At 38.2% G+C, this 144179-nt stretch overlaps 5 protein-coding genes, 1 long non-coding RNA gene and 1 pseudogene across 6 annotated transcripts; 3 read left to right on the top strand and 4 right to left on the bottom strand.

Moving 5' to 3' along the window:
• Positions 1–11206: 11206 nt before the first annotated feature.
• LOC120291904 (protein SUPPRESSOR OF npr1-1, CONSTITUTIVE 1-like) lies at positions 11207–12385 on the bottom strand. The gene is made up of 2 exons (XM_039309708.1): positions 12025–12385; positions 11207–11265 (listed from the first exon to the last, which is right to left on the bottom strand). Exons 1-2 carry the CDS (start codon positions 12383–12385, stop codon positions 11207–11209), a joined length of 420 nt encoding a protein of 139 aa, XP_039165642.1.
• Positions 12386–20695: 8310 nt separating this feature from the next.
• On the bottom strand, positions 20696–27873 carry LOC104431302 (TMV resistance protein N-like). The gene is made up of 8 exons (XM_039309707.1): positions 27789–27873; positions 27377–27647; positions 27047–27270; positions 23343–23450; positions 22974–23251; positions 22392–22900; positions 21495–21776; positions 20696–20785 (listed from the first exon to the last, which is right to left on the bottom strand). The coding sequence occupies exons 1-8, from the start codon at positions 27845–27847 to the stop codon at positions 20696–20698; spliced, it is 1821 nt and encodes a 606-aa protein (XP_039165641.1). The 5' UTR covers positions 27848–27873.
• Positions 27874–41869: 13996 nt separating this feature from the next.
• LOC120291903 lies at positions 41870–44290 on the top strand. Its single transcript, XM_039309706.1, has 2 exons — positions 41870–41950; positions 43451–44290. Exons 1-2 carry the CDS (start codon positions 41870–41872, stop codon positions 44288–44290), a joined length of 921 nt encoding a protein of 306 aa, XP_039165640.1.
• A 24819-nt stretch (positions 44291–69109) lies between these two features.
• LOC120291120 lies at positions 69110–71747 on the top strand. The gene is made up of 2 exons (XR_005548962.1): positions 69110–69583; positions 71372–71747. It is a non-coding gene; the product is annotated as an uncharacterized LOC120291120 (long non-coding RNA).
• A 4455-nt stretch (positions 71748–76202) lies between these two features.
• On the top strand, positions 76203–85173 carry LOC104434185 (annotated as a pseudogene).
• Positions 85174–92501: 7328 nt separating this feature from the next.
• On the bottom strand, positions 92502–105583 carry LOC120291902 (disease resistance protein RPV1-like). Its single transcript, XM_039309705.1, has 6 exons — positions 104969–105583; positions 104747–104889; positions 97744–98857; positions 97033–97311; positions 94057–95740; positions 92502–92563 (listed from the first exon to the last, which is right to left on the bottom strand). The coding sequence occupies exons 1-6, from the start codon at positions 105581–105583 to the stop codon at positions 92502–92504; spliced, it is 3897 nt and encodes a 1298-aa protein (XP_039165639.1).
• A 909-nt stretch (positions 105584–106492) lies between these two features.
• Positions 106493–111169, bottom strand: LOC104435529 (TMV resistance protein N). Its single transcript, XM_039308871.1, has 4 exons — positions 110680–111169; positions 108362–109484; positions 107806–108081; positions 106493–106625 (listed from the first exon to the last, which is right to left on the bottom strand). Exons 1-4 carry the CDS (start codon positions 111144–111146, stop codon positions 106536–106538), a joined length of 1956 nt encoding a protein of 651 aa, XP_039164805.1. The 5' UTR covers positions 111147–111169; the 3' UTR covers positions 106493–106535.
• Positions 111170–144179: the final 33010 nt, after the last annotated feature.

The raw sequence follows: 144179 nt of genomic DNA, 5'->3' as shown, positions 1-144179 counted from the left end.
TCCCCACGGTAGGTTTCTGTTTGTTTCTTTTTCATTTGTTTCGAGTTGCGTTGATTTCCCGAGGATCCCGGTTCGGGGGGCTTGCGGGGCGACCGGACGTAGTCCGATCTATCGAGCTCACCCCATTCGCCGCCGTTGAGCCGGGTAGGGAGCATGCCGACCGCCCTCTGCTTTTCTCCATTTTTGTGCCCTGTTTTGCCTCGCTTTGTTGTCCGATTCGCGCGAGTCCCGTCCCCGTCTGTTTGTGCGCTGCTATTTTAGACTGTTGCTTGTTGATGGTCGCAAATTTGGGCGCAAGTTTGAGCCTTGTTGGTTTGGTTTTTCTTTCTCTTTCAGCGAGTGTGCTTTAAATGCTCGATGGTCGATATAATACCTCAGTTAGTGTTGTTGCGAAAATGAGACCGAGGTTTGGTTTGTTTCTGTGAAAGCATGTCAAGGATCTGTCGAAAATATTTTCATCGACTAAAGATGTCCTTTGATTGATTGATTGATTGATGTAGGACGAACTCGACACCAAAGTGTTGGGTCATCGACATGCCATATCGCTTTTAGTCGAACGCCTGAGACTTGCTCGACGAAATGTTTCTGAGAAGTGTTTAAGAAATGACTTTTGTTTTGGTTCGAATCTGAAGGTGCGTCTTGATGTGGCTCGTTCAGTCACTAGTTGTTAAACTTGATTTTCATTAACAGTGAAGTCACTGCGTTGCACTTTGTTTGATATATCCTGTGTCTCCTTCATAGAATGGGATGAGTGGCCAATGTGATGGTAGACGTGGCGAATTTGGTTTTTTCGGTGATAAGCCAAGGTGGTGGTTAGTGATGGCACGGTGGTGTTAGATAGATATATGGTAAGCGATAAATGATGGTGGTTGGAGATGAAGATCTAGCGCCGCCAGAGTTAAAGTCCGATCGAAAGAGGGACTGTTAGTTTCCGGGTTGTAGTGGCTACGGCGTAGTGGATAACGGTGAGCGTTTGCTTAGTGCCTTTGACAGCTTTGTCAACAAGTGAGCTTTCCCTTTGGTGTGCGTTTTTTCCTTTTTTTCAAAAACCTTAATATTGAAATAAAAGAGAAGAAGGAATTTTGATGTTCGGGAACGATGCGGTGAAAGAGGTTGGAGTTCTGGGAATATGAGTGGGTACCTTGGGCGGGCTTGGTCAGATTCAGGTTTAATTCAACCGTGGTGGGCTTGAGGCATATGTGAGTAGACTTGGGCTCGATTTGAGTTAGAAGAACCTGGGCTGGGTTTGGTTTGTGACTGTTTGGCCTGAATATGTTCCTTAGTGGCCTTGTTTGGTGTTGTCTAGGATGTCAACGCTTCAAACTCCATTCGTTATCTTGTTTCGAGAGGGCTACATAACACTTGAACGCTCTTATTTTCTTTTTCTTTGTTTTTGAAATTTCAAAAATGCTTATTTCGATATACTGGAACCCAGAAAATTAAGCAAACCATCAGTCAATCTCATTTGGTTCTCTCTGCAAATGATTGAGAGCTCGTTTGGTTCGGCTTTAGGGAAATGCCCTTTGAAGAATGCAAATATCTTTGAGGTAGAGGAGTTTTCCGAAATGTTAGACGGTTTAGTAAACTATAACTGAAAAGTACTTTAGGGAAATGCAAAACTGTTTAGTAAATATATATTTGAAAAGTCATTTAGTGTAACCAAATTAAGTTTTTTAGTTTTAGTATTTTTAAAATTGCAAAAAAGAAACAATGACTATATAACCTCTTACACTTTCATGTTGAGAGTAATGTAAAAGATATATATTAGTAAATTTATATAAAAATTATATTAAAAGAATTTAATTATAGATTAAATGCAAAGTTCAACTTTTGGCCTAGGGTTTTTTTAGGTTTGGTTTCAACTTTGAATAATTTTCTTTAATTATTGTAGTATTAATTATCTTCGTTAATTAATGTTCATTCTAGTGTATTGATAAAAAAATTGGGTTATTGATTGTCAAAAGATAAAAATGACAAAAAAAAAAAAAAAGGCGAACCCAACATTTGCAAAGAGTTTTTATTATTTTTTTAAAATATAAAAATAAAATCCGATGAAACTCCGTTGCCGATCAACGACGGTTGTGGTGTGAGGAAGATGATCGGTTTAAAAAAAAAAAGTCAACGGATGAATAGTAGAGGTGGACTTGCATTTCTAAAATACCGATAGTCCAAAGGAGGTCCATACCTGTTTTGGGCTTTCAGCATTTCAAATGCTAGATTTGAAATCTCCAAATCTTAAATCAAACACCTAAATTTTTTCGTAAGAGGCTTTCGGGGTTGAAAGCCCCTTGGGAATGTTGAACCAAATAGGGCCTCTGAGACCTTTGACTTGAAGGTTTGACAGAGAGATATCACATGCACACAATTATTTGTGAAAATAGTACGCTTTCTTCAGAAAATGAAGAGATTCGTGGGTATTGTGCTCTCCACGTGGTTTTTCTTTTCTCTTTTTAGCTAAAACTCCACATGATTTTTTTTTTCATTTAGCAAGATATGGCCCCACTCCCAAAATTTTGTGATTTCTTTTAAATGATTTCCAATCTTTTATTTTTTCCAATTTACACCCACACCCCTGTTCTAGTCCATTCTTGTGCTGATCGTGTCTTTAGTTTCTCCTCACACCATCAAAAATACTGGCTGCTGCCATCTTTGCTTTGTAGAACATTCTGACTTGGACCCAATTTCCCTTTTTACCTTAATATTTTTCATGACTAATCTTTTGATTAAGCTTTGCAGTTTATATACAATTACAATTTGGGCTCTATTGAACATTCACTTGTACAAAAGTCCCTTACAAAATAGATGAAGAGATATTACTTATAATGGAATTCCATTTTTTTGTTTTGTTTTTTGATAGCAATTTAAATACTTCCAAGTCCTGCTTCTTGCATTGGCATATTTCAGATGTCTAGAATTCTCGTCAGCAACTGATTCAAGTTCTTCTTCGAGACTATAGTAATGAACAATGAAAGAAAAATTTTCTTTTTTTTAGGCACGCAATAAAAAGGATATCAAAATGACAGTCAAATCGGCCTACATCTGCACTGAAATTTGGTCCGACATTACTCAAATTGAAAAAAGTTAAGATGCTTATTATAGAATAGGAAAAGAAACGATATTTTGCACATATATAATCGATTACATGTGACCTAAGTACGTGATGGTAAACTCCTTTGTTTTATGGCTCCATTCTTGTGGGCTTTGGCTTTCGTTGTCTTTGTTTGTATTTTTGCTGAATTATTTATAATTATAGTGTGCTTGTCTTATGGATTTACTTTATGTGATTATATAATATGTGTCGCGACCTACCTTTTCCTTCTAAAGAGGAAGTGATATTGCCTAAAAGGTAGGCCTTTGGCCCTCAATCAGGTGTAGGTTTTCCCAAACTTATATCTCGTGCAATGTTGGGATATTTAATTTCAAGTTAAATTGACACTTTAAAGATTTTCTAATGAGGAGTTATCTCAAGCTTATTGACGTCAGCTAAATATTATGTGAGGTTTTGAAGCTTACCTCACTTCAGACATGACAGAAGAATATAGAGCCGGAAACTTGGTTACACTTATTAATCAACTAGTGACATTTCATAACCTAATATTGGTCATTTCAATATGTTTGTCAAGCAGTTTGAATTAATTCTAAATCTATCTATTAATATGTGAGTTGATTATATGGGTACATAATCATTAAAAAAATATTCATCAATCAATGAAGCATTAAATAAAGTGCAAGAAAAAATAATAATCCAACACTAAGAAGTAAGACAAATGCCATTCCTAAGTAGACTAAAAGGAAACAATAATCAATATATTGAAAGTAGACAATGAAGAGCGTTTATCTTAAACCATGTTATAAAACTTTAAAAGCTTATTCAATTTTGAGTACATTTAAAAAAAAAAATCACACATTTTAAGAAAAAAACTACTCAAAAAATAAATTTTAATCTTTTTCCTAATTTTAGAAAAAATAGATTTTTTTCGGAATTTTTAAAATTTTTAAAAAATGAAATTTTGATTTTTTAAATATGGAAATAGAGACCCGATCCGGCCGAGGTCGCCAGGCCCTCACACGAGGCCGGGCCCGATGTGCGGGTCCATCCGGCTCAAAAGTGAGGCCCCACGGAAAAACAAAAAGGACATTATGGGCCAGGTTCGAGTATGGGACTGGACCCGTGAAGGCGCGGGCCTAATTCTCGTGGCTCGTGTCCAAACTAAGGTCAGTTTGGTGATAAAAAGACATGCTTCAAATGGGCTTACAAGTTAGGCCTATTTTAATTAAAAATTCAAGCCCACTCTTTTCCTAAAGCAAACACTAAGCCCGTTATTGAAGCCCTCTTTCAATTAGTCAATCCAAGCCCGAAAACACCAACCCGATTATAATTAGAACTGCGCCCACCTGCCTTAAAACTCATTTCGCTCCCATCGCTTGCTTCGACACGCCTTCTCCAGCACGCCCAGAAACCAACGACGTCCATTAAACTCAGAACAACGAAATGCCAATGATCCTATATTAATCAAGAATCACTCGATCCTCCGACGACCACCGTCGGCTACTGGAACATCTTCATGAGCGATCTACGTGTGACACACCGACTCGAGGCCAAGCGTGGCCCGACCTTGATGCCTCCGTTAGTCGAAGTCCAGCGACACACGGTTGTCATCGCCAAGCCGACTTCCGCCCCAGTAAATGTTATCCCTCCACGAACTTGTCACGGCGCAAACAAAGGATGCACGAAACGACCTATATTTCCCGAAGCAAATCAAACTCCGAGAAAAGTTTGCGGATCTAGTTGAGGCATTTTCACAAACAGTGACGTGCAACACGGGTAATGGAGTTTCGACTCGAACGAGACTCGAACCGCGGCGGGTTCTCGACGGAAGACAAGCGCGAGACGGATGACAACAGAAAGCATAGGACCGACGGGGGCGAGATCACGTGAACCCGGACGACCACGAGCTCCCGGCTGGTGTGGTCAAAACAAGACAATAGCGAGCCGAGGATCGCCCGTACGGTTAGAGGATGTCGCTGGGAGAGGTTGTCAAACGGGTCCACGCGTGGCTGAGGTGTTTGGAGCTCTCACTATCTCTCGGTCGCCCTTTCTCCGGAAAAAAAAAATAAAAAGGAAAGAAAAATAAAACGCTCTCTCCTCGTCCGTTTCTCAAGCTTTCGAACGAACCCCTTTTTGGCTCGACATCCTCTTTCTCTTTTCAAGACCACTTGGAGGCGCACATGGCTTCGCCATTGCCGCCTGCGTGGCCGATTGATCCCTCACCCTTGAATCGTCTTTGTGGCCTACTCTGTTTGTCTTGCGATCTACTTATTTACATTGCTCTGTAGGCGTGGGCCAGCTAGCGCGGGGGAAAAGAAAAAAGATAAAAAAGGGGGGGTAGGCCCGGCTTTGGCCCGACCCCACTCCCTTTTTAAATAATAATAATTTGTTAAAAGATTGTTGTAAATTTTAATACTAGTAATGCAAATGCTCCTAATATCTATATGCAACATTGCATTTTAGCAAATTTTGCAATTATTCTACCACTCAAGCACTTTACTTTCCTTTTTTCTTTTACAAGCGGTACACTTTTTTAACCACAATAATTAACTTTTCTGGTGATGTGTTGATGCGGTGGACACATGATAGTGATAGGTGAACATGTGTGATGACATGGCATTTGAAAAATTGGCTACATATTCACCACATCAGCATTTTGATGGAAGATTTTCAATTTGTGCAGAATCCAGCCAAAATGCATCATTAGATTAAAAAAAAAAAAGGTAAAGTTTCCTGCTCTTAATGAAAGAAATTAGAATCCAATGACTTGATTGCTAATACACTAAAGATCAGTAAACATCCATTAAATTTATCTTGAAATTCCTAAAGATATTTGTTGCTAGAAAATTTATCTTAGTGAAAATTTGGAAATTCATATATCGAAGGGCAATCAGCTTCAATTTCCCCATTATTATTCTTGATGAACAATCATCACATTGAAAACAAACATTCTAAAAGTATGAAACTGCAATTTCACGTATGGTTATTGCATTCTATGGTTATTGCATTCTAAGTAATCCAAGTCTCACGTAGAGTTAAATTCATGAACATCGAGAACCAAAACGTTCTCGGGATTGAAAGCATTAGTAATATCTCTTAAGCAAAAGACACAATAATGACAAACTACGCGGAGGCTGGTGGAAATATTGCTTGAGGGAAACGACAGATGTGTCTGGAAAATCTAAAATTAACTAGATTCATGAGACCATGAACAATTTGGATGCTAGATGCACCAAAACAAAGATCAATAAAAAGAAGCTTAGGTGACCGTCAAATTTGTTAGTGGTCCCTAAAAAAAAAAAAAAAAATTGAACATGGGAGAGAGAACAAATTGTCATGGGCAATTTAGAAATAACTGAGATGAATGTACTCCAAGATCCTCATATGATATCATCTCCCAATTTCATCAAAGATTTTCCATCTGACCCATGAACTTGGAATGGAAACCTCAAAGACCTATGGTGGTCCAATAGTATCAGGTAACTTTTTATAGATGAGTTGTCCATCCTAATTAATTTCAATGCCTTTAGATCTCCAATTGAATTAGGCATATCAACTATCTTTAAACGTTGCGAATCCAACTCAACCAACGACTCTAATTTTCCCAACTGAGTATGGAAGCTCCTTTCTTTTGTTGTAGAGGGCCTACATGAACAACGTCGTAGGAAGCTCAATTAACCCTCTAGTTGAGTTTGAAAGCTCTATGTCCAGATAGAGCTTATAAAGACAAATGTGAAAGTTCCACTGACCCTCCAATAAAGCATGGGAGTTTCATTGATATTCTCTTTTATATAGATACACTGACCTTGCAATAAAGCTCGAAAGGATTAGAATTGTGAACTAATTTCATTTACGAAATGAAATATATAGATCCTCTAAAGAGTCAAAATAGAATGCAGTTGTACAAAATTTTATGACATAGAAAGCAAATTCATTCTTTTTCTCTTTCACATTGAACCAAAAGAAGCCTTCAGGAGTTCCATCTTATAATTGCCTTGCTCTTACTAGCCTTGGCAATAACCTTAAGAACTTTTTCTTCGGGGCTGCGAAAATGCACAATGAAAGGCGGTTTATTTTAGTCCGACAAACATTTAAAATGCATAATGAAGGATATCAAAATGACGTTCTATTTGTTGATTTGATGTCTTAAACAAGTAAAAGTATTAAAAAAAATCATAAACTTATTGCATTTGTATCAATTTAATCTTAAATGTTTCAATTGGATCAATTTACTCCAAAACACTTTTACATTGATACCAATTCAATTCATTTGGTTAATTTTGGCCGCCCAACACTAATGTGAATGTCGATCGGTGGCTAGACATTGACATGGCAATTTTAAATAATTTTTTATTTTTCACATTTATATTGATTTTTTTTCTTTTTCCTTTTTCTTTTCTCTCTTCCTCCTCCTTGGACTTTCCTTGTAGTGGTTGGCAAGCCACCCTCACCAGCCATTGGCCTCACCCAGATTTGGGCAAAGTTGCCTTGCTAGCGGCCTTGGCCGAGGTCAGGCGAGGGCTATGACCCTTGTCGACGGTTGGGGAGGGCTTCCTCGCCAATGGACGAGGAGGGCTTCATGGCCCTTGCCTTGTGGTCGGCGAGTCTCATTGAAGGCTCGCTCAAGGCTTGCTAGCCACTACGAGGAAAATCCAATGAGGAAAAAGAGAGAAAGGAAAAGGAAAAAGAAAAAAGAAAGAAAAAAATGAAAAAGAAAAAGAATAAAAAAATTCAAAAAAATTCAAAAAAATTTAAAATTATTAAAAAAAATTTCATGTCTGCGTCCCACCACTAGTTGGCATCCACATTAGTGTGGGCAGGCCAAAATGGCCGAATGACCTGAATTGGTACCGATGTGAAAATATTTATGATTAAATTGGTCAAATTGAAAAGTTTAGTACTGAATATGTACAATTGTAATAAGTTTATGATTTTTTTTTGTACTTTTTCTGCTCAAACAAATTGTAGATTGAAGATTTTTAACTCATTGCATAAAAAACTGAAAAAGTATATGATATCTTGGTTATTGAGAAAATAAATAAAATAGCTATTTGCATAAAAATCACATAGGTGTGGCCGACGATGCTAAGAACCCAAAACTTTATGGTGGTGTTTAACATGAGATAAGTGGAGTTCCATCATATGGCAACGTAAAAAATAACCGAACCCTTATAAGTGATATGTTTACTTTCAATGCAAGATTGAAATATTTTGGCTATCGCGGGATAACTCCTCACATACCTAATCATATTTTGGATACGTGCAATAGAATCACGTACCATAGTTAAGTCATCTCTCACAATCAAATTTAATTGCGCATTTCATGTGTAAAACACTATCATCTAATATCAACAACATTTATTCGGAAAGTTTTTCCCTCAAATAGCCAATTATAACATTGTTCGAATTAGCATTATTTACAATGATTGTGAACACTTTTTTTTTTCCTATTTCTCACTCCCGTATACATTTCTCCACAATTTTCTCAATTTCCTTACCCTTAGAACTATGCATCACCACAAAATTGATCATTCTTTTATGTAACTTTCAATTTTCATTAATAAAATGTGTAATGAGACACAAAAAATTCAGATTTTGAATGGAATTCTATGTATCAGTCGTGAGTGCGATCCTAGAATTAATCTTTCCAAAATAAGTCTTCAAACAAGTTCTTTCACAGAAATACAACTTCATGCAATCTTTTGTCACTGTGAAATGTGATAAATGTTTAAAGAGAGGTTGTAACTCACTGAAAAATTCACGAAATCCAACATACTCAACTAAGGAAAAAATGTTGTTCATTAAGGATGATGAACTGAGCAAGCATTTGTCTACGACATTCTTGATTAAACGATCATGTTGATAAGACGCTACCATTATTAGAATCTCCCCCTTCCTTGCCAGCTATGTCTACATTACGTGATGCAATGAATTTATACCTCTTATCTACATTACGAGGAAACTTCTTGCACATGGTCAAGTGCTTTGTTCTTGTAGAAGTACCGTTAGCAACACAATACTTAAGCACATACTCACAATAAATACACTTCACTTAATATGTTCTTCTATCCTTATCATTGATTATCGCATAATGATTCCAGCATTCAGATGTATATTTCTGATCAGAATGAGGAAAACGAGAATTAAGTACTTTATTTGTGATGCTCGTGGTAGGAGATAACTCTTCTTCATTTTCATCGCCAGAAAATTCCAATTCTGTGATTGGATTCATCTCCTCACTTCCCTCCATCTTTATTAACGTGTTATCTTGATACATTAACTTCACACTACACAACAATAATAAAATATAGTTAGAAATTTCAAATAAAGAGCAAACTAGAAATAAAACACCACAATGAAACCATTTATTTCAATGCAACTCATATAATGATACCAATAATTTAGTTCATTGCTACTCTTTGTACTGTATATGCTAAACATGAATACTTGCAATTACTGGAACTTCTAAGAATCAAACGTCTATAAAGTGCCCACTATTAGCTCCTTTATACACGGAAAACTACAAAAAGAATCAGACAAAAAGAAAATTATCAACCCAGTAAAGATGAATGGAATATAGAGGCCATAAAAAATAAATTCAAACATAGTACCATTATAAACCTCATCTAAACCGACAAGTAATAGATGCAAAACAGGAGATGCTCAGCAATACATCCTTTTTCACAACTCAGTCTATCCCTATTCCTCTTATGTTTTCAATATAATCCTACATGTACACTGCTGTTACACCTTCTGCTATTTGGCAAATCATCAATCTAATGTTTAAAGCTTCTAAAAAATCATCTCATAGATTGCATTTGTGTTGAACTTGGAGAAAATGTGAAGCCATTTTCCCAAACATCATTGGCTCAAGGTTTATTTGATTAAAGCAAATATCATTTGGTTGCTTTAGCTTCACCAATTCCTTAGGTTAATCACCACTAGCAATAGCCCCCAAGAGAGCGTTGATGAGCAAAGGCAACACCACGGTTGGGTAAATTAGATTGGGTCAAGGTCAACAAGGGGTCAAATCAAGGTCAACGGTCAGGTCCCAAGTCAGGTTAGGTTGATCTGCGACCCTGATGGTTGACATCATTCCTAGCGTGTGCACACGCGCTAGTCATCGCCACGTGCAGTCGAGCATGCGAGCACATGGTAGCGTGTCTTCAACGTGTGCCAACTCCTAGCGATGCATGGCTGCTCATGGAGGCACGTGCAACCTCCCTTGGTGGTGTGTCGGCTATGGTTTTGCTCAATTTGTAATTAAAACTGATTTTATTGAACAAAAAATTACGAAAATAGGGCAAAAAACTATGCATTTGTGTTCTAATCTATGGATGCTCTAATACCAAATGTAAGACGCGAGAGTGCAACCCAAGATGTCCATAGCTAGAATCAAGAATGCATATAAATAAATAAAGAGATTAACGAACTTGATTTGGACCATCATTATTGATGCGGAATAGCGATGATCCAAACTCATGAATTTCTTCTATATGCCATTTGAATCACTAGCTCAACGAGACGGCTCCTTACCTTAGCGCTTAATAAACACTCCTTTGTGAGTATAATTGTGTATATTAAGGTTAAATGAGAAACTTGAGTATTATTTATAGAGTTTCCAACCATGTCCTCTCATTACGGGTCGGGCTCAACTTGGCCCACACTAGCTAGCCCCATATTATACTAATTAAGAAATCTTCTATCTCACATTAAATCAACCCCGTAAAATGGTAAATTATAATATCAATTAATGTAACTCACACTTGGAAAACTCTTACAATTAAATCAGGCAAATCAACTATCTTTAAGAGTTGTCAATCCAACTCTACCAATGATTCAAATTTTCCCAACTATGTATGGAGCTCCTTTTCTTTTATTGCAAAGCACACTTGTAAATCTTGACGTATAAGCTTAACTAACCCTCTAATAAAGCGTGGGAGTTCACTGATATACTTGTTCATACATATTAGTTAACCTTGTAAATAATGCACATAACCATTAGCAGCGTAAACCAATTTCATTAACACATGAAATATCTAGATCCTCCAAACAATAGAATCAGAATGGAGTTGGCGAGAATTTCATTTCATTGATAGCAAACACATTCACCTTTACTTTGACAACCGACCAAAAGAAGCCTTCAAGAGTCAACATCTAACAATTTCCTTGCCTTATAAACCTCTTCAGTAACCGATTGAAGTACTTCTTCGTAGCTGCAGCAACGCACAAATGAAGGACAGCTCATTTTAGTTGGACAGACAGAAATTTAAAGGATTTCAAGATGAAGGATAAGGATACCACACCGTTACAACTTTCGTATGGCGTTTACTTGAGTGTCATAACTTTTTTTTCAACCACATAAGTTTCATAACTTCTAAAAAAGTTTACTTGAGTATCATTGTTTTCAATTAATCATCCTTTTTTTTTTTTAAAGTTCACGCAGGTTTCAAAAATACGATGTGGCATAGCATTTATGGTGCACATTTTTAAAAAGTTACAGCACTAAAATAATCGGTTGAAAAGTTGTATGGCACTCAAATAATCAGAAAGAAAGTTATGACATTCAAGTGAGCACTATATATAAGTTATGGTATTTAAGTGAGTGCCATACGAAAGTTACAGCCCTTGTGGTGCTCTTTTCCCTTAAATTCATGATCTAACCGTTGATTTGATTTCTCAAACACTTGTAACCTGAAGATCTTTAACTCCGAAAATATATATATGTATGTGTGTATGTATGTATGTGTGCGGCCGTAATAGTATGCAATTTCGTTCTATTCGACCATGGAGTTCCTCCAAATACTACAGACAAGAAGGATCCGCTTCTTATTCTATAAAATTGAATTTGCTTGAGTGGACAATTTGTATGCAAAAGGGTTGCATTGCAGTAACTTTGAAATTCTTGAGTGTTGGGAGAGTTCAATTGAATGACTTGTTTACCTCATGATTTAGTGGCGAAAGAGCAGATTTACCTGTTGTTTTTAAGACGAAACCCCTCAATGCTGCGACCTTAATGAGGGCCTCTTTCCATGACTTCGTTTCATCATGGTTGAAGTTCGCCTGGTGCTTGTCTAGGTCGCTTTTGTATAAATCAGTTTTTAGCTTAACATCATCAATCTCCACATCATAGAAAATGGGGAGGATTCTTCTTTTCCCCTTTGATTCTGATGTGCATTTAACCATGTGAGCAAGTATGCGGAGACACCAATGACTGGAAGCATAGTTTCTAGAGAAGATGGGTATGTAGATATTAGAATTAGCGAGTGCTTGTAGAATCTTTTCCCCAGTCTCTTCATTGGACCTCAAGTCATCATTATCACTGTAAACAGACATTTGCTTCCAAAGCATCCGAGAGTGAAGATAACTGACAATACTATGATGAGTGTCTGGTCCTTAAAACTTAGGAACACATCGGTTATAGGCAATCTGTGGGAAAACCAAGTCGATCTCGAGATATTCAACAATCTTTCCAGGATAGTGCGGCCACGACTACAAAACACCCAGCTTTCTAAGCCCTCGATGCCCTCAATGGGTCTTAAATTTGGACAAGCTTCTAGCTCTAGATGTTGTAGCTGACCCAACTTGGATAAATTGGGTAACTGTCCTATTAAATCACAACTGGAAAGGAGGAGGTACTGCAAATTTTCTAGTTCCGACAAACCTTGAATCTCAACTAGCCTGTTCAAGCCCTTTAGTTCCAAGCGCTCCAGACTTCTCAAGAGTGACAGACCAGGTATTTTCTCAAGGCATTCACATCTTATTATGTACAGTTTCCTCAGATGTATTAGACCTAGTGTGACCGGCAGGCGTGATATTGGACATTCAATTACATGCAGAACTCTCAAATTTAATAAGTTGGAAAAATGTGGCAGTGGACTAATGCTTTTGAGTTTCAAGTCCGACAAATGAGATGGAAGCTGATAGCACGGTTGCTCCCTCATCAAAGCTGCTTTAAGTTTTGAGTCATAGTCCCGCCTAGTAGAGTGATGTCTACGTCTCAAATTGCTGAATCTATATAATTCCAGTTGTTCTAAATCGGTGATGCTTGGGGTGAGGGACAACAGAGAAGTCCATAGCTTGAACCACAAGGAATTTCAAACTTGATGGAAGAGACGGCACTTGTTGAAGGTCAATTGAACCTACATCAAGTTTTGGAGATGGAGACGACTTATCTCTGGAGGCAGTCTAGAAACACTAGTAAATGCTAAGATCAATGTCTTCAAATGAAATAGCTTCCCAATTTCCTCCAAGTTCTTATCTGTCAGATCCCAGGCTTTGTGGGCATCTAAAACTTCAAGCATCTCCAGTCCTCCAATAGTATGGGGAAACTCCTTTATCTTCGTTCTACTTAGTGCCAACACCCTTAGTTTCTTTTAAGTTTCCGATCAGATTAGGTAGTTCAACTATGCCTGAGTTTGATATATCCAGCTCTTCCAACATTTTTAATTCCCCAATTGAGCTTGGAAGTTCCTTTATCCCCACGCACTCGCGTAAAGTTAAGCATGTAATATTCATCGCCCCTCCAATTGAGTCTGGAAGTCGGCACATTTTGGGGTGCAGGCTTAATCTAAGACTCAACAAAGATTTCAAGTTGCCAAATCTCTCCGGAAGCTTCAAGGGTTGAAAATTTTCAGGCATGATGATATGCTTCAAAGATTGTAGAGAACTAACTTCTTCAGGCAACTCCTAAAGAGAACCACACCCTTTGACATTCAAAGTCTCTAGGAGTTGAAGCTTAGAAATGGAGGGGTGAATTGCGATTAAGTTGGAACATCAAGCAAGTACTAATGTCTCCAAAGACGTGAAATTAGAGAAGTCAGGTGTCCTCGTCAACTTTGTGCAATCCGTTAAATCCAAAATTTTTAATTTTTAGTCATCTGTAGGAAAAGACAATGTGGAGTTAAAAAAGAACGAAACACATCGATCATCCTATATTTTTTTACAGAGTAAATATTATCATTCTTATAATTCAATATACTCTCTCATTTACTTGCAATTGGCGCAACTAGGTCAATGTAATTGAAAATTATTTCCTTTTTATAAATTTACTGCTCGTATCTAAACCTTAGTGGTGGAATAGTAAGTTAGTAGTAAAATTCATAAGCTACTAGAGATTTATAGTGATAAAACAGTTTGTTTGTAGAATATCACTGGTAATCGACACCACTAGTAAACTATATAAGCAATTAATTCAAATTCTACAAATGAAAAACCCGCTCATTTGTACAAAAACGAAAGGCTGTTTATAATCTACTAGGGCAGCCTGGTAAATCAATCATCTCGTCAGTCATTTTCTGACTCGCAAGCTTAAGTACTTGTAAAATCAAAATAAATCTAACATTTTACTGTGATTTTATAGTACGATAGTTTTTTCTGTTCATAAGTTGCAATCGTCAACCAATACTACTAGTAAAGTGTATAAGCAATCCATAATCAACCAGCAAAAGATAGTTCGTAGTCTAAAAGAGTATTTCAACTTGATTAATCAATTAATATATTTGTATGTTACTGAAAAATAAAACTTGGTACTCGGTAAAATCGAAGCAATGGCCATTATCTACTAACCATTTACGATGGAAACTGGTACTTTGTTTGTTAAAGTATCTACGCAAATCATAATCTACTAATTAATGAAGGGGTTCACTTGTGATATTCAAAAACAATTGGTAATCCGCTTTTAGGTTTGATGATGGTAAAATTGTTATTTTGTTGATAACTTATTGAACTAAAAATTTGCCAATCAGTTCTTACTTATCAACAAGATTTCGAACTCACCATCTATCATTCAAATTTTACAATGCGCAAACTAGTTTTTGTTTCGGTATTGAATTAATAGAAATCTGCTCGCAAATTGCCATTGAAGTTTACATCTTCCCATGTTTTAAGTGTGAAAAAGAGCAAGATTACAGATGAATGCTATTGAAGAAGATGATTGATACCATGTGAAGAAGAGCAAGATTACAGATGAATGCTATTGAAGAAGATGATTCCTTATTCTCTTCTGTATTATGGTGTATTCACCTCAAAAATACAGAGCACCTTTTCAATGGAGTATTCTCCTCTCTGTTCTCTCATAGACGGTTACAATGAATCAATATTTGAAGAAGAAGTCGCTCTTTATCTATATACAACAGAAGCTTAATGAAAAAACCGAATGCTAGCTGTCAACGTAAAGACTTTAAACAGAAAAGAACTTATTTCACAAAGGCTAAGCTAACAGAATTAACTGCCTCTCTTTTCCTTCTGGAAATTGTTCACGTGATGTCTTTTCTTCACCGACTTATCTTCACCGTCTTATGTAGATACACAGCTGGCCTTATTTGACAGCATTACTGGTTACACAATTGCGAATTCTACTTCTTCCAAGCTTCTCCAATGACAGCCATAGACTTGTCTTGAGTGCAGTCTAACTTCTCTGTTTCAAGCTTCCTCTCTGTTCCGAGCTTCAAAGAATGAATGTTCTTAACATCCCCCCTCAAATTGGGAGGGGATGAAAATCCCATGCCCAATTTGGTACGAAGATTAATATGAACAAAACGTGTCAAAGGTTTTGTAAAAATATCTGCAAGTTGAAGATGGCTAGGAACATAACTAATACGGAGAGATCCGAGGAGACTTTCTCCCGAACAAAATGGAAGTCTACCTCTATATGTTTGGTTCGGGCATGAAGAATTGGATTGGCTGTAAGAGATATAGCAGACTTATTGTCACAAAATAGGAGAGTAGGAGACAGAAGAGATATACCAATATCACGCAAAACAAAAGCAATCCAAGTAAGATCAGCTGAAGTAGATGCAAGAGCTCGGTATTCGGCTTACGTGGAAGAACGAGAAAGCTTGTTGGTTGTTTCTTAGCTGACCAGGAAAGGAGATTTGATCCAAGATATGTACGGTAGCCGGTTGTGGATCGCCCGGGTGTCGCACACCCAGCCTGTGTCAAAGCATCGAGAAGCCATAGAGAGCTGTGGAGCTACGTGAATGAAGAAAAAGACCAAGATGAGTAGTGCCTTTGACATAGCGAAGTACTCTTTTTAATCGATGAAGATCCGCAATTGTTGGATGCTGCAATTTTTGGCACAAGGTATTTGTTGCATAAGCAAGATCAGGTCGAGTAATTGTTAAGTATTGAAGCCCTCCCACAAGGCTTCTATACTCAAGAGGGTTCGAGAGCAAAGTAGTATCATCTGTCATAGGAGTTACTCGAAGTGGAAGAGGAGTTGATACAGGCTTACAGCTGGTCATATGAGCTCTTGTTAATAGATCAATGGCATATTTGGTTTGACAGAGAAATAGATCATAAGGAGAGCGTTTGACTTCAATGCCGAGAAAGTAGTGAAGATGGCCCAAATCTTTCATGTGAAAGTGACGGCTCGATAACTCAATCAAAGTGGTTAGTAAGCGAAAGTGAGCTTCCTGTCGAACTATGTCATCAACATATAGTAGTAGTAGAAGCGTATGCGGGCAGTGAAGCACGAAGAGAGACGGGTCAGCGGTACTACGAAGAAACCATTCTCCAGGAGAAAGTTGCTAAATTTGTCAAACCATGCTCGTGGTGCTTGACGAAGGCCATATAGGGATTTCTTAAGTAAACATACACAATGAGATTGTTGAGGATCAACAAAACCAGGGGGCTGCTCCATGTAAACTGTTTCATTCAACGTACCATGGAGAAAAGCATTTTTAACATCTAGCTGGTGTATAGTCCACTTCTTCATTATTGCAACAGAAAGGACTATCCGAATAGTGGCATGCTTGATGACTGGACTAAATGTTTCAGTAAAATCAACCCCTGCTTCTTGATGAAATCCCTTTGCAACTAAACGAGCTTTTAATCTTTCTAGACTGCCATTAGGTGTTAGTTTAGTTTTAAACACCCACTTACAGCCTATAACATGCATCTGCTTTGTTCTAGGAACTAAGAGCCATGTCTGATTCTCATACAAGGCATCCATTTCCTCCTTCATGGCTTGATACCATCCTTTATCAGCTAAGGCTGTTTTGACTGATTTTGGTTCCAAAGGTACTTTATAGTCAGCCAAATATGCATATTTGGGGTTAGGTTTGATGATACCAGACTTCAATCGAGTTTGCATATAATGGACGGGAGAAGTACTGGAAGAAGTGGCTGTTAAGTCCGGTTGAACTTGATTAAAGATAAGCTCTCTGACTCGGCAATTTGAGATAGAGCATCTTGTTGCTCAGCAGCAATCGAGTCCGACATTGCTTGAGGAGAAGTTGATATATGTGGAACACCCTCATATTGTGATATATGAGTGCGATCGATTATTCTGAAGGAGGTAGTTGAAATCTTTGTTGTATGATTAGTGGAAGGGTTGTCCACGAGGTTGTATTTGTGGAATCAAGAAGATTAACCACATCTGCCCATTGATTATACAAAGTTGTGTGCGATCATAGTCGGATATTACCTTCCTTTTAAATGGAAAGAAGGTTTCATCAAAGACCACATGGCGACTAACATAAATTCGGCCATTAGTAGGTACAAGGCAACGATACCCCTTATGCCTTTCACTATAGCGAGAGAAAAACACAAGTGAGAGATCTAGGGTCGAACTTGTGTTGAGCATAGGATCGAAGACACGGGTAACAAGCACACCCAAACACCTTGAGATGGTCATAGCTAGGCTGCTTATTAAAAAGTCTGGAATAAGGAGAAGCCATTTGTAATTTCGGTGTAGGAAGAATGTTGACAATATAGTTGGCTGTTATGAAGGAATCTACCCAGAATTTCAAAGGAACTCGAGAATGATACATCATGGCTAACCCCAACTCGACTATATGGCGATGTTTCCTCTCTGCAATTCCATTACGTTACGGGTGTATGAGGGCAAGACGGACTACGCTTTATGCCACAATTCTGTAAATGACTTTGAAACCTTTTACTAGTAAACTCTCCTCCACCATCACAATGAAACATTTTGATTTGATGATCAAACTGTTTCTCGACTAGTTTACGAAACATGACAAAGATGTCATAAAGTCGGACTTGACTTCATTGGATAGACCAGTTTGTAGCGAGAAAAAGTATCTACAAATATGACATAATACTGAAAGTTCTGTGAAGATTTCATTGGTGAGGGACCCCAGATGTCACAATGTATCTTTTCTAATGGTATAGTAGATGTAGAGTCTGATAATGGGAAAGGTAAGGCTGCACTTTTTGCAACTTGACAGCTGCTACAAATGGATTCAGACTTTGTATTACAGGAAATCAAGTCTTTATTCTGCAAATGCTTTACTATATTGAAGTTTGCGTGGGCCAATCTTTGATGCCACATCTCGCCGTTATTGCTCTGTGTCTTCGAGTAAAGTATGCTGCTGTAGTTTGAGGATCCACACAGTAAAGTCCTCTAAGTTTCCTTCCAAGCATCTCTGTCTTGTTGGTTTGGTTGTCCTTTATATAGACACCAATTTTATCAAAAATAAAAGAACAGGGATAGTCATCTGTCAGTTTTGAAACAGAGAGGAGGTTCTTTTTGATTTCAGGCACAATCAAGACATCATTTAGGGGTAACGTGTTATTTTCTGTATTCAACTGAGTATTACCAGTATAAGTAATAGGTAAACAAGAGCCATTACCTATCATAACTGTGTCATTTCCAGTATATCGAGTAGAGTTGAGAAGAATACCAGGATCAGCACTAATATGTGCTGTTGCTCCGGAATCAGGATACCACTCACTTCCTCTTGGATCCTCTAGATGAAGCTGCTGCCAAAGCGGTTGGAATTTCTTCAGCCGATAAGAGTTATCGAAATGATACCAGCAAAGAGCATCGTGTCCTGGTCTTTTACAAATCTGACATTCTAACCGGATGCTTTCTGTTGGTTTCTCATTTTGCACATGTTTCTGTGGCATCAAGACTTGAGTCGGATAGGATTTAGTGTCTTGATACCTTTGTGAATAACTGGCATATGGACGAAACCCCTGTCCAGGACTAGAATAATCAATCCTCTGCTTGAATTGTTGATCAGTTCGTTCCTGATTCAAATTGTTTGGTCTGTAGTACTGATTTCTTCCTGAGTATCCATAACTCCGGCCTGCATTATTCATTGCACGGCTTCGACCAAAAAAAAGCGTCCTCCTCTGTTGCCACCTCTTTGACTTCCAAAACTTGAAGTCGAAAGCTGTATTCTCTTTCAGAATTTCCTTTCGGTTGTGTTTCAGAACTTCTTTGTCCCAAGTAAGCCAGATTAGGGTTAAATTGATTCATCGAATATGTCTTTAATCTTGTTTCAAATCGTTCAAGCTGTGCTATCACTTCATCATAATCTGGCTGGGGTTTCAAACAGTAGATAGTAGTTCTGAAATTCTCATACTCAGGCCCTAAACCCTCAAGAACACCAAACATTTTAGTTATCTCATCTATAGGTTTTCCAATCGCATTGACTGATCACAAATGGACTTATACTCCCTCGGATAAACGAAGCGCTCTATCTCGTTTTGACATGCCTGTAACTTTCCTCTTAGTTCAAACTCTCGAGCTACCGATTTCTGAGTAAAACGATTAAGAAGGGTCTGCCATACCTCATAAGAAGTTTCTAAACCAATAATCAAGCTCAGAATATTCTCGAGATACGGCTCACCGATCCGGGATGAAACTAAGCGATCAGTCCTTGTCCAATCGTATAATCTGGATTTATGACTTCTGTTTCACAATCTTGGTTTCAGTGTTTAGGATTCGAGGAGGTGAAGATATTTCACCATTGATGAAACCGAAGAGTTCTTGACTTCGAAGGAAACTGTGAAGCGTGCTTGCCACAATAGGAAATTATCTTCAGCAAGTTTAATCGTGACAAAATTGGAGATGTTAACATGTATTGGAAATGGATACTTCGTGTCCTTCCTGCCATTGCTGCACTTTCAGAGATTTTTGATGACAGAAATCGATTTTGTGACTCAAAACGGGATTACTGTTGATCGAGATGATGATCTGTTCGTGATACCAGCAAGGTTCAGATCTTACCGAGGGGAACAGAAGAATCAAACGCAAGATTCTTGTGAGAACTTTCAGTAAATCAGTACACGAAGATGATCAACAGCTACTTTGATCTGCTGCGATCATTGAAATCCAGATACCTTTGATTTGATTTCACGAACAATTGTGTGTTTCGTGAAACATCTTTTCAATCTAGATGATCGATAACTGCTCTGATACCATGTGAAAAAGAGCAAGATTACAGATGAATGCTATTGAAGAAGATGATTGATACCATGTGAAGAAGAGCAAGATTACAGATGAATGCTATTGAAGAAGATGATTCCTTATTCTCTTCGTATTATGGTGTATTCACCTCAAAAATACAGAGCACCTTTTCAATGGAGTATTCTCCTCTCTGTTCTCTCATAGATGGATTTACAATGAATCAATATTTGAAGAAGAAGTCGCTCTTTATCTATATACAACAGAAGCTTAATGAAAAAACCGAATGCTAGCTGTCAACGTAAAGACTTTAAACAGAAAAGAACTTATTTCACAAAGGCTAAGCTAACAGAATTAACTGCCTCTCTTTTCCTTCTGGAAATTGTTCACGTGATGTCTTTTCTTCACCGACTTATCTTCACCGTCTTATGTAGATACACAGCTGGCCTTATTTGACAGCATTACTGGTTACACAATTGCGAATTCTACTTCTTCCAAGCTTCTCCAATGACAGCCATAGACTTGTCTTCAGTACAGTCTAACTTCTCTGTTTCAAGCTTCCTCTCTGTTCCGAGCTTCAAAGAACGAATGTTCTTAACATTAAGAGCGTTACACATAAAACTATATTTCGAGTCTAGAATTGGGCACTTCTATATATTCCTCACTCGTGCATCTTCATGGTGTAGAGTCATAATTAAGTTACTATAAGGAAAATTGTAATGCATCATAAAAAGAAACTTACGATGTCACAATAATTCATCATGATCGAGTTTTAAAAGTGTGAAGAATAAAATAGAAAGAGACAGGATGAATATAAAAGTATATAAGACCCGTTAGAAAAGAGACTTCAACAAGCCATAAAGCATCCAAACTCCAAACTCCAAAGTACGTAAATCTTTGAATTCCTCAAACCAAGGCGATAATGGATGCTTGAATAATACTATGGACCGGTGAGCACAGCTAATGATTCTTGCTAGCACCGATTTTACGCGTATCATATTTTTCTGTGCCTCGATTACTAAAGCAGTCTGTAATGAATGGACGAATTATAGTACAACAATGATGTTCCGCGCGTAATATCATTTGCTGGGATGATATGCTGATGCCATTTGATTCTATAGTTTCCTCTCATTTGATTTTCAAATGTGTTTAGTTGTTAGTAGTCGACTCTAGAAGTTAGACTAGCACAAAAAATTTTAGATCAAGGCAGAACGCCACTTGTGTACCATGCTTAAATGATCCGTAAACATGGAAAGAAGGTGAACAGAGCAAGGTATATAGTACCTGCATTTGACTCCATCCACCCCAGTCATCTTGGATATTGCTTCTTGAAAGGTCTAGCACAACCAAATTAGGAAAATGAAAACTCTTTGCATAAAATTCCTTATGCGTAATTTCCCAAGAAAACCATCTTAGCTCCAAAAGAAGGTTCTTGAAGTTGCCCAAAATATCGATGCCTTTCATTCGAAAGAACCTTAGATTTGGTAGAGCAACTAATTCTTTAGATTCAATGCTATGGCTGCAGCCATCGGAAGTCATGCTTAGTGCTTCCACATCTTCATTTCTCTGCACATGACAAACTCGATATTGAGCATGCAACATACGTTTTACAGAGCTACAACAGAGATGGCTCAAAAGCATGGTCAAACAATTTCTGTCATGGTTGAACTCGCCACATGCGCTTTCTCGAACTATGGCAAACTCTTTTTCTCGACAAGTGGTTGTTTCCTCCTCTTCTGCATCAACTAATTTTCGAGTATGAAGGTATCAAATTTTCGATTTCTACTTTTCAGGAAATATAATTCAACATATTAATTAAAAAATTCTTCTTCGTTTATTCTGAAAATATCTGAGTGAAAATAATCTAAAAATTTCTTGATAAAGCAAGTTTTTTCATTTCACCTGGATCACACGTAAACTGTTCTTAGTTTTTTCAAAAATTCACTGGAACCAAGAAAATAAAGCAAACCTTCGGGCAATCTCTTTTGGTTCCCCTTCAAACTTTGAGACCCTTGACCGAAGGTTTGACCGAAGATGTGACCCCGACGAGACAAAAGCGACGGAAAACAAAGCTATCTTTTTGGATGCATATTTCAATCAAATTGCTGGTTTAAATGGGAAAGAAAAATTCAAAGAATTTCTTGCTCCAAATATTTTCAAACATATGCAGTTCCCGTTTACCTTTTTTCCTTCCAGTAGTTTCAGGGCATCCTTGGGAATCCACACCCTACAAAACTTGCGAGGATATATTTGAAGAACAATGTACCTTCCAAAGTCTCGAACTTGATCATGCATCCAAAATCTATTGTCCTCTTTAATTTTGATAAAGGACCTTTGAGATAGAACCCTCATTGCAATGCTGGGAAAGTATCCACAATCCTTCCACATGATAACCGGATATGTTTTGTCGGTAGTGATGAAAAAGCAAGCAATATCCAAAAATATTTCTTGGTGCTTATCCTCTAATCTTTCATAACTTATCATTAATGTATCTTGGACATCCTTAAAAGGACCTTCCTTTAACTTCTTTAGTGTCTCGTCCCATACTTCTCTTTTATCTGAATGCTCCAAATCTTTGCCCCAGTCAAAAAGATTGGACCCTATCACCGCGACGGCCAAGGGAAGCATGCCCCTTTGTATGAACAATTTCTGTTGAGAGAGCACCATATTCTTCTGGAGCGGAGTCACTTCTGAATGCATGCTTATAAAACAAATGAAGTGCTAAATCAAATCTCATTCCACAAACTTCATAACACAAGATACCTTCAGGTTGGTTGAGGACCTCTTTACTAAATACGCCCACTTGAGCCATCAGGACGCTTTCATCTCTAGTTGTGATAATGATTCTGCTGCCAGAACAAAACCAATCGGATTTTCCGGCTAAATTTTTGAGTTGCTCTTTCTTGTCTAGATCATCAAGTACAATAAGTACTTCTTTGTTACTCAATGCTTGTTTTATCATATTGATTCCATCATCACCATCTTTAATTTTGTTAGCAATCCCATGACTGGTCAAATCGATAAGAGCTTTTTCTGCAATTCTAAAAGACCACCATGAGATTGTGATGATGCTCGAACATCTTCAAGGAAACTAGAGCGTTCAAAGTGGGAAATTAATTTGTTGAACATGACTTTGGCAAGAGTTGTTTTCCAACACCACCCATGCCATCGATACCAACAAAACGTACACCACCGGAGCGAACATCCAACAACTCCATAATGGCTTCCATCGAGCGGTATCTTCAACCAAATGTTCAGTCACAATCTTGCATTTTGAATTAAGCTTACGGGAAACCTCTTCTACAATCAATTCAATTTGTTCTCCTTGGCTGCAGCAAAGCATGAAAACTTTGTTTCATTCAAAGACATGATAGACAACGGGACTCAGGGAACATGTAGATACATAACTCTACGCATGGAAATTATGCATTATAATCAGTTGAACAGGAAATTTTCAGGTGTAGGTTGGGTTTGACACTTTTTTCTATGGGTTTGAGAAAACATTTTTCACTCACACCTCATTAACTTCTAATCTAATGCCACATCGATATAGTTTGAGATTTTGGATACACAAAGTTTCTTCCAAAGAAAATTCCCCTCCGGAAGAGCCTTCTTTCAGTCCATTAGGGCCACACTTCTTTTTGTGCATGGAGATGCTTTTCACACACACACAACATTTAAAGAGGGCCAATTCTTAAAAAAACCTAAAAATTTTGGTCAAATTCCAAATTTGCCCTGAACTTTTTTCTCTCATAAAAATCCCCAAACTTTAGATCAAGTCCTAAATCTGCCTTAAACTTTTTTTTTTTTTGTCTTGGAAAAAACCTCAAACTTTAGGTTTAGTCCCAAATCTGCCCCAAACTTTCTTTTTGTGTCAGAAAAAACTCAAAACTTTAGATCCAATCCCAAATCTATCCCAATTTTTTTTTGTCAAAAAGAAAATCATCAATTTTTACTATAGTCCTAAATTTGCCCCCGTTGGCCCTTTGTCCAAAAGTCGCAGTTAGTAGTTCTTAATTTTTTTTTAATCCAAGAATGATTTTATTTTGGAAATAATTTTTCATGTCGCCTTGTCGATGTGTATTTGTTATCGATGTGGAAATGCCACTTTAAATTGGGACTGGACCATAGGATAGATTTAAGAATATACTTAAAGTTGATTTTTTCTTATACAAACAGAAGGTAAAACTCCAAATTTGGTACACCCATCAATTATCATGTATCATTTAATTCAATAATTTGATAGTAAAATTTAATGAAAACTAACGGAGGGTGGTCAAAAAATTAGTTTGTGGTAAATTTGTTATATGTCTATTAGTTCGAGATTTTTTGTGGTATTAACTCTTTTTTTTTAGACAAAAGAAAATTCGGGGTAGATTTGAGACTAGACTTAAAGTTTAGGGTTTTTCTGAGAAAAAGAAAAGTTTGAGCTCTCCGGGGTTTGCTTGTTGGCTGTCGGCTTACGAGATTCCATGGGTTACCAAAAAAAAAAGTTTACCACTGCCCAAAGCGCAGCTGGTTCGGGCTCTCTCCCCCTCACGAAGGGGAGAAGTTTGAATCCCAGAGGCGTTGTTAAGGATTCTTACCTGGAGTACTGTGGTGGTGGGTCCTATAGTTGCTCTCCCAGGGTTTGTTCTCCGGTTGTTGGCTTACGAGATTCCTTGGGTTACCAAAAAAAAAAAGAAGAAAAGTTTGGGGTAGACTTGAGACTGGACCTAAAGTTTGGGATTTTTATGAGACAAAAAAAAAAAAGTTTGGGATTTTTATGAGACAAAAAAAAAGAAGGTTTGGAGTAGATTCGAAATTGAACCTAAAGTTTGGGATTTATTTTGTAATTGGCCCAAACTACATATCATGATTTAACAGTTGTGAAAATTTAATAGTTTCGAGCCAAAAAAGTGTAAAAACTTGTTCAAGGCAAGATTATATATATGTTGAGGTTTGTGAGAGCGCAAAACTCAAAATTCATGGTATTATTGTCCTCTGATTTGACGTGTCCACTTTTTCCCTTGTCTTTTTGTTTTCCCTACTTTCTCTTTTTCCAAAGGGGATAAGATAAGTTGTTGGTGATTTGTTGGTACATGACAATCACAACATGTAATACAAGAGATAGGACGAGTAGGGTGGAGTTGGGTCCCGCGAGTATTTGCTAAAGCCTGGCTACTCAGGCTCACATTTGTGAAGGCGTACTTCCCAAAGGTTGATGGAAGAGGCAAGATGGTAATCACCACATGACCGACATGGCCATAAAGCAACTTAACTCAAACATAGTTAATATTAACCATCATTGTGTATTTTCTTTTTGTTTTTTCAGCACCACATCTTTCCTCCTTTTGGGGCCCGGGGGGGGAGGAACTCCAAAAAATTGAAAAAAAAAAAACCCTAAATTTTAGGTCCAATTTCGAATATGTCCTGATTTTTTTGTCTCATTAAAAACTCGAAATTTTAGGTCCAATCTCAAACATACCCCAAACTTTTCCTTTTTTTCAAAAGAAACCCTAAACTTTAAGTATAGTCCCAAATTTGCCTCGAATTTTGTTTTGTCTAAAAAAAAAAAAAAAAAAGAGTTAATATCACAAAAGATCCCGCATTGGTAGAGATGTAACAAATTTAACATAAACTAATTTTTTGAAAATCTTACGTCAATTTCTATTAAATTTTATTATCAAATTGCTGAGTTAGATGACACGTGTCAATTAACAAGTATACCAATTTGGGGTTTTACCCTCTGTTTGTACAATAAAAAAAAACAACTCTTAATATATTCTCAAATCTATCTCATAGTCCAGTCCCAACTTAAAGTGGCATTTCCACATCGATAAAAAATACACATCGGTAAAGTGACGTGGAAAATTATTTCCAAAATAAAACTGTTCTAGGATATAAAAAAATTAAGAACTACTAATCGTGACTTTTGGGCAGAGCGCTAATGGTGGCAAATTTAGGAATATAGTAAAAATTGATTATTTAAATTGGGGTAGATTTGGGAGTGGACCTAAAGTTTTGAGTTTTTTTTTTTTTTTTTGAGATAAGAGAAAGGTATGGAGGCAGATTTGGGACTAAACCTAAAGTTTGGAATTTTTTTTAAACAAAAAAAAAAAAACGTTTAGGGCAGATTTAGGACTGGACCTAAAGTTTAGGGTTTTTTTTTTTTTTTGGAATTAGCTCTTTAAAAGATGTGTGTGTGTTCAATTTCTTCATACTATGTCAATATTCCTTTTCATTAAAGAATAATTATAATATTTCATAATAAGGAAATTTTGTAAAATCTTTTACATGTCCCTTTTCTGCATAGATGTATCGCATGTTCACTTTTATAATGTTAATTATGCACTTTTTATAAATAAAAAATCTAATCATGTCTTGGTATAATTTTAAAATTGCATTACTCCTATTAATCAAACAATTTTACATGAGTTTTTATTGTACAAAATTGATGATTACCACCAGAGGTGAAAAATACAGAAAATCGCAAGATTTCTACTATACTTATTGTGGTAATACGGTTAAGTAAAATAATTGATTTAGTGAAAAATACGATTAAGTAAAAAGTTTGTCTTACCTATCTCGTCATATTGGCTTAGCCCAACATGAACTGAAAAAATGCCTTGTTTGGGTTGGGTTTGACTCGATTTGTGGTGCTTTAAAAAAATAGGCATTTTCTATTTTCTATTATGGGTTCTCGGCTGTTTTGGTCTAGCTTTCATTAACTTCTAATGCAAATCTTACATAAAAATGTCAAAATGCTTTATGTTTGGGAATTTCGAGGGACGAACTTTCATTCAATGAAATGTAAATACTGTGCATATTAACCATAAAAAGTACAGGAAATTTACCCTTTGCCTTTAAGATCCCATCCCTTCATACTTGCAACCTCAAGAAGGGCATCTTCCCACCGCTTCAATTCATCGGAGCGAAACTTCTTCTGGTGCTCGGACATGGCTTTTTTATACAACTTGGTTTTGAGCTTAACATCATCAATATTCACGTCGTAGAAGATGGGAAGTATTTCTTTCTTCCCATTAGATGTTGACGTGCATTTTACCATGTGCGCAATCTCCTGGAGACACCATTTACTATTAGCGTAACCCTTAGACAAGATAGGTATGTAAATTTGAGACTTGTCAAGTGCTTTCGAAAAACCTCCATCAATTTTTTTTTTCGACCTTGAGTTCTTCGTTGTCGTAGAAAATGCAGATTCCCGCATTTCTCAAGCCATTGTAGAGGCAACTGGTGAATCCATTGCGAGTATCCGGTCCCCGGAAGCTCAAGAACACATCGTACTCTTCGTTAGATGCATTGTCGGTTCTCAAGGTTGACTCTGAGTCCCTCCTTAATGCCTCCTCCTCTTCTCCAGACCCATCGTCCAGTCTCAAGGTTGACTCCGAGCCCCTATTTCTCCTCGAGTTCGTGATACAAAAATTACAGACTTGTAACCTGATCCAGACATAATAAAATAAGGAAAGTAATTGCACAAGCATGCTGAATTGTATTAAACATGTACAGGAGCAAAGTTTTATTTTATTGTGCATTATCTGTAAACAAGAGATCGAAAAGAAGTGGAATTAGAGCACTTACACTCTCGCTACAGCCAAAGCGACCATGGTGATTAGAGCCTGACCTCCATTGGAGTCCATCTGTGGGCCGATCCTCTCAGCTCTATTCACCCAGAGCGGTTCTCCGTTCTGTAAAGATGGCTAATTGGGCCGGTTCAGCAAAGGAAGATCGACGCCGTGAAGAGAAGGAGGGCAGTCAACGTGGGGAGGTTGAGGGCTACTTTCTGGGAAATATAAGGAAGTCGCCAAAAATCAGAACACGAAGTCGCGCGGAGACCGAGAGGGGTCAAAAAAGGCGGGCGGAGTAAACTTCTATGTCCTGGTGGAAAATTTAAAGGTCAATATGACAAGATCGTGTGCGCGGCACGTGGTCCACCACTAGCGTAATTAAAGAACAGGTAATTGAAAATTAAGAAAGAAGAAATCTGACTAACAACCAAAAAAAAAAATCTCATTGACACGTTTTTCTTAAATGAAACTTCTCGCCATTTTTTAATATTTGAAGAAATATTTCAGCTTTGGCAAGAACGTGAAAGAGGTTGATTTTTGCTTGTTTTAAGCCAAAATAAATAGGCTGAGGTGAGTTTTTTTGACTTTTCAGCCACAAAAAGTTTAAAAGAGTTTCCACATGCTTTTCATTTTGAGTTAATACTCTGAAAAATCTCAAACTGATAATAAAGTAGGGACTAGTGATATATATCTTGCTTCTATCATTGGGAATAAGGTAATGATAGAGAGATGTGTATAGAGTAAGACATCACACCTTCATTTGGATCCACCCAACTCAGTAATTTTTAGTATTGCTATTGGAAAGGTCGAGCACCACCAATTTGCTGAAGTGAAAATTTTCCACCTGGAAAGTCATTTGACATGTTTGCCAAGAAAGCCATCTTAGCTCTGACTAAAGATTCTCTAAGTCGTCAGAAAAATCAAACTCTTTCACTTAAAGAAACCTTAGTTTTGGTAGACAAGCTAATTCTTCTCGTGTGACACTATGGCCGTCGAACATCAGGCTTAGCGCTTTAAAATCTTCATTTTTCTGCATGTGATGGACTCAACATTGAGCATGCAAAATACGTTTTACAGAGCTACAACAGAGACGACACATAAAGCACTGTCAAACAAGTTCTCCAATAATTGAGCATATGACATACGGCTTCCAGAATTATGGCATACTCTATTTCCCACACGTAGTTGTTTCTTCCTCTTCTAAATAGACTAATTTTCAAATTTCCATTCCTTACTAAAGATATCATTATTATAATTATGGTTAATGGATCAACGAAAGCCAGTAAATTAAGATATGTCTTTTCTGTTCACGTATCTATTGAATTAATGAATTTCCTAAACTTTTTCGTTTACATATCTATTGAGTTCATGAATTTCCTAGATTCATGTATTTTTTAGTTAATGTATTTATTGAGTTCACGAATCTCTTGAATTCACGTATCTTTGGATTCATGAATCTGTTGGATTCACGTATCTCTTGATTTATGAATTTCGTGGATACATGCATCTATTTAATTCATGTATCTCTTCTGTCATGAACTAAAAAACTCTATAAATAGATAGGAGCATATAGCTTCATGAAGAGTTTTGGTTTTTCCGACTCGATCCTCAAAGAGCTTTGATATACCTTTCTACTCCTTTGATTTTTCTGGGTGTGCTGGTTCAATTGAACGGTTCAACTGAGCCCTGTTTGCATAGTGCTAATCTAAATAGGTTCGAGGTGTTGTATCTTGAGAGGTATAGTTCGTGAATCTGCAAAATATCATTAGCAGGAATTAATCGCCTTGAGGAGATTCGGATATCCGTATCTCACATCTAATTTTATATTATTTTTCCAGTGATATCTTATTTTCTTCTTCTCCAAGATTTGTAAAAGAAATGATATTATAAAGTCGTTATCATCTTATTTACATTGATGTTTTGTTTACAACAAATAGTGTGTCTTATCTGGATTATATTTCCAACAATCACATTTTCGGTTTCTGCTTTCAGGAAATACAACTTGTATATTAACTCAAAAATCTTCATAGTATAATTCTAAAAAAGGTGGGGTTGAAAATAATCTTAAAATTCTTCATGAAACCAGTTTTCTTTTCATTTTACCGGGATAAACGTAGACTGCTCTTTGTTTTTGTTTTTGTTTTTTGTTTTTTGTTTTTAATTTAGAAAAGCTACTTTCCATATACTAGAACCCAGAAAATAAAGCCAACTATAGACGGTCACTCTTAGCACCTACAAACTTTTGAGACCTTTGGCCCTGAAAGGAACGTTCAACAAAGTTATCCATTACAACCAAATTTGCTGCTTTCAATGGGAAAGAAAAATCTGAAGAATTTCTAGCACCAAATGTTTTCACACATACACACATCACGTTTATTTTTTAGCGGGAAAAATATCAAAATAGTCTTAAACATTTTGCATTGATACCAATCCAATTTAAAACTTTTTAATTGGATCATTTTAATCCAAAACCTTTTTATATTTGTATCAGTTCAATCCATCTGGCTAATTTAAGCTGGAAATTGTTAACGTGGCTATCGTCGGTCTTATGTGGTCCACGTGGACAAATTATATATATTTATATATATATATATATTTTCAGATTTTTAAATTCTTTTTCTTTTTTTCCTTTTTTCTCTTTTTTTTTTTTTTTTTTCAATGGCCGACGAGAGTGCAGAGGCCCTCACCGGCCAATAAACCCTCGCTTGGATCTAGGCAAGGGCCGATGCCCTCACTTGTGGCCGGCGAGGGCGCAAGGCCCCTCGCCCCGACTAGCCTGTGGCCGGCGATGGTTGGCCGGCCGGCGACCTCGCCGGCCAAGGGGTAAAAAGAAAAGAAAAAAAAGGAAAAAAATAAAAAAATAATTTAAAAATCTGAAAAGAATTATAAAAAAATTATAAAAAAATTGTTCACGTGGCGTCACATAAGACCACCAGCGGCCACATCAGTAATTTCTGGCTTAAATTAGCCGGATGAACTGAATGAGTACCAATGTGAAATGGTTTAGGACTAAATTGATCCAATTAAAAAGTTTAAGATTGAATTGATACCAATACAAAATGTTTATGACTATTTTGATACTTTTCCCTCTTTTAAGCCTCTAGTAGTTCCGGGGCTTTCTCATAAATCTACACCCTACAAATCTTATGAGGATATTCTCAAAGAACAATTTCCCTTCTAAAGTCTCGAACTTGGTAATGCATCCAAAACGTACTTCCATCTCTAATTTTCATCAAGGATTTGTGCGAGAGAACCCTGATTGCAGTGTGAGGACGGTAACCACAATCCTTCCACGTGATGATTGGATATGTTTTGTCCTCATTGGTGAAAAAGCACGCTATACCCAAAAGCACTTCTTTTTCCTCGTACTTTAATTGTCCGTAACTTATCATTAATTTACCTTGGATATCGTCAAAAAGACCTTCCTCTTCCTCTAAGCGCTTCAGTGTCTCGTCCCATATTTCTTTGTTTTCTGAATTCTTCAAATGATTGCCCAAGTTAAAAGATAAGACCTTATGACCACGACAGTCAAAGGAATCATGCCCACTTTACGAACAATTGTTATGGAAAAATCCTCATATTCTTTTACAGTAGAGTCACTTATGAATGCATGCTTATAAAATAGATCAAGTGCTAAATCAAATCATTCCAATAACTTCACGAGGCAAAATTCCTTTGGATTTGTCTACTTGAGTATTTAAGGTGCTTTCTTCCTAGTTGTGATAATAATTCTGCTGCCGAAACAAAACCAATCAAATTTTCCGGCTAGATTTTGGAGTTGTTCTTGCTTGACTAGATTATCAAGTACAATGAGTACCTTTTATAACTAAATACTTGTATAATCTTCTTGATCCCACCACCAACATCTTTAATTTGGTCAATAATCCCTAAACTAACAAAACCTGATAAGAGCTTTTTTTGTAATTTTCAAAGACCATCATGAGGTAGCGATGATGCCTGAATGTCTTCAATGAAACAACAGCCTTCAAAGTGAGAAGATAGCTTGTGAACATAAATTTGGCAAGAGTTGTTTTTCCAACACCATCGGTGCTATGAATACCAATTAAATGTACACCATCAGAGCCAACATCCAACAATTTCATTATGGCTTCCACCTGAGCATTATCTTCAACCCAATTTTCAGTTTCAGTCATGTGTTTTGTATCAAGCTTACGGGAGACCCCTTCAACAATCGTTTCAATGTGTTCTGCTTGGCTGAAGCAAATCATGAAAATTTCATTTCAGTCGAAGACATGATAGAATACAGGACTTTAGGGAACATGTGGATACACAAATCAGTTGTTTCAACTACTTGAACCAACGGAAATCAAGCATTAAAATCAGTTGAACTGGTAATTTTTGCGGGTTTGGAAACGCAAAGTTTCTTCCAAACAGATGTGGTTTGCAACAATTTACCTTGAGAAAAAGTGTCAATAGAATTCCCCCTTGCCTCTAAGTTCCCATCCCTTTATACGGGCAACCTCAACAAGAGCCTTCTTCCAAGGCTTCAACTCATTAGAGCTGACATGCTTCTTGTTCTTGGATATCACTTTTCCGTACAAATTAGTATCGAGTTTAACGTTACCCTTTCCATACAAAACTTAGAATATTGTTCGCTTTCCACATATATGGGTTCAATATTTTCGCATTGAGTCGATAATTTCATTTCATCAAAATTGTAGTTCCAATATATCATAATAGGGAAATTCTGTAAAACCTTTTAAACATCCATTTTTTGCATGCATGCATCGCAGGTGCAGTTTTGTAATTTTAATTATGCACTTTTCTATAAAATAATTATATATAATTTTTAAATTGCAATACTCCTATTGATTCAACAATTTGACACGAGAATATTAGTGTACAAAATTTTGTGATTACCGTGGGAAGGGAAACATACATAAAAACGAAGGATTTCCACTTTACTTATTGTGAAAATATGATTAACTAAAAGTTAGTATTACCTTTTGGGTCAAAAATGGTTAATGGGACATGATTTGGATGGGACAGAATAATAACGCAGCCACCGGTGAGGTCCCCCGAGCCTTGTCGTGATTGGGCGAGGCTTGGGGGACCAGGCTCGGGGACCTCACCAATGGCAGGCGAGGCTCCCCGAGGCCGGCGAGGCCCTTGTCGGCCGGTCACCGGCCGGCCATGGCCAAGGTTGACGATCGGCTAGAAGATGGAGAAGAAAAGAAAAAAAAAGAAAACAAAAACATTAAAATGTAATAAAATTATTAATAAATTAAAAGAAATTCTAAGTCACAAAAATATATGGGGTCATGCCAAACGCATTTTTCTTCCAAGAACAAACATTTTATTTAGTCACAAAACGTCTTCAAATGCTCAAAAAGTGTTCCCGGGAATAAAAATATAAAAAAATGTCTAAAAAAAACTGTTATCGTGAATTAAAACATTACCATATGCACGCTTACTCACTCTAACTCTACCATACAAGCACAATGAATTGCATCTTTATATGTGCAAGTCTCTTTCTTGTACTATACATGTACAAAGAAGTTATTTAAAATTCCAAGTCAAGTCGATTACTAACTTGTAGCCAGCCTAGCAAAGTTCAGATGTTGATCAAAACGACCCCTTGATGGAGTCCAATTTATGGCTGATCATCTACCACGCATTCACCAACAATTTAACCACAGCATGCAAAAAAAATCAAGGGGCCCGTTTGATAGCACTCCAAATAGTGCCTAATTCTATTATTTTGTTTGCTATCATGAAAAAAGAATAGAAATCTATTTGGTAATTTTTTTGTTCTCGGGAACAAAAATCCATTTTTTTTTTTTTATTCTCGGGAACAAAATCCTGTTTTTTGTTCCTCAAAATAGATTTGGAATAGAATTAATGAGTAAAAAAAGTTTTTTTTTTAATTCTCGAGAACAATTCCTATAATCAAATCTAATTTTTCCTCTTCCCTCTTCTCTTTTCATCTCTTTCCTCCTTTTCTCTTTCTTTTTCTTCTTCCTTTTGGCCGGTCATCGGCCTTGGCCATGGTTGGTGACCTTACTAGAGCATTGTCGGCCCCAGCGACATTGAGCCACTATGAGGCCGAGCCTTGCCGAGGCTTGGGCTAACAAGCCTCGTCGTGGCTAGGGTCACCAGGGGCTGGTGACGCTCTAGCGAGGCCGCCGGCCCTCATCTAACCGGTCATTGGCCATGGCCAACAATAGGAGGAAGGAGGAGATGAAAAGGGAAAAAGAAAGGAAAAAGAAAAAAGAGAAAAAATTAATAAAATTATTAAAAGATTAAAAGAAAATGGTTTGAATTAGAAATTTTAAGGGTTTAACCAAATGCATTTTTATTTTTAAAAAAATTTGGACAATTTACCAAGCGTCTTCAAATGGTCAAAAATTGTTATTGCGAACAAAATAAAAAAATCATTTATAAGCAAAAATTATTCTTGATAATAGAATGATTACCAAATAGGCATTAATTGTGACAAGATTTAGCAAAAGAAGTGCTTCTCAAGGAGAGGTGAATTTAAGCTATGTGATTGCCCTTGATGCGAAGAAAACATCAAGAAACGTGGGGTGGAACAAAGGTGAATTTCCGAGAAGGAAAGGACCCGCGGCTTAAATTATGCAAACCCCTAGAGTCAAAAAGCTCCGTCAACTACCCAGCTAGTGGGAGACACATGGCAGACGCGACAGACAAGTACTTTTGACCGATCGGTAGTGCTGCTTTTGCTTTAAAGAGGATCGTTCGCTTTCCTCTTCTCATTCTCTTTTGAAAACACCAATCTGGTTTCATAAATTTAAAGCTAAAACTGGTTTCTTTCTTCAAAAAAGGCGTTCATACTTTTACTTAATTGAAAACAATTTCCTCTGCTGTCTCAAGCAAATTCACGAGAAGTTGCTATTGAACTTCCCCAACAAGTTAACATTATGGTGAAGTTACGCATGGCCCCAAGCTAGCTTTCATTACTTGGTTTGAGAGTCATTTTGATAATGTATTTATGCTTCTTAACTAATAATAACTTCCCAAAATCGCAACATTGAATCGCTATTTTCAAGTTGTTTTTACAGCTCAAAGGGTACATCAAATGAACATTCTAAGAATACTAAACAACATGCAGCGATTTTAGGATTGCTTAGCTTAAAATATAAAAATCCGCATCCATAGACAGCCACTAAATATGCGGTAGGTAGACATATTCACACTTAATGCAAGTAGTTTGAGCAATGCACCATCAACTACATATGTCGATGTGCATAAATAGGTGGTGAGAGATCATGTTGGTTTAAAAAGGTAATTCCTAACTCATGAACCGTCATTGTAGTTAAGTTCTAAAACTTGTCAAATTAATGCAATTGAGTCTTTTTTAACTCCCTCCAACTTAACTAACAAAAAATCTTGTGTGACTTTATCGGTGTGCCCTTTTTTTTCCTTCACTTTGCTAGTTTGGCAACCCTCGCCAATTGCCCTCACCTGTGTGCTTTTATTTCCCTTTCTTCTAGATAAAGATTTATCCTTTTTTTTAATGAGGTTTAACTAAGAATTAGGTAAAAAAATAACATTTGGATCAAGATGATGTCATTTTAGTCTTATGTTTAATGCTTTGACAAATTTAACCCTAGTTAGGAGAGATAAAACAATAATTAAAAAAACCGCATTAGTATTTTTCGTAAGCTAAGCTAAATAAGGTTAAGGGAAGGATTTAATTGTATTAATTTGACAAACTTTAGAACTTTATTGCACATTTTGAATATTTTAGTAATTGCACTTTCTTAATAAGCCTTAAAATTTTGAATGCACTTATTCCTCTCTAAAATAAGCATTGTTTAATAGTAACATCGAGTGGGATGAAAGAAAAATCATAATTTCTATGGTTTTCAGAGAATTATTACTACTTGATCAATCAAATTAACGTCATTTTGAGCAAATTTGAAAAAAGAAAATCTGAAAAATATCTATAAAAAAATCAAAATAATGTCATTCCATATCACTGGCATGCTACGCAGGACACCCAAAGATGATTACATCACTACGTCAACGGTTTCTAGTTAAAATTTATTTGATGGACTACAGCAAAATCCTTAAAAATGTATAAATTGACTAAATTGAAAATTTTAGGATTTAATTAATATTCTTATAATAAACTTAAGATTTTTTTGGTTATTTTACCAATAACTCTATTATAGTTACTTATTGTGTTTCTCTGGTATATAAATTCTTACTTATAAACAAATAAAAAGACTTCATGGTCCATGCTTCATCGGTGATTGGATATCGCCAAGTAGTTTTTTTTGGTTGAAACCAAGTAATCGTTAGTAGTTGTCCAAGCAATTTTTAATTGAGGCGAAGGCTTGTCCAGGAGACAAGACCAATAACCAATGTTCATCATTCATTGACAAGTAGAGGTAAGTGGTTCCATATTCCTTACAAGTTCCGCCTGAAAACTTGAACCTACCCTTTGGTACAAGTTCCTCAATTTTTGGAACCTCGAACCTATCCTATCATAGGTTTTAGGGTCTATTCCAAGGTTCGACCGATTCTTTTTTTATTATTATTTTTTCATTTTTAGTTAAACAAAATGAAAATGAATGTAATAATAATAAACAAGCTTATCATTCATAAAAAGAAAAATACAAAACGAACAAAACTATCAATAGAGGAAAATGAAATCTTGGCAAAAATTCAACTAGATAAAAGTAGGGATGAACAGTTCTAAATTTTGTATAGGTTTCACCTAAAACTTAAAATTTACCCATTGGAATAAATTCCTTATTTTTTGGAACCTAAAACATATTTTTCATACTTTAGAACCTAAAACTTACCCTATTATAAGTTCCTAGGTCGGTTCCAGGGTCTACCCAGGTTCTATCTATATTATTTTCACTAATCATAACTTATATTTAGACATATGAAAAATATGAACATTAATAAAGTAAAAATCTTAGCCGTTAAATAGAAATTTGGACTAGTACTTTCATATTATATACTCATTATCTAACAGTATGAAATATCGGATGATCGCACGGAGACATGGACAAAAAAAATTAAAATTAAAACTTGTTCTAGATTTTATGTTACAGGTTCCAAGTACCTCAAACTAAAAACCTAAAACCCACTCATTAAAATATGTTCTTCATTTTCTAGAACCTGGAACTTATCTTACATACTTTAGAATTTAAAAGTTATAGATTTCCATTGGTCTAGTTTTCAGATTTCAAGTTTTACTCGAAAATCATGCTCGCCCCTATCAATGAGCCATGTGAACGCATGAATTTCCTTCCTCGGCTTGTCTTAATCAAAAGTTGACTAGACTTGATTTGGCTTTCTCACGGTCCTTCGTCGTTGGTTGCGTCTACGTACTAACGCGCTATTATTGGTGAACTTTACGGAGTCAGGACATGGACAAAAAAAAAAAACATTAAAACTTGTTCTAGATTTTATGTTACAGGTTCCAAGTACCTCAAACTAAAAACCTGAAACCCACTCATTAAAATATGTTCTTCATTTTCTAGAACCCGGAACTTATCTTACATACTTTAGAATTTAAAAGTTATAGATTTCCATTGGTCTAGTTTTCAGATTTCAAGTTTTACTCGAAAATCATGCTCGCCCCTATCGATGAGCCATGTGAACGCATGAATTTCCTTCCTCGGCTTGTCTTAATCAAAAGTTGACTAGACTTGATTTGGCTTTCTCACGGTCCTTCGTTGTTGGTTGCGTCTATGTACTAACGCGCTATTATTGGTGAACTTTACGGAGTCAGGACATGGACAAAAAAAAAAAACATTAAAACTTGTTCTAGATTTTATGTTACAGGTTCCAAGTACCTCAAACTAAAAACCTGAAACCCACTCATTAAAATATGTTCTTCATTTTCTAGAACCTAGAACCTATCTTACATACTTTAGAATTTAAAAGTTATAGATTTCCATTGGTCTAGTTTTCAGATTTCAAGTTTTACTCAAAAATCATGCTCGCCCCTATCGATGAGCCATGTGAACGCATGAATTTCCTTCCTCGGCTTGTCTTAATCAAAAGTTGACTCGACTTGATTTGGCTTTCTCACGGTCCTTCGTTGTTGGTTGCGTCTACGTACTAACGCGCTATTATTGGCGAACTTTACGGAGTCAGGGTCAAACTCATGAAGCAAGTTCCTCTTTTTCTCCTCCTGGGATCTGCTAAATGCTAAGTGGGCTCCACTAATTTTTTTTTTCTTTTCCTTTTTCTTTTATTAGAAATGAGTTTTATTTTTTGGGAAAGCAAAGGTTTTGATCAATTAAAATAAACCATTTTCATGTTTAACTGAAATTCTCCCTAGCTATGTAGGCCTTAATAAATCACCAATCGTGCAACTAATCAAATCATTAGTGATGTAATGAGTTATTAACGCAAGATCTAGAGAGAATAAAATACAAAATTCTGTTTTGAGTCCTTGACATACATGTGTGAGGGAAATAATGCATGGATTAAGTTAGATTTCTCACACTATCAAGTTTTTTTTTTTTGGTCGGATCGCACTATCAAGTTTAACATGCGATGTCTTGACACCTACAATATGAAAAAGTTTTAAAGTTTGAAGAAGCCTCTCAAATCAATTATTACTATGTTGGAGTTTAGTCCATTCCATACTTAAGTAGCCTAAACTTTGGGCCTCTCAAATCGAATTTGTGGGCCATTAGTTTGTATTGATGTTCTAATCTAACCTATTTGAATTAGAAGTTCCATGTTTTAGCATCTTCTCAAGATTTTCTATCTCCGGTCACATTTAGCCCAAAAATGAAAGTGCTATTTATGCATGGCCCTCCTCTTTCTAAACAATGTCTAGAGTGAATTGTAGGTATTTTTTTTATTACGTCATCGATCATGCCTTTTCCCCAAAATTTAAAAATTAAATAGGGAACATAAAAGAAATTTTTTTATCGATGTATGAGAACTGTTTGAAATTCTCTTAGCCATGTTGGTGTCAAGCAAAATGTTTTCTTTTCTAGCAAAGGACTAGTTTTACCACTCCAATTTAACATGGCCCGTCCGATTGGTAAATATGTTTAAAAGATCTCCAAATTGAGATAAAAAAATGTCTTAGTTGTAAAACATATGATACAAAACAGGCAATTATGGTTAGGGTCTTGTTAATAAGTTCCTCAAGAGCATATAATGTGAATTTGGAGTGTGCAAATGAACCAAGTATCGCCCAGATTGCCCAGACCACCCAGAACCAGACTGAACTGCACAGAACTAGACCGAACTTCCCAAGAACTGATGATTCCTAAGAGAACCGGTCCGGTTCTTGATTCTAATTTATTGGAACCGGTGAGTACTAGTCCAGTTTCCGGTTCTAAGTATGGAACCGCCCACCTAGACCGAACCGATAATATATAATATATTTAAATTATAATATAAATAACGAAAAAACTTAGACCCCTAGGGTACTTATCATTATTTGTATTAGATACTTCGTCTACTTTTGCTCATTTATAACAAGTTTGATGAGTGTGCTCTCTTACTCACACACTTCCTAACATACTTATAGCATTAGTTCATTGGCTCTAACTAAGAGTGTCTTTGATGATGTGATTCTGTTGTGTAATTCTTTGTTGCACATTACATTGCTAACACATGAAGCTTGGTGGAATTGGTTCTATGGAACCCCTTGGGAACTAGACTAGATTGACGGTTCGGTTTCAGGGTGCATCTATAGAATCAATGAGTGGTTCCCTATTCCAATTTTTCAGAACTAACTGTTAATGGTTGGTTTCTGGATCTTGAATGTAAACCGCCCATTTGGACCATGCTCACCCGTAATGTGAACGTGTTGGAATAAATCAATCTGCAGGCATACCAAAAGAGATGTTGACGAAAATCGATATGCATGAAAGTGAATAGAAATTTTGACTATTGGAGAATCATTGTGATCACTTTGCGGTTCCAAACTTGGGACAAAATTTCAATGCCTTTTGCTTTATACATAAGTTTGGTTTAACCCATTGACCTTGTCTTAGCCTCAAGTTATTTTTTAACTTTCACTCATTTGCTTGGTTAGATCTTTCTTTTTCTATTTGTTTAGCAAAAGTGATCTCCATCTAGGGCTGAAGCGAAATAAGTTCCCCCATCATTTGATCAACCCACCTCATTCATTAATTTTATGAAAGCCTTGCATTTGTTTATCTTCAATGAAAGTTTTATTTTCCAAAAAAGCTATTCTTATGATAAAATCCCCTGTGGCTGAGATATTACATGGAAGTGCTAGACCTTTAGTGATGTACACATATGCGACTTGTGAATGTGAACTTTTCAGCAATTGCTCCTGAGTTCATATATAACAAGAGCGTATGAATAATATACACATATATTATGCTATATTATATGGTTGTTGGTTATTTTCTTATAGGGTGCATCTTTCTTTTAGTAAGTGGAAAAAGGAGAATGGCTTGAAAATTTCACAGAAGAACCAAACTTGGAGCTTAATTATGTGCTAGTTTGAGATTAAATCAAGTCAACTGGTTTTGAGGTTGCTAGCCTCATGTGAGGGCCAACGGAGGGAAAAAAGTGAAAAAGAAAAGAAAAGGAAAAGAAATCATATAGAAAAGATTAAAAATTGTAAAAGTTGTCCATGTCAGCGCCTATCATGCAATGTAGGATGGTCGGTGATGACTCCACTTTGTCACTTCAACGATTTCTGGCCAATTAGTAGATTGTTAAATTGTTTATGACTAAATTGACAAATCTTCAAAATGTATAGGACTAAATTGGTAAATTGTCGAAAAAATTAGTACTAAATTGACAAAATTGAAAGGTTTAAGAATGAATTGACCGTCGTAAGTTCAAGACCTTTTGGACAATTTTCCCTCTTTGAGCTCATCTCTAGCTTCTCAATCTCACACTGCAATCTTTGTATTTATGCATACTCACTCACCCTAACTCTACTCCTTATAATCTCTTGCTGAACTCAATTTGAAACTTCTTCTAGAAGTCAGTCTTTAACCTCTCGAAGAAGTTGAATGGATGCTTAACAACTAAATATGAACTTATTTCAAACTCCACAAGAATTTGTTCCTAAACCTTCTGAGCAAGTTGCCTCTACAATGAAGTCATATGTGGCCCCGAACTAGTTTTCCTTACTTTGTTTTAGAGTCAATTTGATAATGTATTTACACTTCTTAATTAATAATTTCTTCGCACACATTCAACACTCAACCACAACATGCCAATTGCTTTTAACTTTCAAAGTGCAATATTCAACAAAACGTGCATCAGTTTTGGGATTGCTCAGCTCGAAATATAAAGATCAACATCCATAAGTGAGCGTTAAATATGCGATAGACAAACATATTCACACTGAATGCAAGCAATTTAAGCAATTGCACCATCAACTAGAAATGTTTATGAACATAAATGGGTGGTACAAGATTAGGTTGGTTTAGTGGGGCAATTTCTTGGCTCATGAATCATCATTGAACTTTTGACCCAAAAAAAAAAAGAAAGAAAAAGAATAATAATTGCCCTAACTATTTCAGATTACAAATTCAACGAAAATGAAATTTTATATTATTTTATATTATTGTTATTATTATGAGGGAAAATCTCAAATAAGGGCCCAAAGTGGGTTCATTTTCTCAAAAAAGAACCCAAAGTGGATACTGTATCAAATAAGGACTCAAAGTGGCTAATTTTGTCTCAAATAAGGGCCCAAACTTTCAATCTTATTTATAGCTTGGGGTAGCTTTGTCCAAGAACATTTTTTCTTTAATTTTTTTTCTTTCTTCATCTTCCTCACACCTCCTCCTTCGCTCTACATTGCCTCCTTCTTCAACACCATAATCAGGGCCCCTACTAACGACCTCGTGAGCTTCATGTCATCACATAGTTGGTCCTAGTGACAAGAAGTCGGATTTGAGTTATTTGCTACTGGCCACCTTCTCGGATGCCAAAATCCTTAGTTCCTCAAGATGCATCAAATCTCGGCTCGCTTGTGTTCAGCCTAAAGCTCGAATTGACCTCCATTTGATGACTATGATGTTGGATTTTCTATAAGGGGTAGCGGTCGATGAGGTCGAGAGCTCGAATAGGACTTGTCAATGGCGGTAATGGGGCAACGGAGTACAACAATTTCTACAGTTAATGATGTCAGATACGACTAATGATCAATCTCAAGATGGGGTATCAATTGAGGAGAAGAGTTGTGTCGATGAGAATGACAAGAGTGTGAGTGGGTGTCTCCAAACTAGGGATTATTGAAAGGAGCCATTGGCATTGCAAAGGGGAAGTGGGATCTTTGAAAGATTGAATTTACGCAAGAGAGGCAAACCCAAATTTGAAATTGATGAGGCAAACTCTTACCAAGGTTGAAATAGTTGCCAGTTGCAACAAAATTGTTCTTTGGCGTGAAATTGTTGATCACCAAGGGTTAATTGAATAGAGGCATAAGTTAGTCAAACAAGACGATTTGGCGATGCTTGGATATTGCTACATGTTGTTGGCAAGTAGGACCGAAAACAACACAAAAAATTGTAGTTGCTGGGTTAGCAGAAGGCTCGGAATAAGTGGAGTTTGATGCACTCTCGAGGTGAGAGAAATATGTTGCCAAAGGGATTAGTTGCATAGCTTGGGAGTTTGTAACATCCAGAATTTTCAGTATTGTTTTCTATTAAATTAATCGGGTATTTCATTGACGCGTCTATAGGGTTGTTCTCAGAGCTGATCACTCCTGAGATAACTAGATTAGCTGGGTAAGCCATTAAAGAATTTTAAGACAATAGACTTGAGAATTCGATCAGGAATCGGCTTCTTGACCGTGTTTATCTTTAGAGGTCATTACGGCACAGTTAAAAATCGAATTGAGATCAAAGATAGGTTGGTTCAACTGAGATGTGTGGACGATCGTGGGTGACTCCACTAAATTGGGAAATTCTCGTTGATCGACACTAATGTGATTTTTTTGTCGTTTTGGTAGCCTGTGTTTGTAATTGAGCCATCGAGATTTTCACGACAATCGAGAGTCGTCAATGTGTCGAGTGGGTTCATTGTGGCTCGAAGAAAATCGACCACGAGTCAATTGCCCTGAAAAGTTTTGAAAACTACCCGGTAGTCTAGGTCACGCTAAAAGTGCACGGGAATGAAATTAACCGTTTATTTGAGCCTGATTTGAAAAATTGAAAGTTTGTGGTGTCACGAGCTATTTTAGGAACATCAACTCAGTCTCAGAAGATTTTTTGTAGGTTCTGAGATTTTTACAGAAATTGGGTTTGGACGTCGCGAAATTTTGGCAGAAATTCGGATTGGCTAAATTAATGGGAAATTGGACTTCCAGGCTGAGCCTTTGTGTGTCAGGGATTTATAGAAAATCATTTGGGATTTTTCTACATCAAAATTGGACCTCAATTTGGGAATTTATTGAAGATTTGAAGCTCAAAATTGTGAAATTCGTATGGTAGGATGAGGATTGCAATTTTGGACTTTAAATTTGTTTAAGAATTGATAAGCTTGAAAGTGATTTGGGGGGGGGGACAAAGAGAGTGCATTGTGGACTTGTGGGGCCAAAACATTAAATGTATTTGGAAGCTCTTCTCGGACAAAGAATCTCTCTGGTGTAAGTGGATCCACTCCACATTTTTAAACCGGAAGAATTTCTGGATTACTCCTATCCCCACTTATTGTTCTTGGGCTTGGAAAAGACTCCTTCACCTTCGGTATGTTTACCAGCAGCATTTCAGATGGAGGATAGGGAATGGAAAAGCTGTGTCATTCTGGTTCGATCCTTGGCACCCTAATGGCCCTCTCAATATTCTATTTTCCAACCTGGAGATATATCGTTCCGGCATCCCCCGAGATGCCTCTGTTGCTGATGCCTTATCCACGCCTCTTGGTTGGTATGTTATTAATGTTAGGGCTAATTGGTGGGATCCCCTACCTGAGTTTAATCAACAAGAAGACCGTTTCCAATGGTTACGGCATCCATCGGGGAAATTCTCAACGGCGTACGCTTGGGATCTCTTCGGACCCAAAGGAAATGTGGTGTCTTGGTCTTCGTTTGTGTGGAGCTCATCCATGCCGTCGAGATACCAAACCCACCTATGGCTTATTACCCGTAACAGGTTGCCAACTCAGGTTCTTCTCCTCTCATTTGCGTTGATTCCAGCATCTTCTTCGTGTCCTTTTTGTTCAAGCAGGCCAGATTCGGTGGATCACCTCTTCTTCGCATGCCGTATACCGGGGAATCTCGCCTCCTTCTGGGCTGCGAAATTCAATGTCTTGTGGCGGAACAATTCTTGGCGGGAGAATCTTGATTGGGCATCCAGACGATTCTCGGATAGGGGCTTTTATCACTCTATGGCTCGATTCAGCTTTGGTGCTCTTTGCTACATAATATGGAAAGAGCGCAATAACATCATCTTCCGGAATCAGACTCACTTTATCCCGGCGATGAAGATGCATCTTTGTAAGGCAATTAAAGACAAAGCGATGACGTTCAAGCATGTCTTGGATACCCCGACGAACAGAAGGCTGCAACAGAGCTGGAACTTGAGTCCGTCTATCTTTAATTGATGGAGGGTCTTTCGGTCTAGTTTAGTCTTTGTTGTTTAGGTGTCCTTGTTTGGTTTTCTTTGCTGCTTTTGGATCCAAGGCACCCCTTCACTCTCTTTCGACTTGGGTCGCCTTGAGTGTCTGCTCTGTTGGTGCCTGGTTTCCCCCCCTTTTTTCTTGTTAGTTTCTGCTTAATCTATATATTTCTTACCTTTACAAAAAAAAAAAACATTAAATGTATTGGCTAAGATTTCTGATTATTGTTCCCTCTAAGCTGGCTTCCCTCATTCGCACGTTGGAGTCTTCTCGGGCAAGCATCATTGCCGACCTGAGCTTATGCATTTCTCGGCCCCAAAAACCGTGCGGCTCCTCGCCAACGTTTTCATCATTTCAACACCACGAAAACTTATGTCCCATGTCTCCACTTCGCTGCTCCAGTCATCACCGAAGAAGCTGCATCGTGTCTTCACGCCTGACAAAGTACCTCTGGTTGTGAATAAAATTAGAAGTTTAGGTCCTTAATTGAGAGTAAGTTAGCCACTCCAGGTCCTTATTTGAGACAGTGCCCACTTTAGGTCATGTTTTTTTAGAAATGGCTCTACTTCAGGTCCTTATTTGAGTTTTTCCCTTATTATTATCTTAATGAGTAGACGAAAGAATATATCTATACAACTTATAAAATACTTAACAACCTACAAAAATGGCATCAACAACCTAGATAACTTGTCTCTCATTAACACATTTACCAACAGACACACATGGCATTTGTCCACCAACAACAAAATTATTCTACAATATGGATATTGCTAACGAGTGCCTAGTGAAGCAATTTTTAAGGAGTCAATAAATAAATATATATATTTTTTATTTTCAATACATTGAATTCTCTTGTATTACGAAAAGTGAATATTTAAAAAATTGAAAATACTTCGTACCAAATATGTCTAACAAATTGGAAGAGCACTCATTAACATCAGTTTTCCAAAACAAGCATTGGATTAATAATAACATCAACTTGGATGGGGGGAGAGAGAGAGAAATATCTGGGTCTCATTCAAATTCATATCTAGAAGGTGAACAAATAATGAAGGTGACATTGCTTAAAATCACATGATCACTTGTTAGGAAATTATTTAGTACTGGGGCCCATTTACATTATGATACTCGGTACCTTTTGCGACATCTTCGTCATCAAAACATCGACCTGTGATCTATCATTCAACTACTTGGGTGGTCCTCCTTGTAGCATATGTTAGCTATCTCAAAACCTCTTCTGTAGCCTGCAGCAATGCATGACAAAGAAAAGTTTGTTTTATCAAGCGTGGAATAAAACGATATCAAATGACAACTGATCGGTCTACAGCCACACCAAAATTTGGTTGGACATTGTTAAATTTGAAGAAATTTAGGATGCTAAAAAATATTCATGAACCAATGTCAAGTGGCTTTTGTTGATGAATTGGTGAAATTGGATCAAACTACCAAACTGAATACGTCATCATTATGTTACTTCATTGATGGACCATCATTTGAAATCTAGGGATCTATTTGAAATGAGATGTCGGTTTCTAAGTGATTTGAATTATGAGATAAGCATATTATACTTAGTAAAATCTTGAGAAACCGTGGCATATTCTTATGAATTATTTTTAGCGAGGCTCTAACAAAAAAACAATTTAGTTTGTAGTATTATGCTAACTTCTGCATCTATATTATGTGCAATGAAGTAAGATTCTCCTATCTCTCCAAGCATTTTTTTCCTCTTTACATTGAAATAGTCAATTTGGAAATTAGCCGATAATTTACCGTTAAATTCTGCTCTTTAGCTTTCACTAGTAACTTATGACCAGAACGTTGATAACTTTGTGTCAATCCTTTTTATGGCTGCAGAATCTAGGAATCATTCCTCTATGTATTGCAGAGGACCTAAAGACACCTCGAACATCCATTTAAAAAGTAAAACTCGCACTCTATCACCTTTGTAACAAATATATTTAACTGTGTTTAGTCAACAGTGGACTCAAATCGGAATGATCCCATCTTGTTCTAATCTCCAATCAGCTTTTCTCGATCTTGCAACACATTAAGCCTATTTTATAGAATTTACTTAAATCAAAATTCCTCTCGTCATTAAAATTTTCTCCATTCCTTTTCTGTACCAGTTTTTCTATTCTTGAGTTATTCTATAGGATACGAATTTGCTCAAGTGTACAACTATTCGTGTGCAAGAGGGTTGCTTTGCACATTGGAACTCTCTATATTTGTAAAGTTCAGTTGAATGACTTATATACCTCAAATATAGTGGTGAAATAGCAGAGCACTACCTGTTAGTTTTCAGAACTAACCCCCTCATAGCTGCAACGTCAATTAGGGCCTCTTTCCATGTCCTCAATTAGATGCGATTCTAACTTTTTCTACTAATTACTGAAGCTTCCTTTATTTTATTTCTTTTGCATAGCACCAATTGAGCACAAGTAGTTAATATCGGAGGAACCTCAGACAAGCTAATTCTTCTTGTGTGAAGCCGTGACGACCGAACATAAGGCTTGGCGCTTCAACATCATCTCTTGGAAACTACTGCCCATTTTCGGTTTCTACTTTTCAGGAAATATAACTTTATTATAAAAAAAATTGGGGTTGAAATTAATCTTAAAATTCTTCATAAAGTTAGGAAGATTCAAACTCAAGACCTTCTAACTTTGATATCATGTCAAGTTCTGTGAGACCACCGTTGATTATTCTAAAATTTTAAGATGTTAAATGAAAGCGTTGTTTATTATTTAATTATTATTTAAAATATTCTAATACTCTCTCTCACATATAGGCTAACCTTTAGCCTTGGTCCAAAGTGTAGAAATATGCAATTAGGAAGGCAAAGATGGGCTTGGAAAATTCCAACTGAGGACCTGCTAGCTCTGATATCATATGAGATTTATTAGGGGTGAGCGCGGTTCTCGAGTAAAATTGGGAATCGAAGAATCCAACTAGAGGGTCCGGTTCGGTTCCCGATTCTAGAGAGGCTTGTTTCAGTTCTCGGTTCCCAATTCCAGTTCTTAAACCTAAAAACCCTAATACTTCAAGTCTTCAATGGAATCAATTCGTCTCCTTCTTTGCCCAACCCCTGTCCCTTGACTCCCCCACTGTCGTCGATTCCCTCGACAACGACGCCCTCGACGCTGCTCACCCTCACGCTTGCCCCATTGTTGGATGCCGTTCAGTCCCCCACTTGCCTTGCTGTTGGATGCCACTCGCCCCTCAACAATGCCCTCAATGCTGACGCCCTGCTGTTTGCCGCCCTCGATGCCGCTCGCCCCCGTGCTTGCCCCGTCGTCAGCCCCCTACCCCGCTCTCCCCCTCCCCCAGTCGGACACTACTCGCCCCCAACGATGCCCTCGACGCCACTTGCCCCTTGACAACAATGCCCCACCGCTTGCCGCCCTTAATGTCACTCACCCCCCTGTTGGACTCTACATGCCCCCCGCTGGACAATGCTCACTCCTCGACGACAACACCCTCGATGACGACACCCCGCCATTTGTTGCTAATCTCTACCGCCCCCTTTCTCTGTCGTTAGTTGATTGGACTATCCCTTGAACTGTCGTGGTGGTGTTGCCTTTGCTCATCAACGCTCTTCTTGGCCCCTCAATTATTTCATCAACATCACTGCAAAAGCTAGCTGACCTAGGGTTGTCAAGTCAGTTGACCTAGGGCTACTGCTAGTGGTGATCTAGCCCATGGAATTGGTGAAGCTAAAGCAACCAAACGGTATTTGCTTTAATCAAATAAACCTTGAGCCAACAATGTTTGGGAAAATGGCTTCGCATTTTCTCCAAGTTCAACTCAAACGCAATCTATGATATGATTTTTTAGAAGCTTTAAACATTAGATTGATGATTTGCCAAATAGCATAAGGTGTAACAGTAGTGTTATGTATGATTATAATGAAAACATAAGAGGAATAGGGATAGACTAAGTTGTGAAAAACGATGAACTGTTGAGCATATTCTATTTTGCATCAGTCGCTTGTTGGTTTAGATGAGGTTTATAATGATACCATGCCTAAATTTATTTTTTATGGCCCCTACGTTCTGTTCATCTTTATTGGGGTTGATAATTTTCCTTTTGTCTGATTCTTTTTGTAGTTTTTAATGTATAAAGGAGCTAATAGTGGGCACTCTCTTTATAGACGTTCGATTCTTAGAAGTTCCAGTAATTGTAAGTATTCATGTTTAGCATATATAGTACAAAGAGTAACAACGACCTAAATTATCGGCATCATTATATGAATTGCATTGAAATAAATGGGTTGATTGTGGTGTTTCATTTCTAGTTTGCTCTTCATTTTGAAACTTCTAACTATATTCTATTATTGTTGTGTAGTGCGAAGTTAATGTATCAAGATAACACGTCAATGGAAGTGGAGGGATGTGAGGAGATGAATCCAATCACCGAATTTGAATTTTCTAGTGATGAAAATGAAGAAGAGCCATGTCCTACCATGAGTATGACAAATAAGGTACTTGGTTCTTGTTTTCCTCATTCTGGTAAGAAATATATATCCGAATGCTAGAATCATTATGCAAGAATCGATGATGAGAATGAAAAAATATATCAAATGAAGTGCATTCATTGTGAGTCTATGCTTAAGTACCATGTTGCTAATGATACTTCTACAATAAGAAAGCACTTGACCACGTGTAAGAAGTTTTCTTATAATATAGATAAGAGACAGAAATTCTTTGCACCACATAATGTAGACATGGCTGTCAAGGCAGGGGGAGATTCTAGTACTGGTAGTGTTTTATTGACATGGTCGTTTAATCAAGAACGTTGTAGGCAAATGCTTACTTGGTTCATCATCCTTGATGAACAATCTTTTTGCTTGGTCAAATGTGTTGGATTTCGTGAATTTGTTAGTGAGTTACAACATCCCTTTAAATATTTATCATGTTTCACAGTGGCAAAAGATTACATGAAGTTGTATTTCTGTAAAAGAACTTGTTTGAAGACTTATTTTGGAAAGATTAATTTTAAGATCGCACTCACAAGTTATACATGGAGTTTCATTCAAAATTTGAATTATTTGTGTCTCACTGCACATTGAAGTTGCATGAAAGAATTATCAATTTTGTGGTGATGCATAGTCATAGGGGTAGAGAGATTGAGAAAATGGTAAAGAAATGTATCCAGGAGTTGGGGATAGAAAGAAATGTATCCACAATCACTGTGGATAATACTAGTTCGAACGATGTTGCAATTGACTATTTGAGAGAAAAAATTTCCAAAGAAATGTTGTTGATATTAAGATGGCAGTGTTTTGCACATGAGGTGTATAGCTCATTTATTAAATTTGATTGTGAGAGATAGCTTGACTAAGGTATGTGACTCTCTTGCATGTATTCGAAATGTGGTTAGGTATGTGAGGAGTTTTCTTGCGAGAGTTAAAGCATTTCAATTTTGTATTGAGAGTGAAAAGATCACTTACAAGGGTTCAGTTATTCTTAATGTTGCCACTAGATGGAACTCCACTTATCTCATGTTAGACACCATCATAAAGTTTAGATAAGCTTTTGAAATGATGGAAGAAGACGATCTATCTTTTGCAAGTGAGCTTTATCATGAAATTCCTAAAGATGATGATTTGGAAAACGCTATTATTTTTTCGGAATTTCTAAAAGTATTTTATGATGCTACCAATCGGATGTCGAGGAGTTCATATGTTACTTCAAATGATTATTTTAAAGGGATAGCTCTTCTGTATAGATATTTGAAAGATGCGGTCGATGCTTCAAATCTTAAGCTTCAAGCTATGGGTGCGAAAATGAAAGAAAAATTTGACAAATATTATGGAAGCTTGGATAAAGTAAATATAATGGTGTTGTTTGCAGTTGTGTTAAATCTTAGAGCTAAGTTGAACTATGTGAGTTTTTTGTATGGATACATTTATGAACTTGAATCGAAAATTAAAAAGATGCATTATAAGGTGAAAGACATATTGGAGTGTTTGTATGAATTTTATGAGCAATCTTCTCATATTTGAAGTTATCGAAATTTTCATGACCATAGTTTGAGTGGAAGTAGTAGTGGTTCCAATGCTGATGCGGGTGGTAATGAAGGTATAAAGAAGTACGACGCCCAAGGTTGGAAGAAAATATTTTTATACCCGAACGAACAATGATGTAATGACAACAAATCCGAGCTTGATGAGTACCTTCAAGAGAAAAATGAATAAATTCTTGATCTTGACTTTTTGATGTGGTGGAAGACTATTGGCTCAAGATGTAAGATCCTTTCTTTGATGGCTTGGGATATTTTGTCTATTCCCGTAACTATTATTGCTTCAGAGTCAACTTTTATTACATTTGGCCTTCTGCTTGATGGCTTTCGAAATTCTTTGACTCCCAAAGTAGTGAAAGTTTTGATTTGCACTCAAGATTGGTTGGGAGTCGTTCATGTGCCGGTTAATGTTAAAGAGTGCATCAAGAATGCAGAAAAATTTGAGTTGATAAGTGATGTTTACATTTTTATATATTGTAATTCATTTTATATATCTAATAAGTGAATATTGTATTTAATCTCTTCTTTTTTTATTTATTTTTATTTTATAGATATAGATTGTCTTAATAAGAAGATTATCGTCAATAAATAGAGTTTACAAGTTAAAGTAGAATAAATATATGTGGTAATGAATCTAATACTTATTTTACACTTCCATCCAATGGCTTTGGTCTCTTATATTGTTGATTATATAGTCAAGTTGAGCATTGTGGTATAACTTTTTTTGTAGGTTCCAGAAGATGTTAGTTCTCATCATGTCCAAGAAGCACTTACTTAAATTGCAATGCCAGGCTACCTTACCTATGGTGAACTTTCAATCGCAAAGAAAACATTGTAGTTATAATTGCAAATAACTAATACGCGACACTTCAATTTTAAATTTAAAGCTATTATTAAGTTATGAACTATGATTGTTATTTCTTTTGATTTTAGGTGAACAAATTTTGGAACAAATTTTCATGGATGCTTGAGGACCAAAAACTCATATTTCTTTTAATGCTTGTACCCACAATTTTAATGCTCTTGTTTTTATGGTGTAGTTGATTTTATGATGTTATAAGTTCCCTAATAAAAACTCTAAAATAAAATTTATGGTCTAGTGAATTTTGTTCCGTTTCAACGCAGACTTTTGCTCCATTTTCTTTATATTATCTAGTTGAATTTCTTGTCAAGAATTCTTTTTCCTCTATTGATAGTTAGTTTTCTTTTATATTTTCTTTGATGAATGACAAACTTATTTATTATTATTGCGTTATTTTCTTTTTTTTTAAAACTAAAAATGAAAAAAAAAACACACACACCTATTGGAACCTAGAACCAATCTTGGAACTTATGACAAGGTAGGTTCTAGGTTCTTAGTTCTGACGGCTAGGTTTCATATTTCAAAAAAAGAGGAACCTATACCCGAGGGTAAGTTTCGGATTCCATGCGGAACCTATAAGGAACCTAGAACCGCTCATCTTTAAAATTTATGCAAGACCACTACAAACTATTTTAAAAACTTAAATTATTACATCAATGTGTGATTTTTATTTAATTATTATTTAAATATTTTAATAGAAAGGATAGAGCCGACTTTAGAAAAGAATGATATCATTTTTTTGATGGTGTTGTCTAGGATGCCAATGTTGCAAACTCCATTGGTTATCTTGTTTCAAGAGGGTCGTGACAACACTTGGGCGCTCTTATTTTCTTTTTCTTTTTTTAATTTAAAAAATGCTTCTTTCTATATACTAGAACCCATAAAATCATGCCAACCATCAGTCAATCTCATTTGGCTCTCTCTATGAACTGTTAAGACCTTTGACCTAAAGGTTTGACAGAGCAATATCACATACACACAATTATTTGCAAAAATAGTACGCTTTATCGAGAAAATGAAGAGATTCGTGGGTATTGTCCACTCCACATGATTCTTTTCTTTTCTTTTCTTTTTTGTTTTTTCTACAACTCCACACGATTTTTTTCATTTATCAAGATTTGGCCCCACTCCCAAAATTTTGTGATTTCTCTTAAATGATTTCCAGTCTTGTGTTTTTATAAGTTACACCTGCACTCTGTTCTAGTCCATTCTTGTGTTGATTGTGCTTTTAGTTTCTCTTCACACTAGCAAAAATTCAAGCCGCTGCTATCTAGGCTCTATCAAACATTCTGACTTGGACCCAATTTTCATTTTTACCTTAATTTTTTTTTTCATAATTAATCTTTTGATTAAGCTTCGCGGTTAAATACAATTACAATTTGGGCTGTATTGAACATTCACTTGTACAATAGTCACTTAAAAAACAAATGAAGAGATATAACTTGGAATGGAATTCCATTTCTTTTTGTCTTTAAAAGCAATTTAAGAACTTCTAAGTCTTGCTTTTTGCATTGGCATATTTCAGGTGTCTAGAATTCTTGTTAGCAGTCGATTCAAGTACTTCTTCAATACGAGACTAAAACAATGAAGACAAAAGAAAAAGTCTTTTTTTTTTTTTTAGGCATGCAATAAAAAAGGGATATGAAAATGACAATCTAATTGGTCTACGTCTACACCGAAATTTGGTCTTACATTGCTCAAATTGAAAAAAGTTAAGATGCTTGTCGCAAAATAAGAAGAGAACGAAATTTCACATGTATATAATTGATTACACCTGACATAAGTATGTGATGGTAAACTCCTTTGTTTTATGGCTCCATTCTTGTGGGCTTTGGCTTTGGTGGTCTTTCATTTTTACTTGCCTGCCCATTCACTGCTGACGGTTGGTCTAAGCGAGTAGTGCTTGAGGCTTCTCCACCTTGTTATTTGTGCTGAATTATTTACAATTACAATGTTCTTGTCTTTATTGATGGATTTATTTATGTAATTATATATTATGTGTCGCGACCTACCTTTTCCATTTAGAGGGAAAAATACATAGATTTAGAGGTATTACCTAAAAGGTGGGCCTATGGCCCTAACTTAGGTGCGGGTTCTCCCAAGGCCATATTTCACGTGACGTTGGGATATTTAATATTAAGTCAAATTGACACTAAGGATTTTCTAACCACCAGCTCATTGAGGTTGGTTAGAAACCAAGTGGAGCATGGAAGTATATCTCACTTCATACATAACCGAATAATTTAAGGTTGAAAATTTGGTTACACTAATTAATCAATTATTGCACTCAAAGTACCTAATATTGTTCATTTCAAGATGTTCGTTAGGCAGTTTGGATTGATTCTAAATCTATTTACTAACATATGAGATGATTATATAAGTACACAATCATTAAAACAACAATCAGCAAGCAACCAATGAAACATTTTGCAAGGAAAAAATAAATCCAACACTAAGAAATAAGAGAATTATCTTTAAAATAACATTTAAACTCTATTGTAAAACTCAAAAAGCTTATTCAATTTTGAGCACAATTTTTAATAAAATATTTTAACACATTTTAAGAGAACTAGTCAACAAATAAATTTTTAAGATTTTTCATAATTTTAGAAAAAATAGAATTTTTTTCGGAGTTTTTAGATTTTTTTTTTTAAAAAGAAAATCTGATTTTTAATCTGGAAGTAGGGACTAGGGTTGGATATCCGGATCCAGCCCGGGTTGGACCTGATGTGCGGGCTCAATCCTGCTCAAAATGGAGGCCCCACCAGCAAAGCAAAAACGTGCCTACTGGGTTTGGTTCGGATATGGGACTGGACCCATGAAGGTGCGGGCCTCATTCTACGGCCCGTGTCCATACTAAAGTCAGGTTTGGGTTATAAAAAGGACATACTTCCAATGGGCTTACTATTAGGCCTATTTTAATTAAAACTTCACAAGCCCACTCTCTTCCTAAAGCAACACCAAGCCGTTACTGAAGCCCTCTTTTAGTTAGTCAATCCATGCCCGGAAACACTAACCCAATTATAATTAGAACCACGCCCACCTACACTAAAATCCATTATGCCCCTATCGCCTTCCACGCTTGCTCCGTCACGTCTTCTCCAGCATGCCCCCAAACCAACGGCATCCATTAAACCTAGAACAACAAAAACGCCAACAATCCTATATTAAATCAAGGATCACTTGATCCTCCAACGACCACCATCGGCTATTGGAGCGTCTTCATGAGTGATTTGTGCTCGACAGACCCGACTCAGATCAAACCGTTACAGACCCTGACTCCTCCATTAGTCGAAGTCCGAGCGACACGGAGTTATCCTTGGCCAAGCCGACTCCCAGCCCCTGTAAACGTTACCCCTCCACGAACCTGTCACAACGCAAACAAAGGATGTGCGAAATGACCTATATTTTCCGAAGCAAATCGAACTCAAGAAAAAAATTGTGGATCTAGTTGAGGCATTTTCACAAACAGGTGACGTGCGACACTGATAATGGAGTTTCCGACTCAAACAAGACTCAAACCCACACTGGGTCCTCGACGGAAGACAAGCAGATACTAATGACAACAAATCATAGGACTGACGAGGCTGGAGATTGCATGAACCGGACGGCCACGAGCTCTGGCCTGGTGCAATCAAAACAGGACAATAGCAGAGCCGAGGCTTACCTGTTCGGCGCTGGGAGAGGTCGTCGGACGGGTTTGCACATAGCCGAGATGTTTGGAGTCCTCACTCTCTCTCTCTCTCTGTCACCCCTTGTTATAAAAAAAAAAAAAAAAAAAAAAAAAAAAAAAGCTCTCCTCTCTCCATTTCTCAAGCTCTTCCCCGAAACCCTTTGGTTGATTTTCTTTCTCTTCAAAGACTACGAGCGGGCGTACATGGCTTCGCCGCCGCAAGCCCGCCATGGTCGCGATCCCCGACCCTAGGATTGTGCCGCGGCTTGCTCGCCTTCGTTCTGTTGATATGCTTTTGTATGTCGCTGTTGCGCAATGTGAGGTAAGAACAAGACCTGCTCGTGGGCCGGCCCGCGTGGGGGAAAAGAAAAAGAAAAAGAAAAAAAAAAACGAGCTGAGCCAGGTTCCATTTTTTAAATAATAATAATTTGTTATTTTTTTGTAAATTTTAAGGGAAAATTCTAAATAAGGACACTAAGTAAATCTATTTCCTCAAATAAGAACCCAAAGTGAACTTTGTGTCATATAAGAACTCGAAGTTGATCCATTGTTTCAAGTGAGAACCCGAAGTGAATTTTGTTTCAAATAAAGACTCAAAGTGATCAAGTTAATCTCTATTGAGGACCTTAGTTCACTAGCAGATATTTTCCGACAATTAAAATAGGGGTAATTTTGTCAGAAATTTGTGATTGGAAAAAAAGGAAAAAGTATAAATTAATCAAGTTTAGGTTTCTCATTTAAATGTTTACGTTTTCTTCTTTCTTCTCCCCCGCTACTTCTCAACCAAATCACTACCCAGTCATCATCACGACTTGATTCTCGTCGTTCCTTGCCTTGCTCGACCGGCAAAGAATTGGGCCTCCGTAAACAACGAAAGAAGCATGTGGTTTTCTTCTTGTTTTTTAATACGTGCCTCAACTAGCGAATAATTTGGATCTTTGACTTTGCGGGGGATGGGTACAAGGAATGGGGAGAACTTCGGTCTTTGACTTTGCAGAGGATGGGTACAAGCAAAGGGGAGACTGTAGAAAATCTAGGGTTTTTTTGTTTCCGTTTTAGGATTTGTTAATTTTCCCTATATTTTTGTTGGACAAAATTCCCCAAACTCCGATTGTTGGAAATGTCACATGAATATTTGGCTGATGAGCAAGCTTAGGCTCTTATTTGGAATTGATTTAACCATTTCGGGTCCTTATTTGAGACAATGGGTCCACTTTAAGTCTTTATCTGACGCAAAAGTTCATTTCGGGTCATTATTTGAGAAAATTGGTCAACTTCGGGTCTTTATTTGAAATTTTCCCAAATTTTAATACTAGTAATGCAAATGCTTTTAATATTTGTATGTGACACTGAATTTTGGTAGATTTTGTAATTATTCTACCACTCATAGCACTGTACCTTCCTTTTTTTCTTTAACCGCAACGATCACTTTTCCAACGATATATTAATGTGGTGGACACATGATAGTGATGGGTGAACATGTGTAGAGACATAGCATCTGAAAAATTAGCCACCTTTTCACCTTGTCAGCATTTTAATGGAAGATTTCCAATTTATGCGGAATTCAGCCAAAATGCATCATTAGATTTTTTTTTTTTTTTTTTTTTTTTTAAAAAAAGTGGTAAAGTTTCTTGCTCTTAATGAAAGAAATAAAAATTTAATGGTTCGATAGCAAGTACGCTAAAGTTCAGTAAACATTCATAAAATTTATGTTGAAATTCCTCAAGATATATATATATATATATTATGACCCAGGGAAACCTGTAAGCCAACAGTCAGGGGGCAAACCTTGGGGCCCACGGAGGAACCCACCACCCCTGTGAAGTAGGTAAGTCCACCTGCGATGTGCTGGGTATTTGAACTTATTCCCTTCGTGAGGGGGAGAAAGCTCAAAGCCAACAGCGCCACTCAGTGCGATGGTGAAATTCCTAAAATTAGATAACTTTCTAGAAGAGATCCTATGCCTATCTACGTACTCCAAAAATTCTGTACAAACTTACAATGTGTATCAACTATCACCCATCTTAAATTAAACTTCTGTCAAAATCTGGCATTGACATCCATCAAATGTTTTGAAACCTCTCAATAGTCAATTTGACCACTTCTTGGGCTACGACAAAACACAAAGAACGAAAAGTTCACATTAGTGACTCGAAGAAACGTAACCCAAGGATCATTTTAACTCATACACTGAAGAAGAGACAAAAAAAAAAAAAAAAGAACTTATGGTCTATTTTCCCCCACTCAATGCCTTTGGCCATGATGAACTACAAAGATATGCTTGAAGTTAGCTCTTAGATGAACAAATATTTAAAATACATGGATCTATTCGAATTAATATGTTGATTGCTAGAGAACTTGAATTATGAGATAAGTAAATTGGACACGAGTTCTTAGCAAAATCTTGAGAAATCAAGAAATTTCATCAGAAATTTCACCTGTCAGACATATATGATCCACATAACTTTCTTATTTCTAAAGAATCCATTCTAGTTACTTTCAACTTCTGCAAATTTCCAATTGAACATGATAGATTGACCATCTTTAACATTTTAAGTCCAACTAAACCAACAAGTTTATTTTTCACAAGGGTATGGAAGCTCCTTTATCACAACACCCACATCAACACATTTGTGTAAGCTTGAAGCCCTTCAGGAGAGTGCAGAGGCTCCTCTATCTCCTAGAACCCCCTTAACGACAGACACGCAATCTTCACTAACCATCCAATAGAGTGCAAAAGTTAAACAATTTTCTAGATTTGACACATGAACAAGTTACTTGAATTTCATTCTAATCTCCCAAACAATGTACCGGGTATGAGAATCTTAATCCATCTTCATCTTAAAATGAAATTTCTTGTTCCTCCACAATTAGAAAACAAATGCAGTTCATTATAGCAGACATTAGCTGTCACTGATCTTCAGCTAAACTATAGTAAAATTTTGGGACAACATCCATCAAATGATTCAAAATCTCTGCAATAATCGATTCAGCCACTTCTTCTAGGCTATAGCAATGCTTAGAGACAGAAAAAGTTCATATTAGTCCAATGGAAAACAAAGTGATGCAAAATGACTACTTCATTGTTGATTCAATGTCTCAAACAAACATAAGCCATGTGACATCCCGATTTTTCTCAATTTTATTTTCAATCAATTGAGTCGGACAATTCATCTGTGCATGTAGTTCGTCTCTCAGAGTTGGCCACTCACGGGGGAACTAGTCTATTGAGTGAAGCAATTAAGGAATTTTAACTCGTCAGACTTGGGGACTGATCACCCTCGGGTTGGATGCAAGAAAATTTTCCCAAAAGCTACTCAATGGATTAGGCGCGCTGAAATCGCACTAGATTGAATTCAACCATGAAAATTGGGATTGAATTTAGAAATTGGAAGCTCGGTTATGTCACATACCTCATTAGGATCATGAGATAATTTTGTGGACCTTAATTGGACTCAATTAGAAGAGAATTGAATGAAAAATTGAAGAAATTGGATGTACAAGAATTGGACCTCGACAGAAAATGAAAGTGCAACTATTGGAGAAGTTGTGGAGGATTTGAGTGAGTGGAAGATGACATGGGATGATGTAATGGTGGTTGAGGCCAAGGGTTGAGGGCTTGACAAGTGGAGGTTGGAGATTGAATCTCCAAAAAGGCCCCATCACTATCATCTTCAAGCTTGGGAAGAGAGAGAGAGGGGAGAGGAGCCGCTCGTGCGACCAGCCGACCGGACGCCACCCCCTTCGCCCGCTCGGTCACCTGCTTGCCACTGCACGTCGCCGTCGCCGGTGCCGCTCATCCACGCACACCTGTGTGCGCTCGCCGGCCAGTTGTCACGCGTTGCTTCTCCCTGCTCGCACGGCCCCAAGCTTTTAGCACCTTCATTCAATTGCTGCCGCCATCGCCAGGGTTGCCAGAAAGCCGTTGGAGCCACTGCCAACAACCATTCGAGCAGCCACTATCTTTCTTTGCCGGTTTCGCGCCTGAACCGCCGCCGAGCCACCTCCATTCGACCTCAAACAAGCTGGTTTTGTGGGTATCTCAGCCCGGTTTTGGCCCGTTTTGGCTGGCTTCCCGACCCCAAATGCTCGGCCCGACTTGAGGAAAGTTGATCCTCGCGGTGTCCCCGTCGTTTTGGTTCGCTCAGCTCGCTAATCCAGTGAGTTTAACTCACTAAACCTTCATTAGAGTGTTAATGATGCTCTAAGTGTGATTAGTTTAAATTAAGTGAGTTTAGGTGGGTAGTTTAGTATATTTAAGTATGAATTGGATTAAGAGATTTGTTTAATTTAAATGGTGCTTAATTAAGGCTAAGAGAAGGTTAATTAATGATAAGCCTTGATAGGACATATTAGGATTTTAATTTTGAATTATTTAATTGTTTCGAAATTCTGGAATTTATAATATTATATTATATTCCGAAATTATTATTAAAAAAATGGAAAAAAATTATTTTTGACTCCGATTGCGCAGAATTTCGTGCTAATCATTGTTGTGTATTTAGAATTTGAATTTGATAATTGATTGTGGCAAATGAAGTGTGGTTGTGATAAATAGAGATTCTTTTTATAAAATCCCAAGTGTCAAAATTTGATAGAAAAACGACGACGTGCGGACCCCTCAAGTGCCTTAACTTTGCCCAAAGGACACTTAAGTGCCATAACTTACGAAAGGGACACTTAAGTGCCATAACTTACGAAAGGTACACTTAAGTGCCAAAATCGGAGTAAAATGGATCACTTGAGTGCCAATCCGGCCAAAATCCGGCCAAAACGCCAACGTGGTGTTTTTCCGGCTAAGCGCGGCCAAAACGGCGCCGTTTTTGTACGTTGACGTGGCCAAAACGGCGTCGTTTCGGGCGACGTGGAACAAAATAAATAAATAAATAATTAAATTAAATTTAAAATTAAATTTAGTTAAAATATTTTAAAAAATAATATTTAAAAATTTAAAAAACTTTAAAAAATTAAAAAAATTAAAAAAAAAAGGGAACAGGGGAGGCGGCCGAGGGATCAGCCCTCGGTCGCCGCCGCCGGGAAGAGCCGGCGACGGCGGGGGGTGGGTCGGCCGGGCGAGGTGCGGGCGAGGGCCGCGAGCCCTCGCCGCTAGATCTCGGGAGGCACAGCCCTCGCCCAGATCCGGCGAGGTCGGCGGCCCTCGCCCGGCCGGGCCAAGGCCGCTGCCCGCCGGGGGCGACCCCGGCGGGCGGCGGCCCTGGCCCGGCCGGGCGAGGGCCGCCGACCCTCGCCGGATCGGGCGAGGGCTGCGACCTCGCCCCCAGATCGGGCGAGGGCTCGCGAGCCGTCGCCGCGCCGATCGGCCGGGGTCGCCGTCGACCCCGGCCAACCGTCCCCCCGCCGTTGCCGGCCCTTCTCGGGCGGTGGCGGCCGAGGGCGATCCCTCGTCGCTCTCCCCATTCCCTTTTTTTTTTTTTTAATTTTTTAAAATATTTTAAAGGGTTTTTAAAGTTTTTTAAATTATTATTTTTAAAATATTTTAAATAAATTTAATTTTAAAATTATTATTTTTAAATATTTTAACTAAATTTAATTTTAAAATTAATTTAATTAATTTTAAAATTTTCTTTTTGCCACGTCAGCCCAAAACGACGCCGTTTGCCACGTCGCGTGCAAAACGACGTCGTTTTGGGCGTGCTTCGCTGGAAAACGCCACGTTGGCGTTTTGGCCGGACTTTGGCCGGAGTGGCACTCAAGTGATCCGTTTTTTCGAATTTCGCACTTAAGTGTACCTTTCGTAGTTATGGCACTTAAGTGTCCGTTTGGCCAAAGTTATGGCACTTGAAGCGTTCTTTTGTCGAAAAACGACCGTATTTGACCACCTATTAGAGATCGTGCCCAATAGGGCCGTGATTGACCACCTATTAGAGGTCGTGCCCATCGGGCCGAGATCTACCACCTAATTAAAGGTTGTGCCGAGTAGGGGTGTGCATTTTCTGGGCAGGCGGTTCCCGACCTAGAACCGGGAACCGCCCGCTAAGGACCGGTTCCGAAAAATTGGAACCGGGATCCACCCGTTCGTTGCATGGATCCACCCGGGAACTGGACCGCAGGTGGTCCGGTTCCCGGGTGGATCCATGGAATCGATATTGACGCAAAATAATCAACATAAAACGACTACGTGACATCAAAGCAAGCCGAAGAAAGAAAAACCAAATTTAAGTACGTGAAATAAACTCATCAAGTAAAGTAAATTAGACAAGGTTACACGGATTGTACTTCCATATCCAAAGCAACCAAAGATATCTCCGATAAGTTTCTTGACATGACAAACATTTTCCACATCATCGAGGACAATCAAAACTCTCATGTGGCCATATAAGTCCCTGAAAAACTCAATTCCCAAGCTGGCTAAAGCAACGTCCTTACTAAGGTCAGCAACTTAGTTCGCAAAAGCTGAACATTGGATTATGCTCCTTGGGTACATAAATCAAGCCCTTCTAATTCTTACTTCGCAAAAGCTGAAGCCCTTTTTTCGAACTCAAGCCCTCATAAATCAGCTTAGTTCACAAAAGCTGAAGCCCCTTTTTCGAACTCAAGCCATCATCAGTGTTTATTCACAATCAAAACTCCTTAGGTGCCCCTTCCAGAACATCATAAATCAACTTAGTTCGCAAAAGCTAAAGCGCTCCTAATTCTTGAGTTGTTTCTGCTTGTCCTCGGCACCAATATTCATCAAGCCCATGATGCGGCCTACTTGATGGTAAGCATTTTTTGTTCTTACCAGGTGATCATTGCCATTAAGAGCAAGATTTAGGAACATGGTAAAGTCAAAACACAAGCTAAAACTAGTGATAGGAACATATCGGCATGAATTAGCATCACGATATGTCAAATTATCCACGCATACACTTTACAACGACGCAACAATCGCAACAAGATTCTTTATATATATAAACAATCACAACAAGATTCGCCTAAAACTTTATGACTTATAAAGTTTGTGAATCCCAAGTTTTGAGCTCTGAAATTTCAAGTTCCAAACTCCTAAAAGTAAAACAATAATTAATAGATGATTGCTCAACATTAGTAAAAATTGAACTCAAATAATTGTTGAAAATCTTACCACATATATTCCTCCCACTTCAACTTGTAAACTCTATGGATTGTCAATCTCCTTGTTAATCTCCTTGTTAACATCATCCATATCTAACAAAAAGAAGATATTAAATAAAGTATTCAGTTATTAGATAATAGATATATAAAAGAATTACATGATGAAATGATATGGACTTACCAAATTCAAACTTTTCCGCATTTTCGATACATTATTCAACATTAATCGACTCAAGACTTGCTCTCAACCAATCTTGAGTGCAAATCAAAGCTTCCACAACTCTAGGAGTCAAAGAACTCCGAAAACCATCAAGCACACGACCAGAAGTATTGAAAGTTGATTCTGAAGCAACGGTAGTAATGGGAATAGACAAAATATCCCGAGCCATCAAAGATAAGATTTTAAACTTTTGGCCAGCAACACTCCACCATTTCAAAATGTCAAGATCATGACCATCTTCAAGTTCAGCTTTAAGATATCGATCGAGCTCATATAAGTTGCCATCGGACTTTTTCTTCTCCTCATTAAGAAAGTCATCATACGAAGGCTCTTGCACATAGAAATTTAAGCTACAATCGTCCTCTTCATTTCCCTCATTGAAATAAGAATCGCAGCTACTACCGATATTAGTAGAACTTACCAATTTTTGTCTCTAGAAATGTGATAAGATTTCTCATAAAATTTAAACACACGTTCCAGGGCAAACTTCACCTTATCAAACATCTCATCAACTTCTGCAGCATCATCATAAATGAGTTTACAACAATACCTCACATAATTCAGCTTTTTCTAGGATCCAATGTTACCGCAATCAATACCATCATATTGACTTTTTCGAAACTCCCATAATATTTGTCAAACTTCTCTTTCATTTTCAAGCCCATAACTCTTACCCTATGATCAAAAGCCTTCGTTGCTTCTTGCAAATATTTATACAAAGAAGCTATCCCCACAAAATAATCATTTGAAGTGATATACAAAGTTTCGAACATCTTCTTAGTGGTATCATAAAACTTCTTCAAAAAATTAGAAAGAACAATAGCATTTTCCCAATCAACGCTACTTGGAGTATCAGAATTAAGCTCAGTTAGGAAAGAAACATCTTCTTCTTCCATCATTTCAAAAGCTTTTCTTAGCTTTATGGCACTCTCTAACATTAGGTAAGTGGAATTCCACCTAGTTGAGACATCAAGACAAACTGAACCCTTATAAGCAATCATTGTAATTTCAATGCAATCTCGAAATGTCTTAGCTCTCATAGGAGAATTCCTCACATACCTAACCATGTTTCGAATACGTGTAATGGAATCATGTATCTCGGTCAAGCCATCATTCACAATCAAGTTTAATATATGAACCGTGCACCTCATGTGTAAAGATTCACCATCTAAGATCAATAGCCTCTCTCTTGAAAATTTTTCTTTTAAATAATTAATGGCCACATCATTTGAACTAGCATTATCCACTGTGATTGTGGACACTTTTTTCACTATTCCCCACTCATATATGCATTTGTCAACTACTCTCCCAATATCCCTACCCTTGTGACTAGTTATCATCACAAAATTGATGATCATTTTATGCAATTTCCAATTTTCATCAATAAAATGTGCAATGAGTCATAGATAGTTCAAATTTTGAATGGAACTCCATGTATCAGTCGTGAGGGCGATCCTAGAATTAAGCTTACGAAAAGAAGCCTTCAAATTTCCTTTTTCACAAAAATACAACTTCATACAATCCCTAGCCACCGTAAATCGCGACATATGCTTGAAGAGAGGTTGTAATTGATTCACATAATCACGAAATCCAACACGTTCAGCAATCGAAAATGGTTGTTCATCAATTATAATCATCAAAATAAGCATTTGCCTACAAATCTCTTGATCAAACTTCCATGTCGTTAAAATTCCACCACTCCCAGTACTACTAGTAGTATCTCCTCCTATCATTTGAGTTCCATCTACTCTTTGTGATGCAAACAATTTTTGCCTTTTATCCACATTGTGAGGATACTTATTGCACTTTCTCAAGTGCTTCAACATATTTGAAGTCCCATTATCAATGTGGTACGAATACTTGGATCCATAGTAATTGCAAAATACATCAACTTTTCCATTTGTGTGAGTTGTTCCTTTTCGAAAATGAAGCCAAGCTACTGATTTTCGCTTACTAGGAGGACAGGGACAAGAACCGGATACCTTATTTGTTTTGGATGTATCTTCAAAGTTTTCACCTCCTTCTTGTTCTTGTGATGTTGATTCCACTATTGGCGTTATTGCATCATAAGATTCCTCTACTTCCATTAACATGTTAATGAATCACTTGAATCAAGCAACGCATTGTCAACACTTAAAATGGTTAGCCATCAAATGAAGATAGACATTTTTAGGATTCTTATTATCTTTAAATATTATAAGATCCAATGTCAAATAGAGGAAGGAACTCAAAGAGTTGATCCTTAACATAACAAACGAAGAAGAAAGGTGGCTTCTAAGTTGTAGGCCAAGTAAAACTGAAGATCAATCAACCCGGCAACCACATCTCAAGGGTGGAGAAATTGCTCAAGCTGAATATGAAGATAAACACAGTGATTGCATTGCTTATACTTTTAATGGAAACTAAAAAATGTCTTCTCGTCCTTTCAACGAGTTGTCTTCCCATGATCTAACATAGGAGGAGCAAAATGTAGCCAAACGATATGTGATTGGGTGTCACCAAGTAAACTGTTAGGAGGATTGTCAAAAAATCAATATACGTGCCACATGAGCAATACACAGATAGAAACTTTTGCCCGTTGCACCAAGAAACAATGCAATCCTCCTCTCCCGAAATTGAAAGCAAATTACATTTTAGGAATGCAAATTATAAATACCTGTTGTATAATTTAGAAAAACAGTAAACAAAATCCTTCCTCTAGAAACCTCTACAAATGAATCTGGCATTCTGAACATAGCATAACCAGTCAAAAGTCCACCACCTAATCTAAATGGATAAAGTCCAGTCATTACTCGAATGCTATTAAACCGGTGGATAATCAATTTTCATGTAGAAACTCCATGGGAATTTGAAGGGTGTGTCCCTGGAACGAAAGGGTGGAGTCTTGAATATATTCAAGCAGCCATCAACAGAGAATGAAAATGGCAACACTTCAAGTCATTTACTCAAAAGAAAGCAGCAAGTGATGACTCAAACTCGACAAAAGGGAGGGGTCGTTCAAATCAAGCATGCTGGTGGACTAGGGAAAGCGAGGCCCAGCTATTGTTTTAGTTCCATCTTAAATAAAACCAAGCAATGGAGTTCCCAGAGAGAAGTGTTTGACCATGAATATCCCTACCTAGCTCGGCGACGACGGCCAGAAGGTGAGCTTGAAGCGAAACGAACTATGGTCGGCCCCTAAACGTTGCACCGAGTCGACGGGGGAGCAGCGGCGGTGGAGGAGCAACAGCAACGAAGGAGCAGCGGCGGCGACGTCGACGCTCGGGGAGGAATCGAAGACAAAGACTGAGCGAGGGGACGAACAGCAGAGGCAGAGGAGCAGCGGCTGTGGCGGGAGGCGACCGCGCGAGGGGGTGAACAACGACGGAGGAGCAGCGGCGGCGGAGGAGCAGTGGCAACAGAGGAGCAGCGGCGGCAGAGGAGCTGTGGCAGCGGCGTCGACTCTCGGGGAGGAATCGAAGACAGAGACTGAGAAAGGGCGCGGATAGCAGAGACAGAGAAGCAGCGGCTGTGGCGGGTGGCGACCGGCACTAGGGGCGAACAATGGCGGAGGAGGAGCAGTGGTGGCGGAGGAGCAGCGGCAACGGAGGAGCAACGGCGACGACGTCAATGCTCGGGGAGGAATCAAAGACAAAGAGACTGAGCGAGGGGCCGAACAGCAGAGGTAAAGGAGCAGCGGCTGTGGCGAGTGGCGACCGGCGTGAGGGGGCGAATAGCAGCGGAGGAGGGGCAGCGGCGGTGGCGTCGACACTCGAGGAGGAATCGAAGAGGAAGAGACTGAGCGAGGGGGCGGACAACGGCGGGGCGGACAGCGAGAGGCGGAGGAGTAGCGGGTGTGGCGGTGGCGACCGGCTCGAGGGGGTGGACAGCGGCGGCGTCGATGCAAGGGGAGAAATTGAAGACAAAGAGAAGAGATTGAGGAAGAGAAGAGAGAGAGAGAGAGAGAGAGAGAGAGAGAGAGAGAGAGAGAGAATCGAAGATGATGAAACCGCGAGAGGAAGAGATTGAGACGTGAACTTAGGGTTTCTTTCTTTTAGTTTTTTTTTTTTTAGTATTAAAAAATGCCGGTCTAGTCCAGGTGGGCGGGCGGGTGGATCCGCCCACGGAACTAGGAATCGGACCGGTTCCCACCGATTCCTAGAAATTGGAACCGGGAACCGGACTAGTTCCCTCGAGAACCGCCGGTTCCGGGCGGTTCCACCCTGTTCGGGCGGTCCGGGCGATTCCTGGGTATTTTGCACACCCCTAGTGCCGAGTGGGGCCGTGATTGCACTGGTTGTTAAACCTTCCTATAGGGTCATGATTGGAAGCAGCGATTGATTTGCTAGAATGACATGTAATCGGCCGAGTCAATTGATCGCTAAGACGATCCACTGGTTGAATTGTTCTGATAATGTGATTGTGCCACAGTTGTTTGGTTATCATAATCGCACATGGCTGAATTATATAAACTGTGCTAATTTGCAGATGAAGACTAATGTGAGGTAAGTCTTCTTGATGTCGTGGCTAGGCCACTCTGGAGCGTATTTACTTTCTAATAAGGGTTTAGGAGGGGTGAACTTGTTGAGACAATGTCTCACCCCGTTGTGAGAAAAATATTACAGGGCCGTAGATGGTGGTACCCTCGGAGAAGAGTGGCATGCCGGTGGAGGTTCACAAGATGATGCAGAGTGCTCCTGACCCTGGAAGTCCTTGGGTCTATTAGCTGGTTAGGTCCATTGTCTGGGTTCAGGTGATCTGGGATGCTAGAGTACCTTATATGTTTAAGGCTTGGTTTCGTTCTGGGGCCGATGGCGTTAGGGTTGGCCCACTGGATAGCATGGACATTCCGCTAGCTGTGATGGACGCCATTTTGGGTGAAGGCGTGGCAGATCTTCCTGACGGTAGAGTGGTCAACGCATTGCCTCCGATCTCTTGGGTGGTAGAACCTGAGGATGTGGGATCGTCGAACGAGTCCGACTAGTAGTCATAGGACTATTCTTTTTTGGTGGACCAATCCCTAGTGTGCAGACTGACCCTTTTTGATGCACATAGTCTCTGACCCATTTTGGTTGTATGTAAACCCTGATTAACTATATGAAAGTATGTTGGTTTGTATTTGAATTGTTTTCTTCCTACTGTCCTATCCTGTAATTTATTTGTCAGGGGTTTTTAATACGTTTCGCATGCGCATAATAAAATTAATGGGGTCAGCGACACTACCTGGGAATGTCGCATTTACATGACCATGGTGGGTTGTTCACGTGTCTCGGGGCTCGGAGCGTGACAAGCCAAATATCTTTTAACTCATACACCATAGAAGAGAACAAAAAAGTAATAATAATAAAACAAAACCTTAAGGTCTTTCATGGTATTGTTTCACAACTCTGTTTCCCCACACAGTGGACTATATTGATTTACTTTTGTGGACATAGCTAGGGCAGGGGCCATGTAGTGAAATAAATAAATAACTTCCATAAATCTTTTTGAAATTACATGTTCGGGTTCGAATGAAATCTCGAGAAACCCGAGATCATTCTTACAAGCTATTTTAAGAGATATTCTAATAAAAACAAATTAATTGGTAATATTGTCTTATCTTGTGTACCTATTCTATACATTATGAAAAGAGGTTCTCCTATTGTACATTTTTGTCTTCACATTCAAACCAGTAGAATACCCGTGAGACACATAATTTAAAAGTCCTTTTTGTTATGGTTGATTGAATCAATTTTTTCCATTAGCATGTGTCCCGTACATAACTTTTGAAGGTATTCAGTGGATTTTCACCTTAAGTTTCTCTATTTAATGCCTACTCTACCCTAATTTCAAATTCAAATAGCCAATAAGTTGAAGTACAAAAAAGGAAGTTTGCCGCTATTATTTAATCTTTTTATTGATTAAAAAAAATAGAAACCTAGAACATAAATAAAACTACTGGGGTAGTAAACAACAACAAAAGAATGACTTCATATGAAAATAATGAGAATCTAAAACCTCAATGTGACATTTTGAATTTTTGACCCTGTCTTGATAAAATGAAATGGGCTTTTCGCCGTTGCGCTTATGATCCTTTTTCTCTGAGTTGATCACTCACGAGTTAATTGACCTATTGGGTGAAGTCGCTAAGGGATATAATTGCGGTAAAATCACTAAAAGCTACTTGGTAGGTTGGATTGTACTAAAATTGCGTCCAGTTGATTTTAACCATGAAATTGAATTTGGTTTCGGAAATTGAACGTTCGAGCATGTCACAATTTATTTTTAGGACCTCGTCTCATCTTTTAAAGAAATTCCGTCGAGCAGGGAATTTTTACAGAAAAATTGGAATTTGGCAAATTTAAATTAAGGAATTTTGGAGGGGCATTTTTAAGTAGATTTTTGGCCTTCAAAATGAGTGAGTTGGTGAGGGAAATTACAGAATTCGTTTGGGCACCTCTGAGTGAATTTTTGGCCACCAAATTGTTTTGTTTTGTGGAGCAAATGGTGGAAATTCATAGGGCAGCTTCAAGGGAGTAAATTGGTCACCAAATTGAATTAATTGGTGAGGAAATTGAGAGAAAAGGGCTGGAAATTCGTATGGGCACATTGGCTGCCATTTTTGGCTACCAAATTGAGTTGTTTTGTGAAGGCTTGAAGGGAAATTGTGTGGGCTGTTGCCATGGCTTTTGGGGCCATTAAGTTGAAGTCAATTGGTGTGAAATTGAAGGAGAAATTCAAGAAATTCGTAGGGGCTGCTGGCTGCTGATTTTTGGCCTTTATTTGGCTTGTTTTGGTGTTGGTTTGTGAAGAAAATGGCCATTGGCTACCACCTTGACTTTCGGGTGGCTGAAGACTTTGTTGCACAAGTAATGAGTGGAAGATATTATGCATGGAAGGCCATTGGCTCAAGCCACGACTTCCTCTCCCCTTTGTCTCCCTCTCTTCCCTCTTCTTCCCCCTTCTTCCCCTTCATGCGTACACCCCCCAGCAAAACCATTTCAGCTTCTTCTTCTTCTTTCTTAGCCCTTCATATTCCTCCATTGTTGAAGCTTCAAGCCATGCCAGCACAACCAACCCTTGCAGAACCAGCTACCAACCCAAGAATAGCCATCGAGCCAAGACACCATCATGTCGCCAGCCTTTGCCGTCCGCAACCCTTGCTCGCTAGCTCCGTTTGCCCCGCGTCCGCCTCAGCTCACTTGAGTCAGCAGCCGCTCCCCTTGACCAGGCCGCCGTTCATCCCCGAGCCAACCATCCCATGTCCACCGAAGCTCATCGTCTCCGGCTTGCTAACCACCGCGAAGCTGCAGCCCATTCAACAGCTCCAGGAGCAAAATTCCAGTTAGAAGCCTTGGGCTTACAAGGTTATTTTCAACCTAGTCCGAGCCTCCTTTGAAGCCGTTGTAGACACGGGATCTCACCGCCATCGTGCCGCCGTCGCCGTGGACCCATTTATCCTCTAATCCGGTGAGTTAATTCCCTAATCATTGACTAGGTTGTTAATTACGCTTAGGGGTTAGATTAGTGCTAATTAGCTTAATTAGATTAGTACTAAGTGAGATTAGTCTTAATATGGATTAGCGCTAATCTAGTTTGGTTAGATTAGCCGTAAGATGGATTAGTGTTAATCTAATTGGTGAGATTAGCACTAATGAGGATGGATTAGTTTAATTCAAGGGATTTTTCCTCAGATCTGGTTTTGGACTACCGCCATTTGCCATTTTTGTGAATCGAAATGTGCTGAGATTTTGAGGTTGATTCTTTCTTAAAAAATGTTTTAGACATCTTCAGCTATAACATATATTTTTCCCAAGATTTTATGGATTTAAAAGAGTATGATTTCAACTTCATTAAAAACAAAACAGAACCTCTATTTATTTTGGAACTGTCGACCTTTTAAGATTCAATGGATTTTCATTAATTCTTAGGGTTCGAATTTTGAAATGATTCATTCACAAAAGTTGTTTGTCACATCTTGTAATTTAACATAATCAAATTTCAAATCAAATGAACAAGTTTTGAATCTCAAACCAAACTGATTTTAGAAAACATATTTTTTGGAAATGGACCCAATTTTTGTATTGGATTGAGCGATTTACCGGGCTTAATCTAGAAGGATTTGGATTAAGCTGTCTTTATGAAAAAATGTTCGTTTATTTGTCATTTACAACATATTATTCAAATTTGGGAATTTTCGAACTCATTTGATTATGTTTTTGGATTTAAACTTAAAGACGTGCAAGTGGACTGTTTTTGCCAGTTAGGACTGGTAGAAGTTTGTGATTGTTCTTGATACTTTGTTTGCTAGAAATTGCGTATTTGGTGATGTGGTTGACTTGTGATATGCTTGGAACTTGTGCGTGATGAGTTGATAATGGCTGTGCTATGGTGATTGGTTGTGGTCATGCAATAGATGACTATTGAAAGATGAGGTGATGTGTTGAGGCAATCACATATGTTGTGATGAGGAAATTGAATGAGTTGTGAGCAAGTAAAGGGCTAAGTGCTACATGGTAAACTGAGTTACATAGGAGCCACCTCTAGAGCTTTGCACTACTGTCTTGCATAGTCGAGGGCTAAGTGCTACACAATAGCAAAACTTTGTGGGAGCCACCTCCAAAAACCTTGTACTGTTGCTATATGTGGAAAAAAGAACTAAGTACTACACGACAAAGAAATTTCGTGTGAGTTACCTCTAGAGCCTTAAGCTACTGCTTAATGTGGTCGGGGACTTGGTGCTACACGACAGCGTGACTTCATGGGAGTCACCTCTAGAACCTTGTATTGTTGCAGATTGTGGTTAGGGACTAAGTGCCACACAATAATGGAACTTCGTGAGGTTAAGTTTGAATATTGAGTTGGAATGTAGAGTTGGAATATGAAGTTTGAATATAGAGTTTGGATATTGAGAGTGAATATCGGATGTGGAGTGAACCATCGATATGAGTTATCTGCGTTTGATTATGGGATGAAATTGTGTGGCACGGAATGTGACATGTCATAACGATTTGGCCCTATAATCGGGACCTCTGTGAATATTTGATGAGTGATATGATATGTTACAATTATTAAATGCATTTACTATATGCATATATTTTATGAGATGCATTAATGTGTAGGAAGGTACCGAGGTGAGGTAAGTTCTGATTGGTGCATGTTTATGACACCTCTGAGTGAATTCTCATCCTAATCGGGGTTTAGAGTATTGACTTATTGAGATTTATTCTCACACCGTCGTGGTTTACAATTTTTCAGGTCCTTAGTCTAGAGATAACGGAGGGTATCATGGAGGATCCTGAGCCAGAGTCGAAGGGATCCGGAGTATAGGTTGTTCGATAGTTCTTTTGGGACAGACCTTTAGTGTACAGACTTGTAGGATTGACTTGGCTTGTTTATAAGGCGTGATTGCTGAAATTTGGTTGTCCTACTTTTCTATCCCGTGTTTGTTGTTATCCGGGTATATGTTTAAAGTTCGCTTCCGCATGTGCATAAAAAGAAAAGGGTCGGCGACGTGTCTTGGGAACGTCGCAATTTAGTCGACTGCCGGGGGATGTGCACGTGCCCGGGTTCGGAGTGTGACATTCAAGAAACCCAAAAGTAATACTACAATGATAAGATTGATTTGAAGGAATATGAATGCTTTGTTTATTTTTTCTTAAGTTAAATTAGTAAAATAATTACTAATAGTGCTAATGAGCCATAATAGAATTTAACGAACATTTCAAACAATTGAAATTTTTTTCCTCTAATGTATGTTACTTCCAGCCAACACAAAGAATATATCTTCTTCACCTCAAATTTCTTCACCCACCTGGAAAACTCTTCCTAACGTAGCGTAAGAATCAACTTAAGCGTTATGCCAGCCGGACTCATTTTGGCAATTGGAAATGATTATTCTGGTTTTGTCCAAATATTTGCTAGCATAGTTTATTGTCCTATTTGTTTATTCATAAGAAATGTTAGATTCAAATTATTACGTACAGATATTACAGAGAAATTGATTATTATTTTTTTAAACTACTATATATTAGAAGGATAGTTGAGGCATGACATGTTCCATAGTGCCTAATTACTTGATCGACCTAGTATATTTTTGGGTATATAAAATTCTTACTTTTATAAACAAAATAAAACTTTACATACCGTGCTATTTCTTGTGCATGAAGCTTATCGGTGATTGGATATCACCAAGACGTTGTTAGTATGTCATTGTCCAGGCAATTCTTATTAGAAGCGAAACCTTGTCCGATAGACAATAACCAAAAACCAGTGTTCATCAACAAGCCATATGAACACATGAATTTTCCTCCTCGGCTTGTCTTAATCAAAAGTTGACTTGACTTGGCGTTTTCCCGGTCCTTCGTTTCAGTTGCATCTCACGCACTGACTCACTATTACTGATGAAGTAAATGCGTGGAACTCCCCTGAGTCATGGTTCCTTTTCGTTTGTGACCTTTTTGACTTTCGTTCAGGAAGAGTAGCATGCAACAAAAGTCCAAATTCCGTGTTAGTCACCTTTAGATATTAGAAGGGAATGAATCCAAGTAGGAAGAAAGTGTTGTTACATGGAGAGGTTACGTCGCTTCAAAGTGCATAGAGAGAGAGAGAGAGAATATTCTCAATGTTATATTTGAAGTAGTTTTATTCACTAGTGATTACTTACTTTACATACATCAAAATCACTTTATATCTGTATGTTGGTGACTTTTTATAACAAGGAAAATTTGTCGAAGAAGTCATAAATTATTGTAGGGGTATCAATTTAGTCCTACATTTTCCACATCTTTTGATTATTTTCCATATAGTTCATTAGGTCTATTTAGTATTTATACTGAACATCATTGATGGCGGTGTTCTAATTAGAGTCAACCATTTTATGCGGCACGATCAATGGCCGACATTGATGATTTCAAATAAGACAATGTCATTTTGCATTTTTTTTTTAAATTTTCTGAATTTTCCTCATTTCCCCTTTCTTTCTTTCTTTTTTCTTTTTTTTTTCCATTTAATTTTTCATCTTCTTCTCTGCTAGTTGCCAAGGCCTTGTCAATTGCCAATGAAGTTTGTTGGCCACTGGTGAGGGCTGTATTGCCCTCACCTATGGCCAGTGAGGAGCACTCACCATCGCTAAGGCTTGTGTGACTTCACTGGCCGACAATCCAGACAGATGAATGAAGACAATAAAAAGAAAAAAGAAATAAAAATTTAAAATTTAAAAGTTTCTCAAAATGACGTTTTGAGCCTTGTTGGATATGTCAGATTGCCATCGTCCCACACAGCGAGAATCTAGATCTAATCCCAGCCTACATTACTTTTTAGGCAAACAGTAAAAGACTCATTTTTATATGTCTAATTCAAAACTTGATCAGGGATAGCGTAATGAGATGTCATGTTGCCTAAATTAGTCGCGGTCGTGCCCTATTAATGCAAAAGAGTAAAAACAAGACTCTAGAATTTGAGCCCATAACAAATCCAATCCAATTGGATTTTTCAAATCCATATAGGATTTATGGTTTAACACCTGAACAAGTAAGAAATTATTGAAATACTTTCCACGTTGGAATTGCGCTTTTCCCATTAGTGAGCAGAGGAGATTTTGGTCGTAAGAGTCAAAGCACAAGGGGTTTTGCCCATTATTGAGGGATTGTTTTGATAGTTCTTGTGAGGTATACTGCATGAGTTATTATATGTGATTGGAGTTGAAAAACTTTGAGAATATTTGAGCTACTCAAGGATGGTTAATAAATCATTCATATAAATCAAACCCCGTCAAGCCGATGTCTATTTTATTTCTTTATTCTATTTGATTTATTTGTTCAATTGCTTGTTTTTTGCAATAGCCATCTAGTCAGGTTTGTATTTTGGATATGGCCACGACACTAGCCATAGGCAAGACGGCCTTTGCCTATGGTCTCCAAGACCATGGCGATGTTCATTGACTACTACGGAGAAAAAAAACCAAAGGAGGAAAGGAACAAGAAAAGGAAAAAATAAAAAAAATGATAAAAAAATTCTTAAAAATAAAATAATATTAAAAATTATTCACGTTAATATCTGCCAACGTTGATGTGGACATGTATGTATTGGCTAGTCAAAATTAGCTTGATAGACTGAATAGGCACAGGTTTAAGGATTGAATGGACACAATTGCAATGGATTTATGACTTTCCCGATAATTTTCTTGACAAGCGAGACAGCTTATTAGGGGCAAGCAAGATGGATTGACTGAATCACAAACTGCTTGAATGGCCAAATCGGCCAGTTGGGTTAGATTCCTAGGAGTGCCGGTTTGATTTCCGGTTTTTAAAAGTGGAATTGGTGTTTAGGTGGTTCATTGTTTTTTATATATTTATTTTTCATCTTTTTGAATGTCTCATGCATGCCTTCTCTCCTCTTTCAATCTTTTTTTTTTCCCCACGGCACTCATGCCTAAGCTTTCTTTTCGGTCTTTCCCTTTCTTTGGATTTCTTCTCTTCTAATTGAGTTCGAGACATTCTCTCATTTGACCTTGACCGATTCCATTGGACCGCTCGGGAATCGGATCCAACCGGGAACCAATCAACTCTACATATACGTGTGCACGACAAGTGCAAGATCCTCAAACAGGAGAACCTTCTTGCTTCATTAGGGATCTGAGCCCTTAGAAACAGACAACCTTCCGCATACAATTCTTCGAGCACCTTGACCAATCCGATGGTGTCTGGTAACCTTCTCATCTTTGTATAGTCGATCCCGATCGCCCTCAGTTTCTTCAAGCAGATTGACTATACCTGATGATGACAAATGCAACTCCACCAATGCTCCTAATTCCCCGGGTGAGCATGGAAGTTCCTTTATCAGAGATCATCCGCTTGGAGACAAATGCGTCAGCTTCGTTAGTCCGCCAACTGAGCACGGAAGCTCTTCGATTCTTGTATTTTCCATCTTTGGAATTGACAAAGAATTTAGATTGCCCACTGTCTTGGGAACCTTGGACAAATCCGAATCTAGAGGCAAGGTGAGCTCCGTATAACGTTCTAGAGAACCATTTCCTCAGGCAACTCTTGAAGTGAGACATCCCTCTAGATTCAAAGTTCTGAGATGTTTTAGCCCACTTACAGAGCAGTCGATTGCAGTTAAATTGCGACAACTATCAAGAATCAATATCTCCAAGGACACAAACTTTGAGAGGTCAGGTGTCCTTGTTAAGCATCTGCACCATGACAAATCCAGAACTCTCAATGTATTTGCCATCTGCAGAAGAATTGAAAGTTGAAAAGGGATGAGAGACGTTTTAGCACAATGACAGGGCAGTGAACAGGAGGAGACGTAAACAGCGAGGGTGAACCATACCTCGATGTCTCGCCATCCTCCCTAGTCTTCTATTATGTCACTCTGCAACAGGTTGAGCACAACCGAATTATTAAGGTAAATGTTTGTGGCTGAAAATTCGGAAGGACAGTAACACCAAGAAAGCCATCTTAGCTTTAGAAAGAAGATTTTTGCAGGTGGCCTTCTGATAAAGGGGCGCACCATGTTAGGTTACAGAGTTTGGACTTCGGACTCACCAAAATCAGCTCTCGAAGTGAAATGAATATTCCATTGAACCCTTCACTGATGTGATGGGAAATAAAAAAGTATTGAAAGAGGAGGTGAACAGATATGAGTTCCCATTGTCCACTCGCGTGAACAAGGTTTATGCTGGTTATGGATTAGGTCATTTACACTTTCATTTGATCGTAAAGTGATCACCGCAAAGAACTCAGATCCCATTCCTGATGCAGAATTTTAGTGCTTCAGACCACTCTAGGATCAACGTGGTGTGAACAGCATGAGATGTCTTCAACCATCATTCACTTGAAAATACGTTATTAGAGATTCGACAATATGTATATCCGTGACTCTTGCTCATTTTGCTCGCCAATAATCACCCTTGTTAACGGACCGAAACGAAACTGTCATCAGTAACTGGATCGGAAGCTTTGGTTGTCGTTGAGGATCAGAGTCATGGCCAACGAAACGATCTGACTTTCAGCAATTAACTCGAGCAGAGCAGAGCAGAGCACGTTGGGCGCCCTTTCGAAACTATAGCTGACGGTGACAAGCGATGATCAGCCGCGTTCAAGATAGATGGAAGACGTCGGGGACTGGTTTTGAGGAGGATTTCTCACGTGCTCTGAGAAAAGGTCCCTCTCGGTTCTGTATTGGCCAGCGAGCGGAGGTGTGTTGATGAGGGATGGTGAACGGCGTACGGTGGTGTCGTTCGGTGGCTGACCCGGGAGAGGCAACTTCTGGAGGGGATTTCTTCTGGATTTTCTCTCTGTAAAAAAAATGGCGTAAACCGCGACCAATAAAAGAGGGATTGTTTCTTCTTTTACACATGCCCCTACCCATCCAAAATGGGTAGAAGAATACATTTTGTTTTTTTCTTTAGGACTTTGTGCAGTTACATCAAGTGACACGGAGTGCGAGTTTAAGTAATTCTAATCTTACGTGCCAAATATCATACTCTAAATGATTAATCGGTTCCATAGGTTGAGAATTCTTTAATTAGATTGAAAACTTCTAAATTTTCTGTCTTTAAATCAAATGTATAAAAAAAAAAAAAAAGATTAGAAACTAATGAAATTCTGATTTTTCAGTTGAAGGTTTGACAAAAAATTCAACCGGTTGGCCATTTTTACGAAAATTCGAAACTTAAAGGCCTAGTTCTACACACCTATCTAAATTGACATCTATATACAATTTTTTAATGTTTTTTTTTTTTTTTGCAATTTTTTACTTATAGTTGACTTTTTAGGTTTGACTAGCCCAAAATATCCACCAAACCCAAAAAAATAAACTCTTGGTTTATTGAAAAATTGAGGCCTAATTACTGATGAAATGCAATACTCCTAATTTCTACATGCAATTGAGATACTAAGGACATTACACTGATTTTTTTTTTTTAAGAAACAAGACTCACCACAATTGGAGATATTGAGCCAATAAATTTTCTTACTTAAATCGTCGGGAAAGTTCGGATGTCAACAATCTGCTAAAATTTTAAATTTGGTAGTGGTACGACATGATTGGTTTTTGTAAGAAACTATAGAAAAATGCAACCCACATGAGCAAGAGGATAATGATGATATAGTAATACCTAATTATAGTGAAAGACCTGATGTTGAAAATAACTTATTTATTATGCATTTTCTTTTGGTGCAACTTGTGTGCACTTGATTGTTTACTTCATGTCTTGCACTTTCAATTTCATTGATTGTTTTCTTTTCATTTTTTTTTTTAAAATTATATGAAGATGTACATGTACTTAATTTGGTATAATTTTAATGATTTTTCATCAACTTTCTCAATTAATTTTTCTTGTTATATTTTAACAAAAATTAGTTATTTTGAATTTAAAAAAAAAAATGGGCCAAGGCCAACCATGAACATGCCCCGACATATGGGCCGACAAAATAATGTGCCGATCCTGGCATGCTCAGGCCATGCATGCCCAGGCAAGGCCCGGTGCCCAGCCTCAGTTAAATCGTCGGAGTCAATTAAGAGAGTCCAAAAAAAAAAAAAAAAAAAAAGTAAGATTACTCAAAAGAAGACAAAAGCCGCAATATACGCCAAACGGATAACAAATTGTTCACACATCAATGGGACAAACTTTTGGTGATGTTTTATAGATCCACTCAAGACAATTCAATCCTAAACTTTTAGTAATGTATAAAAAATTGTTCGCACATTAAGTGTTTACTTAGAGTTTATTTTGATTGTTGTTGACCAATTAGAATAATAACGATGACTAATTCTATTTTAAATCTACTGGATTTTTTAATTTTAGCCAATTTAATCTTAAATATTTTGACAATTTATCAATATAGTCCTTAGTCAAAATGTGGTATGACATATGCTAATGTGAATGATTTTTGCAATGTTTTTTTTTTTTTTTTTTTTTGAAGTAGATGGTAAAATTTAGATTAATTCATTGCATAGTAGACCCTCCCTCCCTCGAATTTGGTCCGACACAAATCTAAGACCAAATTGCTTGTGACTTTACGTCTCGAATGTCATCTTCTTTGGTGTTTTGAGGCAATGAAAAAGCCATCGAAAGGGATGGAGATCACATTGCTTACAAACAAAACCAAGTAATCTGAGACTTGCGCCTGCACATATTGCTTTGATTCGGACAAGACTGTAGTTGTGGACAGAATGAGTGTAGAAATACCCAGAAACGTGGAAGCGGAGAGAAAAAAATGCGAAGCAGTTTTAGATCATGTTGAATTGAGATTCAACGTAATTCCAGGGCGGACACCAACCTTAAGAGTTCTCCCTTTACAAAGCTTGGATCTGGCATGGTTATTTTTAAGATACGCGAGCATATCATCAAAGATCCCTTTTCTATAATAGGATGCGAACCATCAATGCAATGCTTGTAGAAAATTTTAATTCTACTACAATAAACCTCACATCTTCAAAGATTTGATTACTAATGACAAGCTTAAACTTTCCACGAGTTTCCAGCCCACTTCAATAATATTTTGCAAAAAGCCAATCCCCACAACTTGAGAATCCAATTTAATTGATCATTCGATCTGCAAATTTATACGTTAGTTTCACACAGACCGGAGTATATTGCTGATCCTCAGCATGTTCATGCCCCGTATGCTGTTTCTTCTTTGAAGTGGCTTTACCTTTTCTCAAGTTTGAGAAGTCAAAGGACCTCAAATCTCTAATTTCTCTAGAAATTTCAACTGAAACTTTGTATTTCAAAACCACGAATTATCTAAGTTCTCATGCTATACATATTGGAATCTCAAGAAGAATTTCAGTTAGTCACCTGGAAGATATTTTCAGCTTCAGTTTAGACATCATTCTCTTGCACAAGAAACTCCGCTAGCTCATGTGGCCGTCTGTACCACATCTGAATGACCAAAATGCGGTTGGACGCAAGCAAGCTAAAAGCATGATCAATGAAAACTGCCTCTCTATCGGTACCTCGATTATGACAACATTTAGGTATCATAAAGTTTTGAACTTGTTTTCTCATTGATTCATTCCAATATGTTGCCAAAGAACTCCACTAAAAAGTCACGTATTAAATTCACTTAAAATGAAAAGATAAATAGGAAAACTGGTCCACAAGAGTCTTCTGCCCAGATTTTTAGCTAAACAATTTATCTTTGTTGATTGTAATATCCAGGGCAAAATCATTACAGAGACCAGGTTTCGCGTCAGAAGTTCGATATGCCAAAAACAAGAAGTAGATGAACTAACAAGGAAGAAAAAAAAAAGTGCAGCATATGGCAGGAGGAAATGTTTAATTAGGGTCAATGTGGAAAATAGAAACCATGTAAATGTCGGTAGCACTAGCAGGCACTTTGCCATAGGAAATAGGTGTAACCCCTTTCTATCAAAATCTGCTCAAATCCCAAGCCAGATGTGTCTTTTCTTTGCATACCTCACGACCACCTTTAAGTCTTCCCACACCATATGCTTATGGACAATGATTTTGCTTCAGACCGATTGACTTAGTGATAAAAGTGCAGAGAGTCATCAATTACCATCCCAGCCAGGGAGATTTTAATACAAATCTCTTTCATGAGCTGCTTACGCCTTTGGCGATCTCCAATCTGTCTCTGCCTTTGTTCCCGGCCCTAGTCTCCTCTGTCCGGTGAGTTCCAAGCAACACCAGTGAGCCTCTTAGCAATGTTCCAGCTCCGACGAGGCCCCAGTGCGCTCGTATGGGCGAAGCTCTCCATAGGCCATCTCAGCACCTTGAGCGAGTTCACAGTCCCAGCCAATCTCATGCGGCCAGTCCAGACGCAAAATCAGCCCCCCGGGTGCAAGGATTCGCAAGTTCAGCAATTTCCTACAGTGCTTGCACGTCTGCAAGAGAAAACATCCACGAACTCTCTCTCCCCGTAGCTTCATCGCCTCACATCACTCACCACTTCCCGACCCAGGTTTGGAAGAATTCCAAAAGATTCGATCCTTTCGTATTAATTGCTAAGTGGAGTGCAGGGCTGAAGACAATACCCACAGAAGAAAAGTCAAAGAAGAAGTCCAGCAGTGCACAAAAACAGTCAGGATATGGTAGGTTTTCAAAGGAATAAGATCTGGGCAAGTGGCAGCAATTTTAAGGAACAGCCAAGAATTGCACTACAGGTTTGTATGAGCACGGAATGATAAGACTATAAGGTAAGCCTTAATTTTAACATTTGAATTATCGGTTTGCGAGGTAAGTAACCAGTTGTAGACAAATTCAAGCTTGTAACCCTTGACTTGGACCTAATGTGGTCAACGGCTGGCTTGAGTTTAAATTTAAAGCAAATGAAACTGTTTCAAATGAACGCAAATAGCGAAAATAGCGAGAGATTAGAGAGAGTTCTGAACAAGAATCGTCATGATGCCTTAGGATTAGCAATATTCAAGAGGAAATACACACATATATATCACTACACCGAGCATCACCCAATCATAATCATTGCAAGGAGTAATTCCTTAACAAGCTTTGTTTGAGGTCACTCGTACCTTCTATAAGAATTTTTTATTTGGCTTTCAAACGGATCAAACCGCACATTGGAAGTGGTAGAGGCATGACTCGTTGTTGGCTTTACAAATTTATTGCTGAGGACTTTGTTTGAGGAAATTATGTAAAAAGAAAAATCATAAAGCTATTGCAATAGACTTTTTTTTTTGGCCAAATAAGTTCTAAATGTTTTGCATATATGTCAATTCAGTCCATCTGTAGTTGACACCTAATTTTTTGCATAATTTTAGGGTTAATTTTTACCAAAATTAAAATCACATGGCATATAGTTTAGGAACATTTTTGTTTATTTTATTGGATCGACAACGAGTGCAAACTTTTTTATATATTCTGCTGGAATTTTCATATATTTAGGCAATATACACAAAATGATGTATTTTTTACGGAAAGAAAATTCTCAAATGAAATATTTGAAAAAACACAAAAAGAATATTGCGTGGGGTGGAATGATATATTCAAATATTATTTTGCATGAGCAAAATTGGCAATGAAATATGCCACGGAGATACAATTTTTTGGTGTATAAAATGAGTCGCGTATGGTGGGTGGGGGGGGGATTTGGCGCCGGGGGCTCGGTTATTCGAAAAAAAGAAGAAAAAGTCAAAAGAAAAGGGAGAGAAAGGAAAGAGTGACGTGAGTGACAGGTGAGAGAGAGAGAGAAAAAAAAGAAAAAAAAGGGGAAGTCGAATCGTCTTCTTCGTAGGGGGGGAGAGCTTCGACCGGCCGGCTCCGCATCCGCACCAGGCGACGCCGGAGTTGTCTCCGCCGGTCATCGCCTCCGCCGGCCACCACCGCCGTGCCGCCTGCAGCCCCTCATCGTGCTGCCACCACCCTCGCCGCTTCGCTTGCCGAACCCTCGCACCGAAGCCCACGCCACGATCCGACGTTGCAGCAACCCCGATGTCCTCCTCCGCCCAAATCTGCCCGGAGCCCACTGCGCGTTCGACGCCACAGATTCGGGGCCGGAGCAAACCCGCCCGCCGGTCTCGGCCGTGCCGCCCCGACACCGCCTCCGCCTCCGCCTTGCCTCTACCTACGCTCGGAGTTCCTCGCCCGCGATGTCCGCACCTAGACCCTCAACGCTCCCAGATCCAATGCGCCGATCGGTGACACTCGCACCCAAATCCGACGTTGACCCCTCACCGGGACCGGCCAGCTTTGTTTTTTTTTTTTTTAAACAAAAAGAAAAATTAGGTAGTTTTTCTTTTATTTATTTATCTTATTTCTTTTTATTATTTTCGTTATTTTACTTTATTTGTTCTTTTTAATGTAATTATCCCTTTATGTGAAATTGGAATTGCATGATATGAAATTGCCTTGAAATTAGTGATTATCAGTCCGATTTTCACGCTTGAAATCAAACTCGCAATTACTTAAAAAATTGCTAATCTCATCTCTCATCTGAGATTCAATTCGTGATTTATGTGAAATTGGCTAATACGATCTTATGCGCGAGATATGGTTCGCCAATTTGGGTATTAATATTGCTTGATTTGCTGTGGTGTTACTTAAATTAGTTTTCTTAAAAAAATTTTAAAAAATATAGTTTTAGGGTTTGCATGTTTAATTTAGGTTGCTAGCTTTTTTTTTTTTTTTGGATTGCATGTTTAATTATTTGGCAATTATTATTTTCGAAATTAAAAAGAAAAAAAAAAAAAACAAAAAAAAAAAGAGTTAGGGCATCTTTTTGTACGTCATTGATATTAGGTAAAATTGCACTTAGTTTAATTCAAGATAATAATTTTCTTAATTTATTATAAGTTTAGATATTAGATAGATTGCATTTTAGGATTATTTGGGTTAAGATAATATTTTAGTTTAAATTAGGATTTGGTTCAACCTAATTCCTAATTGCATTTTTTTTTAAGAAAAATAAAAAATGTCATGTAAATGTCATATAGGATTAGATTCATGAAATGCACATCATTTAAAGATTGTTATTAGGTCCATTTAATTAGAAATTGTATGTCATTAGAATTAGGTCATTTATTTATATTGCATTGCATGTTGCATGATTTTCATTAAATAAGTGAAAAAAAAAACAAACAATAGCGTATTAATTAGAAATCAAGGTTGATGTGAATTCTGATTTAACATTGCAGATACTTTCATTACTTTGAGGTAAGTTCTGTAATTTATTCATCGCTTTCTTAGGTGTTAAATTGGTGGTTTGCGCAATCGTATGATCGCCTTACATGTTACGGAAATAAATTTAAAATCAATTTAAGCTACTTGCAAAAGCATTTTTGAAAATAAAAGAATGGTACCAAAATGGCATTAGAGAAATCTAATGTAACCAAGTTCCCATACCTAGACTCTCTAGTTCGTAAGAGTAAAGTAAATCTTAGTTCGTAAGAGTAAAGTAAATCTCCCATAATAGTAAAGTAAATCTCCTATTACTTTACTTGGGTTCCTAATCGACCCACCAAAAATAGATTAGTGATGACTCATAGTTAAAAAATAATTGCATGTTAAGAACTTGAACCTAAATCGTGAATTGGTATGGGCTTGAGAGAGCCCGAATTAAGTCTAGGTTTAATAATCTATTAGCCAAACCTTCTGTGGTTCACACTCGAAAAATTGATCGCGATAATCTGGTCTCATTATTTCCCACCATTAATCTAACTTTTCGCTAGGATGATAAACATGTCATGCAAAACCTGTAACAAAGTCATGGATGATTGAAAAATTGAAAGTGAGGACTTTATACTCTAGCAATAGCATTTAGGAAGCTATAATTAAAAGAATTTAATGTATGATATACGTACCTTACTATATTGATAAAAGTTATCAAAATAAGGACTACATAGGAGTGTTAGGAGCACGAAAGTGAGAGAAGAAGACACGAATTTCCAATACATTAACTTGGGAGGGAGCTAAAATCCAAGTCCATTGACATATGTAGTTAAATCCACCTTCAGTAAAAAGTTTAAGGTAATGAATTGTGGATCTATTAGGATATATTAATTACTTCACATCATATCAATTTTCCGATATGGAACTTTTCTAAAACAATTCGTGTGCATCTCATCAAGAAATGAAGAATGAAATGCTCATTGTTGTTAATGAATTTGTGGGACAAACTAATATATATGGACAATCCACGTCTTTCATTATCAGGAGCCCACTCTTAACAAATAAATGGATAGACAAGACTTACAAGGGTACAAAATTTAGGTAACACATTGATTAATGCTAGCTCCTGATATAGACATAGGGCCCGACATTCCTAGTGACTCCTAATCAGTACTCAATGTTTCCGGTGCTTTCCAATCGGTGGATAGCGTGGTCCACACTAGATAATCAAGCAACCATTCCAGCGACATGCAACCCATGACACAAAAGAGCTTCAAACATCATAAGTGACCGAGACCCTCAATGCATTGTAGCACTTGGCAGCGGTGTAGCTGAAAAAATTTGAGCTTTGCCAACTTTGGTAGTTGAGGTAATCCATCTAATGACTTACGGTTAGGGGTGAGCGTGGTTCCCGGGTAGAACCGGGAACTGGAGAACCAAACCCGAGGTTCCGATTTGGTTCCCGGTTCTAAGGGGACTGGTTCCGGTTGGTTCTCTTTTCTAGGTTCCGCGTTCCGGTTCCGAACCTGAACCAAATTAAAAACAAAAAACCTAAGCCCCTCCAAGTGATTTCCCCCTTATGTTCAATTTTCCCCCTTTTCCCCTCTCTTTCTCTTTTCTCCCTTTTTTTCCTTCCTCACGTCACTTCTTGTCCCCCAACTTTTTCTTTTCCTCTTCTCTTTCTCCCTCTTTCCCCCTCTCTTAGCCGAAACCCCCCTTCTTCTTCTTCGTCTTCTTCTTCTTCTTCTTCTTCTTCTTCTTCTTCACCCACCACCACACCGCCACCCCATGCCCTACTCACCACCACCTCTTGGCCACCGAACCCCCACCACCCACTGCTCGTTCGACAAGCCGTCTCGCCGTTGAGCCCGACGAGCTGTCTCACCGTCCGTGCCGCCGTGAGGCACCGCCGCCATCCCCAAGCCACCATCACCACCTCTTGCCGCCGCTCGCTCGGTCGTCCTCTCCATCGTTGCTCCAAACCGTCACCACCTCCGCCCAAACCAAGCTCTTCCCCCCTTGGCCGTGGGTTGAGCCGCGACTACCGCCATCTTCGCTGTGCCATTCATGCCGCCATTGGTGCCGTGAGACTTGTGCCTTCGTCGCTGTCGCTGAATCAAGAAGAAGCTGGCGAAGAAGATGAGGTAGAACAGGCCCATCCCTCACTGGATTCGCATGCGGACCCACAACACCATCAGGTTTCTATCCAATTCCTTCATGTTTTGTCCCAAAAAAGCTGTCTTTTATTTTATTTTTTTTTTGTGGCCTAATTTTTGTCACTGAAATCGTTCAGGTACAATGCGAAGCGTAGGCACTAGCGTTGCACCAAGCTTGGGTTTTGAGGTGTTTTCATGGGAGGAGGTGCTTTTGCTTTGGGTTAGAGCTTTTTAGTTGTTGCAAAAGAGACCTCTTGATGCTTTTCTGATTATTGCTTTTAAGCGAATTGAAGACTTGTAAGGAAGCAAATAGCTGCTTAGATATAGTGCTGCTTTGTTACTATCGAACACGAGCATTTTTTATATCTGATGATCTATGAATTGTGGTAGTTTATGTTGCTTCATGTGGTTTTGATAGTATCAGGGATGGGATTTTAGTGAATTTTAATGTTGCTTCAACTTTATGTCTTGTTAAGCTTGTTGCCGTTAGAACACATTGTGTTCATCGTTCAGCGCCTTTGATCAATTCTGCTAATGATTGGCCTTATCTTCTTATTTAGATGAGACTTATAGGCTTGTGTTGGACATGCTTTCCTGTTCAGTGCTTGTTGAGGTCACGGTGCTTGTTCTCATAGTGTGGTAGTGATTATTAGTGGTCGTCCTTCCAAACATTGGGGAGCTTTTAGTTGTGTCAATTCTGAGGTAGTGAATTTCAATGTAGTGATTATGTATGCTTCCAAAATAGTGATGTAAGTGCCTAATTTTGCCTACCAGCTAGTTTGCCATTTGCAATGTCTAAATGAGTAATCATCAGTTTATGGGCATCTTCAGTAGCTTCAAGTCGGTTTAGCATGTGAAGTGTGTTCTAGCATCGGGTTGCAGGATTCATGGCTATGTCGTTATTATTGCTGCATTCATTTCCATTATTTTAACTATAAAAAAAAAAAAAAAAAAAACCTGTTGGAACCTAGAACCGACCCCGGAACCTATGATAGAGTAGGTTCCAAGTTCTTGATTCTGACAGGTAGGTTTCAAGTTCCAAAAAATGAGGAACCTGTACTCGAGAGTAGGTTCCAGGTTCCAAGCAGAACCTGTAAGGAACCGGGAACCGCTCACCCCTTCTTACAATAGAAAATCCGTAGTGACACTATGGATTCCAACTCCCCCAGACCTTGTATCTCCAGAAGACTTCCCAATTCAGACAGATACAAAGTTTTTAGATTCTTCAAGCATGATAGATAAGGTATTCTCTCGAGGGTTGGACAGACTTCTATGGACAGTTTCCTCAACTTCTCCAAGTGTTCAAGCACCATGAGATGTGCCATTAAGTATTGTTAACACCTAATTTTGGCAACCCGTTTAGTCATTTATCGCATTAAAAAATTGGGGATTAATTTTTAACCCCTAAAAAATTATTAATTAATTAATTCATTGCATAGCATATAATTTTAGGAGCATTTTTATTTTCCTTGCATTTGCATGGGACCGGCAACAGATGGACTTAAATAAATGACTTCGAACTTAATGAAATTGGATTAAACCTGCAATAATGAAAATTCTTGGGCAAAGCCCATGGGCATTATAAGAACTGAAATTTTTCATTGGAAAGTGCTCAATTAGGTGATTATTTTATGGAAGATTTGGACATACTAGGTCCGACTGATTAAAAGGAAGCTGGCATATAATCTTGGGCACGTCAAAAGCGTATATTGAGAAATCAAAAAAAGATCCGGATTTAGTCAATCAGGGAAGAAATTTTCTTGAAAAAGGAAATCAATAGAGCAGAATAAGTTATTTGCATGGTCAATCAAAGGGAATAGGCGGAAAAAGCAAGTACAAAAGGCCAAGGGAGGACTCTTCGGGGTGAGGGTGTGGGGGGGGGGGGGTTTGGAGGAGGAGTCTCTTTGGTTGGAGAAAATATTCAATGGTTGCCAATCACCACGTCATTGTCCTACGTGGCGTGCGCAATTCTAGGTGGCTCCACTAACAGGTCGACGCGTGTCCTTGCTCTCCTCTGCTGCGGCTAAAAAAAGACTCAGCAGAAGCATTAATTAATGTTGTTGCCGCTCAAAAACCTCTCTCTTCGTTTCAATTTTCAAGCGCTTTTGCCTTCTCCTTCCTCGAGTTGAGAAGAGAAAATGCAGATACCTTCTCTCTTCTTCTTCGGCATGCCCGATTGCCTCCACATCCACCTCCACCTCGCCATGCCCCTACCATTTCCCCAAAGCCCTCTCGTCGGTCATAGGTGCTGGTCAGATCTGTCTTTAGCACGTCGCCTCCTCGAAGACTTCCGTTAGGTCACAGCTGCTGGATCTCGGGCGCCCTTGGCCTCCGCCGTTACCTCCGGAGTCTCATTGGTGGCTACGATTTGTCAGCTCACTCCTCTCTTCCACCCGCGCTCGCGTTGATCTCTTGGGACTGCCTCCACACTTCACGGGTTTCATCCTTAAGTGAACAGGAGTAGCATGGTGATTCTTACCTTTTGTGGGAGAAACCTCGGACGACCAGGGTGTGGAGGGATTTCCATCATACACAAGGCTTCCATTCTCTCTTTCTCAAGGCCATTTCTCTATCCCTCACTCACCTCAAGCCCTCCCCTCCTCCTTCTTGGCCATCGTCCTTGTCGCGTTTCCATCTCTGGCTCCAAAAACCGCTGATTGTATCGGGTCACGATTTTGGCTTGGGTACGTCGTCAACCATTTTGAAGCAAAAAAGGTCTGCGAGGCTGGATATGCAAAGGTGGCGCTGACTTTCAGGGTTCCGGCGACAACCACAAGGGATTTTGTGGCGAAAGAGAGAGAGGAGTGATTTTTCTTTATATCCTTTGCATTTTATGTTTATTTCTTGGCTTAAGTGGATGAGCTGAGATGTTATTTTATTTTAGTAGTTCGATTGATTTGATTAGAAAAGGAGATGATGATCTGCCGCCATTTACGAAGTCCTCTTTTTTGTGTGGTGTATATGATCCTCCTCACGGATCTATGTTTTATGTTAGTGTTGGGAATGCTTTCTTTTTACGTTATTTCTTGCTTATAGCATCGGGAAATGTTGATCATTGGAGTATTGGGTCATTCTAGCTAAACTCCATAACACATTTATCAATCTTTCAGTTTGAAGGAACTTCTTTCGCTAAAGCACTTTCAAGTAAAAATGAAAGGGACGATTCTACCTTGATTTAACTCTATAAACATGAGACTTGCTACGCCTTGATTCCAATAAAAAAAAAAACATGAGAAACGTTTGAGAGAGAGAGAAGGGAGCCAGTCCTTTGCAATGGCACCTCAAACTAGCATGACATTGAATAGCAATGTAAATCATCAAAACCATCCATGTTCTTGATATCTAGATCTCGCTTTTGATATCCAGATGATGCAACTTATCTGTTGCAAACTCTAGGACAAGAAGGGAAGCTACTGTATGATCATATTGAATAAATGAACAAAGACACGCATAACAGCATTTTCACAGCCCCGACAATGGTGAAATTAGAAGGGGCAATTACTTTGCGTTTAAAGCTGGATATTGTTTATTTGTAGAGCTGGCATTGCAGAGGCTCACATTTGATCATAGGCCTTGTAGGGAAGATGAAAAAGAATGCATTGAGGCACCACAACATTCTATTCATTGTTTACATGTACAAACATACTACGTTGCATGTTTACACATCATAAGCCGCTAGTGATTTCGGGCTAGTTGTAGGTAGCGGTAGGCTGAGCGGCCATTAATGGCTCCTCTGTCTCTCTCTCCATTGCACAAGTCTTTTCATGTTTGAGCATGGAGCTCTTTGTCTTCCTTCCCGGTCCTCACTCACCTCAAACCCTCACGCCCTTCCCCTCTTGCTTTTGCGCTCCTTCTTCCACTTCGACTTCGTTTGTCACCGTCATCGCCTTTCGGGCTTTGACGATAAAAACCACAAGTGGCTTAGCTTCGATTTTAGGTCAAGCACGTTGTCACCAAAGCATAAGAAATTTGCAGCTACTGGGTTGCGAGCCCTCTCGGACTTCACACGCCGCTCGCTTCGTTTGTCGCCATTGTCGCCTTTCTGGTTCTGGCAATATAATCTGTGAGTGGGTCGGTTTCATTTTCGGGCTCAGCCGCGTTGGCACCAAAGCGGAAGAAGTTTTCAAGTGCTAGGTCCCGAGCCCTCTTCGCCTTCACATGCCGCTTGCTTCGTTTGTCAGGGTCGTTGCTTTTCTAGCTCGGGCAATAGAAACCGCGAGTGGGTCATTCTTGATTTTAGGCTCAGGCACGACACCAGCAATTTTGAAGCCAAAGCATAAGAAGCTTGCGACTACTGGGTCTCGATGCTCTCCGCCTTCACAAGTCGCTCGCGTGTCTTCACTAGACAGATTAGCATATTCCCTTGCCATCACTATCGGATTCTCTCTCGCCAAAGGTGACAATCGCCATGCTACTCCTATTCACTTAAGGATGAAACCCATGAAGTGTGGAGGCAGTCCCAAGAGATTAGTGCAAGCACGGGTGGGAGAGAGGACTGAGCTGACAAATCGTAGCCGTCGATGAGACTCCAAAGGTGACGGTGGAGGCAAAGGGCACTCGGGATCTAGTAGCTGTGACCCAGCGGGGGTCTTTGAGGAGGCGACGTGCCAGAGACAGATCTAACTAGCATCGGCGACCGATGAGGGCTTTGGGGAAAGGGTAGGGGCATGGTGAGGCGGAGGTGGAGTGGAGGCAGTCGAGCGTGTCGGAGAAGGAGAGAGAAGGTATCTGCGTTTTCTCTTCTCAACTCGAGGAAGGAGAAGGCAAAAAGCGATTGAAAATTGAAATGAAGAGAGAGGTTTTTGAGCGGCAACATCATTAATTAATGCTTCTGTTGAGTCTCTTTTCAGTCGCAGCGGAGGAGAGAGAAAAAGAAATCCTCTGACTTTTGACTTTTCTATTTTCCAGCCGGTATAAGTCCAAGGACACGTGTCGACTTGTTAGTGGAGCCACCTAAAATTGTGCACGCCACATAGGACGGTGACGTGGTGATTGGCAACCACTGAATATTTTCTCCTTTGGTTGGGGCCGGGGTGAAGAAAAGCTTTTGAGGGGGAGGAAAAAAAGCAAAAGGCAGTAGAGGACTTCCTTCAGTTGACAACAAAGAAGACGTGAGGGAAAAGAGAGAGACAGGTTAGGGAGACGTGAGCAGAAAGTAGAAAGCAAAAAAGAAGAGAAGGAAAAAAGAGAAAGAAAAAACAGCACTATTCATCTTCTTCGTGCTCCGCCCTGCAACCGCTCGAGGCCCCCCGTTATGCTAGCCTCCGCACCAGCACCGCCACACCTCCACCTACAATACCCGTGAGCTTAGTGTCCACCATCGCGTCTCCACCTCTTATCCTCGTGATGTTCAACGCTCCGCCGCTTCGCAGCTTTGCCTGCGATCTGCTCGACGCCACAACAGCCCAAGCTCCGTCATCGACAGCACTCGGGAGTGGTCCTCCACCTAAACACCAACGTCGCCTCTGCTATAGCGCCAGCCCCTTTCGCCGGCATCCCTCGAGCCACCGGCCATCTCCATGCTGCAACGCCACATCTCCACCTGCGGAACCCGTGAGTGCCGCTAGGGGTCCGATCTTTCACCGCGCCTCCCGCCTTCACGCCCTTGCGGCAACTTGTGATACCACTACTTGTTACTACACCAAAGCGCTTCCTGCCATCTGTCCCCTCCGCGCCTGAGCACCGCCCGCCTTCCACCTATGGCCGATGCTTGAGTCTCCTACCACTGCTCGTACGTCACCACTGGTTGCCGCGCCTCCACCCCCCAGCCATAACGCAGCCGCTGTGTCCCTCTCCAAGTGACGCCCACAATAGATTTTCGCCGAGCCGGTCTCCGCCCTCCGCTACTACACCAATTGTGACAGCAACCCAACCCTTGTTGCCCGACACTGGTCACCCCCGTGCGAACACCGCCGCGCCTCCGTCTGTGCTCCGCTGCACCTCCACGAGCAACCCGCGACGCCAGTAGATCCCGAGCGGTCGCCGCACCTCCGCCTCTGCTCCATCTTGCCTGCCGATCCCCTCACCGGAACTCTGGCGACCCACCATCACGGCTGCAGTGACCCCCGTTTGCTAACCCTAAGCCCATAATCCTAATAAGGTAGATTTTTTGTTTTATTTTTTTATTATGTATTTTGTTTCTTTATTTGAAATATTCCCTCATGTATGATTGAAATCCCCGATATTTGCAATTTGAGTAGCATTGACAATCCGATTTTCATGTATGAAATCCGACTCACAATCGCCTAGAAAATCGCTAATCCAATCTTACGCTTTGGATTCGATTCGCGGTTTATTTAAAATTGACCAATTCAATTTCATGCGCGGGATATGATTCGTCAATTTTCGAATATCAATCTTATCATGCTTTGATTTGCCATTGTGTGGTTTACATCAATTTTGTTTTTGTAAAAGAAAAAAAAATGAGTTAGATTAGGTTTATCGTCTTAGGGTTATTTTGCATAGGGAATTTATTAATTTCGAATTTTTGAAAATAAAAATCCAAAAAGAATGCATTCATTTAGGATGTTAGTTTTTTTTTTTTGAATTGCATGTTTAATTATATGTCAATTATTAATTTTGAATTTCATAAAAAGAAAAAGGAAAAAATTAGAATTTGAGCATTCTTTGCACATCATTGCATATTAGAATAGATTGCATGCTTTTTAGGAGAATAGAAATGATGTGCAATTAGATTCATGAAATACATGACATTTAGCTATTGTTGCTAGGTTCATTTAGTTAAAAATTGTCCATCATTAGAACTAGGTCATTTGCTTTGATTGTATTGCATATAAATTAGATTTTATTAAATAAGAAAAAATTCTTTTTAAAAAAAAATTGAGTGATTGCGTGTTAATTAGAAATCATATCTAGAATTGTTGATGTGAATTTTGATCTAACATTATAAATGCTTTTGTTGCCATGAGGTAAGTCCTGCAATTACTCACTGCTTTATTTGGGTGTTAAATTGGTGATTTGCACAATAATCTCACATGTTAAGAAATAAGTTAAAATCAATTCAAGCTGCCTACAAAATATTTTTTTTTCATTTTTTTTCAAAATAAAAGAGAAATGTACCGAAAGGGCGTTAGAGAAATTTAGCGTAATCAAGTCTCCAAACTCATAAATCTCTGGTTCGTAGGAGTAAAATAATTCACTCATCTTTACAAAAATAAAAATAAATAATTCACCAATTATTTTTCTTGGGTTTCTAATTGATCCACCAAAATAGATTAGTGACGACTTCTAATTGAAAATCAATTGCATATTAAGAATTTAAACCTAAGTCGTGAATTGGTATAGGCTTGGGAGAGCCCGAACTAAGTTGGATTATGTCCATTAGACTAATCCTAGATGGTGCACTCAAAATTTTGATTGCGACAAGCATCTAGAAATGGAGAGACTTGATAGGTTCGTGAAGTTGGAAAACCCCTGCGGTGGCAGTATACCCATGAGATGCAAGGTTGACAAACTAGATGGAAGCTGGTGGATGGATTCTACAATCTTCCAAGGGGACAAAATTTACTCTGATTGGTGAGGAGCCTTGGGATTATACGTATAAAAAGACGAGTTCAAGTGATCTAAAGTAACTAAGTTAGAAAGGTCTAGGATGATTTCACGATGATAAGCATCAAGGATAAGGCTTATCAAACTCGAGGGAAGCTATGGCATTAGTCGAAGCTCCTTGCAATCCTTCAACACAAGTTCTTTAAGCCAAGCAAGACAATTGATCTTGGTAGGTAAACCAGAAATATGAGTATTAGAGACTTCCAAGACCCTCAAGAGGATAGTCTACCAAATGCATATGGGATTTTAGTAAGATGCCGACAACCTTGGACACGTAACTCTTCCAGGTGAGAGAGATGATTGATCGTGGTAGGCAAATCGGAAATACGAGTATAAGAGAAGTCCAAGATCCTCAAGCGGGATAGTCCACCAATTGCATTTGGAATTTCACCCATAAGATACTGACAACCTTGGACATGTAACTCTTCCAAGTGAGAGAGATGAGCGATTGTGGCAGGAAAACCAGAAATACAAGTATAAGAGATGTCCAAGATCCTCAAGTGGGATAGTTCACCAATGGCATCTAGGATTTCACCCATAATATGACAACCTTGGACATGTAACTCTTCTAGGTGAGAGAGATGAGCGATCGTGGCAGGCAAACTAGAAATATGAAAACTAGAGAAGTCCAAGATCCTCAAGCGGGATAGTTCACCAATTGCATTTGGGATTTCACCCATAAGATGACAACCTCAAACATGTAACTCTTCTAGGTGAGAGAGATGAGCGATCGTGGCAGGCAAACTAGAAATACGAGTATCGGAGAAGTCCAAGATCCTTAAGCGGGATAGTTCACCAATTGCATCTAGGTATTTCACCCATAAGATGACAACCTTGGACATGTAACTCTTCTAGGTGAGAGAGATGAGCGATCGTGGTAGGCAAACCAGAGATACGAGTATCAGAGAAGTCTAAGATCCTCAAGCGGGATAGTTCACCAATTGCATATGGGATTTCACCCATAAGATGACAACCTCGGACATGTAACTCTTCTAGGTGAGAGAGATGAGCGATCGTGGCAGGCAAACCAAAAATATGAGTATCAGAGAAGTCCAAGATCCTCAAGCGAGATAGTCTACCAATTGCATCTGGGATTTTACCTATAAGATACTGACAACTGTGGACTTGTAACTCTTCTAGGTGAGAGAGATGAGTGATCGTGGCCGACAAACCAGAAATATGAGTACCAGAGAAGTCCAAGATCCTCAAGTGGAATAGTCCCCCGATTGCAATTATTATTTGGCTGGGTAGCTTCCAACAATCTTGGACACGTAACTCTTCTAGGTGAGAGAGTTGAGTGATTGTGGTAGGCAAACTAGAAATATGAGTTCTAGAGAAGTCCAAGATCCTCAAGTGGGATAGTCCCCCAATTGCATCTGGTATTTGGCTCACTAGATTCCAACAACCTTGGACACGTAACTCTTCTAGGTGAGAGAGATGAGTGATTGTGGTAGGCAAACCAGAAATACTAGTTCTAGAGAAGTCCAAGATCCTTAAGTGGGATAGTCCGCCAATTGCATCTGGGATTTCCCACATAAGATCCCAACAATCCTGGACATATAACTCTTCTAGGTGAGAGAGATGAGCGATTGTGGCTGGCAAACTAGAAATACAAGTACCAGAGAAGTCCAAGATCCTCAAGCGGGATAGTTCGCCAATTGCATTTGGGATTTCGCTCGTAAAATTCTCACAACCGTGGACACGTAACTCTTCCAGGTGATAGAGATTAGTGATCGTGACAGGCAAACCAGAAATACAAGTACCAGAGAAGTCCAAGATCCTCAAGCGGGATAGTTCGCCAATTGCATTTGGGATTTCGCTCGTAAAATTCTCACAACCGTGGACACGTAACTCTTCCAGGTGATAGAGATTAGTGATCGTGACAGGCAAACCAGAAATACAAGTACCAGAGAAGTCCAAGATCCTCAAGCAGGATAGTCTGTCAATTGCATTTGGGATTTTGCTCGTAAAATTCCGACAACCGTGGACATGTAACTCTTCCAAGTGAGAGAGTTGAGTGATCGTGGCAGGCAAACCAGAAATACAAGTACCAGAGAAGTCCAAGATCCTCAAGTGGGATAGTCTACCAATTGCATCTGGGATTTTACCCATAAGATCCCCACAATCTCGGACACGTAACTCTTCTAGGTGAGAGAGATGAGTGATCGTGGCAGGCAAACTAGAAATACAAGTACCAGAGAAGTCCAAGATCCTCAAGCGGGATAGTCCCCCGATTGCATCCGGTATTTGGCTTGGTAGATTCCAACAACCTTGGACACGTAACTCTTCTAGGTGAGAGAGATGAGAGATTGTGGCAGGCAAACCAAAAATACCAGTTCTAGAGAAGTCTAAAATCCTCAAGCGGGATAGTCCCCCAATTGCATCTGGGATTTCCCTCATAAGATCCCGACAATCTTGGACATGTAACTCTTCCGGGTGAGAGAGATGAGTGATCGTGGCCGGCAAACCAAAAATACAAGTGCTAGAGAAGTCCAAGATCCTCAAGCAAGATAGTTCACCAATTGCATCTGGGATTTCACTCGTAAGATCCCTACATTCTCGAACATGTAACTCTTCCAAGTGAGAGAGATGAGTGATTGTGTCAGGCAAACCAGAAATATGAGTACATGACAAGTCCAAGATTTGCAAATGGAAAAGATTCTCGATAGAATTTGGGACTTCACCTGATAGATCTAGACACTTTGGGCAATGTAACTCTTCGAGCATCTCTAGCTGTCCAATTGCGTCTGGTAACCTTTTTAACTTTGTATGTCCCACCTTGATGACTTTGAGTTTCTTCAGATTTCCAATAGAATCAGGGAGACTGTCTATCCCCAAGAATGACAAATCCAACTTGACCAATAATTCTAAGCCCCAAAGAGTGTGTGGGAGCTTCTTTATCCCCTCACATCCTTTTAAAGAGAAACATGTGATTTTTGCTAATCCTCCGATAGAGTTCGAGAGTTTGTTCATTCCCTTGCAATAATTTACACTGAAGCTTGACAAAGATTTCAAATTCCTAAAACTCTCCGTAAGCGTGACCAATTTGGAAGATCCGGAGAAGAAGAACTCTGTCAAAGATTCTAAAGAACCAACCTCTTCAGGCAACTCCTCAACAGAGTCACATCCATCCATATTCAGAGTTTTTAAGAGCCGTAGCTTACTAATGGAGCAATCAACCGTAATTAACTTGGAGCAGCCAGCAAGTATAAATATCTCCAAATCTAGGAAGTCAGACAAGTCAGGTGTCCTTGTTAAGTGTTTGCAATTTCCCAAGTCCAATACTTTCAGCTTTTTTGCCATCTACAAAAGTATGTGTCTTATAACAGAATTCCATAACTAAAAGACTAAAGTATCTTGGATATGAAAACACAAAAAGCTATAATTCCTAAATCACCCACAAACCCCAAATACCAACATGCTAAGTTTTTTCTCCTCACACCGCCACTGGGCACCAGCACACCACCTCCAACCACAATCTTAACCTTTAGCCAACTTAACAATCAGAGATATAAAGTGATGGATTTAAAAATTGTTAAAAAAAAATCAATCCAATTTCCAGAAAAATCTAGCATGCATAAGGTATTTGTAGAATAAGTATTTGCATAATAGCCTACATGCATAATCACACTTTCATGTTAACAACCAAAATTAACAATAATGAATTATGCAAATGGAAGCTAATATAAAAGGTGAGAATGATTTTGGGCATTTTACCTTCAACTTAATACAAGCATCCATTTTAAGTTGAAGAATTGTAGAAAGATCACAAGAGGTGACTAAATGACAACTGTTAGCGGGGAGGATACCCAATCGAGCTAAGTTGGTTTCACACAATTTTTGTAGCTCAAAAACTGACTTAAAATTAAATTTTAGAAATAGACAAGGAACTCCATTACATTTGTTCACTACCCTGAATATATACCATAGATTTCTCTGAGATTCGATTTGACACTGTAGTTAAAAACTAGATTCAATGTAATACTCCAGCCTTCCTCATTGACTCGAGTTAATTACAAAAGTATAGATAATGTCATTTTCATTCATTCGACAGTTCATTAATGCAATTATAAAGAAAAACTTAACCATTAAATTAGGTTGGTAAGCCCCTTGAATAAAGTCTCATGATGGTGAAGCTCACCTTAATTTAAATCATCAACTTAGCTATTCCAAATAAAGTTGTGATCCTTTACACCATTCAAGTTGAGTGTCACCAATCTCAAACTTAATTCCACTTAACTTTCCTATTACTGAGCTTGACTCAAAAGTTTTATAGCCATGCAAATCATATCTGATGCACATTGATGCAAAATAGCTACTTTATTGGAGTACACCAATTCCAAATCCTAAGCAACTTTCAAAACTACGAAACCAAGGTTATAAACCATATGAAGCATTTTCTATGCGGGATATAATTGTGTTTTACTTTGATTCAAGCAAATCATATTCTACACTCAGATGAGATGGGGAGTGCATGCAACCTTTATGTCAATCGCATGAGGCAATGATACAAAGAACTAAAATATATGTCTTGCTTCTATCATTGCGAATGAGGTGATGATAGAAATAAGTATAAAGAGGAAGGCATACCATACCTTCATTTGGCTCCACCCACCCCAACCATCTCCAATATTGCTATTCGAAAGGTCGAGCATAACCAAATTATTGAAGTGAAAGTTATTTGCATGGAAAGCCGTTCCCCATTTTTCCCCAAAAAGCCTTTCTAGCTTCAGAAGAACATTCTCGAAGATGCCATCCAAGCCTTTCACTCTAAGGAACCTTAATTTTGATGTAGCAGCTAATTCTTCAACCATATAGATGCTCCTCCAGCCACCATTGGAAGTCAGGCTTAGTGCTTCCAGACCTTGATTTCTCTGTCAACAGAGACTCAAGATTAGTTAAGCATACAGTTGAAGATATCTTATAAATCAATTGTCCATTTCCCATTTTCTACTATTCAAGAAAAATGATATGCATATTATTAATTGCAATCTTCTTATTATTATTTTTTTTTTTTGGTTTTTTCTCTATTTGTGTTTGGAAGTAAGTTAAAAACTCTTCATTCCACTAGCTTTCTTCTAACTTTGCTCGGCTTGCTCATGAAACGGCGCTTTGTCGTTTCAGAACTCCCAAAAAACTATGTACTATTCTACAGAATCTAGAAGAATCTATCTAGTATATTTGAGAGAACTCTTCACTAATAAGACAAATGGGAAGTTGAACAAAGCTGACAATAAAATAAAAGCAAAAATGCAAGAAGTTTGTCTTTCCAAATAAAAATTATGTGACATATTCTTCCATTTTACCTCTTTTCTCTCCCATAGCATTGCTATAGCATGCTCATGAATCCACAACCTACTAAATTTGTGAGGATATTCAACTATGATGCTCCTTCCCAAATCTCGCAATTGGTCATGCATCCAAAATTTTTTATCTCTAATTTTTATCAAGGACCGTTGGTGGAGGACACTAATTGCACTCTGATAGTCATCCCACATGATATCTGGATATGTTTGGTCATTGTTGGTGAAAAAGCAAGCAATACCCAAAAATACTTCTTTTTCCTCATCCGCCAATCCTTCATAACTTATCATTAATGCATCGCGGACAACCTTCAGAGGACCTTTATTCAATGGTGTCAACTTATCTTCCCATTCTCCAATTTCATGACTGAAACAAAGAATTGAACCTATCTCCACAATAGCTAGAGGAAGCATTCCCACTCCATGGACAATTTTCTCCGCAAGATGCTTATATCCTTTTACGGGAGAGTCCCTTTTGAATGCGTGCTCACAAAACAATTGAAATGCTTGACCAAATTCCATTTCATAAACTTCATGAGCCAAAATTCCTTTAGGTTGATTTAGGACCACTTCACCAAATGATTCCACTTGAGCCATCAAGATACTTTCGTCCCTAGTTGTGATAATGATCCTGCTACCCAAACCAAACCAATCAGATTTTCCAGCTAGCTTTTGGAGTTGCTCTTTCTTATCTAGATCATCAAGAACAATGAGGACCTTTTTAGTCCTACATACTCTCTTGATCTGATTCATCCCATCGCCTATGTCTTCAATTTGGACAGTATCCCTAGAACCAAGAACACTTGATAATAACTCTTTCTGCAAGTTTACAAGACCAAGACTATGTTGGGATGATTCTCGAATGTTTTGTAGGAAACTAACACCATCAAACTGAAGAAGTAATTTGTTAAACACAACCTTCGCAAGTGTTGTTTTACCAATACCACCCATTCCATGTATGCCAACAAAACGCACCCCACCAGAGTCAACATCCAACTTATCTATTATCGCTTTTATCTGACTATGATCCTCAATCAAATGTTCAGGCACATCCACATTTTTGCCCCTAAGTTTACATAAAACCTCTCTAATAACCGATTCAATTAGCTCTCCATGGCTGCAGCAAAGCAGGAAATATTTTGGTCATCAATGACATGAAAGAAAAGGGTATAAATTTCTTCAAGATATGACGATCTCTAGGTCTCTAGGGACCCTATGCTTAAATAAGTCAACCATTTCAGTTTCTATGGACCGAATTTAAGCATAACAATAAGCTGACACGTACATTGTAATTTCAAGAAAAACTGCTCAATTTGATGTATTGGAGATGCTTTAGATAATGCATTAGCCGATTGATATGAAGTATACATTCTTGATGGAATGGATGTAGTATGATTAACAAAACTGAAGAAGGTAATTTTTTTCATAATGCTCGGTTTTTTTTTTTCCATAAAATCCAAAGTGCTAAGCACAACAGATATTCTTTAGAGGCAAAACTATTTTATTATTTTCTTCGTGAAAAGTTTCATTTTTGGCATAAAAAAGTGAACAGATTTTATTTGGTAAGTTCACGCTAGATCTATCTGAATATTGCATTAAAGAACCTAGTTTTTCATTTTTTCTTCATATCAAAAATTCATAAATACATTTAATAAAAATAAATTAGCTGATATGAAGCCAAATAAATATTCTCACTTAAATTATGCATCCGTTACATTATTTTCCCTCAAATGTCCTCCCTTGAATACTAGAACTAAATAAATCTTCTTTCTTCTATGGGCAAAATTGAAATTCGGGAAAGAATCTAACTGAATATTCCTCTCATAAATAGTGTTAAATGGTTTGGGATAGTTTTGATACAAATTGGAAAGATTTGGCTATTTTTATAATTGGTTTAAAAGGTTAGGATAAAATTGGAAAGTGTTAAAAATATTGAGATTTACCTTGTCATTTGGCTTTTAAGTAATAACCATATCAGATAATTTTTCCTAAATATTCATACTTATCTATCATTCTTTCCAAGGAAAATTTCAAATACGACATGTGAGTACTCTCTATTTCTCAAAAAGGACCTCAAGTGAATCTTACTTCAAATAAGGATTGGAAATGGCCATGTCAGTCTTAAAGGGAAGACCTTACCTCACCTAGTCAAGGGCATTTCTATCGTCTATATTTTCTTATTTCCTCCAATTTTTCTTTCTTTTCTCCTTTTTTTTTCTTTTTTTCCATAAAAAAGACTATTACTTAAAAAAAATACAAATTAGAAAAACAAAAAACCAAGCCCTCCTGCACTTTGTGGCCACTACCCCATCGATGGTGGGGCATTAGCCACGGCCAACGAGGTTGCAAGCGGGAGGGCTGGGGCCAACCCTCCTACCTATGGTCGCTAGCGATGGGGCGGTGGCTACAGCCAAGGAAGGCCGGTAGCTCTCCCTTGTGTTTGTGTGCGGTGTGTGCGTGTATTTTCAGTTTTAGCCTCTTTATTTCTTTTTAGAGTTTAGCTTTATAGAAAAAAAAAATAGAAAAATTAAAAAATTAAAGAAAAAGTAAATGATGAAAATGCTCTCACCAATCAATGAGGTCAAGTCCTTTAAGACTAACAAAATCACTCCGTACTTTTATTTGAGAAAATGAGAGCATGTCATGTCTCTAGTTGAGAGAATATTTATTTCAAGCCCTTATTTTAAAAATCGAGGGCACTTTGGGTCCTAATTGAAAATTTTCCCTTTGTTTATCTTCAACTTTTTAACTTTTAAATATTTTTCATTAATTAAAGAGATTAATCCTAAGGTTAGTGCTGGAAATTTTTTCTTATTATGCATTTTATTTATTTTTGTTTGAATTAAAGAAGACAATGGGCATTTGACATAAAATTCAATAAAATAATACCACTTTAAAGGAGGTACGGATACCTGGAGTGCTAAAACTAGGCACAGAGGGACACTTAAGTGCAAAAACTTTGAAAATGTATAATTAAGTGCCAAAATCGGAGTAAAATGAATCACTTAAGTGCCACTCCGGCCAAAATCAAGCTAAATTGCTGACGTGGCAATTTTCCGGCGAGAGTAAGTGCAAACGGCGCTGTTTTGCACGCTAATGTGGCAAGAAAATGCAAAAACGACGTCGTTTTGTGTCTAGTGTGTAAATAATTAATATAAAAATTAATTAAATTAAATTTAAAACTAAATTTATTAAAAACATTCTAAAAAATAAAAAACTTAAAATTTAAAGAAAAATGGGGGCCAAAGGCCCTTAGCCACCTCCTTTCGGCCCCCTTTTTTTCTTTAAATTTTAAGTTTTAGATTATTTTAAATAAATTTAAGTATAAATTTAATTTAATTAATTTTTATATTAATTATTTACACATCGACACAAAATGACGTGATTTTTGCATTTTCTCACCATGTCAACGTGCAAAATGGCGCCATTTTGCACTCACCTCACCAAAAAAATTGTCACATCAGCAATTTGGTCAGATTTGGCCGCACTTAAGTGATCCATTTTACTTTGATATTGGCACTTAAGTGTACATTTCCAAAGTTTTGGCACTTAAGTATTCCTCCGTGCCAAATTTTGGCACTTGGGATGTACTTCTGCCCACTTTAAAGTTTAAACCTATTACACATCCCCTCTCCCTCTCCCAAGGGTACAAAACAATGGAAACATAGTACATAACAAATACATAAATAAATATAATTTAGAGACTTGTTCTTCTTTGGTCTAAGGGCCCATTTCAAGATAGACAAGAGGATTCAGTACAATATAAGTGTTAATACTTTCGTACAACATTCATTTGAGTATCAAAAGATTTTTCGCTCACTCATGTGCCACAAATTTGAAAAATCGATCACTTGAGTGCCATTTCCAATTTTCCCTGTTGGAAAAGCTAACATGGCCACCGGAAAATATTATTTTAATATTTATTATTATTATTATTATTTGAATTTGTTTGCTTTTCTTTTTTTTTTTTTTTCTTTTTAGGGTTGTGAAGGTCACCGGTGATCCTCACCAATCGCGGCTGCCTTGCCCTTGGCCACTAAGACCCTAAGTGAGGTTGTCAAGGTCGCTTCGATCAGCTACAAGCAATGCTGCCCAAAGTAGAAGAGGGTCGCTACGAGCTCACTAGCGGGCGGCAAGGCCCTAATGACCTTGCCCAGGGCCTTTGCAGCAAGGATGACCATTAGCGAGGCTGCGATGACCCTCACCTACTCTAAGCGACATTGGTGAGGGCCCTCATGGCCTCACCTAAGGCTTTCGCGGTCAAAGGCGAGGCTGTCGAGGCCTCACTAACAATTGGCGAGGCCTCGCAACAATCCTCGCCTGCTCTAGGTGGCTACGTAACCAAGGGCGAGTCTATCAGGGCCTCATTGATCGCTGGCTAGGCTACGAAACCCTCGCCTACTCTAGGCAACGCTGATGAGGGTCTTCGCAACCTCGGCCTCACCCAAGGTGAGGGCGAGCGCCCTCACCGCAAAGGCCTTGGGCAAGGCCATCGGGACCTTGCCAACCGCTAGAAATGCCACAACGAACCTCACCTGCTTTAGGCGGTGTCACTCGCAGGTAATGAGGGCCCTCACAACCTTGCCCGGGGCCTTCGCAACCGAGGGTGAGGTAGTCGTAGTGACCCTCATTGACTCTAAGGAAAAAAAAAAGAAAAAAAAAAGCAAAATACATATGGAAATAAAAAAAAATAGAAAGTAAAAAAATTCCACATAGGATATTTAGCTGGAATTGGCACTCAAGTGATTGATTTTTCTTTGATGTGGTGCTTAAGTAAGTGAAAAATTTTAACATTCAAGCAAGCATCCTATGAAAGTTTTGGCACTTATGCCTAGAAAAGACCATCGCATTGAGATTCTATATCGATTGTTGCAAAATTCAATTGATCATTCAATGGTAAGCTCTTGGAGGAAAGATTATCAAAACATTCTAAAATTTATTATAATTGTGCCAATTCAGTCTTGAATTTTCTTTTTCTTTTTGTCAATGGACTCCTAAAACATTTGCATTTATGCTAATTCAGTCCATCTGATCAAAACATAAATATCAGCTATCATACGTTGAGCGATTGGCACTAATGTGCAATTTTTCAAACTATTTATTTATTTATTTTCATTTCCTTTTCATTTTCTTTCTTCCCTTCCTTCTTCCTCTAGCCAGTCAGTGGACTATGACAACCAACAAGAGGTGAGAGCTAGCGAGGTTGACCTTATCGGCCTCACCCTATGGTGAGGCTCACCCTCACTAGAAGTCACAACCTTCAACCTTACAACTCTAATGAGGGCTCGGGCCTTACTAGTGGCTAGGCAAGTCTTGACCTTCCATTACCAACCAAGCGAACGGCTTAGTCGAGGCCAACGAGCTCGTTGACCCTCTTGTCTAGCTGATCATCAAGATCCGGCGACTAGCTTGAGGAAGAAAATAGTGAAGGGAAAGAAAAGTAAAAGAAAATAAATGGAAGGAAAAAGAAATTAAACAATAAAAATTATTAAAAATTTTAAAAAATTTAAGAAATTATTAAAAATTGTTCACTTTAGTATCGTCCATGTCACATAGGACGACTAACATCCATGACATCCATGTTAGCGTTAGTTAGCCAAAATTGGTCGGATGGATTAAATTGACATAAATGCAAATGATTTAAGAGTCAATTGACAAAAAGATATTTAGGACTTAATTAACAAAATTGTAATATGTTTATTATTTTTAAATAATTTATCTGGCTCTTGGAGGGTGTTATCTAATTTTTCACAATACAAATATGCTTAAAATTGATCGTTCTTAGTCACTCCATCTATACATAAATTTGGGAGTCATTAATTTCATTTCACTACCGGAACTACTGCATTTATTCTGGGTTAAAATTTTTGCACTCCCTTTAATGTTCCTGTTATGGAGACAATTGAAGTGATTATTTCAAAGCACCTTTTATCATCGCTCTATATCATAAAATGCACTCAAAACGACTTTCAATCTCAAACATTATTAGAAAATTCTACAGAAGCTCATACACTATGTTACCTCAATAAGAAAAAATGATAATTATGTAACATCAAACCAACCATAAATTGGAAACTTAAAATGGCCTAGAGAGTTAAATGATTTACCTCATGAATCTCATATGGGTTCTAAACTTCAATGAACTTCTTTCCATCTTGTGACAATTTAAATAAATTTCCTAGAATAATTCTAAATCACACCTTTTCTCCATTTATAGAAATTTTCTTCGTTCTTTTTTAGTGCCTTGTTTTCTATTCTTTAGTTGTATCCTAAACAAATAAAATAAAATAAAATAAAATAAAATAAATAAATAAAAATCCGTTGGGAAAGCAAGACTCAGAGTGGAAAGAATTTATTGTGCCTGGGTTGAATCCTAAAATGCAGATGCTGATATGGAAGTAAAATAAACTTTTGCTAGGCCAGCCAATTATGTTTCTCGCCGAGGTGTGAAGAATGAAGGGGAGAAATTCCCTTTTTTTTTTTTCTCTCATTTCCAAATGAACTCTCAAAAGTAATAGAAAATGACAAAATTGTGAAGGATTATATAGTTATTCTTCAATGCCTATTTAAATTCTTCAATTTTCATAGGAGAATGAAATGTCCAACCCAGGCAACCTTCTTGGCTTTGGCAATGGGCTTTCTACTTACATCGTTCAAAAAACGATTTTTATTAGCGCTGTTGCAAAGAAATTAACTTTATAGAAGGCAAAATACGAAGAAATAGATATACTAATTTTCATTTTTCGTTCTTCATTTTTCATATCCCTACACTATCTTCACCTCCCTACCCTACAACTTCAGCCACCCCAAAGAATACATTTTCTTCACCTCAAATTTCTTTGCCTTCTTTTTCTTTACCCACCAAAGAAACTCTTCCAAACAAAGCATAAGAATTCACTTGAGTGTCCTCGACTGTTTTTGTGCAAAAGTTCACATTTTTTTTATCATGAAATTCTATGGTGCTAAAGTTCAATTTGGTCCAGTTAATAAAAGCTAGCAGCATTACCTGTTACGATTCATGTTGAACCGCCTTGTGTGCACGATCTCTCTTAGAGCCATTTCCCATTCCTCCACTTCGTTGCCAAATTTCCACCTGTGCTTATCTAGGGCACTTTTGTACAAAGCACTTTTAAGATTAACATCATCAACCTCCACATCATAGAAAATGGGCAGGATTATTTTTTTCCATGGGAGTTTGACGTGCATTTTACCATGTGGGCTAATTCACGGAGACACCACCAGCTAGAAGCATAGTTCTTAGATAAAAGGGTATGTAGATTTGGGAGTTGTCGAGTGCTTGTGGAAGCTCTTCGCCAATTCCATCACCAGAGCTCAATATGTCGTCATCCTTGAAAACTGAAATTTGGTTGCGAACCAATTTCTTGTAAAGGACATCGACAATGCTATAAGAAGTGTCCGGTGCATTAAAACTCAGGAAAACCTGGCACTCTGGTACTTTGTGGGAAATCCAAGTTGATCTTGAGACATCCAGCAATCTCTCTAGTACAGTGCAACCACGATTATCCAACACCAAACTTTCTAAGCCCTTGATTCCCTCAATCACTTTTATTTCTGGACAAGCTTCTACCTCAATATGTTGCAGCTTATGCAACTTTTTTAAGTTCGGTAACCTCTTTATCTTATAGCAGTCAGAAATACGAAAGTACAGCAAGGATGCCAATTTTGACAAACCTTGAATCTTAACCAGCCTGTCCAATCTGTTTAGTTCCAAGTGCTGTAGACTCTTCAAGAGTGACACACATATTATCTCAACAAATTTGCACTTACTTAGTTTCAATTCCGTCAAATGTATTAGCTCATGAGAGATAGAGAAGTATGGCATTGGATATTCAATGACACACAGAACTGATAATTTTCTTAAGTTAGAAAGAGGTGGTAGTAACCTGATGCCCCTGCATTTCAAAGTTGACAAGCCACTTGGAAGTGGATGGATCAGTTGTTTCTCTGGCAAATTGTTTGACCAACTTGGATCAGGTTCCTCTCTTGAAACAGTTAATCTAGATAATTCTAGATAATCTAAATCAATGAGACTTGAGAGGTCAAGGATAGATGGGAACTGACGTGCTTGCATGTGAAGGCGTGTCAAACTTGAGGGAAGATTAGGTACTGCCTGAAGGTCACTCGAACCCAATTCAAGTGTGTGGAGATGACAGAGACAACCTAGCACTGTGGGGAATCGAGATACATGAGTATATGATAAGTCCAATATCTTCAAACAGGATAGCTTTTCAATTTCCTCCAGGTTTTCTTCTGTCAGATCCCAACATTTCCTAGCATGTAACTCTTCCAGTATCTCCACCTGTCCAATCGTACAAGGAAACTTTCTTATCATTGTATAGCTTACTTTAATCACTTTTAGTTTTTTCAAATCTCCAATGGAATCGGGCAATTAGACTATTCCTGACATTGATAAATCCAACTCGACCAACATTTCCATTTTTCAAGAGAACATGGAAGCTTCTCTATGCCCACACACCAACGTAAAGATAACTGTGTAACTTTCATGAACCCTCCAACATAGTTTGGAAGTTGGCTGATTCCTAGGTGCTCGTCTAATAACAAACTCAACAAAGATTCTAGATTGCCAAATTCGTCCGGAAGATTGAAGGGTTGAAAAGTTTGGGGCATGATAACCTCCATCAAAGATTGTAGAGCACCGATTTCTTCAGGCAATGTCCTAAGAGAGCTGCATCCCTTGATGTTTAAAGTCGTTAGGTGCTTTAGCTTACCAATGGAACGGTGAATTGTGGTTAACTCAACACACCGAGCAAGAATTAGCTTCTCCAAAGACATAAGTTCGAGAAGTCAGGTGTCTGTTTTATCCTTATGCAACTCGTCAAATCTAGAACCTTCAGTTTATCCATCTGCCCAAAAATGAAAATTGAAGTGAAAAAATAAATGAGAAATATTAGCGTGTGTCGTGAAAGTAACTAATAAGCTTATCATCCATAAGTCATTATTTAAGATAATCTAGGTAAATTGAATTTCCCAAATATTTTTTATGATGCTGCAAATAACCCTCTTTTTAGAATAATCTCCGACCTGAGCTCTTTTTTATGGAGTTAGGGCCCTGTTAGAAGTCAAATTTATTCCACAGGTAAAAGCAAAGAATCAACCCATCTTTTACTTTACATGCTTTATTTCCAAAAACCCTCAGTTCGCTTCTTAGAACAATACTCCATAATCAAAAGAATAAGTATCCTTGCAACGAAAATACGAAAACCGTTAATTTCCAGATCAACCGCAAGCCCCAAAAACCAAGACCCCTAGTTTTTCTCCACCAACCGCCATTGACGACCAGCACACCACCTTCGACCACAATCATCAACATCACCCTATCCAACCCCTCTGTGAAAGATCTTATTTGATTCAATATAAAGCTTGAGCCTTCGCTCATTAACTCAGGTAAAATAGAAAAGTAAAAGTAAAAGTAAAAGTAAAGGAATTTTCATTTATTTACAGTTTGTTAATGTAATCATAAACATAATATAGACAATCAGCTAATATATTAGGCTAGTGGCCGCTTCAATCAAATATAAGAAGCTCAAGCTCACCTTGACTCAACTTTAGCTATTCCAAATAAAATTGTGATCATCTACACGGTTCAGGTTAAATGTTGCCAATCTCACACTTGATTGCAATTGACTTTTCTATTACTCACCTTGGCTCAAACTTTAGGTCACTCAAATCATATTCTAATGCATATTGAGGCAAAATGGCACTTACATTTATTGGAACACACTCCTTTTATTGAAATACACAATTTCCAAAGCCTAAGCAACTTTTAGAGCTAAGAAACCAAGGTTATAAACCACAAGAAGCATTTTTTATGAGGGACATAATTGTCTTTTACTTTGATATAAAAATATTTAGGATTTACTCATGCAAAATATATTTTACACTCAGATGAAATGAGGAGTGAATCCAACCTTTATGTCAATCTTATGAGGTAATAATACAAAGAAGTAAAATATACATCTTTCTTTTATCATCATGAATCAGGTAATGACTAGAAAGAAGTTTATAGAGTAAGGCATATTATACCTTCATTTGGCTCCACCCAACCCAATCATCTCCAATATCACTATCTGAAAGGTCGAGAACGACCAAATTACTAAAGTGAAAGTTACTTGCATGGAAAGTTGTTTGCCATGTTTGCCAAGAAAGCCATCTCAGCTCCGAAAGGAGATTTTCGAAGTTGCCAGAAAAATCAGACTTTCTCACTTGAAGAAACCTTAGTTTTGGTAGACAAGCTAATTCTTCTCGTGTGAAGCTGTGGCCATGGAACATCAGGCTTAGTGCTTCAACATCTTCATTTTTCTGCATAGCATAGACTCAATATTGAGCATGCAACATACAGACACAGAGCTACAACAAAAGAGACATCAAGCGCTGTCAAACAATTTCTCCAATGGTTGAGCATGCAACATGCGATTTCCAGAACTATGGTTTACTATTTTTCCCAACAGCTAGTTGTTTCTTCCTCTTCTACATAAACTAATTTTCAAGTTTCGGTTTCTTACTAAAGATATCATATTTCGTGCTTCTACTTTTCAGGAAATATAACAAGTATATTAATTCAAAAACCATCATAGTTTACCTCTTTTCTCTCCAGTAGGTTCAAGGCTTTCTCACGTATCCACACCCTACAAAACTTGCAAGGGTATTCTTCAAGAACGATGTACCTTCCAAAGTCTCGAACTTGGTCATGCATCCAAAACTTGTTGTCATCTCTAATTTTTATCAAGGACTTGAGAGAGCGAACTGTGATTGCAGTGTGAGGATGGTAATTCCAATCCTTCCACATGATGATTGGATATGTTCTGTCCTCATTGGTGAAAAAGCACGCTATATCCAAAAATACTTCCTTTTCCTTATGCTTTAATCGCTCATAACTTATCATTAATGATTTTCGGACTTTGTCAAAAGGACCTTCCTTTAATTGCTTCAGCGTCTCATCCCATACTTTTCTTTTATCCAAATGCCCCATATCATTGCCCAAGTCAAAAAGATGAGACCCTATCACCATAATAGCCAAAGGAAGCATGCCCACTGTACAAACAATTTCTCTTGAAGGATTTTCATATTCTTTTACAGCAGAGTCACTTCTAAATGCATACTTATAAAACAGATAAAGTGCTAGATCAAATCTCATTCCAAGAACTTCATAAAGCAAAATTCCATTGGGGTTCACTTGAGTCTTTAGGATGATTACTTCCCTAGTTGTGATAATGATTCTACTACCAGAACAAAACCAATCAGATTTTCTGGCTAGATTTTCAAGTTGCTCTTTCTCATCTACATCATCAAGTACGATGAGTACTTTTTTATTTCTAAGTACTCTTTTGATCATCTTGATCCCACCATCAACATTCTCAATTTGGTCAGTAATTGTAGAACTGACAAAACTTGATAAGAGCTTTTTCTGCAACTTTAAAAGACCATCAGGAGGTTGCGATGATGCTCGAATGTCTTCAAGGAAACAACAACCTTCAAAGTGAGAAGATAGCTTGTTGAACATGACTTTGGCAAGAGTTGTTTTTCCAACACCACCCGTGCCGTGGATACCAACAAAACGTACACCATCAGACCCAACATCCAACAATTTCATTATGGCTTCCACTTGAGCACTATCTTCAACCAAATGTTCAGTCACACTCATGTGTCTTGTATTAAGCTTACGGGAAACCTGTTCAACAATCGAGTCAATTTCTTCTCCTTGGCTGCAGCAAGCATATAATTTTGTTTCAGTTATAGACATGATAGACTATAGGACTCTAGGAAACATGTGGATACATAACTCAGCTATATCAACACCTCAAACAAATGGAAATTAAGCATTATAATCAGCTGTACTGGTAATTATATTTTGTATACATGTTGGGTTTGACATAGTGTTTTGCGGGTTTGAGAAAAAGATCCCCTTCACCCACACCTCATTTCCTAAATTGTAGGTTTTCGAGCACAATTTCAGTCTAGATTCCATTAACTTCTAATGTAATACCACATTGCTATAAGTTCGAAAATTTGGACACACAGTTTCTTCCAGACAGATGGAGTTCCAATTAACTGACCATGAGAAAAAGTGCAGGAGAATACTCCTTTGACTATGAGATCCCATCCCTCTATACGTGCAACCTCGACAAGAGCCATACTTCCACCGCTTTAATTCATCAGGGCCAAACTTCTTCTTGTGGTTGGATATCTCTTTTCCTTGAAAACTGGTTTTGAGCTGAACATTATCCTTTCCGTACAAATATAGAAATATTATTCTCTCATATATTATGTTCAAATTTTTCGTATCATGTCGAATTTCTTTTCATTAATTAGTAGCTCCAATATTTCATAATAGGGAAATTCTGTAAAATCTTTTAAACGTCCATTTTATACATGCATGCAACGACAATGTACTTTTGTAATGTTAGTTATGCACTCTTTTTGGAACAAATTCTGATCATGTCTTGGTATAATTTTAAAATCAAAATACTACCATCGATTTGACAATTTACCAAGAGTATGTTTATTGTGCAAAATTTTGCGATGACCATGGGGGGTGGAAAATTACATAAAAGCGCATGATTTCCATTGTCTTGACATGTAAGTCAAAAAGTTGATCAAGTAAAAAATATGGTAAGTAAAAAGTTGGTTTCCATGTTGGGTCATATTGGGTTAACGGGCACGAATTGAAAAATGCCATGTCTTGGTCGGGTTTGACCCGGTTTGTTGTGCTTTAAAAAAAATCGGCCAATTCTATTTTCTGTTGTGGGTTCTCAGATGTTGGATCTAGCTTTCAGTATCTTGTAAAGCAAATCTTAAATAAATGCCCCAATGCTTTTCGTGCAGAAATTTCTAAGGACAAACTTTAATCCAATGAAATGTAAAGATTGTGCCTATTAACCATAAGTCAAGGAAATTTACCGTTTGCCTATAAGTTCCCGTCCAATTTTACCTCCAACCTCGACAAGGGCACTTTTCCATCGCTCCAACTCATCCTTGCCAACCTTCTTCTTGTGCTTGTGTATGGCTTTCTTGAATAAATCAGTTTTGAGCTTCACATCATCAGCCTTCACATCATAAAAAATGGGGATGATCTCTTTGTTCTGATTTGATTCCGAGGAGCACTCTATCATGTGAGCTACCTCGCGGAGACACCATGAACTAGAGGCGAAGTTCTGAGAGAAGATGGGTATGCAGATTTGAGCCTCATTCACTGCCTTCAAAACTTCACTGATTTCTTCACCATATTCAAGTTCTTCACTGTCAAGGAAAACACGGATCCCCGCACGTACCATGCTGTGGTAAAGGGAATCAGTGAAGTTTAGGCGCGTGTCACTTCCCCTGAAACTCAAAAACACATCGTACTTGGATTCTGGCTTAGTTTCCATGCTCAGGCTTGCCTCCGAGCTCCTCGTCCTCTTCATTTTGGTCAATCGTCTCAAAATCCTGCCAACAATTATGGACTTCAACCTAACTCGGAAATAGGAATACCATCAGACAAGCGCAACCAATTGCATCAAACATTTATGCGTGCAAGTTTCTTTCTCACCCCTCGACCTCTGCCAAGATATGTATATATCTCAGCAATTATTTAAATTTTCAAGTCAAGTAGATTACGGACGTACTTACAGTCTGCCTAGTGGACGGAGTTCAGAAGGTGATGCCTCGATGGAGTTCAAATTGCGGCCGATCCTCTACCCTGCATTCACCAACGAATCCCAAAACAACTAACCTGATTTTTGGCTCTGCGATCGCTCTCGATAAGAGGAAAAAATAAAGAACGCCGGGGCGATGGAGGTGAACTTCTGGGATATAGAGTACCCATAGTAGAAAAATCTGGCGTTCACCGCTCCCTCCTCAAAACCGGTTCCTCCTCTCTGCGTTCGTCAGTCGCCCGAACGATTTCTAGTGGGTTATGGAAAAAGGAATTGAATACCACCTTCTCCACCATCTGCCGTGTCTGCCTAGAAAATCGACGGCGAGTTTCTGGGAAACGAAGCAACGTCACCGAAGATCAGACCTTTGGACGGGCACAGAGACTGGGAGGAGTCCTCCCGGTAGAAAATTTAAAGCCCAATGCACACGGCACAACGCTCAGTATTAGGGTGAGCATTGGTCCAAGTTTTTTTTATTCAACCCTGGACCAATCTTGGACCGGCCCAACCTTGCCAGTCCTGGTCCGATTCCCAGGAAAACTGGGTCGATCATTGGTCCTAAAATTCCAAGACCAGCACTGTGCGAGGCGATCCTCAGTCCTAAGAGTTCCGGGTCGGTCCAATCCGGACCAACCCTGAATATATATATTTAATATATTATTTATAATTATTTTATATAGAGAAAACCTTAAAATAAACGGCGTCAACAATATTAAATAGTTATTTAGTGATGAGTTCAAATAATTTTACATTGTTTTTTAATATCTTAGATTTTTAATATCTTTTACGGCGTCAATAGTCATAATTTACGAAGGAGGAAATTGTTTTTGTGAGAAGTCCTCACGGCGTCAAAAAAGGTATAAACAACTCTTTATGGCATTATCCTCTAGTATTCGTTTTCTTTTATCTTATTTGTTCTCTTAGTCTTCAATTTGCCAAAATCGAAAGAAACAACTCACAGCATTCGCTTTGGGTCACTTATGCTGCTCGCCACTCGATGCTTGCTTGGCTTGTTGCTCCCTGCTCCGACATTCGATGTTTATTCTATTTGACGCTCACCCCACTTGACCCTCACCGCTTGCCTTTCTTAATTGACCCCACTCATCATCAAACCCATTGGATCGGTACGGTCTTTAATTGCCCTTTCAAGGAGTAAAAATAAAAAATAAAAAAAAATTATTGGTTAGTCCTAGGTTGACTTTGAAACTAAACCAAACCCATTAGGTTAGTCCGGTCTTCAATCGCTTTTTTAAGGAATGCAAAAATGAAATAAAAAATCATCAGTTAGTCTTGGGTTGACCCTGGAACCGAACCGAACCCATTGGATCGGTCCGATCCTCGATCCCAAGTTCAATAAGGTCGGTCATTGGTTCCAAAAATTGAGGACTAACGCACTGTGCAAGTTGATTCTAAGATTGGGAGTGAATCGGCCCAACCGAAACCATGCTCACCCTTACTCAGTATAATTAAATGACAAGTGGTTGAAGACTAGAGAACAATATATATAAGGGAGGAAGGTGCAAAATTGAAATTTTAACAGATTTTTCTACGTTTTAACGACGTGAGGAGGACATTGGATTGATCGATAAATGGTAAATTTTTACAAATTTTTCATGGTTTTCATCGTGACTTGGCCAAAAAAAGTACGAGTTACAGTAAAAGAATAATGTGATTGGATATCAAATTTTTTTTTGTCAACTAATTGGAGATTGATTTTTTTATTTTTTTTTAATTTTCCAATGCACACTTTAATTTTTCAATCTTGGGACCTGAAACTTCGACATTAGTCCAATATTGACAAGTATATCTGAATATACTTTTTACCATATTTTAATATCTGAAGAAATATTTCATTTTTTGACGAGAGAGTGAAAAAGTTGATTTTTGCTTTTTTAAGCCAAAATAAAACAGGAATAGGTGAGTTTTTTGCTTTTCAGCCACCAAGAGTTAAAAGAAAATCATAACCGCACCCTTTCTTTTGTAATCGACGTGGCATTGTAACGAAAACATTCGGTCATTATATTATTGAAAGTGTCAGAATGAATTGTATAAGTTCGTCTTGGAATTGACTTCATCAATGATGAAAAACATTACCGGACAATCTCATTTAACACATTTAATAAATCTAAAATCTACACGATTGATTTGTGTTGATGGCTTATTTGTTAAACTATTCATGATTATTAGATGAGCTTTCTTTTGCCGAAACTTAGTACCGTGTAAGGTAAATGGCTATCCTTGTTCACAATGCTTTCTTTTTTCCGCATTAGATTTTTGTAGGACCGATAATTTCTAGCACGAATTAAAACATTTTAGAACAATTTAATGGCAAACTCAAAACTGTCGAAATGTTATATATATATATATATATATATATATATATATATATGTAACTTTTATTGCCACAATCAATACATAATTGAAACGGGTGAACTCAAATTGCCAATTCTAGATTTTGTTATATCTCTAAGAAGTCTAAAACCCATTTTTCCCTTATGAAGAGCCTGGAAACACGATGCCATGAAGTTAATTTCCATACCATAGCATTTGAGCTTACGCTTTCTGCTACGTGCGCGGAACCACATTCAATGGACATGGACAGAACAATATATTTGGATTTGCAAGGACTAGTCGACCTAAATATCAGAAAATACAATGTTATCTCAAGAAGTAATCTTTTTAACATGTGATAATTATTATTAATTTTCATTTGGCCTGACAAAGAGAAAGCCTCGCTCTCTACCATTTGATTGGAGCCTCTCCTGATCCTTGTGGAGAAAAATACTTGTGGGATTAGACGAGCTAAATATTTGGAACATGTTACCAAAAGAACAAGCTAAATATTAGGAAATGTCATGTTTCCCAAAGAAGTCATCTATTTAAAATTTGACAACACTATAATTAATTTTCTTTTGTGTCTGTCAAGGACAAATTATATTTATAAAAAATATAAAGAAGAAATAAATATTTTAAAATTATTTGCAAGCAGTAAAATGGCGAACTGCAAAAACATGAAGCTCATCTTTAAGGCTAATCTCACATCTTATCTACAAAAAACACAAAGCTCCTCTCAAGCTTCTCCAAATCTCACACTGCAATCTCCTTAATTGCTTACTCACTCACCCTAACTCTACCATCAAACAAGCACAATGAATTGCATCTTTATAGGCGCAAGTCTCTTTCTTGTGCCTCGACCTTTGTTGATTCATGTATATATACTAAGCAGTTCTTTAAATTTCCAGGTATAGTCGATTACCTACTTATGGCCAGCCCAGCACGACGAAGTTCAGACGGTGATTAAAGCAACGTCTTGATGGAGTCTAATTTGTGGGCGATCTTCTATAATGCATTTACCAACAATTTAACCACGGCATGGGAAAAAAAAGATAACTGTGACAAGATATAGTGAAATAACATCGACTAACGCTTCTCAAGGAGAGAGACTTTTGGTTCCGTGATTGCTCTCGAGGCGAAGAAAACATCAAGAAACTAGGGGGAAAGCGAAGGTGAAATTCCAAGAAAGAGAGGACCTGCAGAGTAAATTATGCAAACCCCAAAAGTCAAAAAGCTCCACCTGGCAGCTAGTGGCAGACGCAGCAGAATAAGCTCCTTTTGACTGATCAGTAGTTGCTGCTATCGCTTTAAAGGGGATCGTCCACTTTTCTCCTCATTTTCTTTTGAAAACATCAATCCGATTTCATAAATTTAAAGCTGAAACTGGTTTTTTTCTTTAAAAATGGCATTCAGAGTTTTACTCAATTGAAAGCACACCATTAAGCGAAAAGGGAAGCTGATGATTGTAGATTCTTTTCTAGAGAAATATCTCATTTTGAGGACTAATTGCACATCATATTATCTACCAAAAGAAGGAAGCTGATCTCAAGTTTCTCAAAATCTCACACTACAATTTCCGTATTTGCATACTCACTCAATTTTATCTAACTCTAGAAGTTGATCTCTAACGTCTCAAAGAAGTTCACAAGAAGTTGCTCTTGAGCCTACCCAACGAGTTATCGCCATGGTGAAGTTACACGTGGCCCCAAGCTAGCTTTCATTACTTGGTTTGAGAGTCATTTTGATAATGTATTTATGCTTCTTAACTAATAATAACTTCCCAAAATTACAACATGGAATCGCTATTTTCCAGTTGTTCTTACCGCTCAAAGTGTACGACAAATGAACATTCTAAGAATAATGAACAATAACATGCAGTGATTTTAGGATTGCTTAGATTGAAATATAAAAATCAGCATCCATAGGCAGCCACAAAATATGCGGTAGATAGACATATTCACACTTAATGCAAGTAGTTTGATCAATGTACCATCAACTACATATGCCGATGTGCATAAATAAGTGGTGAGAGATTAGGTTGATTTTGAAGGGTAATTTCCTAACTCATGAACCATCATTGTAATTAAGTTTTAAAACTTATCCAATTGATGCAATCGAGTCACTTTCAACTTTGTTAAACTTAACTAACAAAAAATCCAACGTGACATTATCGGTGTGCGCTTTTTTTTTTTTTTTTTTTTTTTTTTCACTTTGCTAGTTTGGCAACCCTCACCAATTGCTCTCACCTGTGCGCTTTTATTTCCCTTTTTTCTGAAAAAAAAAGTTTATCCTTTTTTTTTAATAAGGTTTAACAAAGAATTAGGTTAAAAAGAAACATTTGGATCAAAACGATGACGTCTTAATCTTATGCTTATTGCTTTAACAAATTTGACCCTATTTAGGAGAGATAAAACAATAAAAAAAAATCTGCATTAGCATTTTTTGTAAGCCAACTTAAATAAGGTTAATGGAAGGAATTAATTGCACTATTTGATAAATTTTAGAACTTAATTGCACATTTTGAATATTTTAAGAATTGCACTTTCTTAATAAGCCTTAAAATTTTGAATGCACTTATTCCTCTCTAAAATAAGCATTGTTTAATAATAACATTAGGCGGGATGAAAGAAAATCATAATTCCTATGGTTTTTCGGATAATTATTACTACATCAATCAAATCAACGCCATTTTGAGCAATTTTGGAAAAAAAAAACTGAAAAATTTTGAAAAATAAAAAAATCATAACAATGACATTCATGTTCCCTGTGTGCTATGTAGGACGGTCAAAGATTATTAAACCACTACGTCAATGATTTTCAATCACAATTTACTTAGTGGACTGCAATGGAACTTCTCGCAAATGTGTAAGATTAAATTGAATAAAAAATTTAGGATTGAATTGATATCTATATAATAAATTTAATATTTTTTTGGTTATTTTACCAATAACTCTATTACAGTTACTTATTGTGCTTAATGGCTTATTTCTTTGGTATATAAATTCTTACTTATAAACAAATAAAAAGACTTCACTGTCCACGCTAAATCAGTAATTGGATATCACCAAGTAGTTGTTTTTTTTGTTCGAAACCAAGTAGTCGAAACCAAGTAGTCGTTAGTAGTTGTCCTAGCAATTTTTATTAGAGGCAAAGGCTTGTCTAAGAGACAAGACCGAAAACCAATGTTCATCGACACGCCATATGAACGCATGAATTTCCTTCCTCGGCTTGTCTTAATCAAAAGTTGACTCAAGTTGTCTTGACTTGGCTTTTCACGGTCCTTCATCGTCGGTTGTGTCTACTAACTATCGCGCTATTTTCAGCGAACTTTACGGAGTCAAGGTCAAACTCACGAAGCAAGTTCCTCTTTTTTCTCCTCATTTGACCATTCTTGGGATATGCTAAATGGTAATTGGGCTCCACTAATTTTATTTTCTTTTCCTTTTTCTTTTATCAGAAATGAGTTTTATTTTCCAGAAAAACAAATGTTTTGATCAATTAAAATAAACCATTTTCAAGTTTAACTGAGAATTCTCTTGAGCTAAGCAGGGCTTAATAAATCACCAATCGTGCAACTAATCGTGTGATTAGCGATGTAATGAGCTATTAACACAAGATTTAGAGATAGGAAAAAAGACAATTATGTTTTGAGTCCCTAGCATACATGGATGAAGGAATTAATGCATGGGTTAAGTTAGATTTCTTGTATTATCAAGTTTCACATGCGATGTCTTGACGACTCCAATATGAAAAAGTTTAATAAAGTTTAGAGAAGCCTCTCAAATCAAGTATTTCCTTCCTCGGCTTGTCTTAATCAAAAGTTGACTTGAGTTGACTTGACTTGGCTTTTCACAGTCCTTCATCATTGGTTGCGTCTACTTACTAACGCGCTATTTTCAGCGAACTTTACGGAGTCAAGATCGGACTCACGAAGCAAGTTCCTCTTTTTTCTCCTCATTTGACCATTCTTGGGATCTGCTAAATGGTAATTGGGCTCCAATAATTTTTTTCTTTTCCTTTTTCTTTTATTGGAAATGAGTTTTATTTTCCAAAAAAACAAAGGTTTTGATAAATTAAAATAAACCATTTTCATGTTTAATTGAGAATTCTCCTGAGCTAAGCAGGGTTTAATAAATCACCAATCGTGCAACTAATCGTGTGATTAGTGATGTAATGAGCCATTAACACAAGATTTAGATAGAGGAAAAAAGACAATTATGTTTTGAATCCCTAGCAGACATGTATGAAGGAATTAATGCACGGGTTAAGTTAGATTTCTCGCATTATCAAGTTTCACATGCGATGTCTTGACAACTCTTATATGAAAAAGTTTAATAAAGTTTAGAGAAGCCTCTCAAATCAAGTATTTCCTTCCTTGGCTTGTCTTAATCAAAAGTTGACTTGAGTTGACTTGACTTGGCTTTTCATGATCCTTTATCGTCAGTTGCGTCTATGTACTAACGCGCTATTTTCGGCGAACTTTACGGAGTCAAGATCGAACTCACGAAGCAAGTTCCTCTTTTTTCTCCTCATTTGACCATTCTTGGGATTTGCTAAATGGTAATTGGGATCCACTAATTTTTTTCTATTCCTTTCTCTTTTATTGGAAATGAGTTTTATTTTCCAAAAAAGCAAGGGTTTTGATCAATTAAAATAAACCATTTTCATGTTTAACTGAGAATTCTCCTGAGCTAAGCAGGGCTTAATAAATTACCAATCATGCAACTAATCGTGTGATTAGCAATGTAATGAGCTATTAACACAAGATTTAGAGAGAGGAAAAAAGACAATTATGTTTTGAGTCCCTAGCAAACATATATGAAGGAATTAATGCACGGGTTAAGTTATATTTCTCGCATTATCAAGTTTCACGTGCGATGTCTTGACAACTCCAATATGAAAAAGTTTAATAAAGTTTAGAGAAGCCTCTCAAATCAAGTATTTCATTCCTCGGCTTGTCTTAATTAAAAGTTGACTTGAGTTGACTTGACTTTGCTTTTCATGGTCCTTCATTGTTGGTTGCATCTACGTACTAACACACTATTTTCGGCGAACTTTAGGGAGTCAAGGTCGAACTCACGAAGCAAGTTCCTCTTTTTTCTCCTCATTTGACCATTCTTGGGATCTGCTAAATGGTAATTGGGCTCCACTAATTTTTTTTCTATTCCTTTTTCTTTTATTGGAAATGAGTTTTATTTTCCAAAAAAGCAAAGGTTTTGATCAATTAAAATAAACCATTTTCATGTTTAACTGAGAATTCTTTTGAGCTAAGTAGGGCTTAATAAATCACCAATCAAGCAACTAATTGTGTGATTAGCGATGTAATGAGCTATTAACACAAGATTTAGAGAGAGGAAAAAAGACAATTATGTTTTGAGTCCCTAGCAAACATGTATGAAGGAATTAATGCACGGGTTAAGTTAGATTTCTCGCATTATCAAGTTTAACATGCGATGTCTTGACAACTCCAATATGAAAAAGTTTAATAAAGTTTAGAGAAGCCTCTCAAATCAAGTATTACTATGTTCAAGTTTAGTCCATTCCATACTTAAGCAGCCTAAAGTTTGAGCCTCTCAAATCGAATTTATGGTCCATTATTTTGTATAGATGTTCCAATCTATCCTATTTGAATTAGAAGTTCTATGTTTTAGCGTCTTTTCAAGATTTTCTATCTCGGGCTGCATTCAGCCCAAAACCGAAAGTGCTATTTACGCATAGTCTTCCTTTTTCTAAACAATGTCCAGAGAGAACTGCAGGTATTTTTTTTTTTTATTACATCATCGATCGTGCTTTTTATCCCAAAAATTGAAAATTAAATAGGGAACATAAAAGATTTTTTTTTTTTTTTATAGATGTCTGAGAACTCTTTGAAATTCTCTTAGCCTTGTTGGTGCGCAAAATGTTTTCTTTCTTAGCAAATGACTAATTTTTACCCTTCCAATTTAACATGGCCCAGCCGATTGGTAAATCGGATGTTTAAAAGATCTCCAAATTGAGATAAACAATGTTGTAGTCGTAAAACATATGATACAAAATGGACAATTATGGTGAGGGTCTTGTTAAGCAGTTCCCCACGAGCATATAATGTGAACACGTTGGAATAAATCAATTTGCGGGCATGCCAAAACAGATGTTGACGAAAATCGACATGCGCTAAGGTGAATAGAACTTTAAACTATTGGAAAATCATCAAGATCACTCTGCGGTTCCAAAATTGGGACAAAATTTCAATGCCTTTTGCTTTATACATAAGTTTGGTTTAGCCCATTGACCTTGTCTTAGGCTCAATTTGTTTTTTAACTTTCACTCACATTTGCTTGGTTAGATCTTTCTTTATTATTTGTTTAGTAAAAGTTATCTATCTAGGACTGAAAAGAAATAAGTTCCCCCATCATTCATCAACCCACCTCATTCGTTAATTTTATGAAAGCCTTGCATTTGTTTATCTTCGATGGAAGTTTTATTTTCCAAAAAAGCTATTCTTGTGATAAGATCCCCTTTGGCTAAGATATAACATGGAAGTGTCAGGCCTTTAGTGATGTACACATATGCGACCTGTGAATGTGAACTTTTTGGTACTTGTGACATCCACGATTTTGAGGTCCGATTTCAATCGGATAAGTTGGGTTTTTTCATCGACGCGACAATAGTGTTTTTCTCGGAGATGGCCACTCACGAGATAACTAGACTATTTGGGAAAGTCATTAAGAGATTTTAAGGCAAATAGACTTGAGAATTTGACCAAGAATCAACTTCTCGACCGTGCTCATCTTTAGAGGCCATTACGGCACAGTATAAAATCGATTTGAGATCATAAATAGATCAGTTCGACTGAGATGTGTGGCCAATCGTGGGTGACTCCACTAAATTGAAAAATTCTCGTCGACTGACACTAATTTGATTTTACTGTTGTTTTGGTACCCTGTGTCCGTATTTGAATCCTCGAGATTTTCACGACAATCGAGAGTCGCCATTGTGTCGAGTGGGTTCATTGTGGCTCGAAGAAAATCGACCACAGGCCATTTGCCCTAAAAAGTTCTGAAAACTGCCCGATAGCCTAGATCACACTAAAAGCACGTTTGATTGAAAATAACCGATAATTTGAAATTGATTTCAGAAATTGGAAGTCCTGTCATGTCATGAGTCATTCTAGGAACGACGACTCACCTTTTGAGGAATTTCCAGCGAGCTCGGGATTTTACGGAAAACCGAATTGGACAATTCGGAAGACAAACAGAAATTCGGATTGGTCATTTGGAAGGGATTTTTGACATCTAGTGTGAGTGAATCGGTAAATGGAAGTTGTTTGGGATTTTTCTGCATTCAAATTGGACCTCAATTTGGATTTATTTATTCAGAAAATCGGATTCCGAGAAAAATGAAAAAGAATTCAGATTTGAAGGAAATTCATGAGATGAAATGACCGACTCATCTCGGTCTTCATTAAGACTTCAAATTGTGCAATTGGTAAAGGATTGGACCCCAGGATGATCAATTGTCAAGTTGTTTTGAATTGATTAAATTATGACTTTAGTTTGTATTATTTTCTTTTTTTTCTTTGAGCCCCCACCCTTCATGCACGAACCCCTCCTCTCACGCACGTTTTCCTTATTTTCTTTCTCTCTTGGCCGACCTTTTCTCTCTCTCCTCCCCATCCACTCGTGCGGCCAGCTGCACCCCTCAGTCTCCTACGTTTCTTTCATCTTTTTCATTTGACTTTAGTTGCTCTTATCCTTTCATTTCCCCTCTCAGGCGACAACTTCCTGCCATTTTTATCTTTTGAGTTTATTTGTCTCTTTTATCTTTCTCTCTCTGGCTCACCATCACGGACGGTCACTGCTTCTCTCTTTCTTGTTTTGGGTTGCCGTCCCTTTCTTTCGCACGAACTGCCCAAACAAAATCCACGCCCACGAAGTTCTCCACCGAAGCCTCCTGTTTCTTCATCTTTCTTCTCTCTTCGTGTCTCCATCCAACTACACGAAGACAAGCCAATTGTCCAGCTCATGTCACGCCAGCCCACGTTCCAGTCAACTGTGCCATCCCCTCCATCGGTTTGTGGACCGTAAACCTCCCTTCGTCCATTTCAATTTCACCGAAGCTTTCTTCCCCGTCTTTGACGCCAACGTGCGTCCCTCAACAAGTCAACCTGCCTCAAGCAGAATTCCCAGCTCGACGCCAGCGGAGCCAGCTCGTGGACCAGCCCAGCAGCTCGACCGAAGCTGCTCCTTTCCATTTCAGTCGGGCCATTAGAAGCCGTGGGCTTCAGCTTCAGCTTCAGTTGCAGCAGCCGCGAAGGCCAGTCCATCAAAAGCCAGGCCCACCGATTCAGCGGACTCAGCCCAGCAAAGCCATCAATTAAGCCAAAGGGAACTTCAACTTCAGCCCGTTAACTTCAGTCCGGCCCAGTCCAGCAGTCTTCAGCCCATCTTGGGCCCGCGAAGCTAGCCCAAGCCCTAAGTCAAGCCCAACTTTTACTGTGGGCTTGCAAGGCTTTTAGGCCCGGCCCGAGTGTCCGCCAACGCCGCCGAACATTTGGATTTCGGCCGCCGTCGCGCCGCAGTCGTAGTGAACCGGTTTCTGCAATTAACCGGTGAGTTTATACTCTAAACTCTGCTTAATAGGCTAATGACGTTTAAGGGGTGTTTAGATTTATTTTATTAGGAATTAAGTGGTTAGTTAGATTAAATTAGCAATGTAATTATTTAGTTGAGCATGTTAGGTGGTTAGCATGATTTAGCTAAGGCCTAAATAAATTGTACTATTTATCTAGAAGGGTTCGGGAATTTTTCGAGTCCATATTAGTTATTAATTTAATGATTCTAGCCTAGGTTAGTATTTTTAGAATTTAAATTGATTTATTTAATTAATTTTCGAAATTAGTTAATTATTAATTATTTTCCGGAAATTAGGCTAGGATAGTCGATGACCGTAATTTTGTGCTTTGATTGTAATTGTGTGGTTAATTTCTGCAATTGAGTGTTAAATTATGCAAATTGAGTGTTGATTGGATTTTTGGTATTTAATTCCAAAAATTGTGAATTTCCAATATTTATTCGAAAAACCCCTGGTGTCGGGTTTTGACACCGAAAATAGTTTTTAGTACTATAAGAAATAGTGGGATTTCAAAAGGAAGAATATCAATTTTCGGGGTCAAGTTGACTATGTACCCATACACGAGTAATTTCATGTGAATTTCTAATACGAAGAAAAAGGCCAGGCTCCATTTTAATTGAAGTATTTGAGTGCAATGCACGGTGCCCTAGGCCATATTTGAGTGATCATGTGATGGTTAAAAGAAATCGTCCTGGGCTATTAAGCTTAATGTTATATCCATTTGGGATACCCCCTCAACAACGGGAAGCTTATCGCAGTTGATTCTAGACCTGATGTTCCTTCGGGAAAGTTGTTTGATAAAGAAACGTGCCGTGCTCAATGGGGTGAGACGAAACCTGGCAATGCCAGAAGACTGCCGAACAGAGAGTAGGCCGTGCTATATGTCGAGATCAAAACTAGGAACACATGATTAATTGAGTGTGACGTTTCAGTTATTGGAGCCTATTTGTTGCTCATGCTCTCATGTTGTCTATGATATAAATTGTACTGACCTACAAGGTGGATCTGAGACAAGGTAAGTCTCATTGATTGTGTGATTGTGTGATTAGGACACTTCTGAGCATATTTCCCTCTGAATTGGGGTTTAGAGCTTAGACTCGCTGAGATTATATCTCACCCCGTTGTGGGACAACATTTTCAGGGTCGTCGAATGGAGGACCTGGAGTTGAGAAGAGGTGATCGGAAGCATAGGTCAATTAGGACCGCTTCTTTTTGGACGACTAGTCTTTTGAAATCTTTTGGCCATAAACTTTTGTACATGACTCAGTGTATATATAAAAGCATGTTTGTTTGTGAATCTATTGTCCTGCTTTTCTATCCCGAGATGATTATTGTTAGAAGATTTATAATCTGCTTCCGTATGTCCAATAAAAAAAAAAGGGTCAACAACTAGTCCTGCGAAGTCGCAAAATTATTATCGACCAGAGAGGGATGGGCACATGCTCGGGGTTCGGGGTGTGACAGCCATTGCTCCCGAGTTCATATATAACAAGAGCGTATGAATAATATACACATGTATATTATGCTATGTTATATGATTGTTGGTTATTTTCTTGTTGGGTGCATTTTTTTTAGTAAGAGGAAAAAGGATAATGGCTTGAAAATTTCACAGAGGAACCAAACTTGGAGCTTAATCATGCTAGTCTAAGACTAAATCAAGTCAACCGGTTTTGAGGATGCTAGCCTCGAGTGAGAGCCAACGGAGGGAAAAAGGTGAAAAAGAAAGAAGAAAAAGAAAAGAAATCATAAAATTTAAAAAAATAAAAATTGTAAAAGTTATCCATGTCGGCGCTTGTCATGCGGTGTAGGACGGCTAGTGATGACTCAACCACCCCTTCGGCGATATCCAACCAATTAGGAGATTGTTAAAATATTTATGATTAAATTAATAAATCATCGAAATGTATATGACTAAATTGGTAAATTTTCAAAAATTTTAATACTAAATTAGCACGATTGAAAGGTTTAAGAATAAATTGACTATCGTACAATAAGTTTAAAACCTTTTGGACAATTTTCCATCTTCGAGCTCATCAAAAGCTTCTCAAGATCTCACATTGCAATCTTCCTATTTGTGCATACTCACTCACCTCAACTCTGCTCTTTATAATGTCTTGCTAAAGTCAATTAGAAACTTTAGAAGTCGGTCTTTAACCTCTCAAAGAAGTTGAATGAATGAGTCCTCCTTCTTGTAGCATATGGCAGCTGTCTCAAAACCTCTTCAGTAGCTCGCAGCAATGCACGATGAAGAAAAAGTTTGTTTTATTGGGTGTAGGATAAAACGATATCAAATGACAACCAATCGGTCTACAGCCAACCAAAATTTGGTCGGACATTGTTAAATTTGAAGAAATTTAGGACGCTCTAAAAGATTCATGAACCAATGTCAAATAGATATTGTTGATGGAATTGGTGAAATTGGATCAAACTACCAAACTTGAATAGGTCATCATTATGTTACTTCATTGATGGACTGTCATTTGAAATTTAGGGATCTATTTGAAATGAGATGTCGGTTTCTAAGGGATTTGAATTATGAGATAAGCAAATTATACCAAGTAAAATCTTGAGAAATCATGGTACATACTTACGAATTATTCTTAGTGAGATTCTAACAAAAAAAGATTTTAGTTTGTAGTATTATGCTAACTCCTTTATCTATATTATGTGCAACGAGAGGAGATTCTGTGATTTCTTCGAGCATTTTCTTTCTCTTTATATTGAAATGGTCAATCTGGAACTTAGTCAATAATTTACTGTTAAATTCCGCCCTTTACCTTTTACCAGTAATTTATGACCGGAACATTGATAACTTTGTGTCAATCTTTTTTATGGCTGCAGAATCTTGGAATCGTTCCTCTATGTATTGCAGAGGACCTGAAGACACCTCGAACATTCATTTAAAAAGTCCCACGAAAACTCGCACACCTTTGTAACAAATATATTTAATTGTGTTTCGTCAACAGTGGACTCAAATCGGAATGATCTTTATCTTCTTCTAATCTACAATCAGCTTTTCTCTATCTTGCAACAAATTAAGCCTATTTTACAGAATAACTTAAATCAAACTTCCTCTTGTCAATTAAATCTTCTCCATTCCTTTTCTGTTCCAGTTTTTCTATTCTTGAGTTATTCTATAGGATACGAATTTGCTCGAGTGTACAACTATTTGTATGCAAAAGAGTTGCATTGCGCATTGGAACTTTCTATATTTGTAAAGTTCAGTTGAGTGACTTATGTACCTCACATTTAGTGGTGAAATAGCAGAGCATTACCTGTTAGTTTTCAAGACTAACCCCCCATAGTTGCGACGTCAATTAGGACCTCTTTCCATGTCCTCAATTAGATGCGATTCTATTTTTTTTTTTTTTACTGATTATTGAAGCTCCGTTTATTTTATTTCTTTTGCATAGCACCAATCAAGCATAAGTAGTTAATATCGGAGGAACCTCAGACAAACTAATTCTTCTTGTGTGAAGCCGTGACCACCGAACAAAAGGCTTAGCGCTTCAACATCATCTCTAGAAACTACTACCCATTTTTTGTTTCTACTTTTCAGGAAATATAACTTTTTAATAAAAAAAAAATTGGGTTGAAACTAAATTCTTCATAAAGTTAGAAAGATTCAAACTCAAGACTCTAATTTTGATATTATGTGAAGTTTTGCTGGACCACCAACTATTCTAAAAGTTTAAGTTATTAGATATATATTTTTTTATCATTTAATTATTATTTAAATATTCTAACACTCTCCCTCAAGTGTAGGCTAACCTTTGGCCTTAGCTTAAAGTATATAAATATGCGATTTGAGAGGCAAATATGGGCTTAGAAAATTTCAACTCAAGACCTGCTAACTCGATACCATGTGAGATCTATGCAAGACCACTATCGATTATTTTAAAAACTTAGATTGTTAGATAAATGTGTGATTTATTATTTAATTATTATTTAAATATTCTAATAGGAAGGATGGAGCTGACCTTAGAAAAGAACGATATCATTTTCTTGATGGCGTTGTGTAGGATGCCAACGCTGCAAACTCCATTGGTTATCTTGTTTCAAGAGGGTCACGACAACACTCGAGCGCTCTTATTTTCTTCTTCTTTTTTTAATTTAAAAAATGCTTCTTTCTGTATACTAGAACCATACAATTAAGCCAACCATCAGTCGATCTCATTTGGCTCTCCCTACAAACTATTAAGACCTTTGACCTGAAGGTTTCACATAGAAATATCACATACACACAACTAAATGTGAAAATAGTACGCTTTATCCAGAAAACGAAGACATTTGTGGGTAGCGTCCACTCCACATGATTCTTTTCTTTTCTTTTCTTTTTTATTTTTTGCTAAAACTCCATAAGATTTTTTTTTTTTTTCATTTAGCAAGATTTGGCCCCACTCCCAAGATTTTGTGATTTCTCTTAAATAATTCCCAGTCATTTGTTTTTTCAACTTACACCCGTACCCTGCTCTAGTCCATTCTTGTGTTGATCATGTTTTTAGTTTCTCTTTCACACCACCAAAAATTCGGGCTGCAGCCAATTCAAGTGCTTCTTCGAGACTCCAACAATGAACAACGAAAGAAAAAGTCCATTTTCATCAGGCACGCAACAAAAAGGATATCAAAATGACAATCTAATCGGTCCACCTTTGGTCCATCATTGCTCAAATTTAGAAAAAATGTTAAGATGCTCACCACAGAATAGGAAAAGGAAGAAAATTGCAAGAAAAACAAGAATCCAACGCTAAGAAATAAGACAATTGCCATTTCTAACTAAACTAAAGGGAAACCACGATCAATATATTGAAAGTGCACAATGAAGAACATTTGTCTTAAACCCTATTATAAAATGTTAAAAGCTTAGTCAATTTTGAGCATAATTTTTTTTTTATCAAAGATTTTCATACATGTTAAGAAAAAACTACTCAAAGAATATTTTTAAAATTTTTTCTAATATTAGAAAAATAGAATTTTTTTTTCGGAATTTTTTTTTTTAAACTTCAATTTTCAACTGGAAATAGGGACCCGAGTCGGATATCCGGGCCGGCCGGGTCGCTGAGCCCTCACCGGACCGAGGCTGATGTGCGGGCCCAGTCCAGCTTAAAATTGAGGCCCCACCCGCAAAACAAAAAGTGCCTCCTGGGCTCGGTCCTGATATGGGACTGGGCCCGTGAAGGCTCGGGCCTAATTCTACGGCCCGTGTCCAAACTAAGGTCAGGTATCGGTTATAAAAAGGACAGGCTTCAAATGGGCTTACTACTTAGGCCTATTTTAATTAAAACTTCACAAGCCCACTCTTCCTAAAGCAAACGCCAAGCCCGTTACTGAAGCCCTCTTTCAATTAGTCAATCCAAACCCGAAAACACCAGCCCAATTATAATTAGAACCACGCCCACCTGCCCTAAAACCCATTTTGCCCTTATCGCCTTCCAAATACAAATGCTCCTAATATCTATATGTGAGACTGAATTTTCGTAGATTTTGCAATTATTCTAACATTCAATGGACCGCGCATTCCTTTTATTTTATTTTATTTTACAATGGATGCGCTTTTTAATCGCAATGATCACTTTTTCGGCGATGCGTTGAGATGGTAGACACATGATAGTGATGGGTGAACATGTGTAGTCACATGGCATTCAAAAAATGGGCCACATGTTTGCCACATCAGCATTTTGTTGGAAGATTTTTTTATTTTTTTGTGAATCCAGCCAAAATACAACATGAGATAAAAAAAAAAATGGTAAAGTTTCATGCTCTTAATGAAAGAAATTAGGATTAAGTGACACGATTGCAAGTATGCTAAAGTTCAATAGATATTCATAAAATTTACCTTGAAATTCCTGAAGATATTTGTGCTACAAAAATTCAAGTAACTTTCTAGAGGAGATTTTTCGCACCTACCTGTGTTCTCCCAAAATTCCATGCAGGCTTACAACGTGTATTAGATGTCACCCATCTTCAATTAAACTCCGATCAAAATCCGATGTTGACATCCAACGTTTGCGTAAAAACCTCCACTATAATCAATTCAACCACTTCTTCAGGGCTGCACCAATGCACAAAGACAGAAAAGTTCACATCAGTGACTCTAACAAACCTAACCTGAAGATCATTTAACTCATGCACCCAAAAAAAAACCACAAAACAAGAACTTAGAATTTATTTTTCCCACTCAATTTCTCTGGCTATGATGAACTACAAGGATCTGCTTGAGTATGGCACGTGAGGCTTCTCCGCCATTGTTTTCGTGCTGAAATTTTTACAATTACATTCTCCTCGTCTTGTGCTTGAGTATGGCTTTCCCATCACTCCAATTCATTGGAGCCAACTCTCTCCTTGTGCTTGAGTATGGCTTTTTTGTATAAATTAGTTTTGAGCTTCACATCATCAAGCTTCGCCTCATAGAAAATGGGGATGATCTCTTTCTTCCCATCTGATTCTGAGGTGCATTCTACCATGTAGGCTACCTTACGGAGACATCATGAACTGAAAGTGAAGTTTTGAGAGAAATGGGTATGCAGATCTGAGACTCATTCACTGCCTTCAAAACTTCACTGATTTTTTCACCATCTTTGAGTTCTTCACTATCAAGGAAAACGCAGAGCCCCGCACAGACCATGCTGCGGTAAAAGTAATTAGTGAAGTTTAGGCACTTGTCGCTTCCCTAAAACTCGAACTCATATTCTGGCTTAGTTTTCATGCTCAGCATGGCCTTCGAGCTCCTCTTCCTCTTTATTTTGGTCAATCATCTCGGAACCCTGCCAACAATTATGGACTTCAACCTAACAAGACTCGGAAATAGTAATACCATCAAACAAGCACAACCAATCATATCAAACATTTATGTGTGTGAGTTTCTTTCTCACCCTCGACCTTTGCCAAGATAATGTATATATCTCAGCAATTATTTAAATTTCGAGTCAAGTAGATTACGTGCTTACGGTCTGGCTAGTGGACGGAGTTCGGACGGTGATGCCTTGATAGAGTTGAATTTGCAGCCGATCCACTACCCTGCATTCACTAATGAATCCCAAAACAACTGGCGTGATTTTTGGCTCTGCGCTCTCGATACGAGGAAAGCATCAAGAATGCCGGGACGATGGAGGTGAACTTTCCGTGAATGCCGCCTCCTCCACCTACTCCACCTCTCTCTCTTGGCCGTGCCGGCGTGCTCTTCGTGGGTGCGTGCCCCTCTCTCTGTCTTCCTCACGAAAGTAACCTAGAAAGACATGAGGCTCGGCAGGCATTTTCCATATCTTCTTTTGGGCTGAAGAACCCAACGGTCTTGGGTTGTGAGAGATGAGCCCGATGGGTCTGGGTTTTATTTATAGCCTCATTTCTTTGTTACTCATTATATATTTATATATATGTATGTTTTATTTTCTTAAGAAAACGTGTACTCAGTTTATTAACAAAAATTCAGGTGTCAACATCAATTGGTCTACATCTATACCAAAATTCATTCCAACATTCCTCAATTTGGAGAAATTGAAGACACTTTCGAAAATATATGTTTTCTTTTTTCTATGATTGTAAGAATTGCCTGTAAATTAGATATAGGTCGTGTATGCACGGACATATTTTATGAATCAGTATGATTCATGTAAGTGACGAGTGTGATGTCTAATAATGCATGCTCTATGATGTTGTTCATGGTTGTTATTTTGTGATGTACAATTTTATTTTATTTTTGACAAAATGGGAATCACCATCCAAGCAAGAATTTAAGCAAGAGCAAAGCGGATTCCAGCTTTTCCTAATTTTGAAATTGATTAGTAAATGTGATTTGAGTAATACGCTCATGCTTATTTATTTATTTATTTTTGTCGGTCCTACTCTAATCCTATTCTAACACTTACTCTTAGACTTTTGCCCTTGCCTCATTGCAGGGCGTGGGAGTCGAAACCCACTACTGAAATGAAATCGTCCCCACTCCAACCCCCCTAAAAATGTGGGGATTTGAACTTTCAACCTCCCCCTTCCAAGTTGGAAGGGTGGCCACTGGACGAACCCCCAGTAGTTATACGCCCATGCTTATTAGAGAATAGGAAAAGGAACAAATTTTGCATGTACGAAATTGGTTATTGAGTTTGGCACGTGAGGCTTCTCCGCCTTTGTTTTCGTGCTGAATTTCCGTGTGGGTCGGCCCATTCTCTTTTTCTCGGCCCGACCCAGCTTCCTTCCTCTCCTCTTTTTCTTTCTCCCTCCGGCCCGGCCTGTGCACTGCTCATCTCTTCCCTCTCTTTTTCCCTCTGCGGCGTGACAAGGACACTGGTACGGTGGGGAACATTACAACCGCAGCGACTGTCGCGCGAAGACGTCCGGTAGGGGGTCAGGCCGGCAGGGGTAGCTGGCGTCGCAGGAGTCCCGTCCCCGTCTGTTTGTGCGCTGCTGTTTTAGATTGTTGCTTGTTGATGGTCGCAAATTTGGGCGCAAGTTTGAGCCTTGTCAGTTTGGTTTTTCTTTCTCTTTCAACGAGTGTGCTTGAAATGCTCCATAGTCGATATAATGCCTCAGTTAGTGTTGTTGTAAAAATGAGACGGAGGTTTGGTTTGTTTCTGTGAAAGCATGTCAGGGATCTGTATAAAATATCTTCATCAACTTAAGATGTCCTTTGATTGATTGATGTAGGATGAACTCGACACCAAAGTGTTGGGTCATCGACATGCCATATTGCTTTTAGTCGAACGCCTGAGACTTGCTCGACGAAATGTTTCTGAGAAGTGTTTAAGAAATGACTTTTGTTTTGGTTCGAATCTGAAGGTGCGTCTTGATGTGGCTCGTTGGGTCACTAGTTGTTAAACTTGATTTTCAATGACAATGAAGCCACTGCGTTGCACTTTGTTTGATATATGCTGCGTCTCCTCCATTGAACGGGGATGAGTGGCCAATGTGATGGTAGATGTTGGGAGCGAATTTGGTTTTTTCGGTGGTAAGCCACTGTGGTGGTTAGTGATGGTCCGGTGGTGTTAGATCGACATATGGTAAGCGATAGACGATGGTGATCGGAGATGTAGATCTAGCGCCGCTAGAGTTAAAGTTCGACCATTAGTTTCCGGGCTGTCGTGGCTACGGGGTGGTGGATAACAGTGAGGCTTGGCTTAGTGCCTTGAGAGCTTTGTCAACAAGTGAGCTTTCCCTTTGGTGTGCGTTTTTTTTTTTTTCCTTCCCAAAAACCTTAATATTGAAATTAAAGAGAAGGAGGAGTTTTGATGTTGGGGAACGATGCGGTGAAGAGGTTGGAGTTCTGGGAATGTGAGCGGGCGTAGACTAGGGGTGTGCATTGGACCCGGGAACCGCCCGGACCGCCCGGAACCGGACCGGAACCGCCCGGAACCGGCGGTTCTTGAGGGAACCGGTCCGGCCCAGGTCCAATTGTTGAGAACCGGTGGGAACCGGTCCGGTTCCCGGTTCCGTGGGCGGATCCGCCCGCCCGCCCACCCGGACCGGACCGGTACTATTTATAATTTAAAAAAAAAAAAAAAAAACAAAAGTTGCGAACGAAGCCCCCCGCCCCCCCCTCGCCCCTAATTCGCAAAGCCCTAAATTCTAATCGCGTTTCTTCTTCTTCAACCTCCGACTCTCTCTGTTCCGACTCTCTCGCTCGCAAAGCCCCCTGTCTTTGATTCCACGGTCCACCTCGAGTATCCACGCCGCCGCCGCTGCTCCTCCTCCGCCACCGCCCCCTCGCGCCGGTCACCACTCGCCGCCGGCCAACCGTTGCTCCTCCGCCTCTCGCAAGAACTCTTGACCGAGCCGGCGAGCCCCTTTTCCGTCACTCAACAAGGTAAGAAGCGCTAATTTGCTTCTCATCTCTTGATTCTCTTCCGATTTCTTCCTCGGTTTTTGATTATCTCTCTCGTTTCTTCCTCAATCTCTTCTCCTCGTCTTCGATTCCTCACCAAGCATTCACGCCGCCGCTGCTCCTCCTCCGCCACTGCCCGCCCCGCGCCGGTCGCCACTCGCCACAGCCCCGCCGCTCCTCCGCCCGCTGTCCGCCCCCTCGCGCCGGTCGCCACTCGCCACAGCCGCTGCTCCTCCGCCTCTGCTGTCCGCCCCCCTCGCCATAAACCCTACAGAGCTCTTGCTTTCCTCACCACCAAACCAAAGGTACAAACGAGTTCGTGCGTGGCGTCTCGTTATTCTGCTCAATTTGTCAATTCCCGTTGTTCTAAAAGTGAGTTCGGTTGTGTTTAGAACTTTAGATCCACGTAGCAAATTTGAGGGTCGTGCGATTTTGGGGTCTCCTGAATTGAGTTACAAGTTGGTTATTTTCTAGCGGAATCTGTCCATTTTCCAAGTGTTGTTTCAATTTGGTCTTTCGGTTACTCGGTGGCCACGGTAATAGTATGTGCTGTTGGTGGCATTCCTTTCCTGACCGTTCCCTTTTCTTTTCTTTTTTTATTCGCCGGGTTGATCAATGTGCGTTGGAATTTCTCTGTATATCGTATAATGGATGTGAGCAAGATAAGTCATGTCATGTTATGTGTTGTGTTGTGTTACATCATGGTTGTCGGTTCGGCAAGTTCGTACATCCTAGGCTCATGTACTCTAAGACTGCGTTTGGCTTGGTCTCTGTTTGGTTTTGAGTTGCAACTCTGGAAGATGTTGGGGGGTTTTGAGGCTGTGGCCACTGATCACGAGAGGCTTTTTGGTCGACTATTATGTTAAGTTTGGCATGGTGGAATGGAATGGAATCGGGAAATGATGGGGAAAGGAATGGGCTGGAGTGATGATTCCAAGTCTTGGTTTTTTTCTTGGTGAATCGTGGGAAACGGAACGGAATAAAATCTTTGTGTTTGAGCGTGATTCTGGATAATTTTGTGAGTTTTGAGCTTGTGGTGATTTGGTAATGTGGAGAGATGGTCGCTGTTCACGAGCTTTTGAGATTTTCTGGTCGATTGTCACTTGTCAGTGCTTAGTTCCATTTGCTACAATTTGATTTTGTGATAATTCTGGGAGTTGTGAGGTTGTATTGGTTTGTTGATGGGGGTCTATTTTCGGTTTTGTGATAATCCTACAGCACTTCTTTAGTTCGTTTGCCAGCTTTTGGCAGTTTCCGAAAAAAACAGAGAGTACATATTCGGTTTGGTCAAAAAAAAAAAAAACAGAGAGTACATTTTCGGTTTTGCATTTGAGAAATTGTGATTGTGCATTTTCTTATATTCTAAGATTGATGATCTAGACCTAAAGAAGTGATGTAGACTAACCATAGTGCATTGCTTGATTCAGGTGATTCATTAACATGTCAATGGAAGTAGAGGAATCTTATGATGCAATAACACCAATAGTGGAATCAACATCACAAGAACATGAAGGAGGTGAAAACTTTGAAGAAACATCAAAAACAAATCAGGTATCTGGTTCTTGTCCATGTCCTCCTAGTAAGCGAAAATCAGCAGCTTGGCTTCATTTTCGAAAAGGAATAACTCACACAAATGGGAAAGTTGATGTATTTTGCAATTACTGCGGATCCAAGTATTCATACCACGTTGATAATGGGACTTCAAATATGTTGAAGCACTTGAGAAAGTGCAATAAGTATCCTCGCAATGTGGATAAAAGGCAAAAATTGTTTGCATCACAAAGAGTAGATGGAACTCAAATGATAGGAGGAGATACTACTAGTAGTACTGGGAGTGGTGGAATTTTAACGACATGGAAGTTTAATCAGGAGATTTGTAGGCAAATGCTTATTCGGATGATTATAATTGATGAACAACCATTTTCGATTGCTGAACGTGTTGGATTTCGTGATTATGTGAATCAATTACAACCTCTCTTCAAGCATATGTCTCGATTTACGGTGGCTAGGGATTGCATGAAGTTGTATTTTTGTGAAAAAAAAATTAAAGGCTTCCTTTCGAAAGCTTAATTCTAGGATCGCCCTTACGATCGACACATGGAGTTCCATTCAGAATTTGAACTATTTATGCCTTACTGCACATTTTATTGATGAAGATTGGAAATTGCACAAAAGGATCATCAATTTTGTGGTGATAGCTAGTCACAAGGGCAGGGATATTGGGAGAGTTATTGATAAATGCATATATGAGTGGGGAATAGAGAAGAAAGTGTCCACAATTACAGTGGATAATGCTAGTTCAAATGATGTGGCCATTAATTATTTGAAAGAAAAATTTTCAAGAGAGAGGCTATTGATCTTAGATGGTGAATCTTTACACATGAGATGCACGGCTCATATATTAAACTTGATTGTGAAGGATGGCTTGGCTGAGATACGTGATTCCATTACACGTATTCGAAACGTGGTTAGGTATGTGAGAAGTTCTCCTATGAGAGCTAAGACATTTCGAGATTGCATTGAAATTACAAGAATTGCTTATAAGGGTTCAGTTTGTCTTGATGTCCCAACTAGGTGGAATTCCACTTACCTAATGTTAGAGAGTGCCATAAAGCTAAGAAAAGCTTTTGAAAGGATGGAGGAAGAAGATGTTTCTTTCTTAACTGAGCTTAATTCTGATACTCCAAGTAGCGTTGATTGGGAAAATGCTATTGTTCTTTCTAATTTTTTGAAGAAGTTTTATGATACCACCAAGAAGATGTCCGGAACGTTGTATATCACTTCAAATGATTATTTTGTGGGGATAGCTTCTTTGTACAAATATTTGCGGGAAGCAATGAAGGCTTTTGATCATAGGGTGAGAGTTATGGGCTTGAAAATGAAAGAGAAGTTTGACAAATATTATGGAAGTTTTGAAAAAGTCAATATGATGGTATTGATTGCGGTAACATTGGATCCTAGAAAAAAGCTGAATTATGTGAAGTATTGTTGTAGACTCATTTATGATGATGCTGCAGAAGTTGATGAGATGTTTGATAAGGTGAAGTTTGCCTTGGAACGTGTGTTTAAATTTTATGAGAAATCTTGTCACACTTCTAGAGACAAAAATTTGGATGGTGAATTGGTAAGTTCTTCTAATATCGGTAGTAGCTGCGATTCTTATCTCAATGAGGGAAATGAAGAGGATGATTGCAGCTTAAATTTTTTTGTGCAAGAGCCTTCGTATGATGACTTTCTTAATGAGGAGAAGAAAAAGTCCGATAACAACTTATCTGAGCTCGATCGATATCTTAAAGCTGAACTTGAAGATGGTCGCGATCTTGACATTTTGAAATGGTGGAGTGTTGCTGGCCAAAAGTTTAAAATCTTATCTTTGATGGCTCGGGATATTTTGTCTATTCCCGTTACTACCGTTGCTTCAGAATCAACTTTCAGTACTTCTGGTCGTGTGCTTGATGGTTTTCGGAGTTCTTTGACTCCTAGAGTTGTGGAAGCTTTGATTTGCACTCAAGATTGGTTGAGAGCAATTCGTGATCCGATTAATGTTGAAGAATGTATTGAAAATGCGGAAAAGTTTGAATTTGGTAAGTCCATATCATTTCATAATGTAATTTTTTTGTATATCTATTATCTAAGAATTGAATACTTTATTTAATATCTTCTTTTTGTTAGATATGGATGACGTTGGCAAGGAGATTAACAAGGAGATTGACGGTCCATAGAGTTTACAAGTTCAAGTGGGAGGAATCTATGAGTCATCTTGAAGGTTTTTTCCCCACCTCACTATTTTATCTATTTCTTTGCAAGATGGGAGATTTCTCTTTCTTCCCCATATATAAAAACGTACATTTGCTTTTGTTCATGGGTTGTGTGCCGTATTGGGAGATCATGAGCATGTGCGGAGGTGGTGGATGTGGTGTGGGGTGTGAGGAACAAGGTAATGGCGTGTCGGCAAGCTCAAAAGGTGTCGTCGCATCATGAAAGATAATTGAAGTAGCCTCAATTGGAACTTGGTTTTGCTGTCCCTTGTTCTATCTCTTTCTCTTTGCTTTTTTTTCTTTCCCTTTTGCTCATTTTATTATTGTTTTCATTATTTTATTTCGAAAGAATTCATGGTGGATAATGAGCTTGAGAGGGAGGACTAATGCAAAAGAAATTCGTCTATTATTCGTCTATTAATTATTGTTTTAGTTTTTGGAGATTGGAACTTGGAATTTTAGAGCTCAAAACTTCCGGACCGGCGGTCCGGGAAACCAAAATTGTTTCGCTCTTGAAAATCAGAATTTTGGCGTGAAAATCAGAATTTTTGGCGTGAAAATCAGAATTTTTGGCGTCAAAATCGGTTCCATGGATCCACCCGGGAACCGGACCGGACCGGCGGTCCGGTTCCCGGGTGGATCCACCCAACAAACGGTGGATCCCGGTTCCGATTTTTTGAACCGGTCCTAGCGGGCGGTTCCCGGTTCTAGGTCGGGAACCGCCCACCCGGACTATGCACACCCCTAGCGTAGACGACAGAGAACAAAAGAAAGACTTGTTTGAGTACCTTGGGCGGGCTTGGTCAGATTTAGGTTTAATTCAACTGTGGTGGGCTTGAGGCTACATGTGATGACTCTTTGGGCTGAATCTGTTCCTTAGCGAGATTGGCCTTGTTGGAAGGAAGGGCCTAGTGTAATAGCCCGATTTGCGTCCGAGGCCCAAGCTGGAAAGACTATAACAACTCTTGTTCGGGCTAGGTTAAGGGAAAATTTTATTTTATTTTAAAATAATTTAATTAAAAACTGAAATTTTTTTAATTGAAAAATATTTTAAAAATTATAAAATTCCGAAAATTTTAATTTCCTCCAAAAATTAGGAAAAAGCTTAAAAATTAACTTTAGAATATTTTTCCCTTAAAATGTATGAAAATTCTTGATAAAAATTGCGCTCGAAATTGAACAACTTTTTAAAGTTTATAAATAAAGTTTTGAATATTCTTAAAGACAAATGCTAGGTTATTGTTTGCACATTTCTATTTCGATTATCATTGGATTACACATTCTCAATGTGTTGATTATTGTTTCCTTTATTCTAGTTAGGAATGGGATTTTTCTTATCTATTAGTGCTAGATTCTTTTTTTTATTGCAATTTATTTAATACTTCCTTTGTTATTGATTGCTATTTTAATTATTGCACACCTACATGATCACATTACATGTTAATGGATAGAGTCTTAAAATCAATCCAACTTGATAAACATCTTGTTGAACAAGATTAGGTGACGAAAGTATACTAGTTGCTTAATTAGTTTAATCAAGTCTCCGACTCTAAATTCTCTAGTTGCATAGGAAGTGAGGTATACTCACATACTTTGCTTGGTTTCTAGCTGATTCTAATAGGGTAGTGGTGACATATTTTAGAATACTTATACCATCAATTTCATTTAACATTAAATACTCCAATGTCGAATGGAGTAAGAGCTGGGAGGGCCCATGTCTAATCAGGTGCCTTAAGCTCATCATTTGGGCAATACCCTTAAACCTATGTGCCATTTCCCCTCCAAATGGAAATAGTAGGTCGCAACACTAATTACTTTTACTTTCTTTAAATTGCCAATTGAACGGATAGATCAACCATCTTTAATATTTTTAAGTCCAACTCACTCCACAATTTGAATTTCACATGAGTATGGAAGCTCCAAATCAACATTAATGTGTAAGCTTTAACTAGTCCTTCACTTGAATTCGGAAGCTCCTCTATCTCCTGGCACCCCCTTACAAACATGCAAGCTTCATTAACCACCCAATAGAGAGTAGAAGTTCAATGATTTTTTAGATCCTTTACATGAACAAGTTGGTCTAATTTCATTTTAATCTTTCAACAATGTACAAACATTAAATTCATAATCCATTTTCATTTCAAAATTAAGTTTTTACATCGTTGATAATTAGCAAATGAATGCAGCTCTGCAAAATTTTATGACGTGGAATAAATCAATGGAAATCCATTTCTTTTTCTTTGACATTGAGCCAACCAAATGCTTGCTTGAGCAACATTAAAACGGATGGTCAATGATTTCCTAGATCTTACACATGAACAAGCTAGTTGAATTTCGTTCTAAATCTATTGAACAATGTAGCAATCACTAAAATCATAGTCCATTGGAGTGATTCCAACCAACACAAAGAATATCTTTTCTGCACCTTCTTTTTCTTCACACCCACCTAGAAAACTTTTCCAAACACAGCGGCACTTGAGTGTACTTGATTGCTTTTGTGAAAAAGTTTGCATTGCAGTGACTAGGAAATTCTATTGTGGTAAAGTTAAAAGTTTTCATTGCATTTACCTCTCTCTCTCTCTCTCTCTCTCACTCTCAGTTTCAGTTTCAGGGCTTTCGCATAAATCAACACCCAACTAAACTCACAAGGTTATTCTTTAACATTAGTGTACCTTCCAAATTCCCGAACCTAGTTATGGATCCAAAACCTATTATCATCTCCTATTGCAGTGTGAGGTTAACAATTACAATCATTTCACATGATAACCACATATGTTTTGTCGTCATTGATAAAAAAAAGCATGCTATATTCAGAAATATTTGCAAATATCGTCCACTCTCTAGTCGATTCTTTTATTTTCTTTTTTCTGTTTTTGAAACCCCCTGCAATTCTTTCCCTTCACCAAGATTTGACCACATTCCCAAAATTTTATGATTTCTCTTGAAAGATTTCCAGTCTTGTGTTTTTTTCAATTCACACCCCAACCCTCTTCTAGTCCATTATTGTGATGATGATGTTTCAGATGTCTCAAGGACTTAGCCGATTCAAGAACTCTTTTTAGGGCTTCAGCAATGCACAATGAAATAAATAGTTTGTTTTCATCAAGCACGTATGAAAAGGATATCACAATGACAACTTTTGGTTACAACTACACCAATATTTGGTCGAACATTGCTCAATTTGAAAAATGTTTTAAGATGCTCCAAAAATTTCATGAACCAATTTGAAGCAGCTATTCTTGACGGAATGGGTGGAGCCAGATCCAACTGCCAAATTTGAATCCGATTGTCATTATGAGCCCGTTTGGTTCAGTTTTTGGGAAATGCATTTGCAAAAATGCAAATATCTTTGGGTGAATGGATTTTTCTGAAATACAAATATCGTTTGGTAAAATTTACATTTGTAAATGACTTTTATTAAATTAAAAAGACAAAAAAATATTTGTATTTTTTTTTTAAGTCCGGCCACCGGATCGCCGGATCTCGATGGCCAAACCGCCGAGATCGGCCCCCAAACGGTCGCCCGACCTCCAAAGCAGCTGCGTGGATCACACAATTCAGGCCATCGGGCCGCTTGGGTCGTGTGACCCAAGCGTCGCCTAAGGTCCGATGACGGTTGCCAAGGTCGAGCAACCCTCAGGCGACGGTCGCCGACGCGTCGTCGGTGCGCACGACCCCTTGGCCGATGACCATCGGCCTCCCTGTGGTGGTTTTCCTCGTAGATGAACAATAACCTCGAAGTGAACAATAACTAGAACTTGCATTTCGAAAATGCAATTTCCCAAAAGACCTCCAGACCTGCTTTAGACTAAGGGCCCTTAGGGCCCTTTGGAGATGCAATTGCATCTTGCCAAAGTTGCCCAAAAAATCGAACCAACTGCGTTTGCATTTGGCCAATGGACTTTAGAGTCCGAAAGCCCATTCTCAAAGCTGAACCAAACAGGGCCTATGTTACTTCATTGATAGACCAACTTTTGAAACCCATAGATATATCTGAAATGACATTTAGATCGATACAGAATTTAAATTGTGAGATGAGCAAATCATATAACAATTGAGCTAAATCTTAGATTCCATTCTAGAATCCCTTTGATTTCGTTACAAATTTTCAGCTAAATCAGGCAGATCGACGATCTTTAACCATTTCAAGTCCGACCCAATCAACCATTCTAATTTATTTGTCAAGCTCGTGGAAATAAGTATAAACATCATCATCAGATATTGATCCGATGGAATGGATGAAATTGGATCCACCAACCACACTTGACAATATCACTTAACGATCAATTGTTTGATTGACCACTATTCCAAACCCATGTGTCTAATCCATACTTCAAAGTAAGATCTTGAAAAATTAGTGCATATTCTTACAAGTTGTTCCAGTGCTGTGCTAATAGAAACGACATTAATCAGTTTTATTAAAAAAAAAAAACAATCACTCTGGAAAGATATATGAACTTCTTTATCTTTCCTACGTATAACAAACGTGCTTCCCGTACTCTTTGGGCATTTTCATAGTGTTTCCCTTGAAGATCTTAAAAGATTTGAACTTCTGTTGACACAGTGTATCCCTTTACTCCATAGTTCTTGAATTCTTTTTTCGGTTAACATTGTTGACTTACAGAATGTTATGTATTTTCACGATATATTACATGCTTAGATTATATTGTTCTTCTTACATTTCAGTTGTTTCTCAGTAAATCAGCAATAAAAAAAAAAAACTTTATGTTATTTGTATTGCTTAAGAAAATGAGCCAACAAAAAAAAGTTTCTATCATCAACAAAAGTATGTAGATGCAGGAATTAGTCAATATGAAAATATTTAATATTGACTCATTTTCATAAATGATAGAAAAAAGTAAAAAATCAAGAAAAAATTTTCAATTGTTGATTTTCGATGAAACAATCAAATGTTATAGACACTCCATCTAGACGTATCTTTACGTGTATCATTAATTTTGCTCCAGTTCCAAATTCCTAATACCTCAATCATTCCATACTCATCACTTTTTTGGGTATCTTTTCAGTCATGTTATGTGTCGCCCCGAGCCTCAAGCGCGTGTACATCCCTCGGTGGTTGATAAAATTTGCAACGTCCTAGGACACGTCGCCCACCAATTCATTTTATTACATATGCAAAAGCAAAATAAAAACCCCTGATAGCAAACAACATGGGATAGAAAAGTAGGACAACAAATTCACAGACAAAACACGCATTTATAAACAAACCAGGTTATATACAAAAATAGTCTGTCTACAAAAAGATCAGCTCTAAAAAAGAAGCTGTCTGATGATCTACTAGTCGGACACATTCACCGATCCTTCGGACTCCACCTCCACAAGCTCCGGGGCTTCGGGTCCTCCACAACTCCATCAGAAGGGTTAGCTGCACCCTCGCCCAAAGTGGCATTGAGCGCAACAGCAGGGATATTAAAACCCTAAAGGGGACCTACCTTATACCCATTGAGTCCATGGCGGAATCACACCCTGAATTGATGAGGTACCCTCTGAGATAGGCCCTCATCGACTCAGACAGTGGTCACGACAACCTCATAGCCCAATGACTCCCGGGGACAGGGACGTCCATGCTCCACTCGATAACCCCCCGAAGCTGACTAAAACGTTCCAGAGGAACCACTATCGAAGGACCTGAAAAGTTAAGCCCACGATGGGGTGAGACAACGTCTCAGCAAGTTCACTCCCTAAACCCCGACATTGAAGAAAATACGCCTAGAGACGGCCTAACCACACAACCACACAACCAAAGAGACTTACCTCATCTCAAATCCTCCCTGCATGTACTTAATACAGTTCATATCACATACATAAGCAATAATAAAACTCAATCAATTGAAACGCCACATCTCATATCTCAAACAACTATAGGGGTCCCAATTATAAGGCCAAATCATTATGACACGTCTCATACCGTGCCACACAATTTTGTCCCATAATCAGGCGCGTCAATTTCACTCATTCATGCTTCCCAATTGATTACGACTTAACGGACATGGCCGACTCAACAGTCAGCGGTCTTTCGGCGTAGCCACCATCGAGCACGACAACATCTATACCTAGATGGCATTCCACTAAGAAGCATCGGTCCAGCATCCACTGCGACTGGCATCCGTTGACTTGGGACATCCCATATAGGGGCATCGTCTGTCTTAACAACTCGTGACAGATTCATAGTCATCACACGATCATTCAATCCTGGCCAAGGACACCATGCATTGCACTCAAATGTCTCAATTAAAATAGTGAACTTGGCATATTTTCTTCATATAAAAAACACTTGGTAAAATAATCGTGTATGGATACACGGTCAGATTGAACCTAGAAAAATTGATATCCACCCTTTTAAAATGCCACTAGTTAATAGAGCATCTAGAAATTTCTAGAGTTATCTTAGTACGTCCCGAGACTGATAGAGGATCCAGCTGATAGAGCTAGGAGGTTCAGGATCAGCCTCCAACCAGAGTTGAAGAATCCGCTGGTGCCATTCAACCTGAAAGATTACAATGAGCTATATGGTTGGGCCTAGTTGATAGAGAGGAACCTAATCGAACAAGCAGCCACGTTCAAGTCAAGGTTTAGTTCGAACATAGATATGGTAGAAAAAATGAATCATTCCTAAAGCTACATCAATTTCAGATTGAGGAAAAGAAGTTGCAAACGCTAGCGAGATGACTCAAGAAGAAATAACCAAGAGACAAGCTCTTGATGCTAAAACTATTTATTCTTTATATTATGCGTTATCTCATACTGAGTATAACAGAATATCTTCTTGTGAAACAGCCAAAGAAGTCTAGGATAGGCTGCATATTACCTATGAAGGAACTGATCGAGTGAAAGAAATAAGGATCAACATTCTATTTGGACATTATGAAGCCTTCAAGATGAAGCTAGGAGAATCTATCACTAACATGTTTAGTCGTTTTACTGAAATTGTAAATGGACTAGAGTATCAAGGACAGCCAATCTCAAGACCAATGAAGGTCAACAAATTATTGCATGGACTCTCCAAAGACTAGAATCATGTAAAGACTTCAATAAGGGAAACATAAAGGATCATGCCGCTTTTCGTAGATGAATTGGTTGGCACACTTCAGTCTTATGAAGTGGAGTAAATCAACGAGGAAGAAGATCCTAAAGGTAAGAAGTTAATTGCCTTAAAATATAATGATGATTCTAATGTTACAGACACTGAAGAAGGGATAGACTATGATGAGACTTACGCACCAGTAGCAAGGTTAGAAGCAATTAGATTATTACTTGCTTTTGCCTATTATAAAAATTTCCGATTATTCCAAATGGACATCAAAAGCACATTTCTAAATGGATTCATCCAAAAAGAGGTCTATGTGGAACAACCTCCCGGAGAAGATCCAAAGAGACCAGACTCAGTATTCAAACTGAAAAAATGCTATATATGGATTAAAGCAAGCACCTCGAGCATGGTATGACATGTTAAGTAAGTTTTTAATTCAAAATGGTTTTGTCAAAGGAAAAGTGGACACTACCTTGTTTATTAAAAGAGAAGGTAAAAACTTTTTACTTGTTCAAATTTATATGTTGATGAAATTATATTTGGATCACCTAACGAAAATTTGTGCAAGAAGTTTTCTAAGACTATGCAGGATGAATTTGAGATGAGCATGATGGGTGAACTATCTTTCTTTCTCGAATTACAAGTGAAGCAATTGAAGGAAGGAATTTTCATTCATCAAGAAAAATATACAAAAGAACTTGTGAAAAAGTTCGGATTGGAGAATTGCAAAAAGACTGAGATACCAATGTTTAGTTCTTTGAAGCTGGATAAAGATGAATGAGGAAAGAAAGTTGACCAAAAGCTCTACAGGAGTATTATTGGCCCACTTCTTTATCTTACCGCTTCTAGACTTGACATTTTGTTTAGTGTTTGCATTTGTGCTAGATTTCAATATGATCCCAAAGAATCTCATCTAAGTGCTGCAAAACGCATCATCAAATACGTTGCAACTACCTCAAAGTTAGGTCTGTGGTATCCAAAAGGAGGAGACTTTACTCTCCTTGGTTATTCAGACGCAAATCTAGCAGGTTGCAGGGTTGATAGAAAGAGTACTTCTAGTACTTGTCAACTGCTGGGTAACAAGACTGTATCATGGTTCTCAAGGAACCAAAGTACTGTAGCTCTTTCAAAAGCAGAAGTAGAGTATGTAGCCTTTGGAAGTTGCTGTTCTCAAATCTTCTGGATAAAACAACTTAGAG

The sequence above is a fragment of the Eucalyptus grandis genome, chromosome 3, assembly GCF_016545825.1.
Source record: "Eucalyptus grandis isolate ANBG69807.140 chromosome 3, ASM1654582v1, whole genome shotgun sequence".
Taxonomy (NCBI): domain Eukaryota; kingdom Viridiplantae; phylum Streptophyta; class Magnoliopsida; order Myrtales; family Myrtaceae; genus Eucalyptus; species Eucalyptus grandis.
Note: the sequence above shows the minus strand (reverse complement) of the source record. Positions and strands in the feature narration are given on the sequence as shown.

Coding starts and splice junctions, on each gene's coding strand:
- LOC120291904 (XM_039309708.1), bottom strand. CDS start 12,385: ATGTCTGTTTACAGTGATAATGATGACTTGAGGTCCAATGAAGAGACT. Junction 11,266..12,024: donor TTTCGTCTTAAAAACAACAG/GTAAATCTGCTC, acceptor GCGTTGCTGCAG/CTACGAAGAAGTACTTCAAT.
- LOC104431302 (XM_039309707.1), bottom strand. CDS start 27,847: ATGGACTCCAATGGAGGTCAGGCTCTAATCACCATGGTCGCTTTGGCT. Junction 27,648..27,788: donor GCTTTGGCTGTAGCGAGAGT/GTAAGTGCTCTA, acceptor TGTCTGGATCAG/GTTACAAGTCTGTAATTTTT. Junction 21,777..22,391: donor AACTACTGGAAGGAAAAAAG/GTAAACGGGAAC, acceptor TGTCATGTGCAG/AGAAATGAAGATGTGGAAGC.
- LOC120291903 (XM_039309706.1), top strand. CDS start 41,870: ATGTCAGATACGACTAATGATCAATCTCAAGATGGGGTATCAATTGAG. Junction 41,951..43,450: donor TCGATGAGAATGACAAGAGT/GTGAGTGGGTGT, acceptor GTTTACCAGCAG/CATTTCAGATGGAGGATAGG.
- LOC120291902 (XM_039309705.1), bottom strand. CDS start 105,583: ATGCCATACTTCTCTATCTCTCATGAGCTAATACATTTGACGGAATTG. Junction 98,858..104,746: donor TTCAACATGAATCGTAACAG/GTAATGCTGCTA, acceptor GCTTTGCTGCAG/CCATGGAGAGCTAATTGAAT. Junction 95,741..97,032: donor GTGGGTGGAGCCAAATGAAG/GTATGGTATGCC, acceptor ATACTTTTGTAG/ATGGCAAAAAAGCTGAAAGT.
- LOC104435529 (XM_039308871.1), bottom strand. CDS start 111,146: ATGGAAACTAAGCCAGAATCCAAGTACGATGTGTTTTTGAGTTTCAGG. Junction 109,485..110,679: donor CGGGAACTTATAGGCAAACG/GTAAATTTCCTT, acceptor TGCTTGCTGCAG/CCAAGGAGAAGAAATTGACT. Junction 106,626..107,805: donor TTGGGTGGAGCCAAATGAAG/GTATAATATGCC, acceptor ATTTTTGGGCAG/ATGGATAAACTGAAGGTTCT.